The 104,577-nt window shown below is 43.3% G+C and overlaps 5 protein-coding genes across 8 annotated transcripts; 2 read left to right on the forward strand and 3 right to left on the reverse strand.

Annotated features, from left to right (window-relative positions):
* The first annotated feature begins 7,040 nt into the window (after nucleotides 1-7,040).
* Nucleotides 7,041-21,638, forward strand: LOC311247091 (AP-1 complex subunit sigma-2-like). The gene is made up of 5 exons (XM_084337402.1): nucleotides 7,041-7,179; nucleotides 10,763-10,941; nucleotides 16,103-16,211; nucleotides 16,677-16,814; nucleotides 20,120-21,638. Exons 2-5 carry the CDS (start codon nucleotides 10,763-10,765, stop codon nucleotides 20,165-20,167), a joined length of 474 nt encoding a protein of 157 aa, XP_084193528.1. The 5' UTR covers nucleotides 7,041-7,179; the 3' UTR covers nucleotides 20,168-21,638.
* Nucleotides 21,639-21,665: 27 nt separating this feature from the next.
* Nucleotides 21,666-40,432, reverse strand: zrsr2 (zinc finger (CCCH type), RNA-binding motif and serine/arginine rich 2). Of its 2 annotated transcripts, XM_084337529.1 has the most exons (11): nucleotides 40,192-40,432; nucleotides 39,958-40,037; nucleotides 39,776-39,866; nucleotides 37,908-38,016; nucleotides 32,560-32,646; nucleotides 32,004-32,042; nucleotides 31,447-31,577; nucleotides 30,749-30,962; nucleotides 27,501-27,556; nucleotides 27,207-27,316; nucleotides 21,666-23,735 (listed from the first exon to the last, which is right to left on the reverse strand). In XM_084337529.1, exons 1-11 carry the CDS (start codon nucleotides 40,236-40,238, stop codon nucleotides 22,258-22,260), a joined length of 2,442 nt encoding a protein of 813 aa, XP_084193655.1. In that variant the 5' UTR covers nucleotides 40,239-40,432; the 3' UTR covers nucleotides 21,666-22,257. The 2 variants fall into 2 exon arrangements, with proteins under 2 accessions (XP_084193655.1, XP_084193656.1); XM_084337530.1 differs by lacking the exons at nucleotides 32,560-32,646; nucleotides 37,908-38,016; nucleotides 39,776-39,866; nucleotides 39,958-40,037; nucleotides 40,192-40,432 and adding an exon at nucleotides 32,222-32,534 and having other exon boundaries at nucleotides 32,004-32,100.
* Nucleotides 40,433-40,819: 387 nt separating this feature from the next.
* On the reverse strand, nucleotides 40,820-60,040 carry LOC311247022 (transmembrane 6 superfamily member 1-like). Of its 2 annotated transcripts, XM_084337302.1 has the most exons (11): nucleotides 60,020-60,040; nucleotides 59,842-59,940; nucleotides 59,640-59,743; nucleotides 59,352-59,453; nucleotides 59,151-59,250; nucleotides 58,315-58,397; nucleotides 54,979-55,097; nucleotides 47,350-47,454; nucleotides 46,414-46,506; nucleotides 46,132-46,251; nucleotides 40,820-41,261 (listed from the first exon to the last, which is right to left on the reverse strand). In XM_084337302.1, exons 1-11 carry the CDS (start codon nucleotides 60,028-60,030, stop codon nucleotides 41,070-41,072), a joined length of 1,128 nt encoding a protein of 375 aa, XP_084193428.1. In that variant the 5' UTR covers nucleotides 60,031-60,040; the 3' UTR covers nucleotides 40,820-41,069. The 2 variants fall into 2 exon arrangements, with proteins under 2 accessions (XP_084193428.1, XP_084193429.1); XM_084337303.1 differs by lacking the exons at nucleotides 59,352-59,453; nucleotides 60,020-60,040 and having other exon boundaries at nucleotides 59,151-59,254; nucleotides 59,842-59,981.
* A 322-nt stretch (nucleotides 60,041-60,362) lies between these two features.
* LOC311247035 (BTB/POZ domain-containing protein 1-like) lies at nucleotides 60,363-67,175 on the forward strand. 2 transcript variants are annotated; one of them, XM_084337321.1, is made up of 8 exons: nucleotides 60,363-60,962; nucleotides 62,380-62,536; nucleotides 62,924-63,029; nucleotides 63,125-63,322; nucleotides 64,278-64,470; nucleotides 65,283-65,370; nucleotides 65,488-65,634; nucleotides 66,116-67,175. In XM_084337321.1, exons 1-8 carry the CDS (start codon nucleotides 60,541-60,543, stop codon nucleotides 66,272-66,274), a joined length of 1,470 nt encoding a protein of 489 aa, XP_084193447.1. In that variant the 5' UTR covers nucleotides 60,363-60,540; the 3' UTR covers nucleotides 66,275-67,175. The 2 variants fall into 2 exon arrangements, with proteins under 2 accessions (XP_084193447.1, XP_084193448.1); XM_084337322.1 differs by having other exon boundaries at nucleotides 64,341-64,470; nucleotides 66,116-67,174.
* Nucleotides 67,176-92,341: 25,166 nt separating this feature from the next.
* On the reverse strand, nucleotides 92,342-98,077 carry LOC311246929 (RNA guanine-N7 methyltransferase-activating subunit-like protein). Its single transcript, XM_084337184.1, has 3 exons — nucleotides 98,007-98,077; nucleotides 97,654-97,824; nucleotides 92,342-93,613 (listed from the first exon to the last, which is right to left on the reverse strand). The coding sequence occupies exons 2-3, from the start codon at nucleotides 97,821-97,823 to the stop codon at nucleotides 93,427-93,429; spliced, it is 357 nt and encodes a 118-aa protein (XP_084193310.1). The 5' UTR covers nucleotide 97,824; nucleotides 98,007-98,077; the 3' UTR covers nucleotides 92,342-93,426.
* Nucleotides 98,078-104,577: the final 6,500 nt, after the last annotated feature.

A 104,577-nucleotide genomic window follows, 5' to 3' on the forward strand; every position in this document is an offset into this window, starting at 1 on the left:
AGGGCTTCACAATTATGTTGAGACCATTTCAAGATTGTATAATAAGAACAAACAAGCTAATAAAAACAAACTATTCAAATTATTTAAAGTTATGGAGTTCAATTTTCAAAACACTGTCAGGTGTCTTTGAAATGCAAATTCAGACAGATCAGACTAATTCAGACCGACATATCAGACCGACATATATAGCTATCATAGTTCTATTTTAAATAGCTCTATTTTGGCCTAGGAAGGGAAAACAATGAGGATTTCTCTGTAAACTCCAGATAGCACATGCAGAGACTGATCATTGTAGCACCTGGCAATGTAATAATTTCCCAATAATGTAATACAATGCCCTGACTGATATTGTAATAACATTTCTACTGATAATGGAATACCGTATTACATTATTGGGAATTTATTAAATCTTCAGGTTGACTTTTTTCAAACCGATGATGTAATAATTTTTACTGATAATGTAATGCTATTTTCAATCCAGAGTTGGGCTCAAAAGTCCTACATGAGTATCATGGATTATAAAATATATATATATTTCTTTTTTGTTCAAATTAATGGTTCACTCTCCCTTTGAAAATCTGATCTATATGTATATCCATTTAAAAAAGCAGAGATCCTTATTAATGTCAATATTACATCAGCTTGCAAGCACGGGGAGAACATCCACACAGAAAAGCCTGGGAGATACCCCACCTGGGTACCTGGCAACACAGCAACCTGGTCCCCAAGCAGGAATCAAACCCTGGACCTTCTAGCTGTAACACAACAGTGTTAATCACTACCGTGTCGCCGCACGCCAGAGTTGGGTGCTATTCAAAGATGATCCCATCATCATGATCTTTCCATCTTTTTTTTATGACTATCATGATATTACCATCGGTATCGTTTAAATGAGATTACATATCATGGTATTATTGAAGTACAAGATTGATACCATGCTGATACTGAACGTTTACCGTGACAGTACCGTGATATTCTCTCTCTCTCTCTCTCTCTCTCTCTCTCTCTCTCTCTCTCTCTCTCTCTCTGCCTTACTTTCACCTTTTATTAAAGGCAAAAAGGTTAACTATATTATATAATATCTTCTTTTTATCAGGTAGAATGTATACACAAACACACACACACACACACACACACACCACTGAAAAGGACAAGTGAAGCCAATTATGTTTTAAAACAATGCTTTATTGATTTATCTTTCATTAGAAATAATTCTATGTTGTAGTCATAGTTATTCTACCGCATAACTTTTATCTTATCATATCTTTTATAAAATAATTGTTATAATTGTTAACAGTCTGTCTCAATTATTGTCTTGTCATGTTGTGTTAAGTTATTGTCCTGCATGTCTTTTTATGTATTATTATTATTATTATTATTATTATTATTATTATTATTATTATTATTATTATTATTATTATTATTATTATTATATTATTATTATTATTATTATTATTATTATTATTATTATTATTATTATTATTATTATATTATTATTATTATTATTATTATTATTATTATTATTATTATTATTATTATTATTATTATTATTATTATTATTATTATTATTATTATTGTATTGTGATATGTTTTGTTTCATGTTGGAAAAAATAAAATAAAAAGATTTGATCCAAAAAAAATAAAGAATTGTTTTTTTCAAATGTTTTTTTTTAAAGTAACTACATACTTAAGTACTGTTTTTTAGTAAACATGCTACTCTTACTTTTACTTGGGTAATTTTCTAGACAAATAGACCTACTTTTACTCCAACTTAAGTAAAATTCCAGTACTCTATATATTTAAGTATTCTATATTGTTAGGTTACAGTCAAAGGGAAAAGATTATGGAGAACGTTAAATAATATAATGGGGAGGAACTCAAACTTGCATCCTTCCTTTATAGAAACAGAGGGTAAATTCCTTATCAAGCCAGCAGATATTGCAAATAATTTTAATGATTACTTTACAAATAAAGTAGACAATCTGAGGAATGCCATGGGTGCAGTCGAGGACACAGTGTCACATCACATTATTAAAGATTGTGGAAAAGCAGTGCATGTTTGAATTCCACCATGTTACAGAAGAAAATGTTGAAAATATGCTTTTACACCTGTCTGATGATAAATCTCCTGGTATTGACAACTTGGATGGTAAACTGCTCAAAATGACTGCCAAATACATATCTAAGCCATTAAGTCACATCTTCAATAAATGTTTAGAGCAAGGTGTGTGCCCCGAGATCTGGAAGGAAGCCAAGGTTATCCCAAATTGTATACACCCAAATTCAAAACTACTTTTCAAGTAACAGTCTGATAACGAACTACCAACATGCATATAGAGATGGTCACTCTACAAGCACAGCACTTGCCCAAATGACCGACGGCTGGTTTAAGAGCATGGATGATAGGAGGCTTGTTGGAGCTGTGATGTTAGACTTAAGCGCATCTTTCGATGTGATCGATCATAGTCTGCTGCTGAACAAACTCAAATGCTATGGCTTTGGCTCTGTTGCTATGTGTTGGATGGAGACCTACCTGACTAGGAGAAGCCAGCGAGTCTTTTTCAATGGGAGCTTTTCTGAAAGTAAGGTGTTGCAGTGTGGGGTCCCACAGGGAAGTTCGCTGGGCCTTTGCTATACTCAATATTCACAAACGACCTCCCTTATGTATTAAATAAATCTAATGTAATCATGTATGCTGATGATTCGACAATGTACAGTACAGCATCAACATGAGTTAAACAATATACTTAAAATAGAGCTTAAAGCCATAACAGACTGGGTCAACAATAAAAAACTGGTACTCAACATTGCAAAAACAAAAGCAATGGTGTTCGGATCCAGGCACATATTAAGCAACGATCCACAATTAAGCCTGACTCTGGCTGGTCAGCCAGTGGAACAGGTAAAAGAGGCTAAATTGATTGGCATGGTTCTTGATTCTGGTTTAAAGTGGACAAAGCAAATTGACAATATAACAAAAATAGGAAGGAGCATAGCTGTGACAAGAAAATGCACAAAGTATTTAACACCAACCACTTTGAAAGAAGTCATCCAGGCTCTGGTTTTGTCACATCTTGAGTACTGTCCCGTCATATGGTCATCAGCAGCAAAAAACACATATACAGAAACTACAAATTGCTCAAAATAAGGCTGCCATAGCTCTCCACTGTTCAAAGCGCACTAACATTGTTAGTGCACAGACATGTATCATGGCTTCCGGTTGAGAAACGTCTGCAATCCCGTCTCATTACTTTTCTCAGAAATGTTCAAGTTGTCAAAAAACCACAGTATTTTTATTATCATATTTTACATAAGAGAAGGAGATGACCATATGACCAGACAAGCTACGTCAGGCCATCTACTGGCACCTAAACCCAGAACAAATCTACTCAAATCTTCTGTGACTTACAGAGCTATCATGGAATGGAACTCATTGCCAAGCTACTTCGCTGAAATAGAATCCAAAACCACTTTCAAGAAAAAATTTAAATACCATCTACTAACGAGCATGCACTGAACCCTTATGGCATAGCGGTGAAAACTAATTGACTGTTAATTGTATTTATGTTGATGGCAGTGAGTGCTGCTCAGGAAGCACTATTTATTTGATTTTAATTATGTTATTTTAATACTTTATACTAATAAGTATCTTGTACAATATCATCCTTAATTAACTGAGGATGAGATTGTTAATGATGTTGATAATGATGTAATTGATGATGTAATTGATGTTGATAATGATGTAATGTATTGAATATTGTTGTATTGTTGTAAGTGCCCGACCCCAGGAAGAATAGCTTTTGTCAAGTGCAAAAGCTAATGGGGATCCTAAATAAACATAAACAGTCAGATTAGCCTGTTGTTGATCGTTATCCGCCTTCATCATCTCTCCTGGCTGTGTCTGTGTTGTGTTTTGGTTAGTAGTTCATGGCAGCAATCGTTCGGTGGAATTCTGTCCTCCCACACGCTTACTGGCTAAAACACTGTCTTTATTCCCCATTGCATCCGGAAAATAATGTAAGTAGAGTCATCTTCATATCAGAAGGATGTTTATTAAACAAAAGTTCTCGTACAGAATGAACTAATTGAAAGTCTTTAAAAGAAAATATCCACCTGTCTGTCTCGCTATCCTACAATACAATACAATATTCTCTCAGCTTAACTAAATCCAGAATGCTGGACCCCTGGCCCTCTTTCCTATATTATGTACAATGATGTTGTTGATCAGTAGAGTCCTTTCTCAGCGCTGCGCAACCCATGCTATTCTTCATACAGGATACCTGCAGCTCTGGCTAGTTAGCCACAAACTAATGTAAAGAAATGGGGCCACTATTTAGTCTGTACAAGCCCTGGAGTAAATGTTGAAACCTATACTCCACAGTGAACACAAGGTAAGCAGTTTGCTATTAATAACGATAGTGTATAGTGTGGGATTAAATGTATGATTCCGACAGACCACTTTGTGACATTATCCTAGCGGCTGTTCTGTATAGTTTCGCCTAGTACTGCTCTTCTAATTTAAGGCTCACAATCACCCCTATCAGGAAATAGTATAGGCATATTATACATTTCCTGAATCCTTATGGTCCTGAGAGATAGTATATCATTTAGGCGAACATCATGTACAAATGTGTGTTGTTGACTGTTCAAAGAGCTCCAGTGACCTCTATATTGGTCAGAAAGATTCACAACTTAGCTTGAATGAAAGATGACATAGTCCCCTTTAAAATGATACCATAGAGACAATATTGTGAAACATTGACAGGTGTCCTCTATGTGAGTCTAAAGCAGGATATGCACCAGCATCTGAAATGCAATTTCCTGAGGGGGTGGGTATACAGTACTTCATGACTTGATAATTATGATACAGCTACCAATCAGGAAGGGCTATCATACCAAAATATCATCTACAGACATAGAACTTTTAAAAGATTATATGTAAATTTCATCACCTTGAGTGGTACCGATATCTGGTCTGGCCCATGGACTATATAGCATGAATTGTGTTGACCCTTTGTCAACACCATCCATGATGAGTACACGGTATATGAATATAGGAAATAAGTTTGTAGGAGTCCAAAATTCTGAACTTAACCTTTCATTTAACTTAAAATTATCATTAAATTTGGCATTCAAAAAAAAAGAAAGAAAAGGCAAGTGAGGTCACAGCCGGTCAGACCCAGACAGGAAGCCCATCTCCACAACTCCAGAATATACTCATCATGAGGGCACAGTGGTGTAGTGGTTAACACTGTCGCTTCACAGCTAGAAGGTTGTGGGTTTAATTCCCGCTTGGGGACCAGGTATCTCCCAGGCCTTTCTGTGTGGAGTTTGCATGTTCTCCCCGATAAAATAAACCCAATGGAAAAACATGCACAACAGATCACTAACGCTGTCGCAGAGAACATTTCGTCAGCGACTCAGTGCATGTGTGTGTTCCTGTGGGTCGCCCATCGCACGTGCGTGCGTGCGTGCGTGCGTGCGTGCGTGCGTGCGTGCGTGCGTGCGTGCGTGCGTGCGTGCGTGCGTGTGTGTGTGTGTGTGTGTGTGTGTGTGTGTGTGTGTGTGTGTGTCTGATGCAAAATAAAGACTTATACTATACAAGCTAGGGGTGCTTGCTGCCAGTGGAGGTGCTGTGTCTCTCAGCCAGAGGCTGAGGAGTGGGAGTAGCCTTGTTGAGAGTTGGGAGTGCAGACAGAGGCAGACAGGAGGAGGGCCATGTTTCCCAGACTTGGAAGCAGACTGATGAGCAGACCTCTGAGGAGGGTGGTCTTGACCGACGGGTCCCCTGTTCTGGTGGGAGGGGCAGCAGCGGCAGGTCTTGAGAAAGTGCCACGAGAGTTGGGACCTCTCAGCTTCAGCAGCATGAAAGGCTGTGGCTATAGCTCAACCAGCATGAGGGCAGGTAGGCATTGACAAGGACTTTGATCCCAGCAGGATCGTTCTCCACAACGTCAAAGTAAGGGTCAATGGGACGGAACTTGGGGCAGAGGAATGGCTGTAGAGATGATGGTTTTTGACAGTGGTACTTGCCAACCATGCTCTCTGGTTCTGGGACAGGCAGTCCTTGAGAAGGGGGATCCACTTTGTCGCCACTACCGTTGCCTTGATTAGCCTTGGAAAATCCTCACAAAAGTGTCTCATAGGAGGGGCAGCTGAAGCAGAGACTCCCGGGGGGACTGATAGCCCTCTTCAAAAACCACTTCAGAGGCAGCTGAGGATAGGAGAGTGCTAGGGGGATAGGGGAGTGTGTTGCTGAATGTTCCATCTCTAGGGTGTGGTCGTCAGAGAGGCCGGGAAGCTGCTTGAAGTTCTCCTGGATCTCACGGCAGACAAAATAGGAGTAGGCCTATACTGGCACGCTCGCACACATGAACCAAGATCAATAGGCGAAGCAAGATGCGTAGACAGTGTGGCTCATCGGCCACGGTTGTCATTTAATGATAATCACCTGCTATTTGATTACAATCAACTGTTTGCGATGTTGCCAAGATGTCTGCGATCGACTATGAATAATGGAGTTGAGTTTTTCTCCCTCGTCAGTTGTAGTTTTGACAAGCCAGGGTATAATTTTAATAATGATTCATGAAGCTTGAAATTAAGCAAGGCAATTTAAATGAAGTAACCTATTGTGTGAATAAAAAATGTGAAACTCAGATGGTGTGTCTGAAAATACATTACACTACAGTAGTAGAGTAGACAATAGTTAGCCATACATAAGTGGTGTGTTAAAAGAAAACGGGTTATTTTTTTGACACTTTAAACCTCAAAATGTTCTTCCACTCAATATGCCTAGTAATGGTAGGCACATATATATGCAGTAGCCTATGTATGGGCATCCAGATGTACCAACTACCAAATAGTTTGAAAGCCTGTTACAATTCAACGTTCTATGATAACTACTACAGGTAAATCAGAGATACTACCTCGCCTTTATTCTCTGACATCCAGGCAAATAACGGGATTTCTAAACCAATCAAATTCACTGGCAGTAGATTTTTCAGCCAATGACAGCGTCGCTAACTGATTTCCTATGATCACCATCATCACCACCACCAGGCTAGTTCTAGCTAGCAGCTAGCGGAATAGTAGACACAAGACCAAAATATATTGTAACATATTTTACTTGAATTTGAATGAATTACCAACTAAGTGTCTAGATCGAAGATTAGATTCGAGGTAAGATTTATGTTTACTAACGTCGCGACAGGGCGCAAATGAACGTTGACGCTACACATGATGACGAAACATGTTGTTGACAACAACTGACACCATCCTTCACTTTAGCCAAGTTCTGGTGTCTTTGCTGTAGCAGCACGTTAATAACGTTCACTACATAATTACCTCACGTTAGTTATTATGTTACCTTGATTGAGCAAGCCATCGATGGAAAAGTGTGTGGTAAAACTAGACATAACGTTACTACACTTCAAATAAGCGTACAGTATGTGAAATTATAAATGTAACGCTAGCCAAGTTACGTCAGAAACCAAGCTAGAGCATGATGCAGTGCTAACTCTAGACTGGATGATAGTCCACACATTGCATGTATTCCATACAGCCTTAGAACACTCCATGCTATTTGTTTGGGGGGGGGGGGGGGGGGGGGGGTATAAATATACATGCCAGATACTATAGTATTGGGTATTTGATACTATGACAAGATTCGAAACTGGCCCCTACAAATGTCCTAAACCAGTTGTACAGTAAATGACCAAGTATGGCTTTGTCAGTATTCCAATGTACAGTGTACAGTGTCCCCCCCCCCCCACCTCCAATGTACAGTCCCCCACCCACCCAACCCCACCTACCCAACCTCTTCCAATGTACAGTTTCTACGTCAAATGTATACACTCTTTTCTGGACACTTTTTGTATCACAAACAGTACTGTATTTGCAAATCTGGTATGTCATAAATGTATAGATGTAGCAGTACTGTCTATCTGTATGTCGTGTGTGTCATATATGTTATGATGAATTGAAAATGGGGGACCCTGATGTAAACAAGAAGAAAGTCTTTCTCTGGTCTGCATCCCCTTAACAATTGTATGTATTGAGCTGTACTGTACTGTACTGTACCCATTCTGCAATCTGTTAATAAACTTTTCAATCAATCAATCAGATGATTGATTGATTGATTGATTGATTGATTGAAAACTTAACAGATTGCAGAATGGGTACAATACAGTACAGCTCAATACACACAATTGTTAAGGGGATGCAGACCAGAGAAAGACTTTCGTCTTGTTTACATCAGGGTCCCCCATTTTCAATTCATCAGGACATATTATGACATACATGACATACAGATAGACAGTACTGTTACATCTATACATTTATGACATACCAGATTTGCAAATACAGTACTGTTTGTGATACAAAAAGAGTCCAGAAAAGAGAGTATATACATTTGACGTAAAAACTGTACATTGGAGGAGGTTGGGTAGGTGGGGTGGGGTTGGGTGGGTGGGGGGGGGGGGGCTGTACATTGGAGGTGGTTGGGGGGGGGTTGGGGTGGGGGGGGAACACTGTACAACTGTACAAGCAAAACTGTACATTGGAATATTGACAAAACCCTACTTGGTAATTTACTGTACATTGGAGGGGGTTGGGTTAGGACATTTACAGGGGCCAGTTTCGAATTGCAGTCTCCTGTAGGTGTTCTTTGAGAGTGGTTTTGAAAGTGGGTAGTGATTCACATTCCTTTACAGCTTTGGGTAGGGCGTTCCACATTGATGTGGCATAATTGCTAAACGTGTTTAGTCCCTTGTTTGAGCCGAATCTGGGTTTAACATGATTTGTGGAGCTCCCTCTGGTGTTGTGATCGTGGTATTCACTACCGAATACGGTACCGGTACCTGTGAATCGATACCGGTACCCAACGGTACCTTTTTTCGGTACTTTAGTCTCAAGAAATTTAATGTATCTACCTCAGTCGTGAAAAAAAATCCAAACTTCAAATAACTACAATTTCGACAGTTTTCGGCTTGCCATTGCTCCGACTGCTTTGTTGTTGAATCAAGTCAAATCCTAGGTAAGCATATATTGTGCGTGTGAATGTTGACATGAAAAGAAAAAAGTTAAATTATTTTTTATTTATTTTTTTGGTATCTCACTTGAATCGATACTCGGTAGTACCGACGTGTTTCGGTTCGGTACCTCAAAAGTACCGAATTCGGTACCCATCCCTAGTATTCACTGACCTTTGGGAAGTATTTTGACATGTACATGGGTACCTTGGTCATGTAGTGTATCTTGTAGACCAGGCCCATTGCAAGTTGCTGTACTCTGTCGTCTACTCTAAGCCATCCTAGGTTGTCAAAGTGGGCAGGGGTGAGGTGGGTTCTAGGAGTAAGGTCAAGCAGTAGTCTGACCAGTTTGTTTTGAGATGTTTGTAATTTTGTTTTTAGCGCCTGGTGCTTTGGTACCATGAGGTGCAACCGTGCAAGCATAGTCGTTGTACCCTTGAATGAGTGCTCCTGCCAGAGTCTTCAGGGTATTCTTGTTTGATTTTATTTTATTGATGGATTAAAAACACACAACAAGGATCCAAAGGATAACATGAGAGAGTAAAACCCTTATTTCCGTCATGGTCCCAGGGCTGTTAGGCCACAACAAAAACATGACAATAACACAAAACACATACATTTAAAACATTATAAGACTAACCTATCGCTAAAATTGTATACCCCACAATAACTAAAAACTGATTGGAAACCCATTCAAACTATAGGGGGCTATTCCTCTATTCTGTCCATGAGCCACTTCCTGACGCTTCTCTTGAAGCTGTGGAGGCTCAAGCTCTGCTTGATGGGGATAGGCAGCTTGTTCCAATCCTGGGCTCCAGAGAAAGTAAGGGAGCACTGGCCCAGCTTGGATCGGAAAGAAGCAGGCTTCAGGTTTGCTATGCTTGTGTAGCCGGTGTGATCTTGTCTGCGTTGTGTTTAGTCGATTCAACCCCTGTTAAGGGATCGCCCTGAGTGGGAGTTGAACCCCGGACGCCAGCGTCACGGGCGGCATCACAGACCACTAAGCAAGAAGTGAATTCACTTCTTGCTTCCGGGTCTGGATGCCTCTGGGGAGTGAGTTTACTTGCAGTACCACTTACCATCCACAGCCACGTCACTACTTGTACCCGTGACTGTGGATATACTGCGGTACCTCCGTTACACTTGCTCTAGTTCTGTTTAAAATACCAGAGAGGAGATCCGGTACAAGAATCGAGTTCGTTGGTTGACTTTTTTTTATTACATTGGATGCCATTTTGTCACAGGAAAGATTAGCCTCTAGGATGGAACCCAGGTAGGTAATTTCATCTTTCCTTGTGACAATATTGTCACCCACTGTAACTGATCCCAAGTCACATTATGATGAATTAAAAATGGAGGACCCTGATGTAAACAAGACGAAAGTCTTTCTCTGGTCTGCATCCCCTTAACAATTGTGTGTATTGAGCCGTACTGTATTGTACCCATTCTGCAATCTGTTAATAAAGTTTTCAATCAATTCAATCAATCAATCAATCACAGCAATTCATTATTGGGTGAGTACACACAGAGCTCGACAAATTAGATTGCTGCTGGGGTGAATCCCCCCAACAAATTGCATGGAGTGTTCAATGGATGTATATGGAATACATGCAACGTGTGGAACATCAACCATTCTAGGGCTAGATGTGGTGCCATCTCCTTACAAACATCATTAGTGGTGTCATTATTCCCCATCCTCTCTCCCCCCCCCCCCCCCCTTCCCCTTCCCTCAGATGCAGTTCATGCTGCTGTTTAGCCGGCAGGGAAAGTTGCGGCTGCAGAAGTGGTATGTGCCACTGTCTGACAAGGAGAGGAAGAAGATTTCCCGAGATCTGGTCCAGACCATACTGGCCAGGAAACCCAAGATGTGCAGCTTCTTGGAGTGGAGGGACCTCAAGATTGTTTACAAGAGGTCAGTGAGGGATGGATGTGAACTTGCTGGTTTTGCTACCCTTGCCACCTCTCTTTCATTCCCCGATGGCCCCTGTTGCTTCCCTCCCACTTGCTTTTTACACTTCCATGCACATAACATTCATACTGAAACGGAGGGCTAGGGCCTCCACGGGTTGCGTTTGATAGAGCTGGCGGACACTATGGCGTTGTAACTCCGATTAAAGAATCACACAGAGGCGTGCTGCAGGTATTGGTTGTATTTGGGAACAAAAGGTGTGTGTGGTCGTCTACAAGGGAATACAATACAGTATACATTAGTAAACACAAAGGAATACAATACAGTATACATTAGTAAACACAGTAGTGATGTACATAAACATGTGGTCTATAGCTACAATAATATCCATTAGTAGTATAGTGCAACTAGTAACTAAGACATTCACTTAACCAGAGTTACTATATATAACCTACATAGCCTATGCATGGAATTACTCCTTAAGTTCAGTGCATGTAAACAGTATAGGTAGGCGGACTGTAAACCAGGTGTAAGATACATTCAATTCACTAGGGGTAGTGAGTGAGTTATATAGCCTAGGCTAGCTCACGTGCGGCTAAGCTAACCACGCAGCATCACTAGCAGGCAGCATATCATAGCAGGGGGAACCTAGGTTGGCTAACGTGTAGCTAAGCTAACGGCGCAGTGTTTCAATAACAGAGGGAACAACGTCAACAGGAATGGATCAGCGGAGACACACTAAGTACAGAGTAAACCGAATGAACGAACTAGGCAGGACTAAACATAGGTACCGTACTCACGTGTCATTTACGCACACGTTCCTCAAAGGGACAGATCTTACTGCTGCAGCAGCCGCACCATCAGGCAGCAACACAGAGAACAGCTTGTGCACACGTTCGACGGAGAAGCTCTTAAAGGGCCAGTAACGTTATCAGAAGACTAGAGTGCAACACTAGCACATCACGCTGAACGATTACACTGGCATAAATCAATTACCCTTTCCTGTCAACAACAACATATTAAAGAGCTATTACAGAACAAAGTAGTCTTATTAGCAGGGCTTTCCTACACATACAGTTTCCCTCTCTCACCCTCAGACGCAGCAGACACACGTTTTTAAACCTCAGATAGCACTTTCCTAGAAAGAGACTGGGCCTTGTTGTGAGTTGGTGTGGCTTTGAGTGAAGATTACATTTTTCAGTTAAGAATGGTGTCAGGTAGCCACACTCCACCGTGTGATACATTTCCCTCCCCAAGAGAACAGACTTAATTGACTTCGTACCAAGGTTGTGCCGCTGGCGCTGCCCGCTTCACCGAAACATGTGTGCGTCACTGTGTGAACAATGTAGGAGTCACTGCCAAACTTCATTGTGTTTCAAAATGGGCCTCCAGTTTTCACAGTTCTGTGTGCAGAACAAACAAGGGAATAAGGGATGGTAAAAAAAAAAGTAGAAGCATTCTATTCTCACTTACTGGTATGACATCAGTATGATATTATAATATAAATGGCTGCATTCATATAGTATAATATACGATAAGAACATCCTAGGTAAACCCTGTGAGGAAATGACATCCTTGACGACGGTACCATTGGACAAATGCTTACAAGGTAAGAATGCAAAGATGAAAACGGGCTAAATGGGTGGACACTGGACAGAGTCTCCAACTGGCTGTTCTCTCCCTACGTTGTGTTGTAGTGCTGTGCTGACACCCTGGCCTGTGTTGTGTTGTAGTGCCGTGCTGACACCCTGGCCTGTGTTGTGTTGTAGTGCCGTGCTGACACCCTGGCCTGTAGTGCTGTGCTGACACCCTGGCCTGTAGTGCCGTGCTGACACCCTGGCCTGTGTTGTGTTGTAGTGCCGTGCTGACACCCTGGCCTGTGTTGTGTTGTAGTGCCGTGCTGACACCCTGGCCTGTGTTGTGTTGTAGTGCCGTGCTGACACCCTGGACAAGAGGCAGGGGAACTATGTGAGAATGCTATTCATCGACTACAGCTCGGCATTCAATACCATAGTCCCCTCCATACTCATAGCCAAGCTCAGGGACCTGGGCTTGGGCTATGACCTCTGCCAGTGGGTCTTGGACTTCCTGACTGGCAGACCCCAGGTGGTGAGAGCAGGCAACTGCACCTCCTCATCCATCACCCTCAACATAGGGGCCCCCCAGGGCTGTGTTCTGAGTCCCCTCCTCTACTCCCTGTACACACACGACTGTGTGGCTCAGCGGAGTAGCAATACAATCGTCAAATTTGCTGACGACACAGTGGTGGTGGGCCTGATCTCTGCCAACGACGAGAGGGCCTACCTGGAAGAGGTCAAGGTCCTGGCGGGATGGTGCCAGGAAAACAGCCTCTCCCTGAACGTCAGCAAAACAAAGGAGATGATTGTGGACTTCAGGAGGTCGGGGGTCAAGGACTACAGCCCCCTCAGCATCGACGGGGCACCGGTTGAGAGAGTCAACAGCTTCAAGTACCTCGGAGCCCACATATCCGAGGACTTGAAATGGACCATACACATTAACAGTGTGGTGAAGAAGGCACGACAACGCCTCTACTTCCTCAGGCGCCTAAGGAAGTTCCAAGTCAGCCAGAAGATCCTTAAGAACTTCTACTCATGTACAATAGAGAGCATCTTGACCGGCAACATCACCTCCTGGTTTGGGAATAGCACTGCAAAAGACCAAAGCAGACTACAAAGAGTGACACGTTCAGCCGAACGCACAATTGGAGGGGGGCTCCCCACCCTCCAGAACATTTACTACAAGCGTTGCAAGGGGAAGGCTAAGAGAATTATTAAGGACTCGAGCCACCCGAACAACTGCCTCTTTGAACTGCTGCCGTCAGGCAAGCGATACAGGAGTCTCAAGGCGAGCACAGAAAGACTCAGAAGTAGCTTCTATCCCCAGGCCATCAGGCTGCTAAACGAACAATGAATGAACACTACACAACAACAACCACCAAACACACATAGCACACACATCCACACGCACACACTCACTTTAAACAAACACACTGTAGCACCCACTACACACACTTTATAGCACACACTCACTTTAAACAAACACACTGTAGCACCCACTACACACACTTTATAGCACACACCCACTTTAAACAAACACACTGTAGCACCCACTCCCCACACTTTATATTTATGGATGAAGGATTGCACTACAACTCGTACACCTTACTGTAAATTGTACCTAAAATTGTACCTCATCCCATTTCTGCTTTGCACTAGATAGTACTGTACATTAGTACACTGCATAGTTGTGTATTGTATATTATATGGTAACTCAGAACATTGTACATATGTCTATACCGAACAACTGTGACCTCATTTTCTTCTTCTAAATTCATGCTATATTATGTTATTATGTTATTTGATACTATCTTGTCTAGCACAGTCTCTGGAGCGTAACAGTAAGAAGCATTTTGTATGAAAGTATTCTGTACTTCTGTATGACAACTATTAAAGAACTTGAACTTGAACTTGTAGTGCTGTGCTGACACCCTGGCCTGTAGTGCCGTGCTGACACCCTGGCCTGTGTTGGGTTGTAGTGCCGTGCTGACACCCTGGCCTGTAGTGCTGTGCTGACACCCTGGCCTGTGTTGGGTTGTAGTGCCGTGCTGACACCCTGGCCTGTGTTGGGTTGTAGTGCCGTGCTGACACCCTGGCCTGTAGTGCTGTGCTGACACCCTGGCCTGTGTTGGGTTGTAGTGCCGTGCTGACACCCTGGCCTGTAGTGCCGTGCTGACACCCTGGCCTGTGTTGGGTTGTAGTGCCGTGCTGACACCCTGGCCTGTAGTGCTGTGCTGACACCCTGGCCTGTAGTGCCGTGCTGACACCCTGGCCTGTAGTGCTGTGCTGACACCCTGGCCTGTAGTGCTGTGCTGACACCCTGGCCTGTAGTGCTGTGCTGACACCCTGGCCTGTAGTGCTGTGCTGACACCCTGGCCTGTGGTGCCGTGCTGACACCCTGGCCTGTGGTGCCGTGCTGACACCCTGGCCTGTAGTGCTGTGCTGACACCCTGGCCTGTAGTGCTGTGCTGACACCCTGGCCTGTGGTGCCGTGCTGACACCCTGGCCTGTAGTGCCGTGCTGACACCCTGGCCTGTGGTGCCGTGCTGACACCCTGGCCTGTGGTGCCGTGCTGACACCCTGGCCTGTAGTGCTGTGCTGACACCCTGGCCTGTAGTGCCGTGCTGACACCCTGGCCTGTGGTGCCGTGCTGACACCCTGGCCTGTGGTGCCGTGCTGACACCCTGGCCTGTGGTGCCGTGCTGACACCCTGGCCTGTGGTGCCGTGCTGCCTGACACCCTGGCCCGTGTTGGGTTGTAGTGCCGTGCTGCCTGACACCCTGGCCAGTGGCCTGTCTTTCAGCACTGGGACAGAGTGCCGGGAGGCCAGAATGGAGGCCAGAGGGAGTGTCAGGATTTGTCTCCTCATACACAACGCTTACTTTTAGCCCTGTCTGATTACAGTTGCCCATGTTGTTATCATAGACACATCTCTATATTGTAACCAACAGCGCCTACCAGGCCTGGGCGATATGGAATAAAATGAATGTCACAATATTCAGAAGTGTATTTTTCACATCAATATCTACTTGGGTATGGAGAATCACATCTTAAGTTGATGTTTATCATATTGAATTTGATGGTAATGGTATACAAAACTCAACATTTCAAATTCATCGTGATTTACAGTAATTGTATTATGCTCTGTGTTACTAACTGTTAATATCAGGCATTTTATACTGATACATTATCAGAATTTATGATGTGGTTATGGTATTTTCATTCTAGGCTGCTGAGCCGGTGAAAATAAACTAGGCAAGTAGAACTCTGGCCAACTGGCCCAACCGGGCAAGTGGAAAGAATTCTTAACATTGACCCCTGATCTAGAGTTGTAATAGTTGTACTTCCTGTACTGTAGATATGCTAGCCTGTATTTCTGCTGTGTTAGATAGGGTTGCAGTGGTTGTACTTGCTGTACTGTAGATATGCTAGCCTGTATTTCTGCTGTGTTAGATAGGGTTGCAGTGGTTGTACTTGCTGTACTGTAGATATGCTAGCCTGTATTTCTGCCGTGTTAGATAGGGTTGCAGTGGTTGTACTTTTCTTGTGTTAACCTCTATGTTACTTTGTATTTCCCTGTACTCTAGATATGCTAGCCTGTATTTCTGCTGTGCAGTGGAGGATCAGGATAATGAGCTGATCACTCTGGAGATCATCCATAGATACGTGGAGCTGCTGGACAAATACTTTGGCAGCGTGAGTCAAACGTCACATCACTGCTGGTCTTGCATCCTTTCCGTGTGTGTGGGTGCACGTGCACGTGCACGCTTACCCATCTGTGGGTAGTAGTAGGTCTGTCCCAATGACTAATTTCTTTGGCCTCAAAGCTTCAGTAGTAATAATCATTGAATAATCTAAGCTTCATTCTTTTCATTCTTCTCATACAAGAGTTTCAATGCAGTGGGTGAATGTGAGCTGAGGGGTAGATTTTCTTTAAATATGTTGTCTTAGATTATATTATTATATATATATATATTTTTTTTTAACCATTCAAATAATGATTTTGACATTGACCATGCCAGTGATGGAAGCTCTGAAGCCGTGAAGCATTCAGGTCAGCCCTAGTGGGTAGGGTGTGAAAACATTTTCTCAATATGCGAGACAGGATCTCCTCTTTAATATTCTGCTAATGATGGCGGTACTTACTTACTTCCTTCATAGGTGTGTGAGCTGGACATCATCTTCAACTTTGAGAAGGCCTACTTCATCCTGGATGAGTTCCTGCTGGGAGGAGAGGCCCAGGAGACGTCCAAGAAGAACGTGCTGAAGGCCATTGAGCAGGCCGACCTACTGCAGGAGGTAAGGACTAGTTCCAAGTAAAGGTCTTGATATGGATCGAGGGGTCCTACAAGAATTTTGTAATTGCAACCTCTAACCTGGCTGACTTCATAACTCATGTCCCTCACAGATACGTTAACTTGTCTTTTGGGGGAAACTGATATTTGTTATGTTATAACAGTTCATCTGTTAAACCTGTGTTAACCAAGTCTATCTTTGACTACCTACTGTATACAATCATTGATCGGGTTATTTATATGATATTCTGTACCCGCAAAAAGCTAAAACAAAAGGCTGGCTGTCACAAAACAGTCACATCTAGAGACCTAAAAACCTACTCTAGCGAGGCCTTTAACCTTGAACTGGAGGGTCTGGACTGGTCAGATGAGCTCAATGGTACACTGGTTGAAGAAACATGGCTTGGCTTCAAAACCAAATTTTCAACGATACTAAACAACATGGCCCCCCTAAGAACCACCAGGGTAAAAAATCGCGCTGAGCCGTGGATGCACGCTGAAATACTGACCGCTATGAAAACCAGAGACAAAAAATGCTCTGAGTTTCGTAAAAGTCAGTCAAAGCTTAACATAAGCACGAGCAGTGAACTCCAAGCCCACGTGACTGAACTCAAACTGCAAAGAAACAGACTAAGAAATGATGTAAACTCCATGATCAAAACAGCAAAGAAAAAATTCATCAATGACAAAACCGAGGAAAACAAAAACAAACCGCGTGAACTTTGGAAATTACTCAATAACCAACTAGGCTGCAGTAAAAAACTTAAAACCAGATTCTCAAACATAAACATAAAGACGGACAACACGCTCATCACAGAAAAGCTGGATGTAGCCAATTACTTAAATAGTTTCTTCACAAACATAGCCACAACACTGGTAAACAAACTACCCTCCCACTCAGGGCATTATGGGGTAGAACACATAGTAGCTTACTACAAAAACCTAGGGGTCCACAAAGACGACTTCAAACTGGAAATGGTAACAACAGATGAGGTACTCAAAAAACTGAGCGCCCTCCAACCTAACAAGGCCACTGGCCATGACAACATCCCCTCCAAATTCCTCAGAGACTCAGCAGCCGCCATCACCCCAGTCATCACACACATAATAAACCTCTCTATAAAACAGGGACACGTCCCCAAGGACTTCAAAATTGCGAGAGTGACCCCTCTGCACAAAAAAGGCAGTAAATTAGACCCAGGCAACTACCGCCCTGTTTCTATCCTTACCTCCATCTCGAAAGTCATGGAAAAAATTGTATACGAACAGGTCGAAAAATACCTTGCGGAAAAAAATCTAATCTACGAATTCCAATCTGGCTTCAGAACATCCCACTCCACTGACACATGCCTTCTCTATTTAAACGACCACATCAAACAAGAGGTGGACGCGGGCAAATACTGCGGCATGGTCATGCTGGACCTACAAAAGGCCTTCGACACTGTCAATCACACCATTCTGATTGACAAGCTAAAAGCAATTGGTTTTGATAGTCTATCAGTGAGCTGGATGCAATCCTACCTGGAGGGGAGAGAGCAGATGGTGGAGGTAAACGGTACCCTATCCCCCCCCCTCACAGTAAACTGTGGTGTTCCACAAGGAAGCATACTAGGTCCGCTACTGTTCCTAATTTATGCAAATGACATGTCGTCAGCTTGTGACTGCAACTTGTTCCTGTTTGCGGACGACTCAGCCCTGCTGGTCTCTGACAAGAACAAATTACAGGTTGAAAAAACCCTCAGCTCAGAACTAAGCAAAATCTGCATATGGCTCGCTGATAACAAACTATCATTACACATGGGCAAAACAGAGTCCATTCTCTTCGGTTCAAATAACAAACTCAGCAAGACCGACGGCTTCTCAGTTACAGTGGGTGACAATATTGTCACAAGGAAAGAAGATATTACCTACCTGGGTTCCATCCTAGAGGCAAATCTTTCCTGTGACAAAATGGCATCCAATGTAATAAAAAAAGTCAACCAACGAACTCGTTTCTTGTACCGGATCTCCTCACTGGTAAACAAGAATACCCTGAAGACTCTAGCAGGAGCACTCATTCAAGGGTACTACGACTATGCTTGCACCTCATGGTACCAAAGCACCTCAAAGGCGCTAAAAACAAAATTACAAACATCTCAAAACAAACTGGTCAGACTACTGCTTGACCTTACTCCTAGAACCCACCTCACCCCTGCCCACTTTGACAACCTAGGATGGCTTAGAGTAGACGACAGAGTACAGCAACTTGCAATGGGCCTGGTCTACAAGATACACTACACGACCAAGGTACCCATGTACATGACTAAATACTTCCCAAAGGTCAGTGAATACCACGATCACAACACCAGAGGGAGCTCCACAAATCATGTTAAACCCAGATTCGGCTCAAACAAGGGACTAAACACGTTTCGCAATTATGCCACATCAATGTGGAACGCCCTACCCAAAGCTGTAAAGGAATGTGAATCACTACCCACTTTCAAAAACACTCTCAAAAAACACCTAAGGGAGACTGCAACTCGAAACTGGCCCCTGTAAATGTCCGAACACAACCCCCCCCCCCCCAACCACCTCCAATGTACAGTCCCACCCCCACCTACCCAATCCAATGTACAGTTTCTACGCCTAATGTATATACTCTTTTCTTTCTGGACTCTTTTTGTATCACAAATACAGTACTGTAATTGCAAATCTGGTATGTCATAAATGTATAGATGTAGCAGTACTGTCTATCTGTATGTCATGTATGTCATATATGTTACGATGAATTGGAAATGGGGGACCCTGGTGGAAACAAGACGAAAGTCTTTCTCTGGTCTGCATCCCCTTAACAATTGTATGTATTGAGCTGTACTGCACTGTACCCATTCTGCAATCTGTTAATAAAGTTTTCATTCATTCATTCATTCATTCCCTCACATTGTACTTTGCTTCTGCTAACCTCTAGGGGTCCTACAAGAATTTTGTAATTGCAACCTCTAACCTGGCTGACTTCATAGCTCATGTCCCTCAGATACGTTAACTTGTCTTTTGGGGGAAACTGATATTTATGTTATGTTATAACAGTTCATCTAATAAATCTGTGTTAACCAAGTCTATCTTTGACTACCTAAACAATCATTGATTGGGTTATTTCCCGAGCGAAATCAACAGTTGTGGTCTTACTAAAACACGACTCGTGCCCACATGTTAGAAAATGGCTAATTATTGTATTCCTGAAGACACAAGAATACATTCCTCCCTGCTGGCATACTTGGGCCAAGATCCTCCGGTGGAAAAGCTCACTGTGATCCATTCCTCTCCCTGCAGGAGGCCGAAGCACCACGGAGTGTTCTAGAAGAGATTGGACTGACATAGATCCATCCCGTCATCATCACACTTCCCAGTGTTCCTCCTGTTCCACAAGTAGATGTTGTCCCCTCCAAGCTTCTTGCCTCGTCTTTCCCATGCCCCGTTAGTGTTGTACGTATCTAACCATGTTCAATGTACTGTACTATTCTGTAATGTCATAGCAATATTGTGCCAATTGAAGTGTTAAATGTCAGGCCTACGTACCAGACGATGGGTCTTGTTCTGCAGTACCGTGACTTCTTTTCATTCTCAACGATCTTGGAAACCCATCATTTTTCTTTTTTCAAATACTCCATTTACATTTGAAAACGTGTATTCCAAGATTGCAGTCTCACCAACTCTGGAAACTCCATGGTATAGTATGTAGCAAGAACACCAACATGAAAATGCCAGTGTTACATTTGTTAGGGTCACCCATTGTGATGCTTTGCTAACTGCAGAGTTGTGTATGTGGTCCAGTTTACATAAAAGACTAAACTGAAAGTTTTTGTTTAGAATATTTTTGGATTTCATGACAGTCGCTTGAATCATTGACACCGTTTTAAGCAGCACTATTAGGTGGATAAATCATTGACTTGCCAAACAAATTTCATTAAATATCACATGGATGTCCCTCCTTGCTTTTACCATCAAAACTAAATGTTTTCAATCAAGGATTTTGTCAGAAGCCCTGGGAATTTTATGTTCCTTTCAAGGCAACGTTTTGCCTTTGATCACCTAAAGTTGCACCATCACCCATGTTGAAGGATATTTTCAGCTTGCTTGAATCACATCTCTGGAATACAAAACTGTTAAATATTTAATTAAATTTGTGTGGCCTTTGTCAATAAACCTTACACTTAATAGATCGCAAAAGGCTTTTCAAATTACGTGATCGGTCAGAATGATTACATTGCAATTAGATGGAAAAGTATATTTTAAGTTAGTTGAGGAGAATTCTTTAAGACCAACAGTATATGACCAAAGAACACTGTGTTTTTACGTTAAGTGTACAATATGGAAAACCTACTTCACTGATTAAAAAAGGGATTCAGTTACCAATTAAAACTGATTCCATGCAAGTGGTATTGTAGTTGTCATGTGTATTCAGAGTTCCTTTACACCAGAATGTTGCCTTTTGTTTATCCTAATCCAATCAAGTTAAATCCTGAAGTCCAGTGCAAGCTTTTTAAGGGTGAAAAGCTCTTTTAAGATTGACAAGATGACACGAATTGGGGTAGCTGTACCACTAATTGACATTTGTCAATTATTTTCATTGTTTGAATAGTTCACAAAACACTGAAAAGGCAACACCCTTAACTTGTATCTATTGAACTTGTCATTCCTTTTTGGGGCAATCATCCAGCACTGCACTAAGTGTACATTTTCATCTTTCATTTGTGCAAAATAAATATTGCCTTTGATCCAGACTTTTCTACACTGCCGACACACATCCCAACATTTATTTCTGATACTTAAAGTAATTAACAATAAATGCATCAACAAAAAAAGAAAAGCTGACTGCTTATTGACTTGGTTGCTCCTTTTGTTTAATTTGAATCACTGCTTCTTTCTATAGACTAACATTTTGTAGTACTGTACAGAAATGAATGCAACACTGATACTTATGAAAAAGCGAAACATTTATTTACACATGTACAAAATGACCATCTTTCTAGAGTTAAAACTTGAAATAGCATGAACTTAACTTGGGCTACGTTCAGACTGCAGGCTAAAGTAGCCACCTCTATTGTTTTGCTCCTATGTAGCCATTGCGCCACAAAAAGCCATAATTAATAATGTCTCTCTTTCTCCTCGTTATCATCTGCTCATGAATTTGCTTCCACTGCACATCAACTTAGAACATCAATGCAAGGCGCATGTGGGTCAGCTCAGGACCGTGACCGGTTCACACTGGAATCTGATTAAAACAAATGTATATGAAGAGCCAAACAAATCTGATCTGAGCAATAATGCTTGCATTGTGAACATAGCCTCGTGGCATACTAATACAGCACAATTATTCCTAACTGAACGAGAGGCAGACTGCAATGTTGTAAACCGTAATGATTAAACCTGTGTGAATTGGGTGAAATGGACAAGCAAAAAGATGGCCACTAGGAATGATTGATTTCACCATTTCCAGACGGTTCAGTTGGGATCACTGAGTGGGACTCCTGCACCCCAGTAGTGGACTCTGTGTCAGTCTTGGTCTGAGTGATGGGCTTCAACCCCAGTTCTCCTGTGTTCTGAACCAGCTCTACATCATTAACCTCTTTGCTGGGATTTTCTGCAGAGTGGTTCCCCTCCCCTTCCTCGACCACCAACTCTTCCTCCTTCTCAGACTCCGCGGACGACGTCATATCCTCAGGTGAAGGGCCTCTCTTCTTCCTGTGTTTCTTCTTGCTCTTTTTCTTGCTCTTCTTGGAGTGTTTGTGGCGGCGAGCGGTGGGCGCGTCATCACTGGCTTTCCTGCCTGGGTTCTCTGGACTCAAGTTAGACCTCCTTTCTCCCGTTTGTTTCTCTCTCTCTCCGTCTCCACTTCTGCTCCTAGAACGGTCTTTCTCTCTACTTCTACTCTTAGACCCGTCTCTCTCTTTGTCTTCATCTCTGCTCCTTTTAGACCCGTCTTGCTCTCCATCTCTACTCCTCGACCCGTCTCTCTCCCCGTCTTTATCTCTGCTCCTTGATCTGTCTCTATCTTTACTTTTTGACCCGTCTCTCTCTCCGTCTTTCTCTCTACTCCTAGACCTGCCTCTCAATCTGTCCTTCTCTCTACTCCTAGACCCGTCTCTCTCCCTGTTATCTCTACTCCTAGACCCGTCTCTCTCCCTGTTATCTCTACTCCTAGACCCGTCTCTCTCCCTGTTGTTATCTCTACTCCGAGACCTGTCTCTCAGCCTGTCTTTCTCTCTACTCCGAGACCTGTCTCTCAACCTATCTTTCTCTCTACTCCGAGACCTGTCTCTCAACCTGTCTTTCTCTCTACTCCGAGACCTGTCTCTCAACCTGTCTTTCTCTCTACTCCGAGACCTGTCTCTCAACCTATCTTTCTCTCTACTCCGAGACCTGTCTCTCAACCTGTCTTTCTCTCTACTCCGAGACCTGTCTCTCAACCTATCTTTCTCTCTACTCCGAGACCTGTCTCTCAACCTGTCTTTCTCTCTACTCCGAGACCTGTCTCTCAACCTATCTTTCTCTCTACTCCTACTCCTGTGCCCGTCTCTCCTACTACTGCTGCCCATCCTTGACCAGGATGACACGTTGCTTCGCATGCTGGCTCCTCTCTGGTGCTGGGAGGTCCTGCTGCTTTCTCTACCCCTTTCCCTACTGCAGCTCCTCCTCCTCCTCTCCACTCCTCGTCTGCTGTAGGATCTCTCTGATCTCGGGGGGCTCCTGCTGCCGTTTCGTTGCCGCCAGGATCGATCCCCGTATCGCTCGGAATAGCGGCCGCCTCTGTAGCTCCCCTCGCCGCAGCGGTCCGGCGACATGTGCAAGTCTCGGTCAGCCTCCCAGAACTCGTTGCCAGGGTTACGGAATACATGCAGGAAGTTGCAGTGTTTCCCTTTTGGACACCTCTGTCTGTCAAACAAACCTGAAGGCAAACGCGAAGAAGCGACAATCAAAAACACTGGAGTGACGATGCGGAATCTAGGCATTCTTCTCAAAGCAACAAATGTATTTCCCAATTTTTTTTCAGTGCACTTCAGCACAAAACCCATGCAGAGGCGGTGGGAATGTAGATTTAGAAATGTTGGCTTCTGCGGATACAGAAAAACTATTCAAATTCAAGTAGCCGTCATTGAGATCACTGAGATAAGCAGTAGGTGGTGCTAATTCTCCAGTTGGGTGCCATTATACCACTAGAAGACGGGGGCACAAGAAGATGATGTGATTAAACAAGTGCCAGTCAAACTGAAAAATTACTTGATGGCACTATGATATTTCTGTTTGTTTCAAGTAGGGCTCAACACTGCAAGACAAGTTGCAATTTAACTGCTGAGGTACAAATCCACCGTCTCTGACTGGATTACTTTTTTTTTTTTTTTGCTTCTACCGGAAGGAAAATCATGTGATGGCATCAGGTAAGCTAACAACAAGTTATATTAATTAATATATTATGAATGATTACAGGATTCAAGGCGACAAATTTTGGGTTAGCCAGGTGTGGTGGTGAACATGTAATGCGGGCTGTCAAAATTGACCTAAAATGACATTCCTTAAGAAAAAAGTTAAAACACTTGGACTCAAACCATTCAAATATCCATTATTGCGCATTATGTAAACAAAATAAAAAGCATTTAAATCAACCCCCCCCCCTCTCTCTGTGGGTGAGGATAATTGGTCCTAGATTGAGAAGGGTCAGTCTCTCGGAGCAAGATCAAATGAAAGTTTACGGTATATTCAACGGACATTCATACAGCAACGCGCCTCCGAGCAAGGTGTGATAAACTTGGCATGAAACAGGAAGTAGTAATCAAACCATAGACCTGCATGACACTTCTCTATTTCATTATTCAATATTTACTGTGAGGGATGATTTACAATAAAGTGCTATTAAAAAAACTTTAAAGTAGGCTACTTACATTCTTGGCGCTAGAACTCCCAAAATAGCGTTAGCATAAAAAAGAAGTTAGGCCAGCTGTAGTTTACATACTACTACAAGTGTCATGGAGAGGGACCCTGTCGGCCAACCGCCCCCTGCGGACAGGTGTCCCCCAGGGCTCAGTTTTAGGACCTCTTCTCTTCTCCCTCTACACTAAATCACTGGGTAACATTATCACGTCTCATGGCTTCTCCTACCATTGTTATGCCGACGATACTCAACTCTTCCTCTCCTTCCCTCCCTCCCTCAGATATCCACGTCTCTGAGCGGATCTCGGCCTGTCTGTCCGACATCTCCGCCTGGATGACGACCAACCACCTCAAACTGAACCTAAGCAAAACAGAATTGCTCCACCTGCCGGCCAAATCCTCCCCCCTGACCGACCTTTCCATCACAGTCGAGAATGCAGCTGTGACCGCGTCCCCGACCGCCAAGAACCTTGGTGTTGTCCTCGACGACCAGTTGAACTTCTCTGCTCACATCGCAGCGACAACCAGAACCTGCCGATTCCTCCTGAGCAACGTCAGAAGGATCCGCCTCTTCCTGACAAAAGAAGCCACCCAACTCCTCGTCCAATCAACAGTCATCTCCCGCCTCGACTACTGCAACGCACTGCTCGCTGGCCTCCCGGCCACTGCCACTAAGCCTCTTCAACTCATTCAGAACGCAGCGGCCCGCCTGATCTCAAACCTACCGATGTCGGCCCATGTCACCCCACTTCTTAGGGACCTGCACTGGCTCCCCATTGCTGCACGAATCCGCTTCAAGGCCCTCGACCTAGCATACCGTGCGGCAAAGGGAACCGCTCCCGCCTACCTCCGGTCAATGGTCTCTAACTACACACCCTCAAGACCCCTACGCTCTGCATCTTCTGGCCGCCTCAGACCTACTCCTATCCAAGCTCCGGGAGGGTCATCAAAGAGAAGTCGCCTATTCTCAGTCCTTGCCCCACAATGGTGGAATGAACTACCCACCCCAGTTAGGACAGCCGAAACACATCCAATCTTTCGCCGTCGACTAAAGACGCACTTCTTCAACCATTATCTGAATTTATAAAAAAAATAAATAAAAAAAAATCTAACCCTAACTAACCGTACGGTCATGCACTTGTCCTAATAAACTAACCTACACTGTAGCACTCAACACTTTGATGAACATTGTTGCTCAGCTGATAAGAGTTGTGCCCTTCCTGATGGCTTGTCGTACAGAACATGTAAGTCGCTTTGGATAAAAGCGTCAGCTAAGGGCGCCCCAGTGGCGAACCACATAGCGCGCTCAGCCGCGACACGGCCGACCCGGGTTCGAGTCCCGAACACGTCGTTATTTGCCGAATGTCTTCCCCCCACTCTGTCTCCCATTCCTCATCTATCTCTCCCTACTGGACTGCCCAGTAGAAATAAAGCGATAAAACGCCAAAAAATAAATCTTTAAAAAAGAAAAAGCATCAGCTAAATGACTAAATGTAAATGTACTCTGTCTCAAGGTTTTACAAGTTAATCAAAATCTGAAGTATTTCCAAACACGGCTTTTAGATTGATGCACAAATCACGGTCTTCGCAACCGAGTTGGGTTCTGAACTCTCTGCCATCAGACCATGCAGTTGTTGTTGTTGTTGTTACTACTGGCACGTTCTTCAGCTCCGCTAAATGAAAGTGACGTTGTGTGTCTACTGTGGCACATTCAGGCCCACGTGAGAAGTTGAGAGGAAGACAGTCGGGGGCTGTTTTTTTTTCACAATCTAAATTTAATTGAATTTTTTGGGGCTTGCTGTATTCCATCCCAATTTAGTCGTTATGCCAATTCCCTTCCTGGTCGTGGCGCACATTGCCCCACTGTCGGCCTGGGGAGGGTGTAGAACTACCATAATATGCCTCCTCTGATACATGTGGAGTCGCCAGCCGCTTCTTTTCACCAGAGAGCGAGGAGTTTCACTGGGGGAACGTAACGCGTGCGTGCGGAGGTTCGCGATATTTTCCCCAGATCCCCTCCCTGCTGAACAGGTGCATCGACCGACCAGTAGGAGTCTCAGTTTACCACGACCAGGACACATAACCCACCGGCTTCCCACCCGGGCCGCTAACACTGCCAATTGTGTTAGTAGGGACGACTGACCAAGCCGGAGTGACCGCTGACAGCTGGATTCGATCCCAGAGTCTCTGCGGTGGTAGGCGAGTGCTTAGTCCACTGCGCTACCCAGCCACCCAATCTAATATTAATTTTAATATTATATATATATTAATATTAAATAAATATTAATATATTTTTACAAGTCGATTATTAATTCAACTATAGAATATTCGTTGACAGCCCTGCCCTATACACTTGAGTGAGCTTGGGTGAGCTCCAATTAAAACAACAAGTTGCTGGTTAGAACTTCTCTGTTTACTTCTCCGTCACTACAGATCAGAACCAGCCACCCATGACAGTATGTCCTGATTGTCCTCCCGTTGACCCACTCACCACATATAGCATTCTTCCATCGTGTGACCGGGCAGATCTCACAGTGAAGCTGCTTGCCTGCATACCATCTCCCATTGAACTTTACAGAGGCGTCTCTGCATTGCTCCTCCCTTGGCACACAACAGGGAGGAAGGGGGAGGGAGAGAGACAGAGAGAGAGAGACAGAGAGAGAGAGAGAGACAGAGAGAACCAAACCATTTTAGCCTGACAAGGACAAAGATAGTTTTATGCAAAACTATGTACACGACACAATCAAACGTTTTTTTTAATTGATTAGCTGTGTGTTGGGCTTACGTGTCAAACTGGACGTAGACGTTTCCTTTCAAGTGTGGTTCAAAGTTGCAGCTGACCTACGAAAGAAACACAAATGGAATGCGTCATTTCAGTCAATAATATTAATATCCATATCCTTTTCTTATCAACCATGTTGTGTAAACATCTCAAATACTGGGTTGATATGTCTATTTTATGTGTATCTGCCAATGTCATGATTTTATATTTTATGTGTATCAGTGACAATCAAACCGTAAACAAAGAGGCCTATTAACACATTGGACGCCAAACCAGAGAAAAGTCGGGTTTTCTATCGTTATTTCTTTTATTCGATATTCCCATTCATAATCCATCGAGGGAGCCTGTGTTATCATTGGGAATGAGTCTGAGATCGCAAAAGTCCAATACCGCCGCCTGCCGCCTTGCGGCCGGTATTGCACATCCTTTGAAACCCTCTGGCTTGGGCTGGGTGTTGATCTAAAAAGTCCGGTCCGGGTTTTCCTAGTCGGGCAGGAGGACAAGCGTTTATAACACATGGATTGAGGAGAATCAAGCACTCCCGGTTCATGTTCTTTGGTGGATTATGTTGGCAACACGATCGACATCAATACTTGGAATGGCGATCAGATAATTGGAATATTCTTTTTGGAGCTCATCCCAGTCAAGGTAAGGGCTATATGGTATCAATCTTGAGTTGATCGAACAATCCCTTCCCCGCGATCCGAACATATGTGTGTAATGTGTGTGTGTGTGTGTAAGGTATTCCGTTGGTGACGATCGAAGCATAGATCCAATAATTCCTTCCCCGCGATCGGAACGTGTCTGTAATGTACTGTAACGTATTCCGTTGGTGACGATCGAAGCATAGAACCCCCCCCCCCCCCCCCTTTCATGCATGCATGATGAAACAATCATACAAACAAACATAATACAGATAATCTAGCGTTGATTTCAGATTGATTGTTGATCCAAGCGAGGAATGGCACGGTTCCTAGTGAAATGCACTAAAACGCTGTTTAGCTGCGTTTCCTGGGATTACACAGAATTACTCTAAAACTATACTCACCACGGTATAAAACGGGAATGTATGGATGAAAGAATTATCTGTTTTTTGCATCTTGACCGGAAGAAAATCGACTATATTATTAGATACATAGCTATAATATTTAATATAGTTTTAGCACTGCAAACACCGGCATGTATCCCCATTCATAAAGCGCTGGCACACACCGCCCACAGCCACCTCTGGTGAACGGCACTGGATGTGTTAAAGCGCTGGCCTTCTTACCACACGGCCCACAGCGACCTCTGGCGCTGAAAGTGTTAAGATGTTAGATCCTAATATGAAAGATTATGTGATTTAATGTTCTATGCCTTATTTTGACTATTTAATTTTATGTCTGCACTTTATGCATTGCTCTTGATCTGCCAATTTTGTGCTCATTTTATGCCTATGTCTTTTTTACTGCTGTGAGCTACAATTCCTGTTTGAAAGGTGCTATACAAATAGTTTATTATTATCCTTCTCCACTGAATGACTTGATCACCACCTTACTAGTGATCTTGAAGTCATACATTTTGTGTTTCGATGAAGGTAAACTTTGTATTTTTTTTCTTTTTAAACAAACACATAAACAAACATGACAACACACGATAAGATATACAAGCATTAATTGTCAGAGCACATCCAATGAAATCACATTTTAGTTAATTGTCTTATATAAGATATACCCCTAATACCTGTTATCTAAAAACCTACACACATATGCTCCAGCTCGAACCCCCCCCCTCCCGGACCCCACCTTGGGAAGTACCTCCACTATCCCTCGCACCTAACCAGACACTACCATTATAAGCTAGCTTTTATTCTCTCCACCACTTCTAACCACATTGACATTTTGGATTCATTGAGACCCAGAATTCTTGCTGTAGATATTTCTTGATAAATCACATCGAGATATGTAAGAAACCAAACTTTCCGGCACATTTTTTCCGGTTGAAACCAGCGTGATGCGATCAGCTTTTTAGCTACTGTGATACCCGATAAGGTAAACTTTGTATTAATAAATGCAGGTAAATGAAAGCTGAAACGCTCTTGCCATGTATTTGAAATCCACAAATATATTTAGTGTTTTACTTGATCTTACAATCGACAGAAAACATTTGAGACCTTTCAAGTAATTTTACTACGTTAAGGTTTCTAGATTAATCACAAGCATTAACACCTTACTGTTGACAGCTCCAGTATGAAATGTACCTATCTCAAACCCCGCCCTCTTTTCTTGATCCTCCAATCACAACTGTCGCTTCCCTTGTATGCCCGAAGCACAAGTCTGAATTTAAGACAATTTATTAATATTTTTTAACCTCTTAAGCCCTAGCTATATTTTCAGAAAATTCACCTAAAAGTACATACCCAAGTAAATGGAAGATTGCTCCACTTCTACAAGAACCATTTACATGTTTTTGGTATCTAGGGACATCTATGGGATGTATCTATCTCAAGGAATGTATTCCCAGTGTCAGAAATATTGTGTTACTATTCTTGAGTAAATTGTAATGAACCAAAGGAGAATATCAATTATTATAATTCTTTTTCATCTTTCACGATGAACAACACTATGCTAACATTGACCAGACGTGAACGATTTAGTTCAGATGATTTACAGGGGGGTTTGTAGATACAGTAGTGAATTTTGCCATCCGGACACATGAATATAGAATATAGAATATCAGGCCTATAAATGACCTTTGTGGCCAAGTCAAACATCAATGGATCGGGCCAAATCTCCTCTTTCCAATGGCAGAGTTAAATCTGGATATAGTACCACCAGGCGCCCGTTACAGGGCAGCAAACACTGTGAATGAAATCGACTGCAAGTACAGTTACTCTTTTATAATGAAAAATGCTCTGCCATTTTTCATCAGATTGAGACGTGTCTTTTTCCTAGATGTTCACAGAAAGGTAAAGAAACAAACTACATTGTATTTTATGGCAATAACATTCAGGTTTGTGAGATATAATCAAAATAATAATAGTTCAAAGATAATTTTCACGTCAGAAGTTTGACAGCTGGTGTGAGCTGGGTAGTGTAGTTTTATGAAATTCAGTAACGGACCGCTTGGGCTTAAGGCCTTTTATTACTAAATGTGAAGACGTTTTAAAGGACACCTTGAACACAGTGGCGGAGCATTGAACTGGAAACTGAGAATCCTCTGTCAAACAATTACGAATCCTTTTTCACACTGTCCTGATCTCAAGTCCGTACCTTGAACTGCACCACTTTGCCGACACTCCTGAACTCTGGCAGGACGTCATGGTAGAACTCGATGAAATACTCCTGCAGCTCCTCCTCGCTGTGCTCCAGACACGCATCCGTGTCGTAGTCGTCACGGCGACACTGTTCCATGCCAAATGTCACAAACATCCCTCGGATCATCAGAGTGGGGCTGGCCGTAGGGTGCACATGCTTACGAGAACACCTGGATAGCCAAATGCAGTGATGAGTTCAATCAAAATTATTCCTGTTACTTGCAGTGTTAAAAACATGGATGGATCCATGAAGGTATGGATTTTTACTATACCGTCATCCACGATATACACTGTTTTAAAAGATTATATATATATATATATATATATATATATATATATATATATATATATATATATGTGTATATATACTGTATATTTAAAGTTACTACAAATAGTTAATTGCAGCTATATTAAAAAGGAGTTAAAGAAAATAGACCATTTTGAATGAAATACCACCATGACAATTGTATTACAAAAATAATGACGTAAAAGAAAAAATGTCACATTGTGATTTGTACTGGAAAAACTAAATAACAAATACAGAATGTCAACTACAGTTACACCATCAAAATTAAGAAAAGTATCTTATTTATCAGGGAAATGAGATGCATGAATGTCCTGTCCCATAGATTGCAGGGGAGGGGGGGGGAGCACCTGTCTCCAAACCGGCATGCTCCAGTTTTGAGGAAGAAGGGACAGTTGGCTATGTCCCGCTCCGTCCCATAGTTCTGAGTGCTCCCAGTCACAGGAGCCTCTGGGTTCATCCATGGACCACCGTTCTCTAGCTGCAGGCAAGAACAAAGCAAAAAGAGAATCCTTTCTTTACCCGTGAGGAAGTGCTCTACATTTCTTTATTTGAATTTCATGTGTTTGCTATACCTTTTTTTTTCTTCTTCTCATCAATCAATAAAACTCATCACTAGATTGTAATGTGCTTCACTCGAGTGTATAACAAGTTATTTCAAAAGATTTTACATCTAGCGGTTATGCCGATTAAATATACCAATCATAAAAGGTGAAACATATTATTAGAGGATCCAGTACTTCAAATGTTTCCAGATTTTTTTTTTTTTTTTTGCAAAAGTATGCAAATACAAAGAAAACGATGCAAAGAGTGACAAAGTGGGGAAAATAGTGCTCAAAACTAAAGCAAGTTTCAGAACATACGATAAAGCGGTCATCTGCACAACAAGATGGAGATGTGACAGTACCTCGCTCTCCGCTCGGTCCAACATTTTCTGAACAGCCTCCTACAAATGGTGCAAAGACATGGCTGGTGAAAAATGTGCCGCGCTCAACATGGCATGTCTGTTACTGCTCGTTAAGATGATGTTCAACCGGTACTGAAGGGCAGGTTGACTTAATACACTCAATGACACTTGAGACAATTTGAAAAAAGCTTTAGCAAAGAGCCACAAGTAAAAGATACATCCTTGTCCTGAGAGCCGCAGGTGCTGCTGGTAAAGAGTGTTTCTCTGTGTGCATCTTAGTTAAGGAACAGGATCATAGATAATAGTGTCTCTTAGTAAAGGAAAAATGGAAAGAATGGTGTACAAGGCAAGATCACTTGAATCAAAGGAAACTATTTGTTTTGCACAGTACACAATTATACAAGCTCTAGATATGCTACAATGTAGAATTGCTTCTGTATTTATTTCTGATGTTGGGAATTGCTAATGCAAAGATTGGTGATTAATATGGTGGGTCCACTCAAAGCAGAAGAGGATATGTTTCTCTTTGCGTTTATCCTCCCGGGACACGTTTCACCTCTCGGTCTCTCTTCTTCTGATTCTTTTGTTCCTTCTCCTCTTGTTCTCTCCTCTGCTGTGCCTCCCACTCCTCCTTTATCATCCGCTGTGAACAGAAGAATAGGCGGGTGATAGGAAATTACAAGATAACTGTACGTTCAAACAGAACAAAGACATTTTGAGGCAGCGCAAGTGCATGTGTGAGGCGAACTGAAGGAGGCGATCACAGCGGGGGATGCAGCTTTCCTCTACAGGTAAAACGAGGGGGCGTTCACTCTACTTTCAACCTTGAGCAGGAGATTCGCCTGCCGCCATAAAGCAAACACGGACATACTCTTCATGGTGAATATGAAATAAGACTGCTGCCATAAAGCAAACACGGACATACTCTTCATGGTGAATATGAAATAAGACTGCCGCCATAAAGCAAACACGGACATACTCTTCATGGTGAATATGAAATAAGACTGCTGCCATAAAGCAAACACGGACATACTCTTCATGGTGAATATGAAATAAGACTGCTGCCATAAAGCAAACACGGACATACTCTTCATGGTGAATATGAAATAAGACTGCCGCCATAAAGCAAACACGGACATACTCTTCATGGTGAATATGAAATAAGACTGCTGCCATAAAGCAAACATGGACATACTCTTCATGGTGAATATGAAATAAGACTGCTGCCATAAAGCAAACACGGACATACTCTTCATGGTGAATATGAAATAAGACTGCTGCCATAAAGCAAACACGGACATACTCTTCATGGTGAATATGAAATAAGACTGCTGCCATAAAGCAAACATGGACATACTCTTCATGGTGAATATGAAATAAGACTGCCGCCATAAAGCAAACATGGACATACTCTTCATGGTGAATATGAAATAAGACTGCCGCCATAAAGCAAACATGGACATACTCTTCATGGTGAATATGAAATAAGACTGCTGCCATAAAGCAAACATGGACATACTCTTCATGGTGAATATGAAATAAGACTGCCGCCATAAAGCAAACACGGACATACTCTTCATGGTGAATATGAAATAAGACTGCTGCCATAAAGCAAACACGGACATACTCTTCATGGTGAATATGAAATAAGACTGCCGCCATAAAGCAAACACGGACACACTCTTCATGGTGAATATGAAATAAGACTGCTGCCATAAAGCAAACACGGACATACTCTTCATGGTGAATATGAAATAAGACTGCTGCCAGGCCCAGTACAGCCTCTTCATGTTCACTAAATGACATGGTTCAGTTTATGACTATGATGCCACTGTTGAGATGAAACACACTTTCCTGTCTCAAAACAGTTCCACTTTAGGGATGCAGCTATCAATTATTCTAGTAATCGAGTGTTCTTCTGATTATTCCATTGATTAATCGAGTAAATCGGATAAGAAATTGTTTTGCTTTATTAAAGAACAATAGTAAATATGCAAGAGAAAATAAGACGGTCTCTTTAGCTGAAGCTAAATGTAAACCGCACTATGCTCAATTGAGCGTGCAACTGACATTTTGCCAGTCTTATTTTCTCTTTCGTTTACTATTAAAACATTTTATGTTTACCATTATGTACCTATATTAGAGTTAGAAGGTTATTGTGGATTTTAGTTTCCAGTGGCTTTAACTTATAGAGGTCGGTGTGTCTGCCTTTTGCTAAATGTGTTGTGCTAGAACGTGACACTGTTCTGTAACAATGCTTGCATACAGTATGGGTTTGCTGGAATCCTTTGCCTTTCCTTGTTCATTCACCTCAAGTATTTCCTGTTGTTTTCTTTGTCAATTAAAACCGCTCACGGGGGTTCTGCACTTGCCATCTTTAGTAAGCTAACAACGTAACAAGAGTGACGAGACCCGCTAACTATAGGCGTGTTCGAGATTGGCGAGGTGGACGCAGATCTGCGCAGTTTTTACTATGGCCTCGCCAAGCGCGTTGCATGACGGTTAGAATGTTGTCCTACTTGCTCTGGAAATCTGACGAGGCGAGCCGCGGAACTCTCACGGGAGCGAGCCACGCGCAGCCTTCAGAGCGAGGCGCCACAGTACCTCTTACCCGACTGCTCCACGCAAATCCATGATGGGAAACAACTTGCTATCGTTGCGCAAATCGCCTATTGGCTCAGAAAAGTTGTCACCTGGTTGTCACCACTAGCCACGCCCACAAGAGGAAGTTATGAGACGTTTGCTTGCCCACTACGCCATGTAGCCGCCACGATTGAAAACTTTATTAACCGATTGCAGAATGGGTACAATACAGTACGGGTCCCGTCTACCCGTCTATCAGATATATTTATTATTATTATTATTGGATACAGGAGTTTGGGTACCAAGAGCTTCCTCAAACTTCAAGCTGTCATACACCAAATTATTTTTATCAGAGTAATGAATTCTGTCTTAATAACCATCTTTGCAATGGAGTTTATATCAAAATAACAATATATCAACCCCCCTGAACAAATGGTGATTGCTTCTTCAAGTCGATTCTACAGACGCACTGTTTCTTTCATCGGAATTAAATCATTATAATGATAAATTTGCATTTATAGTCATGACTCAATGAGCAATCTGAGCATTACCGCTCTATGTACAGTACTCCTCTAAGCAATCTGGCTCTCAGTTAACCCAATCGCTAGATAGATTAACGAATTCCTCTATAGTTCATTAACGATGCAGCAGCTGAGCTGATACTGTATTCCGCACACACACACGTCGTCTGTTTTGCCTCAATATATACTGTATATATAATTCTGTTTTGCCTCAATATACAGTGTGTATATATATATATATATATTGATGCAAAACAGAATTATTCAGCAGTGTGTGTTGTTGTGTGTGCGTGCGTGCACGCTGCGGTGGCCAGGAGCGCGCGACAAGATGGTATACATTATGGATTATGAATAGTATATTCCACATAGCAGTATATGGTGTGCTGTACATTTGAATCTAATCTAATTTTGCACGCGGCCATCGCATTATAATGAGCTGGACAGGTGTGTATGTGTGTGTGGTAACGTGAACGCGTATCTGCCATGCGAGACTAGGCGAGAGGCTGTTGTCAAATCTGAAGTGTCCGCCTTTTTAACTCCTCCCCCGGCTGCACTCGTCTACTCTCGACTCGAGGTGAGCCAAAATCAATCTCGAACACGCCTTATTGTAAGTGGAGTGGATGAGATGGGAGAGCAGCGCAGAGTAAGAAGGAGGCGGGCTGAGTGAGAAGGAGGCAGGGCTGGGTGAGAAGGAGGCGGTTGCATGGTTGCTCCATGTGAGCAGCTCTGTGTGTGTGCCATCAGCTGCTTATTTTTCCAGAGCTGTTTTCCAGAGCTGGAAGATAAACAAACGTCTCTCTTTCTCAGTCTCTCAGATAATGTCTTCTTCACGTGTCAACAGCGTAAGTGCCTTGTGCGACAGTAATAATCATCCGTATGAAACAGTGTTCTGTATGGATTAAACAAAGCCTTGATGCAAATGCCTTTCGGTAATTGAGTTACTCGAGTTTCTCAAGGAATCGTTTTGTCCCCATTTGTCCCCAACACTTGTTTATTGTTAAAATCATATTCATGACAGCAAAACAAGGCTAAATGTACAGAAACAGCTTGTCTCTTTTTTCATATCAATAACTAGATCATAAAACATATCGTATCCTATCTATTTTTTTTTTTCTTTTGTCAACTTTTTCTCCCATTTTTCTATTTTTCTCCCATCCCAATTTCGTATCGTCCAATTCTACCCTCCCCTGTCTCGAACGTTGTTAGGCCATGCCTCCCACAAGCTGGCTGCAATGTGGACTAAGCCTTACATCACGTGTCCCCTCCGGTACTCGAGGAAGCAGCAGTCGCATCTTTTCACCTGCACAGCGCGATCTCTCAGCGTCGGGGGTCTGCGTTTGGAGGGCACGCCGCCCCTGTCGCTTCCTGATTCTGCTGCGCAGGCGCACAAACCGACCTGTAGGAGTCGCTGTCCACAATGTCCAACCCCACCCATCAGCTTCCCACCCCCTAATACTGCCAATTGTATTAGTATGAACGACCAGCCAAGCTGATAGCAATGAGGAGAGCTGGGCTCGAACCCAGCGTCTCCTGCATTGGTGGTGAGCGCCTTGCCCACTGCACCACCTAGCCGCCCCCTATCTATTTATTAATAAAAGATTTGCACTACATCCCTACCTAATTTTAGCATTTTGTACTTTAGTTTGTATATTGTATAGTGCAGTGGTTCCCAAACTGTGGTGCGCGCACCCCTTGTGGTGCGTGACATGAAAAGGCTAATGGTGGTAAAAAGAAAAGAATAAAATAAAATAAAATAAAAGAATTTACAATAAAATGTCATACAAATCTTAGTCAAACCTTTAGTATTATGGATATTAAACATGCTGGCAGAGTACATGCATCCATGTTGTGGTGAACATTTTAATTAAATAAAGAAATTCCCTATCCATAGTCGCCGTGGGAAAAGATAAAATAAAAAATTAAATCTGTGCACGGAGACCAGCAACAATTTTTTCTAACAGAAACCCATTGGGGGGTGAATCACATCAGCTAGGTCGGGAGGTGACAGGGGGTGCACGGCCAAAAAAGTTTGGGAACCGCTGGTATAGTGTTTGGTCTTTATTTTTATATCCACTTTTTCTCCTCCTATTTTTCTGTATTTTCCTCCCATCCCAATTTAGTCGTTATGCCAATTCCCCCCTCCCCTTCCTGGTCGTTGCGTGCATGTGCCCCCCACTGGTCGGTCTAGGGAGCCCTGAATCTATCACATGCTTCCTCCGATACATAGGAGACAGCCAGCAGCCTCTTTTCACCCGGCAGCGAGGACTCTCATTGGTGAAGTGTAACGCGTGGGAGGATCACACTACCTTCACCATTTCCCTCCCTCGCTGTGAAGGTGCCCTGACCGACCTGTAGGAGTCGCTGTTTACAACGACCAGATTACCACCCACCGGCTTCCCTCCCGCTGACACTGCCAATTGTGCCAGTATGACGACCGGCCAAGCCGGAGGCACCGCTGACAGCCGGATTCGATACCAGTGTCTCTGTGGTGGTAGACAGACGCTTAGTCCGCTGTGCTACCCGGCCACTGTTTGGTCTTTATTCTTTAACTTTTTTTTTATTGTATGAAGCACAATCTCATGAGGGTCATACACAACCAAACATTTCACTGTCTGTAATGTACATGTACCTTATATGAAACAAATAAAACAAAACTTGAAACTTGATAATGGTTATAACCTGAGCCGCTTTACAGATCGCCTGTATTTTTTTTATCTTGCACTCAAAGAACAAAACAAAATGCACATTCCACAACCTCATGCGTAAGTTCTGTAATGTGCACTGAGAAACTGCAGGTTACCTCCTCCTCTTCCTTCCTCTTCCTTGCGGCCATCTCTCTCTCAAACCTGAGCTTGAACTCCTCCTGGGCCAGATTCTCCCGCGCCAGCCACTTCTCATGTAGCCGCTGTCTGAAAATATCAACAAACACTGCAGGCTGACTATTGTTCAGAGAGAATCAGCTTCTATAATAGTTGTATCAATATTTCTGCACGTTAATAGCTAGCCCAAAATAAGAGTCCATGGAGGAAGACTGTACAATGTTAAAGCGGGATCATCCCTATGTTCCCCGGGTCCTATGTTCCCCGCTTGATTGATTAATTGATTGAAAATGTTATACATTTTGATTATTTTATTAATTATTAATGTCCGCCTTGTTTCGAACTGGTTAAGCTTAGGCCCTCTTTCGAAGTTGGTTAAGGTTAGAGTTTGGAATCAGGGCTGGTGGTAGAGCTGCCGCGGTATCGGTATTACCGCGGTATCGCTGTTACATCATGCCCACCGCAGCGTTGGGCTGAATACCGGCATCACCGCTGTTTTTTATTATATTATTATTATTATTACGCTCTCGTTGGGGCTTGCGGCTCTGCAGATATACCCTACTTCTCTGTCGAGATTCCAAGCGACCCTATTGGGTACCAGAAAAGTCACATGAAACACTGCAGACCACTGATTGGTCAGAAGAGATACGCGTCACATGCTTGGAGCATCTTGCAGCGCTTTTACTTCCTGAATCTCAGCCGTCACAACACGGCTAATAGTACGTTAGCTCCCACCGGAGACTGGAGTGGATTACCGACGCCGTCGCTCCTCAGGGAACGAGGCATAATGATTTTACTGCAACGAAATGTTATAATAAAAGCCCTTCGTTCTATACACTTGTCTGATTGAAAACTTTATTAACAGACCGCAGAATGGGTACAACTCGGCACGCTCTGAGCAAAGAAAGGAACTTAGATATTAATTGAGTAACGCTTGCTATGGTCCGGTAAATACGAACGTGTAACTATACTAACGTTAATGCCACAAATCGAATGCCTTTGTAATCATAAGTAGTAACGTTATAATAAGAAGAAGAAGAAAGGGTCGGGGGGGTAACCGGCGGGCGCGCCGCTACCACCCCTGCTCGCGACACCGTAGGGGAGACTTCGAATCCGTGTTTCACTTTTAATAACGAATGCGTGCATGCCGAATCCCAAACAATATTCATGCTGCAAAGTCATCCTCTAAAGATAGACATTTAGACTAGAGGCAGGCTATATGCTATAAAGAGTAGACTACAAAAAAATGCATTCAAACTTTTTTTTTTTTTTGTGTGTGTGTGTGTGCGAAATATTTTGCAAATGTGTGCGGTAAGGAAAACATCAATACCGCGGCAGCTCTAGCTGGTGGTCTAAAATTTTCAATCAATCAATCAAGCGGGGAACATGGGACCCGGGGAACATAGGACCCGGGGAGCATCTATACTTTCCACAACAAATTTGTGTTTCCGCGTTCGAGTTTTGCGCTCTGATTGGCCAGGTCATGTGACATGTGCGCCAATCGTGGGACGGCAAGTTCTGCGCCTATTTCCGGGTTGAACAGCCTGCAAACTACCTAACGCCTAGTTTATCACTGGTTAAGCTTAGGCGACTCTTTCGCAGTTGGTTTAAGGTTAGAGTTTGGAATCAGGGCAGGCGTTCTATCGCCATGCTCTAAGACAAACTCTAACCTTAACCAACTTCGAAAGAGTGCCTAAGCTTAACCATCCAAAAACTTGCGGTCCCACGATTGGGCGTACATGTCACATGACCTGGCCAATCAGAGACGCAGAAACACGAACTTGTTGTGGAAAATATTCAGGCACCAGGGCGTACATAGACATGCTCCCGTTAAAGCTAGTTAGTTTACCTTTCTTCCTCAGTCCTCTCAGCAACATCATCATCATCATCATCTTCTTCCCCTTCCTCCTCTGGTGTGTGGATCTCTCCATCTTTTACATCTGAAGATGAATAATAGTCATGATTGGCTAGATAATTAACTGTATGAACATCAGACCACCATGTCACAATTTCAACATATGAATTCCATACCAGATGCTTTTGCTTGGGCTAACGCTTGGCGTTTTCGTTTTCTTCTTCCCTTCTTCGAAATAGCCCTGCGTTGTTTTTGACTAAAGAGATGACAGAAAGTGAGGATGATCAATATAACAGATCACAGACTAATAAACAGCATAACCAAGGTCGATAGAAGATCTAGATTAAAATAAACAAGCTGTTTGAAGTAGTAGGTTAAACTAAATGGAGTTTGAACGTGTGTGCACGCACCTCATTGCTGGAGGAGCAGTAGCCACTGTAGCAATGGAAGCTGCCATGTTAGCAAGCTAACACTATAGTCCCCTTCTCATCTCGTTTGCCGTTACAAACGGCATTTCTGGTTATCATTTCAGTCGAGGAACATTAACTAACGTGTCGTGTATTGTTCTGGCTTGAGGTTAAACATGCGTAACCAGTGGATCGTTATAAGAATGTTTCTTATTTCGACAGCTACATTAGCATGTCGCTTTGTATTTTGGTAGTTTCAAAGATGGACACGGGAAAAGGCGGGGCTTAAATTACATATACTTCCTGTTACCAAAGGTCAGTCTAATTTCGTTGTCAACAACTGATTGATTGATTGAAAACTTTATTAATGGGTTGCAGAATGGGTACAATACAGTACTGCTAAGAGTAAGAGGATGCAGACCAGAAAAATACTTTCGTCTTGTTTACATAAGGGTCCTCCAGTCTGTGTGGTCTATGTTTGCACAGCACTTTTTGTTTATATTTTAGTTTTGTGTATTTGTAAAATGTGTTATATTTTGTTACTTAACCCATCATTCAAAAGAAGAATAAACAGTATTTAAAAAAAAGTACAAGAGAAAGCAATACTGCATAATATAATATTCCTTTTTTAATCAGCCACATATTCCGCTAATAATAAACATAAAAACAATACCAAACATAATCAAGAACTTATGACATCACCACATCCACAACTCAAATCAAAATAAGCACCAGAACTGTGAAAAGTAGGTCTAAATCATTCTGTAAACACGGCTATAATTTATTCAGTCCTCAATAAGTCCCACCTCCCCAACTTAAACCTAAATCCATCCCTCCTCCAACACACTTTAATTCACTCACTCACTCACTCACTCACTCACTCATTCAGTCTTCTTGTCTGGTGTGTGCCTGAGGAAGAAGGCTGGCATGGTAACACAGCGGTAGCAAAGAGCTTGGGGCAGCAGAGCGTACAGGACATTGACCAGCAGAAAGACGGACTGGCTGTCAGGGGGCACTCTGTAGGAGAACGGTGTCCGTGTGTGGAGAGACGCCCCGATATGAGAGAATTGAGCCTAAGAAGAAGGGAGAGAAAGAAAAAGAAAGTTGACAATAGTAACCATGACGTTAAAGATCCCCCACAGCTGTTTATTTCTACCTCCCCCACAAACTGCCAGATGGCTTTCAGAAAGCATTCCTTCACAAGATTCCACTCAAATGATATGTGCGCCTCAAGTGGTGATTGCACAATGCCACCATTTTTTAAGGTGACTGATTTTTTTATCTTGTATCTTTGTATCTGGGCGAGTCAGTGAAAATGACCCATGAGCCCGTCTCATAGCAACCATGGCTGCCTGAGCAGCACCAGCATCTCTATTTATAGTCTGAGCAGGCAGCTGACATTTAACGAATAGGATCATTCCTACCAGTCTGAAGTCAGCTACTCCCTCTGTAGACCTGGTGACTGACTGGTACAGCCTGCTGGTCCGGGCATGAGGAGAGCTACCACTGTGATTGGTTCCCTGGGTGTTCCTACCATTCAGATTATGATCCTACTGCTGTTCCCCTCTTTAGATGTCAGATATGTGTCACTTAATAACAGACATGTTATTTAAATGCCGTTTAAAACCATTATCTGTTTTAGGGTTCCCCTCCCATAGGCCATTAATCAGTGTGTTTGATCTTAGGCCATTAATCAGTGTGTTTGATCTTAGTCAACCAAGACGTTCTCTTTTTTAGTTTTTATTCCATGCTAAATTGGTTATTTCCTGGAAAAAAATATGAGCAATCTCTCGTAAGCACTAGATTTAAAGTGGTCCATCTGCATGATTCCATGTGGGAAACCCAATTGTACCGCTATGTAGATCAATCAATTGATTAGTCAACAGATACTTCTATTTTGTGGGTGGTTGTACCAGCTGTACTGTAAGTATGAAGCCAAACAAGTTACTCTCGTCTCCCAGGTGAGGCCAGGTTACATGGTAAAAAAAAAGAAGAAAAAAGACGCACTGAAACTACCTTTGTTGCACCAAGAAAAACTGTGAAAAGAAGTATTTGACTGTTTTGTATGTATATGTCAACTAGGCTTGGGCGGTATGATGGTATTACGGTATACCAGGGTATTTAGAAATCCCGATGGTATTGAAAATCAATACCGTCAAAATCACAGATGCGCTTCAGTTTCTATTACAGTGAAACAGAGTTTTGAGTGTAGTGCACACACGCGCCAGCAGAGGGCGAGACCAGTCCTCACTAGTGGAGCGAGTGGGTCACAACGGAGTTCACGTTTTACGGTAATGTTGCGACAGTGCTGTGAAAATACCGTAAAGCGTTGTGGTAACAGGAGTTGGTTTGTGTTGTTGTGCACTAGTGGAGCAAGCAAATAATCCGTCTCTTATTATATGTGAACTAAAGAGTACAAGGTTTACACAACAGCCCCCACCCGCTTTTTTATTGTATTTGTACCGTCCTGTACTATCCGCTGTCAGCTGTTTATCTCTCTCTGTGAGCTTGATTAACTAACGTTAGCTCACGTTAACTAGCGTTAGCTCTGCGGCTAATCTTAGATTACCCTGAACTAAATCAATGACTAGGTTATAAAGCATTCGAGTAGTTTTCACTGCACATAGAAGTAGCCAAACAGCGGGAGCATTTCGGGAGCATATGACCAAAACCCAGGCAATTTCGGGAGCATGTCTATGTTCCCCGGGTCCTATGTTCCCCGGGTTCTATGTTCCCCGCTTTGATTGATTGATAGATTGAAAATTTTAGACCACCAGCCCTGATTCCAAACTCTAACCTTAACCAGTTCGAACGAGGGCCTAAGCTTAACCGTTCGAAACAAGGCGGACATTAATAATTAATAAAATAATAAAAATTTATAAAATGTTCAATCTATTAATCAATCAAAGCGGGGAACATAGAACCCGGGGAACATAGGACCCGGGGAACATAGGGATGATCCCGCAATTTCGAGCCCTTAAGGGATCAAATAGTCTGCCATGGCTAGGCTACATGCTAACACTAACGGTGCTGGCTTCTGACTACCATTCTGAGAGCTAACGATGATTTGTTTACTTGGTAACACAGGTTGCCCCCCCCCCCCCCCCCCGCTGATGAAAATGAAAGTCATACCGTCATATACCGTATACCGGGGTATTATGTCATCAAGGTATGACGTGTGAAAAAAATGATACCGCCCAAGCCTAATGTCAACTCAACTTTGATGATAAAGTATACAGAGAGGTGTGTGTGTGTGTGTGTGTGTGGCATGGTGGTCAAGGGCAAATTAGTTGAACTAATTTGTCAACAAGTTTGACCAGATGAGCCCCTCCCCCCACCCACCAGCACCGGTGTCCCTCCCCACAAACAAGGTCAGGGGACCAGACAACACCAACCCAGAGTGCTCAAGGAGTGTGCCGGGCAGCTGGCATCACCACTTCAACCTCTCCCTGTGGCTGAAGAGGGTGCCCCAGCTCTGGAAGACCTCCTGCATTGCTCCAGTGCCAAAGAAGGGACACTCGCTCTGACATCACATGTCATGAAGACCTTCGAGAGGCTGCAACATCTCAAGCCCCTAGTGAGTGACTCCCTGGACCCCCTGCAGTTTGCATACCACATCGGGGTGGAGAACACCATTATCTACATGCAGAGAGGCCCTGGAGAGGCCATGCAGCGCAGTGAGAATCATGTTCTTTGATTTCTCCAGCACATTTAATACCATCCAGCTAGCTGAGAAGCACACAGCGATACGACTGGACTATGGACATGCTGCTGCAGTCGCTTTACCAGTCGGTAGTAGCCAGCATCTTCTTCTTCGCCAGAGGGGGAGGGGGGGTATCTCCGTAATGGGGGTCGAACTGGTCAAACTAGAGGTGGTGGCAGAGAGGAGGATGAGGAAAAAGCTGGAAATGATCCTGGAAAACCTCTCCCACCCCTTCTATGAGAAGCTAGCCAAGATGAGGTGCACGTTCAGCCATAGACCTATCCTCCCCGACACACCACTAATCGCCGTGGCAGTCCTTCGTGCCTTTAGCCATCAGGCTCCACAACTGTGGGCATAGACTGCTGCCAATAGTTGGAGAACTAACAGCTGGAGAACTCGAGAACGGTTAGGACTGTTTGTCTCTTAAATACTAAACATTGCACGGACTCTGGCATAGTGTACTATTACTATGTATACCATGTATACTATTATCGATAGAGTATACAGTACATTGTCTACAGTCTATTGCCATTCTATTATCATGTTTTATTCTATTATTTCCTTCCTGTACCTCCCCTGAGTCCCCTCCCACCTCCTCCATGCTGCTATGACACCTGAATATCCCCAAGGGGATTAATAAAGGAACACTTGACTTGACAAAGAATGTGAGCATGTCATAACATCTGCCATATTCAGTGTGACACATTCAGTTAGGCTACTTAAAGGACCATAACAGTCTTTTTTATATGTGGGTTCTATGTCATTCTTGCCTTGATACAAAAATCAAGGCTGCCTTCTTTTTTCATAATCTTTTACCGTTACCAAAACATTTGTGAAGTTATTTTCTGCCAATTCACCAATGCCATAGGCTTCCACTCTATCTGGAAATGTGTCTTAAACACCACATAACCCCATGAAGAACATTTGAGGTGCATTTAGGAGAAGTCTTCCCCTGTAAATATCCTAACCCAACCCCCTCCAATGTACAGTCATTTACCTAGTAGGGTTTTGTCAATAGTCCAATGTACAATTTTGTTTGTTTGTACAGTGTCTCCCCCCCCCCTCAATGTACAGTTTTGCTTTTTTATACAGTGTCTCCCCCCCCCCACCTCCAATGTAAATTACCCAGTATGGTTGTCAATATCCCAATGTACCCAACCCCCCCCCACCCAACCTCCTCCAATGTACAGTTTCTACGTCAAATGTATATACTCCCTTTTCTTGACTCCTTCTGTATCACAAACAGTACTGTATTTGCAAATCTGGTATGTCATAAATGTATAGATGTAGCAGTACTGACTATCTGTATGTCATGTATGTCATATATGTCCTGATGAATTGAAAATGGGGGACCCTGATGTAAACAAGACGAAAGTCTTTCTCTGGTCTGCATCCCCTTAACAATTGTGTGTATTGAGCTGTACTGTATTGTACCCATTCTGCAATCTGTTAATAAAGTTTTCAATCAATCAATCAATCAATCAATCAAAAGGTGCTCTATTGTGCTTTAATAGTGTTTAAAAATGAATAAGAGGAATTGTTGATTATATTATATCACAATGGCAAAACCTTTCAGAAAACAAGTGAAACATAACATGTTAGTTATGGTATCTTAGTCAAATGTGTTGACTTTCTTCAGTTTATGTGTTGATTGGCAGTGGTGAATCGGCAGAAAAGCACTACCAGACTTTTTAGTAATGGTAAAAGGTTATGAAAAAAGAAGGGCACCTTCATTTTTGTATCAAGGCAAGAAGGTATGGTCCTTTAGGTTTATTTATCATATTGTGTTGATGTTGAGAGATATATCAAAACAGCACCATACTGCTCTCATTAAACCCTTGAAAGTTAATTAGAGACAAGATATGAATAGCTTTAGCCTCCCTGGTGCAACACCTTCACTGGAATAATAATGATGAGTGATCCCTCAGAGGGTTATCCACAGCCTCCATGTGACACCAGCTGCCCTCGCTTGGCTCTGGACCGGTATTTTCATTAAGAAAAATTAATGCATGAAGGAAATTGACCTCTTCTATACATCAGGGATATCTTGTAAAGGGCAAAGGCAAAGAGATATTACCAACAGATACTCTTGTTTTCCCAGATTTAAGGTAGAGCATCCCTACTGAAATGGATAGTCATTGTGGTCATTTTCAGACACCCATTGTAAATGAGAGACATGTGCTTTGAGTTGTCGAATGTTCACCACTAGTCAATGACGCCCCTGAAGTTATCACAGTTACCTGTGCCAGTGCCCCTGAGTGCACAAGGGTGAGATCTGGCATCCACTCACATCCTGGGACCAGCAGTCCATAGAGGGTAATGATGTAGTATGGCCCAGAGTACAGCATGTTAACCAGCATCTGATACACATGATGTTTGAAATCCATAGATTAATCCACAGCATTAGATACAACTTATGTAAAACATATCAGTGTAATGATTTTGATAGCGTTATAACAATGTTATGAACAGGTTGGGAAAACCAGCTTTACCTAGACTCAACACCATAATCTCTACCATACCTGTATTTTAGGATAGGCTGAGGGGTCTTTCAGATAAGGTTCATACTGCTTAGTGTACTGTTGACACCATTCACTGGGACAGTCCAGCACCACCTGAAATAAACACCTTTTAAAATGTAGTGAATTGTTCCAGCTCAGTAATTTACAGTAGTTTATCATTCCATCTCATTAAACTACAGTAGTTTATCATTCCATCTCATTAAACTACAGTAGTTTATGGTTCCAGCTCAGTAAACTCCAGTAGTTTATCATTCCAGCTCAGTAAGCTACAGTAGTTTATCATTCCAGCTCAGTAAGCTACAGTAGTTTATCATTCTAGCTCAGTAAACTCCTGTAGTTTATCATTCCAGCTCAGTAAACTACAGTAGTTTATCATTCCAGCTCAGTAAGCTACAGTAGTTTATCATTCCAGCTCAGTAAACTACAGTAGTTTATCATTCCAGCTCAGTAAACTCCCGTAGTTTATCATTCCAGCTCAGTAAGCTACAGTAGTTTTACTAGTTTATCGTTCCAGCTCAGTAAGCTACAGTAGTTTATCATTCCAGCTCAGTAAGCTACAGTAGTTTATCATTCCAGCTCAGTAAACTCCAGTAGTTTTACTAGTTTATCGTTCCAGTTCAGTAAACTACAGTAGTTTATCATTCCAGCTCAGTAAGCTACAGTAGTTTATCATTCCAGCTCAGTAAGCTACAGTAGTTTTACTAGTTTATCGTTCCAGCTCAGTAAGCTACAGTAGTTTATCATTCCAGCTCAGTAAGCTACTGTAGTTTATCATTCCAGCTCAGTAAGCTACAGTCGTTTTACTAGTTTATCGTTCCAGCTCAGTAAGCTACAGTAGTTTTACTAGTTTATCGTTCCAGCTCAGTAAACTACAGTAGTTTATCATTCCAGCTCAGTAAGCTACTGTAGTTTGTTGAACCTCACAGTGATCCTTACCAGACCTCTGAAGATGCAGAAGATTGTAGCGAAGATGAGGTAGATGATGAATAGAACATCCAAAGGTCTGTTGACTAAACTTTTCCTCTGGGCCTTCTGGATGCTCTGACAGAGCAGCAGCAGCAAAAAAAAAAAAAAAGTGTGTTAAAGCTACTACAAGGAGAATGTTCAACAATAATATATGATATCATATACTGTATCATTGTCAGATTAGTTGGGATACATTGGTATAATTACAGTAAACAAACGAGACCATTGCCGAAACAATTGATAGCCTAATTATCTTGATAAGACTATGTTTCCCACAAACCCCATTGCTTGCTGTTGCAATGGAGATTGTTTGTTACCGCCTCCCAGCATGGGATTTGTTTTGAAGAAGCTACGAGACAGTAAACAGCCTCTTCTAACTGTGAATGTGGAGTTATTTTTGTTTATAAAGAGAGTTTTGTTTGGAAAGGCTTCCTTTGTGCCTCAATGCCGTTCAGCAGAACTCCTTTGAATCCAACTCAGTGGGAACAATATCAATACACTATGAATTGAAAATGGGGGACCCTGATGTAAACAAGACAAACATCTTTCTCTGGTCTGCATCCCCTTAACAATTGTATGTATTGAGCCGTACTGTATTGTACCCATTCTGCAATCTGTTAAATAAAGTTTTCATTCATTCATTCATTCACAGAATATAACAACTAGTCGCTGCTCATCCATTACCTTTCATTCTCATCAGTCGCTGTCTCGTCCATTACCTTTCATTCTCATCAGTCGCTGTCTCATCAGTCGCTGTCTCGTCCATTACCTTTCATTCTCATCAGTCGCTGTCTCGTCCATTACCTTTCATTCTCATCAGTCGCTGTCTCGTCCATTACCTTTCATTCTCATCAGTCGCTGTCTCGTCCATTACCCTTCATTCTCATCAGTCGCTGTCTCGACCATTACCTTTTATTCTCATGAGTCTCATCCTTTTCTGCAGTAATCTATCCATTCTGCAATTACGTATTGATGTTGAAATCATACTAGTGGTGCCAGAAGTAATAGTGACAATGCATTGTTTCTTAATAAAGCTACAGGGTTTTTTCAGTACACCTCTTATTTCACTTTAGTAAGTTTCAGCAGTCTTATCGCTATGTAGGTGCATCTACAAGTAAGCTAGCGACACTGCTGTCTCTGTCATCTGCTGTCAACACCACCATTCCTCCTAGGTGTCAGGCTCCTCATTCAATCTAAACATCATATTTAATCATTTAAGTATAGTAACCTGCTGTGCAGATTTCAATAAAACAGACAATTCTGACTCAAACATTTTTGATTTGGCATTTGATGCGTCATTAAAGATGTATTACCTTTGATAAATAAAAGCAGATGTTGTAGGTTTGAGTGTGCTGTGGGGTGATTGATCTTTGCCTTGTGTGGAATGTTTGGGGAGTGGTTAGCATGGTTACCTGCTGTCTTGAAAGATTCTAAACATTCTCCACCACACCACACTCCTAAGCAGAGCTGTCTCTACCCCTACAGTATGTCACAGTGTGCTAAACACCTCTGCCCAAGAGAGCCAAAATGTATACCAAATCTGGACATCCGTGCCTATAAATCTCAATTTGGTGTATACAGAGTATCACAAATAACCAGAAATTAAGTTTGTCTGAACAGTTATGCAGTGATGTAGTTATCAGAAAAATAAAAAGACAATCTTTTCTGCGTAAGGACACCCTATCTTTATGGATGCATTCATCGTTGTTTCCATGGACACAGTGAAGAAACAAGGTTGCACAGATACTGTGAAATTAAATAATTAAACCTTTCAAATTATTTTCGGTTCTTATTTATGAAAGAGACAAAAAAAATAGAGGGAACAATAATATAATATTATTCATTCAATATGTTAGCGAAAATAATATGAGTATAGGTACAGTAGCACCGGTTAGTTTACGTCCTCTTTGGGCAGAGATGTTTGACACAATTGGAATGTTGTCCAACTATCTGCGTAGGAGAATGTGTGAGTTGGTAAAACAACACCTCAATTTATAGTTCCAATAGTTCTTTATACCTGTATCACTGTACATATTAATACATCAGATTAGCACCCAGTAGTACCAATTTATATATTTTATACCCAGTTTAATCACTTGTACATTGTATATTACTATTGTTACATTGCACTGACTGGATGCCAAACTTCTTTTCATTGTACTGTACTGTATAATGACAATACATTTTAATCTAATCTAATTTACTGATGAAAATTGTAAAATAGTCAAATGGTAACTGTAAAATTGTAACAGTAGCTCACAAAACAAGTACTGTTGACACAGAAAAATACATTACACAGAATAATATTTATCAAATTATCAAATATTATCAAAACAAAAAACAAGGCAACACAATACAGTAATTATAATAATAACAAGACCACACAGTACCACAACAATAACGACATTAGCAATAATAATAAATACAGAACATAAAAACCAACTTGTACTATTACAGACACCACAAAAGACACCACAAAAGACATTTCCTCCCCCACTCCCACCCCAGGACCCCCCCAGGACCAACACCCCAACCCCGCTCTGCTGCTAGATAGTGGCCTTTACTTTATCGGCCGCTGCGACCCACAGCTCAATGCTGGTCTGTCCCACCCCAATTACATGTGCAGTAGTGATTTCCATATAGATGACATCCAGTAGTGTCAGAGACCAATTAATCAGTGAGAGTTTGTTGACAGAATCTGGCTATGGGGCGACAATAATGTGGTCAAGAGGCATGGTCTCCATCTTTAGCCTTTGCCGTGGTTTATTCATTCACATGTTATACAGCAGTTCTAGAGTTCTCCTCTCACTGAGAGGCAGGTGGAGAAGAGGTAGAGGGGGAGGAGACATCTCTTTATATACTCGCCACCTGGTGGTATCATGAGTGGCTCCGCCTAGAGCGCCCTCTAGTGGAAACAGTTATATATGCAGTTAGACAGTTACTTGCAATCCTACATAGAACCTCTAACTTCAACACTCCCACTTAGGGTTGTTTAGCACACTGGATAACTTCTCCAAAAACATTTTACAAAGAAAATAATACAATCCAAAACATCAAAAGAATATGGCACTCAATATTTACACGTTAAACATGACCTCTGCAAATCTCTTCAATTTCAATTTGGAAACAGGTTTTCTCATAGTGTCTGATGAGAAGATATTTTATATCGACATGTTTACATCTATGTCGGCACACTGGGTTCCTAGCAATCACCATGGTTCCCTGGTTGCCCTCATAAACAACAGTCTTCATATATACATAGGTGTCCATCACTTCGAGCAGTTGTTCTAGATAAACAAATTTCTGCATTGTCATAGCTAGAAACATACACTCGGCTTCACAAGTTGACAGTATCACTGTGAGCTTTAAGCCCTAAACCCTCGCTGCCCTTTCTGAAACACAGCTGTTCGTCTGCTGTACCTTTGGGATAACGAAAAACATGTTTTTGACGTAGTTCAATGCTTCTCTGTGGGGTCAGCAAAATGCTGTGACAATTTTTACTCACTACAAAACATAGGTCAGGGCGAGTACAGGTTGTCAAACAACTGAGGCTACCCACAGCTTCTCTATACATCTCTTACATCAGTCAAAACATTTCAGGATCTTTTCCACATAATTAAATCATTTAGAACATGGTAAATCATCCACCTCTGTATTTAAACATGGGATCCATTTCTGTATTTAAACATGGAATTAAACATAGGATCCATTTCTGTATTTAAATATGGATTCTACTCCTCCCGTATTTAAACCTGGAGTATCCTCCTCCTGCATTTAAGCAGTGTAGCCACCCTCCTTCCGTATTTAACATGGAGTACCCTCCTTCAGCATTTAAGCAATTAGCTACGAACCATACTTTGTACTTGTCGTGGCCTTCAATACCCTCCTTGATTGAGTACACCCATTTCCCTCCCACTGTCTTTCTGCCCTCTGGTAACTTGGTTAGAGTAAAGGTGTGGTTGTCCTCTAGGGACCTCATCTCCTCATCCATTGCTCTCGCCCATTTACTTGATTCGGGGGACACTATGGCTTCTTTAAAGGTCGGGGGTACCCCACTGACTACCCTGTAGCAGTAATCAACGGTGGTAAGTGTACTGTCATCCTCGCCACTTTCTCTCCGGGCATAGTCTGTCAGGTACTTTGGGGGTTTGTGTTCCCTTGAGGGATACCTCCCACTGCTTGGGGCACTTGACGTCACCCTCGGGTGCTCCTCGTCATCGCCCGGGGTGGCTGACTGTCTGTCTGTACGACCGTGCTAAGTACACTGGGCTGTCGGCTGAGGTGTCTCTGTTTCTTCACACCTTACTCTGGAGTCCAGCTCTGGCTCCTCTGTCTGTGTCTCGCTCTCACATGTTGTCTTTGTGACAAACTTGACTAGCCTGTGTTTCTGCACTCTCCCTCTACCGGGATGATAAACTAGGAGAGCGGGGCTTCCCTTTTCGTGCCCTACAAAAAGTCCTTTTTCACATCTGGACTCGAGCTTTCCTATGTCCTGCAGGTACGCATAACACACTGATCCAAATTTGTGCATTCTAGCTAGATTACACTTCTTTCCTGTCAGTGCTGTATACGGGGTGGTGCCCGTGTGCTTATTAAAGCACCCGTTTCTGGTGTAAGCGGCTTCTTGCACCGCATAATGCCATAGGCTCTTAGGTAAGTTACTGTCTACTAGCTTACACCTAGCCATTTCGAAAAGGGTGCACCATTTCCTCTCTGCCACTCTCTGCCGTTCTGGTGTGGGGGATAGGACATGACGTCTTGTGTCTTATCTTGTACCTTCTCAACAGTGATTGGAACTCTCTGTTTGTGAACTCGGTTCCGTTGTCGGACCTCAAGCATCTTACGTTACCATAAGGGGCTACGTCTGCCAGGAATTTCTCCGTGGCCTGGAGTGTGTCACTCTTTGCTTTGAGAAAGTCATCAAACACTGCTCCTGTGCACACATCTGTAAAATACTGTACATATCTAAAGCCTCCTATGGACTCGTTGCTTACTGGACCGGCTAGATCCGTGTTAACTAGCGCAAGTGGTACCTTTACTTTTTCTGTGGGATTTCTGTTTCTCGATTGAGTCAACTTCCCCGTTTTGCACACTACACATTCTTTGTCAGGTCTACACTTTTCACCTTCAATGTGCATGCCTTCTGTCACTGCTTGCAGTTTCAGTAAATCCCCGTAATTACAATGACCCATAATCTCATGCCATGTCTGAATATCGTGACTGACCGTCACGCTACACATATCATTATTATCATTACACTTGTCGTTGTCATTACACTCTGTTTGCAGATAATACATTCTCTGGTACATCTTTATGTTAAACCGTGTACCGTCAGGCTCTACAAGAAAATTTTTACCTTTATCGAAGAATACCTTGGCACCGCTTGCAGTAGCAGCTATTACAGAGAATAGTCCTTGTGGGAACGATTGTACGTAGAGAGCGTTCTTTAACGTCACTGTACGCCGGCGCCCCCCACTGTCCGTGAGGCATACCTGTGCGTCTCCTCTTTCTTGCGCCAACCCGTAGGTGCGCTTCCCGTCTGCCAGCTCCATGCTGTGTCTCTCCGGGTGGAAAGTGTTGTCAAAGTTCTTGAACCGACTCCTGTCGTTGATGACATGGGACGACGCACCTGTGTCCACGATCAGTCCCTTCCTCTGGGCCCGCTGCAGCTGCGCCGGCCTGGCGATGCACGCTGTCCGCGCCCCGAAAGCGAAGTCTTCTTGTCCCGTTATTCTCCGGGCGTCGTCTCGATCCGTCTCACGTCTCACGTCGCCACCATCGTGTCCGCTGCCGCCATCTTGTCCACAGCCGCCATCTTGTCTGTAGCCGCCGTCTCGTCCATGGCCGTCATCTTGTCCATGCGCGTATCGCGCGCTCTGGTCGTGTTTCTTCATGCACGCTCTCTGTGTGCCCCGTGGATTTGCAGAAGCTACACCAGACAGTCTTTGTGCAGTCGCCTCTCGATGGCCTTTATCTCCGCATCGCCAACACGCCAGCTCCGCCGTGGTCCTGGTCCTCTCCCTTGGCGTCGCTCGGGCCTTCAGCACCCTCTCTCCCGCCTCCGCGGCGGCTGGGTGGGCATCTTCTGAGGCCTCGAAGTTTCTTAACTTGGCCTTAAACTTTCCCAGCGTCATGTCCGCTGAACCGTGTGTTACCAGGAGTGTGAACGGTTTGTACAGCTACGGTAGTCCTCTCATCACCATCGCCATCATTAGCCCATCGCTTGGTGCTTCTCCTGCACTCTTCAATGCCGTCATGGCCTGCTCAGCTCTGATAACGTATTCGGTCACCGTCTCGGTGTGCCCCTTCCTCAGTCCTGTTAGTGTTATGTAGAGGGCCACGACTCGGGGTCTTCCTTGCCCGATATAATGCTCTCTCAACACCCCCAGGCTTTCTCGGCCTTTGTCTTTAGTGTCGCGGAATATCAGCCCCAAGCTTGTGTCGTCGAGCAGTGGCGCTAACTCACAGTACGCGTCTGCGTTACGCTGGTCATCCAGGGCTTGCTCTTCCGCCGTCAGTGGTCCCGTGGGGGCCGTCAAGATCGTCGTCTTCAGTCCCGCACCGTGCATGCAGCATAACATGCGCTCTTCCCAGAGCTCGTAGTCCTCTGCTTTTCCATTGAATGAGGGCCATTTGCTCCTTCCCTTGGTCGCCATCCTCTTGGTCGATGGTAGGCGTAGCTTTAGCTCTTGTTGGCCTAGCGTCTAGCCACGCGGTGCTCCCGGTGCTAACCTAGCCTATACTTTAGCTAAGCTTGCTACCCTTATTATTTCGCCCCGGCGTGATCTGGGCCCATAACCTGTTGACAGAATCTGGCTATGGGGCGACAATAATGTGGTCAAGAGGCATGGTCTCTATCTTTAGCGCGGTTTATTCATTCACATGTTAAAGAGCAGTTCTAGAGTTCTCCTCTCACTGAGAGGCAGGTGGAGAAGAGGTAGAGGGGGAGGAGACATCTCTTTATATACTCGCCACCTGGTGGTATCATGAGTGGCTCCGCCTAGAGCGCCCTCTAGTGGAAACAGTTATATATGCAGTTAGACAGTTACTTGCAATCCTACATTGCAACCTCTAACTTCAACAGAGTTTCTCAAGTTCCTTCCACCTCATAGCTATCAGCTTCTTGGCTGCAGTAACGCCCGCCAGAATGATTTATTTTTTGTTGTATGGATGCTGGTAGTAATGTTATATCGTTTAGAAGTAGCGTTGCTGCCGTAAGTGGGATTGTTAGGTTACATATGTTTGAAAGATTAGTCGTTATGGATTTCCAAAAACGAGCTACTGGTGGGCAATCCCAAAACATGTGCATATAAGTGCCAGTGGCCCTCAGAGAGCACAAAGTGCACCGAGAGTCGGTCACGAGTCCCATAGCAAACAGCTTCCTAGGTGTTCAATCAATCAATCAAGTGTGAGATATGTCCTATGAATATAATTCAAATGTATTTGCTGGTGATTAGGGTTCCGGGAGGCCAATGTAACATTTGTCCAAACATCATCCCAGTCAAACTCAAGAGTCCAATTCTGGGATGTCCCCTCGCCAGATTGTATCTAATGTTAAATTTGATTAAAAGTAGTGATTCTGAGGAATTGGGGTCTCACCATCGCCGGAGCTTCATGCGTGCAGGGCTGGCAGAAGACGCGGAAGCAGGCCCACACAGATACCAGGATATAGAGCATGTGGAAGAGAAAGAGAGGGTTCAGCTGGACCCCATACTTCCCTGTGAAGAACAAAACAATGCAACCTCTGGTTGAGTGAAAAATAAAAGCTTATTTGGTGCTCAATATTACGTTACCATTGACAATTAGCAGGCTCGATGTCGAGTCAATGTAACATAATAAGGAGACGGTAGCCAAAGTAATCAACAAAGAATATTTAATTAATAGTTACCATGGTTTGAACAAAGGAAATATAAAGTAACGACAAACAAGAACACATACTGCACAGACAGGATCAGCATCAGACGAAGGGGAAGGCAGAATACTTATACATGAGGGGATGACGAGACAAGACACACCTGGGTTAATTACAAATGGGCACAGCTGGAGGGGAAAACGATAAGGACTACAAAACCACGACAGGGAACTATAGCTAGACACGACACATCACACTAGGAGCGCCTGATCAGGGCACAAAACACATAACACTCAATATGGAGTCGGACCATATTAATAGTAGTAGTAGTAGTAGTTTATTCAGTCATCATCTCACACAATACAATATACACCATCATTTAACACTTTGAGCGCCACGCCTGGTTTTCCTTTTTACCGGCTGAATGCCACCATCGGCGCCAATGTTAACGTTAATATCGCCTAATCTATGTTTTAAATTATGGCTATGTGTATAATCTGCCCATCGCATTATCAAAGACTATTTTCCAGTCAGTGCTGTCAAGGCAGATTGTTTTTTTATCGCGTCGTTTCCGTTTCAGAGCATTTAGAAAAGCCCCCGTTTTGATATAAAAAACAGCTCATTCTGGAGCATTCTATGAAAATCGTCTTTTAGTGGAATATTCCACAACGTTGATATTCGTCGGCCTTTTTATGAATCGTTTTCAAATAAACGCTAGATGATCAATATTATACGTGCACGCAAGCACATTGCGGCCGCGCGCGGATAATTGCCTCGTTGATTTCCTCTCTGACTTTTACAGTGAAACCGAAAGAAGACATTTCACAAAACAGCCTATATCTTCATCAAACTTACTCTGATTATCCTACCACTGATAACATAGAGTCCTTACCTGACATCAGATGGTATCCAACTGGTATATTCCAATTCCTGATCACCATTCGAAAAAATCGATACGTGTATGGATCCAACGCGATACTGTAGAACTCCATGATCAGCGGGGATCTGAGGTTCCAGAATGAACTGTGGTAACCCCAGCTGGATCAGTGGACTGGAAAATGTGGACTACCGGATTTTTTCCCCCATTCATTTTCATTGAGTCCATTCCAAAATCACTTATGTCATCTGGGAGACGACAGGGGGCGCTTTTTCCCACAGTGATCGCCGGCGCCGCTCGGCTATACTCGGGTAGGCTCGGGTGATGCAATAATTGTTCAGATCGCTAAAAAAGAAAAAAAAAATCCGAGAAATCTCGTGAGTGGCATTCAACGTCACTATTAAAAACCCGAGATATCTCGTGAGTGGCACTCAAAGTGTTAACAATATTTGATTTTACAGTGACTGAAAAGGTACAGACTGAAGCATAATGCTTATATATGCCTGTCCTATATTACATATTACAAAAATTAAGACTCCAAAACAGTATTTTAAAAGAAAATAGCAAAAGATTTGAATACAATATTCACATGGTGGCCATTTTGCTTTTAGGTCATGCTCAGGTTGGGAACAGGGTGGAAGGAAATCCCAACCTGAGCAAGACATAAGAGCAAAATGGCCACTATGTGATATGGTCAATTATGCATCTGGTGATGAGCAAATCAAAATTAAATCCAAATGAAATGTGGATTATTTATGGTCATATCAGTGAAATATTGTTAGGAATAAGGACAATGTCAACTCAAACCAAATAACATTTTGTGGAATAAGCTAAACACATAATTATCTCCCTGAAAGACCATGATGTGGATGTTCTGGATTCACCCTGACCACCACCGCCGTGGCAGATCCTTCATAATAAACACCAATAGTTTTAATCAGAATATTATTAATTTTTTTGTATCCACTTTTTCTCCCCATTTTTAAAATGTTCTCCCATCCCAATTTCGTATGATCCAATTCTTCCCTCCCCTGTCTCGAACGTTGCTGGACTATGCCTCCCACTGGTCGGTTGTAGTGAGGACCGAAGCCTTGCATCACGTGTCCCCTCCGGTACACGAGGAGGCAGCCTGTCGCATCTTTTCACCGCAGCAGCTCGAACTCTCAGTGGCAAGGAGTAACGCGTGGGAGGCTCACGCTGCCCCCGCTACTTCCTGCTTCCGCCGCATCGGCATCACCAAACCGACATGTAGGAGTCGCTGTCCACAACGTCCAATCCCCACCCACGGCTTTCCCACCCTCTAACACTTGCCAATTGTGTTAGTATGAACGTCCGGCCAGCCGGTAGCAACGCTGAGAGCTGGGCTCGAACTCAGCGTCTCCTGCGTTTTAATCAGAATCTTTAAAAAATGTCTGTGAACATTCGTGCCCTCTAGACTTCTAGAGGAATACGCCTATTGATTTTGGTGACCCCATGACCTTTCCTCTAGCGCCCTCATCAGGTTAAACAATTGAATTTCTGAAAGAAAACACATGGTAAAGAGGAAGTGAGGCGTTACTTGTGAATACATCATCCAAGTTGGACCAAACTTGACAAATATGTTTGTCTTACAATAACAAGGAGGCATGTGAAGTTTTGAATAATTTGGCATCATGATGGTACTATTCTCACAAAACATAAATCGTTAACTACTCTGATCATGATATTTTAAATGTGTTACTTGTGTTACTTTGTGATATCCTAGTGTTGTGATGTAAAACTATATGACCACCATTTACAATTCTCGACAACAACTTTTTTTTACCCCCCCTACTCCTCTTAGGCTGTTCATGTGATTCTCACTAAACTTTATAGCATCCAGTGACCAAAAGAAAGTTGTATAAAGACAGTTGGTAGGCTAAACCATTTGACCAGATCAGGGAATTGGTCAAAATGTGTCATTGAGGATTCTGACCGTTTCAGGGATATACCCTGCGGTCAGCCACAGACAGCAAGTCTAGTTGGTTGAATCTAAACAGTTGTTATTTTACGGTCCAACAGTGAGGACCGTTTTTGACTCCACCATTAAATGATTCCATGAAATTGGACTTGGTTTGAGTTTATATGGTCCTCATCCAATCAATGAAATAACTGACTGACATTACCTTTTACGTTTACGGAGCCATGTAAATCTATCCTATTATTTTTAGTTTACTTACTTACTTACCCACAACATTCCCAAGAACGTAGACTATGACGCACATGAGAAAGGATCCAACCCAGTAGAGTCCAATGGCTCTGTAACTATCCCTGTAAACACATACAACACACAACTCCTGATGGAAACTTCCTGTCCCCAAAAAGTCAACCTTTTCAGGAATAAAGCAAAAACACTCAGATTTTCAAAATGGTTACACTTTTGAATGTGTACAATATGGGTTGAAAGGGTATGGGCTCTAGATTTGAAACATAGGCTCCACATGAATCACTATTAACTTGTTGATGCCGTGATACAACAGTAGCTAGAGCAGGCAGTCTTCAGAAGTAGCCTATATATATGCACTCACACCACATCAACACGACAAAGAGTTGTCAAAAGTCGTTCAACTGCTATAATTTACTGACAAATCCATAGGCTATTGTTAACATTAATTCCACTCACTAAGTCACAGTGTGTCAAGTGATAAGTAAAGAGCAGGTTACAGGGTTAAAGCTGGACGGTATGACCTGAAGTCCATCAGAGGTTAGTAGCATGCACATGTAATTGTTTCCAAACACCAGCACACAAATAGACCACATTCTCCAACAGTCAACAGGCTTGTCTCTCAACATGTGATAGGTTGCTGCACATGCAGTTGAATTAAAGGGTCACAACAGCCTATATTCACTGGAGGAACATTTAGCATACATACTGACATGGGAAACATTAGGTTGGTAATGCTGCTATCTGTAAATTGTTGGTTTATTGCCCAGCGCTAAAGCTGGTCATGTATAATCAATGAATGTACAGACCAAAAAGGCTGTACTGATCAACTTTTTTTCCTATCACAGAATAGAACCTACCCCCAGGTTATCGCCACAACCATGAGCAGATACATGAGATAGTGCACACAGCCATCCCAATAGGTGATCATGTGTCCATAAGCCGTGTTAATATAAGGATCTGCCTGAAACACATAAGGTTAATTCATACATAAGTATGTAGATTGTGTAGAGATACAGTCCTTCACATGGCAGACCCCCTGCTGTTAGACATAATAGCACTTGCCTCCTTAAGATAGAATGTCATGAAGCCATCAATGATACTGTCCTGCTCCAGGCCAACGATCAGGTTCAGCACACTCAGGAATGCATACACTCCATACACTAGCGGTGCACAACAAAAACGTCTATATTTAAACTGTATAATAAATAAATAAAGTATTGTAGTGTTTAGATTAGGCAGTAGGCCTATCGTATATTCATATGTTTCCATTCCATATAAAATGAACAACAAGCCTAGTCAAGTCAGAGAATGTGAAAATAGAATATGAAAGAGCATGAAGAACATACCATAGAAAAGTGGATCGTCTGGTGTCTTCTTCTTGAGCAGAAAACGTGCCGAAATTGCCAGGGTAAGAACTGCAGTACACCCAGCATAGAACACTGCTTCAATACTAAAGACAGTAAGTCATAACACATTATTCAAAATGTTGGTCAATTTGAAACTTAGAAAGTATATCCAACTTTACCTGTCATAAATCCACACACTCACCTATTGGTGTAAAGTAAGGAATTCAATAAGTAGGAGATGGGTATTGACATTAAGGACAAAACAAACACTCCCGTCCCGGCAGACACGTTCATTGTCTTTCTGTGGATAGATTATCTAGATTATTCAACCACCCATGTTTAATATAAAATACATATGCCGTAAAATAAATACGACGTACTGTTGCTCCATGCTTTTTGCGTGCCTTCTCTCTCTCTCTCTCTCTCTCACACACACACACACAACACACACACACACACACACACACACACACACACACACACACACACACACACGAATCACGATACATTTGGTTATGGGAATTTTCTAGAACATTCTTACTTTTTCCATTTAATTAATTACATTGTCTGTCTTGTGAGAAGACATGGCCTAAAAAAACATTACCGCAAAATGTCAACCAATAATGTATAATCAACAATAATTATTGCGAACGAGAACACACTGCCCACTAGTGGTCACTTGTAAAACATCAACCAAGCAGCCATAACACTAACAGGAAGGCGTCAACTGCGGAAGTGTGCGTGATTTCTGGACCGCAGGAGAGTTAGTAAACATCCAGGAACGATGGCCCTTTATTCTGACAAGAAAACATCACAAAGGACCGCAAATATGTACAATTAAAATGTTGTAATCGTCGCTACTAGTAGAAACCGATACACAGTGAGTTACTGCAACTACAAGATGGCAACAGGAGGCGGTGGCGGCGGAGCGCCGTCGAATCTTGAAGGACAAGCGTCGAATTTCTTGCAGTCCGGAGCGGCGGGACGGAACAGCGCGGCGGCGGCGGCAGCAGCAGCGCTCTCTGCCTCGGCCTCCATCCCCCCTCCGGCGGCGGGCCTCCACCGGGAACCCATGTACAACTGGCAGGCCACGAAGAGCTCGCTGAAGGAGCGTTTCGCCTTTCTTTTCAATAACGAACTTCTTAGCGACGTTCGATTTGTCGTTGGCAAAGCCAGACAGGCACAGCGGATACCGGCCCATAAGTTCGTCCTGGCCGCTGGAAGTGCTGTGTTTGATGCCATGTTCAACGGGGGCATGGCCACCACGTCGGCCGAGATAGAGTTACCTGACGTGGAGGCGGCCGCCTTTCTTGCCTTGCTCAGGTAATGTTAACTACTGAGGCCCAGTTATCATCACCGTGCATTGTCTGAATCCAAGCACACCGAGACAATTCTCTTCATTTAGCAGGCAGCCTTTGATTGATTGATTGAAAACTTTATTAACAGATTGCAGAATGGGTACAATACAGTACAGCTCAATACACACAATTGTTAAGGGGATGCAGACCAGAGAAAGACTTTCGTCTTGTTTACATCAGGGTCCCCCATTTTCAATTCATCAGGACATATATGACATACATGACATACAGATAGTCAGTACTGCTACATCTATACATTTATGACATACCAGATTTGCAAATACAGTACTGTTTGTGATACAGAAGGAGTCAAGAAAAGGGAGTATATACATTTGACGTAGAAACTGTACATTGGAGGAGGTTGGGTGGGGGGGGGTTGGGTACATTGGGATATTGACAACCATACTGGGTAATTTACATTGGAGGTGGTTGGGGGGGGGCACACTGTATAAACAAGTAAAACTGTACATTGAGGGGGGGGGGGAGACACTGTACAAACAAACAAAATTGTACATTGGACTATTGACAACCATACTAGGTAAATGACTGTACATTGGAGGGGGTTGGGTTAGGATATTTACAGGGGCCAGTGTTGAATTGCAGTCTCCCGTAGGTGTCCCTTGAGAGAGGTTTTGAAAGTGGGTAGTGATCCACATTCCTTTACAGCTTTGGGTAGGGCGTTCCACATTGATGTGGCATAATTGCGAAACGTGTTTAGTCCCTTATTTGAGCCGAATCTGGGTTTAACATGATTTGTGGAGCTCCCTCTGGTCTGCAATCTAGTTTGTTTGATTGATTGACTGAAAACGTTATTAACAGATTGCAGAATTGGTACAGTACAGTACAGCTCAATACATACAATTGTTAAGGGGATGCAGACCAGAGAGAGACTTTCGTCTTGTTTACATCAGGGTCCCCCATTTTCAATTTATCAGGCCATATATATGACATACACGACATACAGATAGACAGTACTGCTACATCTATACATTTATGACATATTACCAGATTTGCAAATACAGTACTGTTTGTGATACAAAAAGAGTCCAGAAAAGAGAGTATATACATTTGACGTAGAAACTGTACATTGGTTCGCCCAGTAATTGTCAGCTTTGTGAGGGAAATGTTATCCATGTCCACATTATTTGTCACCCAAATCTCCTCACGGGGATAAATAAAGATCAATCTCGTCTCGTTTGCCTCTGCACTACAAACTAGTGACTTGTGGGGGTGACGACGTCACCCTTCTTACACAGTCTGACTGGGGTTTTGGTATAATTTGCCAGGGATAATTCTAAACTGTTGTTTTCAAGATTGCGTGCCAATCTTCTCCTTTTCCTATAAACTGTATTTATATTTTTTTCCTTCCTGCCTTTTCCTAGGTTCCTGTATTCTGATGAGGTCCACATAGGCCCAGAGACTGTGATGACGACCCTGTACACTGCAAAAAAATATGCTGTGCCTGCTCTGGAAGCTCAATGTGTGGACTTTCTCACAAAGCACCTCAGAGCTGACAACGCATTCATGCTCCTCACTCAGGTAAACACCAGCTACACCCCCATACTCGCACAGGACCTATTTACAAGTTTACTCTCTTGATTTTAAGAGATCCGGAGCCACAGAGAGTCCCCCCCCCCCTGTGCGATCAAGAGTTAGCCAGCCAAAAAAACAGGGTTGACAAAGGGCACCAGGTTACATATATAACACCCAAAGTTTTACTTTAGCAGTTTTACATAGTTTTACCATTGTATTTGGAAACCCCCAGATGGTTCAAATGATAATCATGTTGCATAGTCTTCCTTTTCTTTGGCAAACAAGGTATGATGCAAATTTGTAAACCAGTGGAAATTCCCCCATGGAACTTCCTCCTGTAGTAGGTGACTTGACTGCAAAGTACTAATTCATCCTCTGTTTTGCTTATCACAGGCCAGGCTATTTGACGAGCCTCAGCTTGCCAGCCTTTGTTTGGACACCATAGACAAAAGCACTGCTGATGCAATAAACGCAGAGGGCTTTACCGATATTGATCTGGGTATGTAAGTGGTCATCATCAAAGACGCTGTGGTCAAAATATTGTCTTATCTCTCTCTAGACTCATTGTGTGTGTCGTGTGTGTGTGATGTGCAGACACCTTATGCGCAGTGCTGGAAAGAGACACTCTGGGCATCAGGGAGAACCGTCTGTTTGGGGCAGTGGTGCGCTGGGCAGATGCTGAGTGTTGCAGGCAACAGCTTCCCCTGACCTCGGAGAACAAACAGAAGGTCCTGGGGAAAGCCCTCACACTCATCCGCTTCCCACTCATGACAGTGGAGGAGTTTGCAGCAGGTGAGCATACCTAAAAATAATAACACAATTAAAAAAAATATATATATACATATAGTTTTTCATGCCATTGTTACATTACTTGTCAGGGTAGGACATTTTGCAGGGTTTTTGGCATTTATGGGGTAATTGAATCAAAACTCAATAATAATAATGTGCACTAGCGCTTTCTAGGTACTTGGAAGGATGTGCAGTTGCTGAGTGTGATGATGAATCCAGCTGTGTGACTGAGGAAGAGATCCATCAAACACACAAACTGAACTCAATGATTCTAGAGCTGCTTCTTCCAAACACCTAAAAAGACAAACGGACCATAATGAGAGAATTATGGCAATCTGTACATTTATTATTCATTATTGTTTTACTTCATCTCTTAATATCTATTTCTGGTTCATTTTTATGAACTTTATTTGGTATTTTTTTGCCCTGAGCCGCCATTAATTTCCTACCCTGTGGCTTGTGCATTTATGCTTTACAAACAGATGTAATATATCAATCATCATAGACTCACAAATACCTAGAGACTAGGGCTGTCCCGATTACCATGTATTGGGCTTCAAAGCTTCATTATTCAAGTTTCAATGTGGTGGGTAAATGAGAGCTATGGGGTAGACAGGTTTTCTGAAAGTTCATATGATGTCAGTCATGAGAAAAACGGATTCTCAAAATGAATGTTGGATTATTATTTCTTTAATTTATTTCTGTAGGCACATTTTTGGAGGGGTATAAAAAAAATGCAACAATTAAATGAAGCATTCGAGTAGTGATTTTGACAGCGATTGAAGCTTTGAAGCATTTGGGTCAGCTCTACTAGAGATGTACAGTAAATCTGTTCAAACATAAGTACACACATATTGCATGTTTTTGTTTTATTTGTCATTTGCCGTTGTAATTTGTTTGTCATGTTCAAATAACTCAACCATAGAAAATCAGTTTGATATTCTTTCTTGTGCAACAGGGCCTGCCCAGTCTGGAATATTGTTCGATCGGGAGGTGGTAAATCTCTTTTTACACTTTACAGTAAACCCCAAACCGCGCGTAGACTACATTGACAGACCCCGCTGCTGTCTCAGGGGGAAGGAATGCAGCATTAATAGGTTCCACCAAGTTGAAAGTCGCTGGGGGTACAGTGGCACCAGTGACAGAATTAGGTGAGACTACATACGATGGTGCTTTGGGGGTCTTTTTATTATGGGGTACGTTCAGAATTCTGGGCCTCATGTCCTATTTCCTACATCTTGATGATGTTTCTGAAGCGTAGAAGTGTGGCTTGATACTGGGATACGCAGCTTCTCCTCTTGTTAGCCACAAAACGAATGTAACGTATTGGGGCCACTGCAAAAGCACTTTTAACATATTAGATTATATGCAGGTAGATATAAATATATATACGGTAAATATAAATACAATTATCGTACATGCTATCATACAGAGTTATATGCAGGTGTATAAATAGGTATATAGAAAGAATTATATGCAGGTATATTCAGACGGATATGGATATATATTTATATATATACGGTATATACAGCATTATTGTACATGCTATCATACAGAATTATATGGGTAGGCTATAGTTTGAGGTAGGTAGTTATGATTACATTGTAAGGCAGTTGTAGACAGTGAAGGACAGGTGGTAGGCAGGTATAACAAATTTAAACTGCCTTTGGAACACTATGGTGTACGTTTTAGTTATTTTTAAATGCAGATTGATGAGTGTCCCCATTACATTTGTTTTTTTGGCAAATGAGCCGGAGTTGCAGGTATCCAGTATGAATAACAGCATGGCTTGCACTAAGAAAGGACTCTACAACAGAGGATTGACAACATAATTGATAAGTAGGCAACAGGGCTAGAGGTCCAAAATTCTGAACGTACCTCTTTGATGTCATTCACAAGGGAAAATGGAAAGATATTAAACGGATAATAATCTGTGCCTCGTTTTTTCTTTTCTTCTCTACAGATTCAATGTAAATAGAAGAATATCAATAGTAGGGTTTGGCTTGTATGGTTCAATACACGGACCCACAGACTATCAGGTTAACATACAGGTAAATATGAGAGTGTTCTCTTAGTACCTTTAGTGTGTAAATGTGTATCGGTTGTGTGTATCATGTTTTAGCATGAATGTGTTTATTCAATAAAGATCTTTCCCTTTTTTTATGTAGATAATTGAGAGCGACAAAAGCGTAACACTCGGTCAGAACGACACAGGCTTCAGTTGTGACGGCACAGCGAACACATTCAGAGTCATGTTCAAAGAGCCTGTGGAGATCCTGCCCAATGTCAGCTACACGGCCTGTGCCACGTTAAAGGTTGGTTCTTCTACCAGTATTTCCATACAATATACACTCTTAAGTCTAATGCATGGTGTCATAAACCTTTCAAGCCAGGGACCTGGATGAGATTTCCTCTTTTTTTTGCTGCGACCAGCAACTCTTGGTTGGTTGGTCCACAAAAACCTCCCAACCCTCTAGCAGCCACAGTTTTCACCCTAGGCTGTAAATTGGAGGTCAAGTGTGTCTGCATGCAGGTGTGTGTGTGCATGCCAATTGGCTAAAAAAGGGACATGGGAATGGCCTGTAGCAAAAATGTTGCAGCTATTGCAAATTCGTGCTTGTTTTGTTGTCGTTGTGGGACTCAGACACATTCAAATATATTGATATTTATATAAATACCATTTTGGATCCCTGAACCCATACATTTGAGAACCCAGGTTGTAATGCATGGCCGTTATCTTTGTGGCCCATGTGAAACGCATGACTTTGCGATGTCCCGTTGGGCTATGTTCCTCAGGGCCCAGACTCTCATTACGGCACCAAGGGGTTGAAGAAGGTGAGCCAGGAATCGGCAACGGGCACCAAGACGACGTTTTTCTTCTTCAGCTCTCCTGGGAACAATAATGGTACTTCGGTGGAAGACGGGCAGATACCAGAGATCATCTACTACACCTAGACAGACCCGGTGCTTTACCTGACCGGGGAAAACTCAACAGGGACACTTCAAAACTGCTGGAGACACTGACCGGACTGCTGAAAAGATTGTGCCTCATGTCCACTCGGAATAAAGAACGTTCCCACTGTGTGTGTGCGTGCGTACGTGCGTGTGTGCATCATGCCCGTTTACATGTGTGTGTGTGTGTGTGTGTGTGTGTAGACATGATCGTGATTGAGGAGATGTGTAAATCTGGTAAGGACTGGTTGAAGTTTGATTGATGACATAATTCTCTTCTGGTTTCATTAGAAACATTTGGCCAGAACCTTGCATTGTTTGGAATGAGATACATACGGTTTACACTGGTGTTCTATGGGCGTTGTTGCCATCAGGGTGCCAGTGCAGGGCTCTAGTCTCGATGTGTGCAACTGTAGACGAGCGCTTATTGTTGGATTAGTGTCAATTCATCCTGTGTTGCCATGTTTGGCCAGGTCTCCCTTGGAAAGAGATTTTGAATCTCAATAGGACTTCCTGGCAAAATAAAGGCAAAATAAAAAAGCTTGTTGATGCAATTGCAGAAACCTCTTAAATGTACAACTTCTTAGTGCACTACCGCTCTCATTTTATCAACGGATGTTTATAAGTGTTTTATTTGTTTTTGCATTGCAGCGATGATGATGATTTGTACCAATGTGAGTTTGCCAATGTGACATGCTGTAATTTCTTATATTGTTTGCTTAGCACTTCATTGAAGCATAAGATGACACGTTTCTTTGCTGAAATTAGCTGAATTGTCTATTTTTAGCAATAAAATGTGTTGAGACCAATACAAGACTGGTTTCTTAGATAAACGTATGAAGCTGTGATCTCAATGGCAGCCTGGAATTCTGTGAGAAATGAGCTAGCTTAGTTCTTCATGTTATATACCGTATATCAAATATGAGAAACAAACAGTATGAACAATAAAATGAAATCTGAATATAAAAATGTGAGGAAAAATAGTGTAAACAAAGGTGAATATGAGGGTCTGTGTGCCCTATTGAGAATAATGTTACAATAAATATAGGCAATACAAATAATATATATACTATACCCACAGCCGTAAAAATATGTGAATCCCTACCCACATTCAAAACCCTCTTAAAGAGCACCTACGGGAGGCTGCAATTCGAAACTGGCCACCGTAAATGTCCAGACCGCATCTATTCTTTTACCAACTGATTTCCCGTTCTGCGATCTGATTGGCCACTGACGTTTCTGGTGCGATCTGATTGGCCACTGACGTTTCTGGTCATGTGACATGTGCGCCCAATCGCGTGACGTGCCCATTTCCGCCTCGAACAGCAGCAAATACCTAACGCCTAGTTTATCACTGGTTAAAGCTTAGGCGACTCTTTCGAAGTTGGTTAAGGTTAGAGTATGGAATCAGGGCTGGTGTTCTATCGCCCTGCTCTAAGACAAACTCTAACCTTAACCAACTTCGAAAGAGTGCCTAAGCTTAACCAGTGAAAGAAACAGGCGTCACACGATTGGCACGACCAGAAACGTCAGTGGCCAATCAGAGCGCAGAACGCGAATGCGGAACTGGAAATCCGTTGGTAAAAGTATTCAGGCGTCCAGACCATAGATATATATATAGAACACTAGATAGCTTGCCCGCGCTGCCGGCCAATGGAGAGTGACGTCACTGAACCGCCGCCATCTTGCCAGGGGCAGCCGTGAGTGAGTGAGCTGCACAGACAAAAATACTCATAACTCGCTGAAATATTGACGGATTTACAAACGGTTTGGTTTATTACAAGCATTATTAACGTGGCTATGATTCAAGCGGTTTGTAAAAAAAAACATCTTTACATTTTTTTTTATAAGTATGCAGTATCATAACTACATCTTTGATGTTTATAGCAAACCAACCCGTTTGTAAATCCGTCAATATTTCAGCGAGTTATGAGTATTTTTGTCTGTGCAGCTCACTCACTCTCACTCAAGGCTGCCCCTGGCAAGATGGCGGCGGTTCAGTGACGCTGGTGACTCCGCCCTAAGCTATCTAGTGTTCTATAGATATCTATGGTCCAGACCCCCACCCCCTCCTAAATGTCCAAACCCCCACCCCCTCCTAATAGACAGTCTCCTCCCCACCGTATGTATATATTCTCTCCCCCACCGTATGTACCGGTATGTAGTCTCCTCCCCAATGCCCATCATATGTATATATTCTCTGTTAGGATCTATGGGTAACATTACTGTATATTTGCATATCGTAGGCCTATATGTCACAAATGTAACAGTACTATATACCTGTATGTCCCTATGCCATAAATATCACGTATGTTGTGTATGTCATAAATGTCACTATGAATAGAAAATGGGGGACCCTGATGTAAAAAAGTCTTTCTCTGGTCTGCATCCCCTTAACAATTGTGTGTATTGAGCCGTACTGTATTGTACCCATTCTGCAATCTGTTAATCAAATGTTCAATCAATCAATCAATCAACCCTCTTCCACTTCCTTTCTCTGTCACTAGAGGGTAGCAGAGTTTACATATTGGGTCAGTAGAAGGATAATCACATGAGGGCCTTACAGCCAAATTATCTGATCTGGGGTCAGTTGAGTCCTTGAGAAACTAATAAGTGAGCAGCTAAAAGATTTCTTAGACTCACATGGCCTGCTTTCCAAGAACCAGTCAGGTTTCAGAAAGAAGCACAGCATGATCACTGCTACTCTTAAAGTAGTCAATGATGTAATTGAATCACTGGATTCCAATTAATACTGTGCAGCTCTGTTCCTAGACTTATCCAAAGCCTTTGATACGGTTGACCATGCCATTTTATCGAAGTGTCTACATAAAACTGGTTTATCTAGACAGGCTGTAGAGTGATTTTCAAATGACCAGACAGGTAGATTGCAGTGTGTACAGTCTGCTGGTTTTTCATCCTCTTTCCTCCCTGTACTTAAGGGTTTACCACAAGGTTCCGTACTGGGACCTCTACTGTTCTCCATATATGTAAATGATCTTTGTATCAACCTGTCTAATGCTGCTTACCATTTCTATGCTGATGACACAGTAATTTATTGCTCATCTCCCAGTGTTGTGCAAACGATGGGAGTTCTTGCAATCTGCCTTTGACATTGTTCAGTCTTCATCTTACCCAGTTTAAGCTTGTGTTAAATGCTGGCAAATCAAAGTTTATGCTCTTCTCAAATGGGAAGAGACTCCCAGCTGATCTTCCCACACTTGTTACTGCTGGAGGGACTGACATCGAAAGGGTTAGAATAGAATAGAATAGAAATACTTTTCTAATACGTCTTACAAATATCTAGGCATTACAGTGGATGAGAACCTTACGTTTAAATCTCACATAAATAAACTTGTGTCAAAGCTGAAGCTTAAACTCGACTTCTTTTTCAGAAACAGGTCCTGTTTTTCACTTAAAGTGAGAAGTCACCTGATCTCGACCACCTTCTTACCACTACTCGATTATGGTGACTTACTCTACATCAGTGATGCTACAGATTACTTGTAAAAATAATCTGATTACTGATTACTCCTTTAAAAAGTAATCTAGTTACTTTACTGATTACTTGATTACTTAGCTCTGACATCTGATGAAATAAACATTTGTGTGTATGTGTAACTACAGGTAGGAGGGATATGAAGACTATGCATGTATAACTAGGAGGGATATGAGGACTGTGTGTATGTGTAACTAGGAGGGATATGAGGACTTTGTGTATGTGTAACTAGGAGGGATATGAGGACGGTGTGTATGTGTAACTAGGAGGGATATGAGGACTGTGTAACTAGGAGGGATATGAGGACTGTATATCTAACCTTGAGGGATATGAGGACTGTGTGTATGTATAACCTTGAGGGATATGAGGACTGTGTGTATGTAACTAGGAGGGATATGATGACTGTGTATGTGAGGATTGGTTCTTTCCCCACCACATGCTTCTTAAGGTACTGTGATGATTGGTCCGTTCCCCGCCACACGCTCCGTTCCTTTAAGGTACTGTGAGGATTCTGTGATGATTGGTCCGTTGCCGAACGCACACTTCTAAGTCAAGTATCAATTACCATCACGCACCTGATGTGTGTTCTAATCAGCGCCCCAGAGGCTTCATATACTCTGACCTTCTGTCATTCGTTGCCGGGTCGTTTTGAGTACTACTGTTCTGGAATACAACTGCATATACCTGTTTTCCCCGTCGCTGTTCCTGTCTACTTTCTCTCCAGGACCTTTTGTGGAGAACCGCTGTGGAGAACCTGGTTCCCCGTGTTGGAGCTGCGCCTCGTTTTCTGCCCGCTTTACGCATTGCGCTTTGGTGAGTTTTTGGAAACAGTTCCTTTTGGATTATCAGTTTTTTGTGTTTGGTTAACACTGAAGAAATACCGTTTTTGTTTTGTACTGGACTCAGCTAATTTTGTGTGTTAGAATAACACTGAAGAATACCGTGTTGTTTTTCACTGGACTCAGCTAACTTGTGTGTGGTACACCGAAGATCAAGTCACTTGTGATTTATACTGGACTCAGTCACCTCTCTGCCTCTGTGTGTTCGTTGGGCTGTTTCTGATATCTCTCTCTCTGTTTTTCCACCGTGAGTGAAAGCTGGGAGTATCTGCAGAGCCGCTACAATGTCACATGCCAATTCCCCACCACTAATCTACTGGGAGTATCTGCAGAGCCGCTACAACGTCGCATACCAAATTCCCGTTTGTTTGATTACTGTACCTCATCCATCTTTTGACTCTGTAAATAAATACGCCCTAGCATTTGGCTAACTCTGAACTTCCTGTCTGTGCCGTTGCGTTTGAGGTCTGTTACAAACCATAACATTACGACCCGGCCATGACGACCTCAGCCGACACAGACCGGATTAGGGCAGCGTTGGCGGTCCAGATCGAGTTGGTCAACGACCACACCCAACAGTTGGGTGCGGCTGCGGCCGCTTTACAGGACCTCCGGGCCGAGGTCCAGCTTATTCTCGATGCCATTGACACCCAGGGGTATCAGCAGGCTGTTATTCTGCACCAGCTTCAGGCTCTCCGTACATCATTAAACACTCTGCTTTTGACCCCACCTGTCCCAGGAGTCTCGGCCAGCTCACCACCCGCGGCAGACCTCGCACCTCGGGAGCCCCGTCTCTCCGAACCACGTCTGTTCGAGGGTAACTTCGAGGATTGTGCCACATTTATCATGCAGTGTGAGTTGGTCTTCCTTCATCAACCCAGCCGTTTTTCATCAGAGGGATCCCGAGTAGCCTACATGACTAACCTGCTCACGGGCCGAGCAGCACAGTGGGTTACTGCCTCCTGGGCAATGGGGGCTGATTTCTGTTTTTCCTACCCAGACTTCGTGGCAGAGCTCCGCAGGGTTTTTCACCACCCAGCCCGTGGCCAGGACCCAGGAGCTCGGTTGGGCACCTTCTGGCAGGACAGTGGCAGTGTCAGAGACTACGCGCTGGAGTTCAGACTGGCCGCAACAGAGAGCGGTTGGAACGATCAAGCGCTTCGTCTCACCTTCCTGAGGGGGCTCAACGACGCAGTAAGGGACCAGCTCGCGACCCAAGAGGAGCCCGATTCTCTCGAGGGCCTGATCAGCCTCGCTATCCGCATCGACGGACGCCTCCGGGAGAGAAGGCGTGAGCGAGCACGACGGGGACCCCCAGACGTACCCCCCGAGTACCACGACCTCGAGGAGGTTTTCAGTAAGTCCAGGGCTCAGGTCTTTCCGCCTCACCGGCCTTACGACTGTGCCATCGACCTCCGCTCAGGGGCTCCCTTTCCCGGCGGCCGCCTCTACAGTGCTGACCGTCCTGCCCCCTCCGTGAGCGGTGGGTTTTTTCCCTCCTGAGCCGTGACCGAGGAGGAACCCATGCAGCTGGGACGCAACCGCCTTAGCCTGGCCGAACGGGAGTCCAGGCTCAGGTCCGGCCTTTGCCTCTACTGCGGCCGGGATGGACACCGTGTCTCCAATTGCCCTACCCGGCCAAGAAGACCAGGCTCGCCGGGACCCCGGGAGATCCTGGTGAGCCGTTTTTCCTGTTCCCCCACCCGTGCACCACCTAACCGTCTGGCGAACGTCACCCTAGCCTGGGCGGACCAGCGGGCGACGGTGGGTGCACTCATTGACTCTGGTGCTGATGGGAGTTTCCTGGACGTTGAGTTTGCCACCCGGGCCAACATTCCACTTGAGGACCTCGAGAGGCCCTTGGAGGTCTTCGCGCTGGATCATCGCCGCCTGGCTGACATCACTCAACGCACCTGTCCTGTCCTTCTCACCATTGCTGGTAACCACGTTGAGAGACTCCAGTTTTTCATCACCAGCTCTCTTGTCCCTGTGGTCCTGGGCAGGCCTTGGCTCGCGCTGCATGAGCCCCACATCGCCTGGTCCTCCGGCACCATCAGGGGGTGAAGCCCCTCCTGTCGTGCCCAGTGTCTTCAGGTGCCGTCCAGCCCCCTCACCGTGTCCCAGTCCCCGTCTCCGGCCTCCCTCGCCGGTCCTCTGTCCCCGTGCCCGGCCTCCGCTGTCGGGCCCCAGTCCCCGTCTCCGGCCTCCCTCGCCGGTCCTCTGTCCCCGTCTCCGGTCCCCCTCTCCGGGCCTCTGTCTTTGTCCCCCTCTCCAGTGCCCCTGATCGCCAGCTTCCTTCGGTCCCTTCCGGGCAGGCCGGGGCCGAGTTGGTCGCCGGGTGGCTCCCGTGGAGGGGGGGGTACTGTGAGGATTGGTTCTTTCCCCACCACAGGCTTCTTAAGGTACTGTGATGATTGGTCCGTTCCCCGCCACACGCTCCGTTCCTTTAAGGTACTGTGAGGATTCTGTGATGATTGGTCCGTTGCCGAACGCACACTTCTAAGTCAAAGTATCAATTACCATCACGCACCTGATGTGTGTTCTAATCAGCGCCCCAGAGGCTTCATATACTCTGACCTTCTGTCATTCGTTGCCGGGTCGTTTTGAGTACTACTGTTCTGGAATACAACTGCATATACCTGCTTTTCCCCGTCGCTGTTCCTGTCTACTTTCTCTCCAGGACCTTTTGTGGAGAACCGCTGTGGAGAACCTGGTTCCCCGTGTTGGAGCTGCGCCTCGTTTTCTGCCCGCTTTACGCGTTGCGCTTTGGTGAGTTTTTGGAAACAGTTCCTTTTGGATTATCAGTTTTTTGTGTGTTTGGTTAACACTGAAGAAATACAGTTTTTGTTTTGTACTGGACTCAGCTAATTTTGTGTGTTAGGATAACACTGAAGAATTCCGTTTTGTTTTGCACTGGACTCAGCTATTTTGTGTGTTGAATAACACTGAAGAATACCGTGTTTTTCACTGGACTCAGCTAACTTGTGTGTGGTACACCGAAGATCAAGTCACTTGTGATTTATACTGGACTCAGTCACCTCTCTGCCTCTGTGTGTTCGTTGGGCTGTTTCTGATATCTCTCTCTCTCCGTTTTTCCACCGTGAGTGAAAGCTGGGAGTATCTGCAGAGCCGCTACAACGTCACATGCCAATTCCCCACCACTAATCTACTGGGAGTATCTGCAGAGCCGCTACAACGTCACATACCAAATTCCCGTTTGTTTGATTACTGTACCTCATCCATCTTTTGACTCTGTAAATAAATACGCCCTAGCATTTGGCTAACTCTGAACTTCCTGTCTGTGCCGTTGCGTTTGAGGTCTGTTACAAACCATAACAGTGTAACTAGGAGGGATATGAGGACTGTGTAACAAGGAGGGATATGAGGACTGTGTGTATAACTAGGAGGGATATGAGGACTATGTGTAACTAGGAGGGATATGAGGACGGTGTATGTAACTAGGAGGGATATGATGACTGTGTATGTGTAACTAGGAGGGATATGATGACTGTGTGTAACTAGGAGGGATATGCAAAAGGCCTAATGTAAATTGCCTTGTGTACATTGTGCCATTTGACTCCCGAGGACCCAACGGTCAAGGATGTGGAGGGCTGCCTGGGTAGATGTTACTTTGTCAGCGTGGCACACATGGAGGAGATTTAAAATCCTCCACATAATGTTTTGGAAATCACTGGCAGCACAATTGATGAGGGCGAGGAAGATGAGAGGCCCAAGTAGTGAGCTCTGCCCAGTCGGAATGGCAGTCTTGGAACCATACACTTTGCCTGCAGCCAGAAACAGAGCTACATAACCAGGGCATTAGGGCAGGCCTGACACCCAGCTGCAAGAGACGTTCCATTGGAACGATCAGGTCCACTTTGACAAATGCTTTTGAAGTCAGTAGAAGTCTTTAATTGTCATGCAGATTAACACACACACATGCAAGATGGGATGCGACCCACAGGAACACACACATGCACTGAGTCGCCGATGAAATGTCTCTCTTCACTTTTCCCATCCCATCGTCCTTCCCTCCAAGGGCAGCCGGGAGCAGACATGGGGCGTGGGCCGCCCCCGGGGACCAATCCAAGCTCCTGTCCGTCTTCGTCAGGGACGCGATCGTCAGTGTTAGTGATCTGTTCTGCATGTTTTTCCATCTTATAGGGAGGGGAAACCCTTGCGAGCACAGGGAGAACATGGGTACCTGGCAACGCGGCAACCTGGTCCCCAAGCGGGAATCAAACCCAGGACCTTCTAGCTGTGAGGCGACAGTGTTAACCACTACACCACCATGCCGCCCCGTGGTAAGGGTAGTGATAAGGGTACTGATGGTGGCTGGAACATCAGAGGCTTTATATTGAATACTTACAAGAGCATGAGTGGTTGATCTTCCCGGTTTTCTACCAAACTGGGCAGGGTCATGGTTGTCTTTTTTAACCCAATTTGCACCTGAGCCGGGATGTTGGGGATATTGGTCAACTGAGGGAGGTTGATATTTGCGAACAGGAATGACTTCTTTCCACTGTGGGGGATGATCCCTTCTTGGAACGATGTGTTCAGGATGTTACACACAGGGATACTTAGATTGTATCAAACCTGTTGAATTCTCCCAGCGCAGTGCCGATGTAGGGCACTCTAGTAAGATTTCAACATCGATATCATTGTAAATTCAATGTCGTACTGTATCTGCTGAACGGCTCCCGCCTACCTCCGGTCAATGGTCTCTAACTACACACCCTCAAGACCCCTACGCTCTGCATCTTCTGGCCGCCTCAGACCTACTCCTATCCGAGCTCCGGGAGGGTCATCAAAGAGAAGACCGCCTATTCTCTGTCCTTGCCCCACAATGGTGGAACGAACTTCCCACCACAGTTAGGACAGCCGAAACCCGTCCAATCTTTCGCGGTCGACTAAAGACACACTTCTTCAATCAATATCTGAAATGAAAAAAAAATCGAACCCTAACTAACCTTACTGTCATGCACTTGTCCTAATATACTAACCTACACTGTAGCACTCAACACTTTGATGAACATTGTTACTCAGCTGATAGAGTTGTACCCTTCCTGCTGACTTGTTGTACAAAACTTGTAAGTCGCTTTGGATAAAAGCATCAGCTAAATGACTAAATGTACATGTAAATGTACCCACTACCACACTCCAAAACAGAATGATGTTGAGAGCTTTTAAATTCCATGTTCACACTTTCATATGAAAAGAAAAAAGGTGCTAAAGCATAGGCCACTTTAGCGGTCTGTGAGTGGGCTTTGTGCAGGAGAGCGGACCACAGACACGGAACGGTGAGTCAGGAGAGCTAAGAGCTTCTCCTGCCGACTGCCCATCCGACACACTGCTGTAGCCTACATACAGAGAGCCGAGAGGTTCTAGAACTAATAGCTCTGAATCAGGAACGTGATTGAACTGAAACCTTTTTGCTCTTACCCTGTATGACCTGGAATAAGAAACAAGTAATGTGACACAAATGTCTGCAGTTAAATATAAAACTGGTTCTGTGAAAGACAAAGGATGGGGTGATATTATCAATAACTCAAATAATTCAATCTTCCGAATGGTTATACAGTCTATGTGGCGTTTGATCTTTTTTTTATTAATTTTTTTTTACTTACGTAAGTTTTTATTGACATACACAGACACACAACACCCAGACAACACTTACAATGACATCAATAACACAACAATACACCAACATGGGCCCCTTGAATACGGCCTCCCAGACCCCTATAAGAGGGACCCCCCCCTCCCACCATCCATCCCTAGAAATAGGGCTCCCCCACATCCCAGGTCCGTCCCACGCGGGGCCGAGCACTCAGCGACACGGGTCCCTTGAATTTAATTGGGCCAGGCTCAGTAGAGGAGCGAGGGGTGGTACTCCCCCCCCCACAGAACCAAGCCTGCTACCTCCCATGTCACCAAGCACCCCACCCCACCCCACGCACAACGGCCCCACAACATACGAGACCCCACTCTCCCGGGCCAAACCGCAGAAACGATGCCCCCCCCCCCCCGCCCCCATTCCCCCCCCTGAGCTAAGCCAGTAGACCTCCCCCATATCCCAGACCGATATGCGCGGAGCCGGGCCCCCAGCAACACGGGTCCCTTGAATTAATTGTCCAGGCCCAGTAGAGGGGAGGAACCGAGACTCCCCCCCACCGAGCCAAGCCCGCTACCTCCCATGTCACAGAGAGCCCCACCCCACGCACACCGACCCCGCAAAACACAAGACCCCACTGGGTCAAGCTCAGCCGCTCTGACCCCCATAAGAGAAACCCCTCCCTCCCACCCTCCTCCCCCAAGAAACAGAACACCGCCACATCCTGGCCCACCATGCGCGGAGCCGAGCACCCAGAGCCCCCACTCGCCCCCCGCCCACGAGAACCCCAAGCCCAGGCCCGCAGAAGGGCAAAGCACCACGCCTCAATGGCCTCCCCGACCCCCCACGACCCCAAGCCCGGTGCCCCCCGGCCCGGTGACCAGACCGCCCAGGCCACGAGGGCCCCAGGAAACCCCACCCCACCCATATCGATCCTACAACACGCAAGGCCCCCCCTCTCCCGGGTCGAACCGCCGGAACGATGGGCCCTCCCCCCGACATTCCCCCCCACTGAACTCAGCCTGCCCACTTCTGTACCTCCTATGTCACCGATATCACTATATACATTTATGAACAAATAAAACTGAAATGAAAATAAAATAAGCTATATGGTTAGCACTTTTTGCCCCCGTTGGCGGTTTGGAGGGGAAATCGCTCTCCTAGGGAGAAGCCGCCCCCCTCTAGTGACGGAGATATCCCCAATGGAGATTCCCCAAGCCTCTATTATTGTCCAACGTTTTGAATTCTTGTCCTTCACAAATGTCCATGTGCACATTTAAAGCAACTGCCATTCTAACATAACTCAGATTCTAAGAAAAAAGACAACATTGGTGCTCCCATGGTGTTAGAGGATCTTAATCGTATCCCTCTGTTCCCCGTTGGTAGGGTGAGGAGTAATGGCTCTCCTAGGCCATGGTTACACTGGGGTTTTTGTTTTAGTTTTTGTTGCTGAATGATTACGTTTGCATGTCCAAGTTAAAAATAAACGCAGTTTTGGCAGGAAAACGCGTTGCCCTAGCGGGAACGCTGAAAAGGTGTTTTCGTTTTGGAAACTCGCAGAAACTCGCCGACAATGGTGCCATGTAATCTGCGTGAGCCGGATACAGAGCCGTTCTGCCCAATGCCCATGCGCAGTAGAGACCCGCACGGTTATTTCCAGTGTTTACAGCAGAGCTGTCCCAAGTAGCTGCAGCTACCAACGTGTTGTCAAGTTATTGTTATAAGGAGCCCAGTCCAAAACTACAACAGTCTGCATACCCTTAACAATTGTGTGTATTGAGCCGTATTGTATTGTACCCATTCTGCAATCTGTTAAATAAAGTTTTCATCCATTTCTAATAGCGTTAACGTTACTACGTTAATAGCCTCGATGCTAACTATATACATGGATAATGCCATTCACATTAGCATGTAGCTAACAACATCGGAGATCTTTTTGTGAGACTAAACTATCCGCTCTTGGTGGTAAATTGTGTTGATGTTGGTTTTGTTTCATCAACAAATGAGAGGCAGAACACACAGTGAATGTATCCGTTTTGTTTATTGCACTTTCTTTGCTGAAAAATAAATGCTATGTTGGCTAAATGGCTCACGCGAGGCATTTAAAGATGGTGGATTGTTGATTTTTAGCAGGAAGTGTATTGGCACATTCAACTTTTCTGATTGGTTGAAAATGGCCTTCATGTTTGAACTACATCGCCACCTACTGCTTTGGCATTGTACTACATGTATATACATCACTGTGCTCAGGAGGCAAAAACGATGTCTAACTTGCCTGCCATTACGTAGCGTTCTGAAGAGCGAAACTGAAACTGAAAACTGAAACGAAAACCGGGCCTAGTGTAACCGCAGCCCTAGTGAGAGGGCTCCCCCTAGTGGCGAAATGCGCACTATATAAGTCCAACATTCGTTCTGTGGACGGCCTCAGAGCTCCCGGTCAATGTTCTGAATTTGTCTTTCTTATGCACATGTTCATTTGTATTGTGTGTCACGTGTAATCCTGTAGTTCCTTCATACCAGTCCATCATGTATTATTCCCCAATATGTTTCCTAATCAGCGTGTCCCTATTTTAAAATAAATTTCAAATCGTTTGTCTATAACGTGTAAATCATAGTGTTATTTATTCTAAATTCTGGTGTTATAGTTTTATACTACTTGGGGTAACTGTTCGATTATCTTTCCTCTGTTGTATCTCTTCTCATCCCCAGGTCCCCGTGTGTATGTTTGTATTGGGTACTCTTCCATGTTGATTTTGTCTTGTATCTTTCCTTGGATCACCGTGTCCCTTTGTCGTTCTTCATAGTTGATCTGCTTTGAATCGGTTCAGGTCCCCTCTTTTCCTCCTCCTGTCCTCCTCTCCTCATCTTCGTCTCTCGGTTCTGGTCCACCTGTGCGTCCTCTCCATCCTTCCCCTCCCGGCTCCTTCCATCCTCTCCGCGCCGTGTCCCTCGCCAACTCCTGCACGTTGTTGGGACCTGGTTCCTTTCTTTTTCTGAATTTTCTTTATTTCTACATAGCTCCGACGTTTCCTTGCCACCTCCGTTGGATTTTTCAGTGTTACATTGTATGCTCCGCATTGCTCCTAATCCAATCTGCGTGGTGGCCTGGTTAGTCTCTATGTTAGCTTGTAAGCTAGTTTGTATGTTAGCCTGTAGCTCCTCTGCACTGACATTCAGCGTCTCGCTAGCTTGTTCTACCTGTTGCATCATTGCCTCGTGTCGAGTCTTTTCCATCGGTGTATTTACTTCATCTGGGGTTGCTCTTCTTTCATTTGTCCTCGTGTTCATTCTTCCCTCTTTCTTTTGTCCTCGAATCTTCACTTTTTACTTCGTTTTGAATTGTTTTACTTACTTTTTTTGATATTCATTGACCGGGAGCTCTTTCATGTGGCTGCTCACCAGAATGCCGCAAACCGGAAGTCGGCGTTGATCTTTGACAACCACAGTGTCAAAGTGTGTGTGTGTGTGTGTGTGTGTGTGTGTGTGTGTGTGTGTGTGTGTGTGTGTGTGTGTGTGTGTGTGTCTGTGCGTGCGTGCGTGCGTGCGTGCGTGCGTGCGTGCGTGCGTGCGTGTGGGTAGAAGGAGCAGTAGAAAGGGTTGTTTTAGCCTTGAGTTCTGCCACCCACATAGAAAATCCTCAATAGGATATTATAAAACACTCTACATGATTCAGCTGCTCGTTGCTGTGTACTGCTGGATCAGATTATTCCAATACAGGGAAATCTTCTTCGCCTATAAATACCCACTCAATGGACTGTGTCCCATTTGAGGGGAATCCCTTGCTCAATGCCAAAGTCAGATAATACATACAGGAGCACGACTGAACATAAAACCATCAAGTCAAATTTGACAACTTTTACTTTTCTATGATAAAGCAACAGCAGAAGCCATTCTCAATATAGAGTCTATTCTATAGCCTACCAAGTGATAAAGTGGGGGTAAAATAAAAGGTGAGTAAGCTATGAACTCCATTTAGTGAAGAGGTGGTTTAAAAAATAAATTAAATAAAGTATGTTTGATATGCCATTCAACTTCAATATGATGATCTTTTACAATTAGCTTTCAGGGCCTTTAAACTATGTACGCTAATCAGTGATTACAATATGGCAAACAGACTCCAGTTGTTGAATAATAATAATAAAAAAGTCAGTTATACTGTATCTTATTTTTAAAATGATTAAAAAATATATGTAAACAAATCAGTAGGTGGGTTTAGTTAGTTTTATACTCCTGCTAGATTACATGCCAGATCATCTACGGGAATCTCTAATCCATTTTTCCCCTACATAGACTTGATTGATTGATTGATTGAAAACTTTATTAACAGATTGCAGAATGGGTACAGTACAGTACAGCTGAATACATACAATTGTTAAGGGGATGCAGACCAGAGAAAGACTTTCGTCTTGTTTACATCAGGGTCCTGTATACTGTACATTGGGATATTAACAAAGCCATACTTGGTAATTTACTGTACATTGGAGGGGGTTGGGTTAGGACATTTGCAGGGGCCAGTTTCGAATTGCAGTCTCCCGTAGGTGTTCTTTGAGAGTGTTTTTGAAAGTGGGTAGTGATTCACATTCCTTTACAGCTTTGGGTAGGGCGTTCCACATTGATGTGGCATAATTGCGAAACGTGTTTAGTCCCTTGTTTGAGCCGAATCTGGGTTTAACATGATTTGTGGAGCTCCCTCTGGTGTTGTGATCGTGGTATGACCTTTGGGAAGTATTTTGACATGTACATGGGTACCTTGGTCGTGTAGTGTATCTTGTAGAGCAGGCCCATTGCAAGTTGCTGTACTCTGTTGTCTACTCTAAGCCATCCTAGGTTGTCAAAGTGGGCAGGGGTGAGGTGGGTTCTAGGAGTCAGGTCAAGCAGTAGTCTGACCAATTTGTTTTGAGATGTTTGTAATTTTGTTTTTAGTGCCTTTGAGGTGCTTTGGTACCATGAGGGGCAAGCATAGTCGTAGTACCCTTGAATGAGTGCTCCTGCCAGAGTCTTCAGGGTATTCTTGTTTACCAGAGAGGAGATCCGGTACAAGAATCGAGTTCGTTGGTTGACTTTTTTTTATTACATTGGATGCCATTTTGTCACAGGAAAGATTAGCCTCTAGGATGGAACCCAGGTAGGTAATTTCATCTTTCCTTGTGACAATATTGTCACCCACTGTAACTGAGAAGCCGTCAGTCTTGCTGAGTTTGTTATTAGAACCGAAGAGAATGGACTCTGTTTTGCCCATGTGTAATGATAGTTTGTTATCGGCGAGCTGGCTACGGTCCTCACCGAGATCGAGGGAGTTCTGGACTCCAAGCCCCTCGGCTACGTTTCAAGCGACGTAGCTGATGTCGACCCCATCACCCCAAACTACCTCTTGATGGGGCGGCTGGACCCTGCCCTTCCTCAGACTGTGTACAGACAGGACGAGATGAATGGACGGAGAATGTGGAGACACAGCCAAGTTCTGGCCGACCAGTTTTGGGCCCGCTTCCTCCTACACTACTTACCCTCCCTTCAAGCCCGTCAGAAATGGGTGAAAGACAGGGACAACCTGACCGTGGGGACCGTCGTGATGATCATAGACCAGTCACTACCCCGAGCTACGTGGCCAGCTGGCCGTGTGAGCAGAGTGATCAATGGTTCGGATGGGAAGGTCAGAGCGGCAGAGGTCATCGTCCAAGGGCGGACTTATACTAGACCAGTAGCTAAGTTGATAGAGCTTCCTGCGTTCCCTGACCCCCCTGACGACGACGATAACCCACCGACTTTATAGATTACTTCCAACTCCCCATAGCCCATTATGGAGAAATTGATTTGACCCTTGATATTAATCTGTGCCCCAAATTTTATTTGCTAATTAGGTTCCGACTAATTAGGGGGCGGCTGTTCTGAAGGTCCAGATTAACACATAGAGTCTGCGTTTATTATTTTGTATAACTTATATATTGTTTATATATATAAGATATATATTTTCACGTCATCTGTTTACCTACCAGTATTCATCATTAGCTTATTTGTATATGTTCCACTCTTAACGCCGTAGACAGCGTGAGCGCATGCGCGGGGTTCTTGGGATATGCCTGGACAGAGTGTGTGTTATAGAAGAAATGTTTGGCAGCAGTAACAGGACGGCAAGCAATGTATCTTGACAGAGAGCTGTACAGCTAATTAGATACCACATAATATTGTCGAGCCACTATTGGCACAGTATAGTGACTTGTTCGAGCGAAGTAACGTTGAGAGACTTATAGCTGAACCCAGCGGCGTTCTGGATTTAACTACCTATTGAAGACGACATGCGGGTTGGCCTAAGTGTACAAGGGCTAACTAGCTAGCAACCATGCCAACGGGCTTTTTGGACTAATAGCTATTAATCCTGCCATCGGGCGCTAGGAATACAGGAACCCGGTCCGTACGAGACCCTCCTCACCAGCGACGACAGGATTATCCCAAGTTTGTCTGCGGCTCTCTGGAGGAGCTCCAGAGAATTTACCGTCTCCACCCGCCATCTTGCTTTCCCCGTGCTGCTTGCTTCTTCTCACTCCATTCCAAGCATCAATGGTCGAGTACTCGTAGTTCAGGACTATCGTTACCTCTGACATTGTTGCATTGACATTATCGTATTAAAAGAGATCTGCGCTATGTATAATATGTATGCTTTCTATTACTATTAAAGTGATTATTCAACTTTGTATCACTGTCCCCTCGCAGTTAATAGAGTGTCCGCCATTTTGTGTACCTATACTGTCTGGCTAATTAATATTCTTTAGTAGTGGTTTAATCTAACATTTCAATACAGTCAGGGTTGTGTAGCCCCTTAGCTACAACGTTAGCCAAGTTAGCATTGACAAGAAACACCAAGACTTTTGAAATGGTTAAGTTACATACTGTACGAAAACAGCAATATAACGTTAGAGGAAATGTCGCCCAGTGCCCACTTGAACACCAACATAAATCAATTTGATGAACTTACTTTCAATTCGGGAGTTCTTTCTCAAAAGAAGAACAATTCTTCTCTCAACAAGTCCGTCACACTTTCTGGCGGTCGAATACTATTTCCGGTTGGTGACTCAACTCAATTTAACTGAGTTGTCAGTTTTCAATCAACGCGAGAGAAACCAGTAAATTCAACATTCTCCATAAACAACGGAAGTTTACTTGATTAAAACATGATCACAAAAGGATTATAAATGTATTAGTTGCATGCACTGTATTCATGTAATTCAAAGACCTGCATTCATGTTGTGAGTAGGCGTGCTACCCTGTGGCCAGATGGCCACCATGTGGCAACGTCCAGGGACGTGCACAGGACTTTAGAGGGGCAGGTGCTCAAAGGCTGAAAAGGGCAGTACACTTGTGTGTATATAGTAAGTGAGCGCGCGTAGCGGGGGGGCCCATTTTTATGCTTTTTGGGGGGTTTTGGTGATCAAATATTGAATATTGAACTATAATAATCAGTGCAGGAGCTCACTTATCCTTGAAAGACACTTTTATCACTGACTTAAAAGGCCCATACATCTCCATAAATGTTCAGGGGGGAGGGAATAAGTGCTTACCCTACAGACCCCAAGAAGTGCTGTATATTCTGTATTGTTTAATATAAATGCATTTTTTATTCCAATCCCGATTTGTATTTGAGATTCCCAAATCCCATCGGACTTGACTTCTTTGTGTCCCTCAATGAGTGTAATACCAGCATTCAACAGCGGTTTCTATCATGATCATCATCACCACCCACGCTATGCATAAAATATATAGGTCCGCGGAGAGGCATGCTGAGGAGGCCGTGCAAACTGCAATGGAATATGGGGCATCTCTCTCTTTACCTAATATTTTTATTCTATCCTGACATTTTTCAGTTGGAAGGGCAGTCTATATGTGTAACAGTAAAAAAAAAAAAAAAATAATCAAAAAGGGCACTTTTTTGATGAGGCTCAAAAAGGCAGGTGCTCAGGCACCCCTTGGCCTCTATGTGTGCACGTGCCTGGCAACGTCGGTCTCCGTTGGCCAGCAGCGCGGGTGAGTCATCTAGTCTTTATATATATCTATGATCCTGACTACGTAGGAACAATGGAGCAGCCGTGCAGTGCAGTGCACAGGGAACAACTCCAGTTGTGATGCCAGTACCTTGGTCAAAGGCAATGGCAGGAAACCTAGCATGCATCTCCTTCAGTGTGGGAGGAAACCTAGCATGCATCTCCTTCAGTGTGGGAGGAAACCTAGCATGCATCTCCTTCAGTGTGGGAGGAAACCTAGCATGCATCTCCTTCAGTGTGGGAGGAAACCTAGCATGCATCTCCTTCAGTGTGGAAGGAAACCTAGCATGCATCTCCTTCAGTGTGGGAGGAAACCTAGCATGCATCTCCTTCAGTGTGGGAGGAAACCTAGCATGCATCTCCTTCAGTGTGGAAGGAAACCTAGCATGCATCTCCTTCAGTGTGGAAGGAAACCTAGCATGCATCTCCTTCAGTGTGGGAGGAAACCTAGCATGCATCTCCTTCAGTGTGGGAGGAAACCTAGCATGCATCTCCTTCAGTGTGGAAGGAAACCTAGCATGCATCTCCTTCAGTGTGGAAGGAAACCTAGCATGCATCTCCTTCAGTGTGGGAGGAAACCTAGCATGCATCTCCTTCAGTGTGGGAGGAAACCTAGCATGCATCTCCTTCAGTGTGGAAGGAAACCTAGCATGCATCTCCTTCAGTGTGGGAGGAAACCTAGCATGCATCTCCTTCAGTGTGGGAGGAAACCGGAGGAAACCCACGCAAACACGGGGAGAACCTGCAAATGCACAGTGTAATGGCCTGGAAATATCTCCATGGTTATTAAACACCTAGAGCAGGTGACAGCCAGATGTGTGTGCGCTGTATCAGACTGTCCAGCTGGTGGGTATTACATAATCTGTGTTTGTGTATTCTAATAATGCAAGTCCACAGGACCACAGTGTAATTAATTATCTCATATAGTGCACGGTAGTGAGCATCACCAGCCTAGAGCCACTACATCACTGGGATCTAAACATGTGCTTTGCTTTCAGTAAGCATCTGTTTGTGATGAATAGCTGATTGGTGAATTATCTTGCACCATGGTAAAAAAAAAAAAAAAAAAAAATAATGGTAGAAAGTATATTATTCACGTTTATATTCATTAAGCTCTCAAAAAAATTTAAAAATCTGAGTGGACATTTTGCATCCATGTTCTAATGTTGTAGCCAATAGAAGGAATAGAGTCATGGGTCAAGCGCAGAGAGGCATTTCATCAGCGACCCAATGCATGTTTTGTGCGTGTTCCTGTGTGTCGCCCATCTTACATGTGTGTGTTGCTGCATGACCAATAAAGACTTCTTCTTCAATGGAAAGAATATGTGAAAACACACAAAAGATGTTGAGCATATAAAATGGCAGCCATTTAATCATCATAAAACATTCTTTTGAAGGAAAATGCCAGTGTTATTATTTGAAAGTCTGTACTCTTTGAATCAGGTCAGTGATGCTTTGATAAATACTCAGGCAGTATGAATAGATTTTTCTAAATCAATCAGATGATGCTATTCATGTTCAGGGGTAGGGTTATTGGGGGCCAAGCAGTGAAGCTGCGTAGGCCACCTTGAGTGATTGGACCGTTCTTATTATTCTTCTGCCATTGGAGTCTATGGCAGCCCATAGAACCGTATGGCAGAAAGTTATGAAAATTGGCAGACTGATTCGGGACAGTCCACTGACTCACCTAGTCCCATGTCCCCAGCTCCAACATTCTAGCGCAACCAACGTGTCAAAGTTGGAGGTGCATTTATGCACACAACTTTTGAAGCGTGAGTCAGATTTTCAAAAACAAGGTATACCGTTGGAATCCTTGGCTTAACCTAAACCGAGTTCAACGCACCCTATGACATAATTTTAGCATTTAGCATTTTGTGAAAAACACTTAGAATGCTATACTCCTCCTACATATTTCCCCAATCTGCACGAAACGTGGTACACATAATCTGTAGACCAATGTCTACACAGGTATGACTTTTGTTTTTGATTTTCCAATGCATTCACTTTTGACAGCCAATTGAATTTGGCGACAAAGCCGCCAAACAGGAAGTTGAGTCATGTCTCAGAAATGCTTTAATGTGTCAAAACCACATTTGGCAGACTGTTTAGGGACCCTCACATAATCTCTGTCACTAAGTGGCATGTTGACAACTCGTGCACTCTAGCGCCACCAACGTGTACATTTTGGAGTCGCGTTTATGTCTGTAACTTTTGAACTGTATGTCAGAATTGTAGCAGAAATGTAGCAATGGATTCCCTGGCTCATGCAGAGTTCACAGTGTGCTTGAATTATTATTCTTATCTTTGGATTGCAGCATGCAAGGTACATTTTTGGTCTTCTGCACAATTTCACAGATTTTAGAGTGGGGACTTTTGAAAAAACTTCACACATTTTCTAAACTGCCATCCCTCTTCCAATTTTCACAATTCATATACATAGTATACTAAAGTTAGAGGTTATATATGATTGCTAGTAACTGAGTAACTGTCTAACTATGCATAACTGTTTCCACTGGAGGGCGCTATAGGCGGAGCTGTTAATGTTACCGCCAGGTAGAGGGTATATAAGCTGATGCCGACTCCCCCTCTGTCTCTTCCCACCTACCTCTCATGGAGAGGAGATCTCATGTGCTGCTGTTGTGAAATGTAAATAATAAACCATGCCGATTAAAGGCTAAAGGTAGAAACCATGCCTCATGAACATATTATTGTCGCCCCATAGCCAGTTCTGTCAACAGAAGCTCTGATGTATATTTTTCACCCTGTGACAGGTTGAACCATAGAGTTGTTCATATATATCTAATCTATGGGTTGAACGATGACCCCCCCCCCCCCCCCCCATTGAGACCAATGGAGCCACGCTCTAACTTGAAGCAGAAAATGACCGAATCAATGTTGTGTTTCTAATTCGTCACCTCTCCTACACCTTTGAAGAGAGGAAGGCATAGTACACTTCAAAATGTTTGCGTGATTGTCTGGATGCTGAAGCTGCAAATAGTTAAGCCATGCTATGTATACTTTTCTCCCTATTCCAATTTAAATGACGACCCCCCCCCCCCCCCCTCTCACTCAACCAAGAGGAAGCAACTGTGTGAAGGCTGAGATGCCACGGGGTCCACTCAATTCAGCAGATGAGGTTTATCTCAGTTGGCAGCATGTTGACCAAAACAGTCAGAGTCCAGAATTTGAATCTCACCCCGTCCATGTAGTGATTTATTACTAGTACGCCCTGTGCACAACTTCATCCGTTTTTGAAAAACGTGGTCCCATTGAATTCCTTGGTTCAAGCCAAATTAAATGACTGCGTTTTCCTGTGAAAAACACTTAAAATGCTACTCCTCCTACAGATTTTCACCAATCTGCATGTCATTTGGTACACATAATCTGTAGACCAATGTCTACAAAGGTATGCCTATGCTTGGCCCCCACATCCCTGCTTGCAGGTATATTGTTGATTATGATTACAGGAGTATGATTACAGTCTTTATTATGCAGACAGCGTGCCACTCAATGAATGGAAATGGAATTAATGTAAAATTCAATCCATCCAACTATTACAATATGTATCCTCCTTTTGTTAAAAAAAAGAAAAGAAAAATGTATTTCTCATTTAATTTTACCCTTTTCCCTCTCTGACACACACATACATACATACATACATACATACATACATACAAACACATGTGCATGGGCACACAAACACCACACAAAGAATATAAAAGATGATTATATTGTATTGTCAGTAATAGCCTAGGGCAGAGCATTGCTTGGCAATATATAAATAGCTGAGAATAGACTGAACATCAGACGTAAACAGATCTCAACCCACATAACTCCAAGAAACATGCGCGCCCCCCCCCCCCCCCCCAGAAGGGACTATGTTTGATGGCTTCACATGGAAACATAGTATTTACTAGCTACTTGGGAAGTGACGGTGTATCCAATGGGACTTTTGAAAGGCTTTACCCTGTAGCTACTTGTATTTAAGCTACCATGAGTGACAGTATATCTGAGTCATGTCTCTATGTCCCTGTGGGGAGGACACCATCAGACATAATCAGAGTAACAAACTGCTCTCTGAGCTCAGGATCCCTACATGGATGACCTGGGCGACTGCATGACTAACTTACACAGCATGCAGTGTTAAGATGAGAGCCAGGGGACAGGCTGTTAATAAAACCTGATCTATAATTACAGCTGTAGTCCTTTCAAAATTGTTAAGTGGATTTTGTGTGTGTGTCTGTGTGTTTGCATGTGTCTGTACTGTATGTAGCTGCATGTGCACGTGTCCGCTCATGTGCCAGCGTGCACTTGAGTGCCCCTTATGAAGCCATGGGGTTTTAATTGTACAGAGACCAGAGCAGGAGCACTTCTTAGTCCACACACACACACACACACACACACACACACACACACACACACACACACATCACACACGCTACTTTAGCACACTCCGCTATCTGCTGGAAGCTGGCTGGCCTGGTCCACCCTTAGCCCTGCACTCTCCAACACCAGATGTAGGTCGCTGAATGCTGCAGGGGTTGGGGGATGTGTGTGTGTGTGTGTGTGTCCGTGCAGCCTTGCATAGATGGGAGAGATGGAGGGATGATTGTAGAGGATGAGTACATCATCACGGACAGGCCCGCCAGCACAGTCTCCATCGCTGTCACATTGCATCGTCACAAACATGCCACATGAACCCTGACAGCCCGCCAGACCAGACTGAGGGCACTCCCACTCTAAGACAAGACCCCCACCATTGCTCTCTCTTTCTCTCTCCCTTTTTTTTTGGGTTGTTGAGCCGTTTTATTGATTAAAGTGTTAACTACTGGTTTTGAATGGAGGTAGAATCTACAGGAGGGCTAATGAGCTCTATCATTCCCCCCCCCCCCCCCCCCCATCACTCTTTCTCTCATCTTCTTAACCCACAATAGGCCTACCGTGTGAGGTTGCAGGAGTCTAGGCTGTTACCCTAATAATCTAAACTGAATAAAGTGATGATGGCAGCAACCCTCCTCTCTGTTCTTCCTCCCATCCTAACTGTCCTTCCTACCCTCCTCTGTCCTTCCTCCCCTCATCTGTCCTTCCTCCCCTCCTCTCCTTCCTCCCCTCATCTGTCCTTCCTCCCCTCATCTGTCCTTCCTCCCCTGCTCTGTCCTTCCTCCCCTCATCTGTCCTTCCTCCCCTGCTCTGTCCTTCCTCCCCTCATCTGTCCTTCCTCCCCTGCTCTCTGTCCTTCCTCACCTCATCAGTCCTTCCTACCCTCCTATATGTCCTTCCTCCCCTCCTCTGTCCTTCCTCCCATCCTATCTGTCCTTCCTCCCATCCTATCTGTCCTTCCTCCCATCCTATCTGTCCTTCCTCCCATCCTATCTGTCCTTCCTCCCCTCCCCTGTCCTTCCTCCCCTCCCCTGTCCTTCCTCCCCTCCTCTGTCCTTCCTCCCCTCCCCTGTCCTTCCTCCCATCCTATCTGTCCTTCCTCCCCTCCCCTGTCCTTCCTCCCATCCTATCTGTCCTTCCTACCCTCCTCTGTCCTTCCTCTCCTCCTCTCCATCACAGCTGATCATACTGAAGGAAGTGTTAACCATTTCCTTCCCCATGGGCGAGAATAGAGAACACGGAGCGGCAAACTGCCGTAATATGCTTTTCCATCTTCGCTCAGTGTAATAAGCCATTGTGTTTTGACAAGGAACATGATGTCTCTTGACGGGAGATCTTCTATGAACTTTCACTGCCACACGACAGAAGGTTAACCCTTTACTATCACACAACCGACGGTAGTAAAGGGTTAACCGGCTGTCGTGTGGCAGTGAAAGGGTTAACCTTCTGTGTATTGTCGCAGTGAAAGGATTAACCTAAAACATATGAGTTAAGTTACTTCTGATGCATTTACTGTCCTTCTATGGAGCACAGCTGTTATGGCCATCTGGCAGAATACACCAGCCATTAAAATGTCTAAAGGCAGAAACAGATGTTTCAATACAACCTTGCTTTTGTCTTTAATTAGTCGACTGAACTGGTGCACAATCTTCTCACAAATATCAACACTTTTTTTTCTCAAGTTCATGTTGTTTCTTCACATCAAATCTACTTTTCCATCTTTGTGGAAAATGTAACAATTGAACACGTGGGGATGTATAGTGAAGCTTTTAGCAAAGCCTGGTTATCAATATCCATTCTACTCTGATTACTGCCTGCATCACCTCTTGTCAGACAACTCCTCTCTGGCTGCAGCTGTAATGATAAACATGCACTGCTAGTCTCTCTCTCTCTCTGGCTGCAGCTGTAATGATAAACATGCACTGCTAGTCTCTCTCTCTCTGGCTGCAGCTGTAATGATAAACATGCACTGCTAGTCTCTCTCTCTCTGGCTGCAGCTGTAATGATAAACATGCACTGCTAGTCTCTCTCTCTCTGGCTGCAGCTGTAATGATAAACATGCACTGCTAGTCTCTCTCTGGCTGCAGCTGTAATGATAAACATGCACTGCTAGTCTCTCTCTGGCTGCAGCTGTAATGATAAACATGCACTGCTAGTCTCTCTCTCTCTGGCTGCAGCTGTAATGATACACATGCATGGCTAGTCTCTCTCTGGCTGCAGCTGTAATGATAAACATGCACTGCTAGTCTCTCTCTCTCTGGCTGCAGCTGTAATGATAAACATGCACTGCTAGTCTCTCTCTCTCTGGCTGCAGCTGTAATGATAAACATGCACTGCTAGTCTCTCTCTCTGGCTGCAGCTGTAATGATAAACATGCACTGCTAGTCTCTCTCCTGGCTGCAGCTGTAATGATAAACATGCACTGCTAGTCTCTCTCTCTGGCTGCAGCTGTAATGATAAACATGCACTGCTAGTCTCTCTCTCTCTCTGCAGCTGTAATGATAAACATGCACTGCTAGTCTCTCTCCTGGCTGCAGCTGTAATGATAAACATGCACTGCTAGTCTCTCTCTCTCTCTGGCTGCAGCTGTAATGATAAACATGCACTGCTAGTCTCTCTCTCTCTCTGGCTGCAGCTGTAATGATAAACATGCACTGCTAGTCTCTCTCTCTCTGGCTGCAGCTGTAATGATAAACATGCACTGCTAGTCTCTCTCTCTGGCTGCAGCTGTAATGATAAACATGCACTGCTAGTCTCTCTCTGCTAAACTTTGACAGGTCAAGAGGGTTATATGAATTGACGGTCAGACCTGCCTCCGCCTCCCTTCTTGAGAGTGCATTTTTTAAGGATTATGCTATTTATATCTGAACTGAATCTTCTGGAAGTGTCCAAATGAGGTTGTATTTTCATTAGACAATATCTCGTCATAGCCTTATAAATATGCCCATTTCCTATAAAAAGCTGTAAACATTAAGGGTGTTGTAGTCCTTGTAACTCGGCTGGAGTAAAATTCACAGAGCATTCTCGCTAGTGTGATAATGGTGAGTTAAAGTTGATCAGCTTCAGTTTGAATCAGTGATATAAAACTGGGTCCTTAGCAGGGTCATTGTATTTTCTATTAGTTTTTATTTTGCCATTTGACCAGGGTTGTTACATTAACTAAAATGTTTTTTTTCACACCCGTTTTAGTTAACTATAATAACTTCGGTCAGTGGGCTCTAAACAATATCTTAAGTGGGCTTTCCCCAACTATGAGGATAGGAAAATAGTGTCCCTTGTAAAATTCCCAATCAAACTAAAACGTCTAAGAATTTACCTCCAACTGCTTTTTGACAACACAGAAGCCACAGTGAAAGCCTCGCAGGTTGACTGTAAACAGATGTTTTTTGCCTTCCATTAAAAATAAACATCAGCAGTCTAGAAAAATATTCATGTGTTAAATCATGCTGGGGTCACATGCAGGAATTTTCAAACCTCAATATGGAGTCACCTGTGAGAAAAGACTGGAAGAGATCTTGTATCTCATTGAGCATATTCACAATGGCCATTTTGCTTATATATATCATGCTCAGGCTGGGATTCCCACCCAAGGCTAAATACAATCAAATAAGGTTGGGAACCCCAGATGTGATGAAAAAGATACCTGTATGAAGGTAGCATTTGCCCAGCATCAAATTGTAACCTCAGATAAATAAAACACTTTTCTTTTAGTTTTTTTTATTAAAAGAAAATTCAACATAAACCCTTATACAACTTAATGTACACAAATACAGTAGCTGCATGACAGAATTGTGTTTTCTGTAGTCATTCAGAGTCAACGACAACATTAACGGTAACACTGTACTTAAGGGGCAGATGATGATCGAGTACCTAGAAAGTAATGAGGAGTTATGCCAACAAAGTATAGCAACAAATATTTTAAAAGGTCCAATTCATTTTTTTCAACAATTTTATACAATGTCCTGGACCTAGAGTCTGTGCTAGTACCTTTTTCCAGCACCTCTTTCTTCCCTAGTATTGAACCGGCTGTTGATTGATTGATGGTTACTTAGCAGTTTGTTAACATAGTTCCTAATTTTTCCCTAGGTCATTGTGCCCCCTAAAGTTAAGTGTTACCACATCAACATATCCAGACCTGCTGAATGTGTCAGAGTTGAAAAAGAAAAAAACACTAATTGCAACCATCTAGAAAACTATCCACAATAATACGTATGGAACCATTCAAAACATCTTCAAATTTAATCAACAGCTAGCCATCATTAATAGAGGACCTCCAGGATTTTGCAATTTCTTCTGCAATTATTGTGAAAAAATGCCAGATTTTGTGGCAGATTTTCAGAAAAAATGCCAAATTATAGCGTTTCCTGTGTTAATATGCAATACAAATTCAAGGATTGGTGAAAAAAATTTAAGTTATAAAAGTTGCAATGGTGTGTTGATTGATAGGTATTTTAAATTAAACAAGTGTGGTGACATTTTTATTTGTAAAAATTGCCAGACTGGTTGGCTTTACAAAATATCTTTCCATTGCAAATTGCTAATACCTGGAGGGAGACGGTAAAGGTCAGAATCCCAATATGAGATGAGCACATCTGCTATCTGCTACATTAATCTCCCAAAGGCATCAATGGGCACGCTACTCACATGAATTACATGTCATTAATACTGTGCTCATATTGGGATTCAGGCCATGAGACAAGTGAAAATGTTATAAATCTACAAAACAAAAATGGTGTCAGATGACAAAGGTTGGGGCCAGGGATACAATTGGACGATAGGAGCAGGCCCGGTGGAGACTAGTAGCGGTCATGATGTGGTCTCTGGCTGTAGGAGTTGTACCCCTGGTTATAATTTCCACTTCCATGCCCCCAGCGCCTGTCCCCGTCCCCGTCCCTGTCCCTGTCCTGCTGCCCACGATGGTCCCGGCCCCCTCCACCTCCCCCTCCCCATCCACGGCCTCTGTGTCCCCGGTGATCCTGGAACCTAGAAAGTTAAAAGAAGCACATCAATGTTTAAGATTTTGTTCCAGAACATTCTATGTACGTTCAATTAGGTTAATATCTGGTTATCGAGAAGGTGGCAAAATCTGCATATGGCTCGCCGACAACAAACTATCATTACACATGGGAAAAACAGAGTCCATTCTCTTCGGTTCAAATAACAAACTCAGCAAGACCGACGGCTTCTCGGTTACAGTGGGTGACAATATTGTCACAAGGAAAGATGAAATTACCTACCTGGGTTCCATCCTAGAGGCTAATCTTTCCTGTGACAAAATGGCATCCAATGTAATAAAAAAAGTCAACCAACGAACTCGATTCTTGTACCGGATCTCCTCTCTGGTAAACAAGAATACCCTGAAGACTCTGGCAGGAGCACTCATTCAAGGGTACTACGACTATGCGTGCACCTCATGGTACCAAAGCACCTCAAAGGCGCTAAAAACAAAATTACAAACATCTCAAAACAAACTGGTCAGACTACTGCTTGACCTTACTCCTAGAACCCACCTCACCCCTGCCCACTTTGACAACCTAGGATGGCTTAGAGTAGACGACAGAGTACAGCAACTTGCAATGGGCCTGGTCTACAAGATACACTACGCGACCAAGGTACCCATGTACATGTCAAAATACTTCCCAAAGGTCAGTGAATACCACGATCACAACACCAGAGGGAGCTCCACAAATCATGTTAAACCCAGATTCGGCTCAAACAAGGGACTAAACACGTTTCGCAATTATGCCACATCAATGTGGAACGCCCTACCCAAAGCTGTAAAGGAATGTGAATCACTACCCACTTTCAAAAACACTCAAAAAACACCTACGGGAGACTGCAATTCGAAACTGGCCCCTACAAATGTCCTAACCCAGTTGTACAGTAAATTACCAAGTATGGCTTTGTCAGTATTCCAATGTACAGTGTACAGTGCCCCCCCCCTACCCAACCCCCCCCCACCTCCAATGTACAGCCCCCACCCACCCACCCAACCCCACCCCACCCACCCAACATTCTTGTTTACCAAAACCCGATGTACAGTTTCTACGTCAAATGTATATACACTCTTTTTCTGGACACTTTTTGTATCACAAACAGTACTGTATTTGCAAATCTGATATGTCATAAATGTATAGATGTAGCAGTACTGTCTATCTGTATGTCATGTATGTCATATATGTTACGATGAATTGAAAATGGGGGACCCTGATGTAAACAAGACGAAAGTCTCTCTCTGGTCTGCATCCCCTTAACAATTGTATGTATTTAGCTGTACTGTACCCATTCTGCAATCTGTTAATACACTTTTCAATCAATCAATCAATGATACTGAGGGTTGCCAGATAATGTTGATATTTAAAGTTTTAAACATAAAAAAAAAATTATAATACAAAATAAATATACATGATCATGCAACATAAAAAAATTGTTGTAGGAACGGTTTGGGAGAGGGAGGTAAGGGGTTTTAGATTGTGTTGTGAAGTTTAGACTTCAGAGAGGGAGAGTACAGAAAAAAAGGTACCGTTGGGTACAGGTATCGATTCCCAGGTAAAAAGAAACATTTTCAGGCTTGGTGTCCCGAACACACCCACTGTGTAGGCCAGATGGAAGCCGCATTTTACAATAAACCTCCGTGGGGCTGCTTAAATTTTTTTTTTTTTTTTTTTTAAATCGCAATTGCAATATCCGTCAGAAAAAACGCAATTAGATTATTTCCCAAAATCGTGCAGCCCTAGTCTGCATGGCCGGCGGCTCCTGCCTTTCAGCTTTCTCCTGGTCTCTCTCTTCCCCAAACACAGTTTTTAAATAGCACAAAAGCAGTAAGTTCTCTTTTTCCACCTAAAAAGGTCCACTAAATAGGTTTCTGTAACACAATCTTGTTATAAACCATTTGCTGAAAAAACATATTTTGCTCAGGTATCACTAGAATCTAGAAGTTAGTGAACTAAACGTTTTTGTGCATAGATCACTAGATGTAACAACGTATAATACAAATTCAACGTGTGCATTTCTTGGAAAACAGCGTGGCCAGCTCGGCAATAGCAAACATTAAATACTTAACCTGCAAACATAAGACTGTTCTGAGAGCAGTGCACAATATTGATGTAACCAAGAGATTAGCTGAAAAAAAACATATTTTTAACACATATCAACTACAATATGAGGTTCACTCTGGAATGACCATGTTTTCAACTGGGAGGGCTGATTAGAGTTTCAAAGCTACGAACGATCTGGAACATGCACAGTCGTCGTGCTTAGTCTGTACACTCACACATTTTGGGCTGTGTGCAGACGTCAGCATAGGGGATCATGTGGACCATCGCAGACATTTATGTAGAGCCATATGAAATCCGTTTAATTATTTTCCCCCAAATTCTGTTTTTTTTTCGTTTTAATATTTCAGAATTCTGTATTTTGCTTTTTATGCTCATTTTACCATCAGAAAGTGTCTAATAAGTGGGAATGAATAAATTTCCACAATTGAATAAGATATAACAGTCCATTTAATGTTTTTAAGTGCTGCAACTCAGAAATACAGTTCAATTTTACACAATATTTTTCAAATAATATTGTGACAAAAATAAAAATACACATTTCAAGTGTAAACAATAGATACAGCTAGCTACTACTGACATTATCACAATGACAATGTCAGTAGCCTAGCTATATCTATTATATTGTGATGAAATATAGTAATGCATAATTTAGGCACCTTTAGTTTAAGTTTATTTCATTTATAAAGGACAGTGTATAATGACAATCGTTTGCATTAAACAAATGGATGGGTGCACTAGATTTAGCTAGAAGCTATCATTTCCATCTACTGTACTGTAACGTTACATAGCTACCGGTATTTATGTTTATTTCGTTTATAAAGGGCAGTGTATAATGACAATCGTTTGCATTAAACAAATGGATGGGTGCACTAAATTTAGCAAGAAGCTATCATTTCCATCTATAGTCCCATGTACTCTAACGTTAGCTATTTAATCACAATAGTGTTGCACGTGTTTTTGCGGGTCCAGTCCACGGAACGTTGACAGAATTAGCAAAACACCTTATCGCCGGAGGCATAAGTGATAAGTCATTAGGATACTGTTCTGCTCTGAATTGAGGGCTTATTGCGGAATTTCTTAGCTTCTTGACGATGTTAACATCAAAGCAGCCAGTGTTTCTTATCCTGCTAAGCTAGAACGCCTCAACACTGTAGATCAGTGTTTCTTATCCTGCTAAGCTAGTACACCTCAACACTGTAGATCAGTGTTTCTTATCCTGCTAAGCTAGTACACCTCAACACTGTAGATCAGTGTTTCTTATCCTGCTAAGCTAGTACACCTCAACACTGTACTGTAGAGCAGTGTTTCTTATCCTGCTAAGCTAGAACGCCTCAACACTGTACTGTAGAGCAGGGGTTCTCAAAACTTTTTTATACCGCGACCCCATTTTATTTAGGATTTTCTTTGGGGACCCCACACTTAATGTATTGCGTAATTTCAACGTGGAATTAAGGAATATCAAAATAAAAGCACACGTTGTTGAACTTGATCATACATATTTATTAGAACATTTAATTACAGCACTATGTTATCAATACACATTTATAAAACGAGGCATATTTAGCCAGAATATGTTACCTGAACATTAAAACAAATATATATATATATATTTTTTTATATATAATTGTTTTACTTGCCAATGCGCGACCCCAATTTGGGTCACGACCCGTAGTTTGAGAACCACTGCTGTAGAGCAGTGTTTCTTATCCTGATAAGCTAGTACGCCTCAACACTGTAGAGCAGCGTTTCTTATCTGTGAATTGTATTGTACTCCTCAAATTTCCCCTAGGGGATCAATAAAGGATTATCTTATCTTATGTATGAGCATAGGGCTACTTCTACTAGAGCCTAGTTGGTGACCATACTGTTCTAACCATTGGGTGGAAAACTTGACAGGAGAGTTTGAGGTTATTATACCGGTAATTTATTTCTTAATGTGTAATTCTGATTTGGCAGATCAGCTACCTGTTATCTCTGCCCCTGGAGCTCCCGCCTCCACGGCCCCTCCAGTCTTCCACAGTTGGTGGGGGGTCGGTTGGCCGATTGAGGTACTCCTGGTATTCACGGTCTTCCGTCGAAAATCGGTGAGCAAACTGCTCCTCGTAGTTGTGCAGGCTTTCACTGGTGTCTGTCATTCTACAAAGACAGAAGTATAATGTAGTAGCAGGATGAATGTCGTAAGTTAGTTAAACAAACACAACAAAGTCAAGAGAAACAACTGAAGCATTTACCACCAGCTAGATAAAGCATGCGTTATTGTATAATATGGAGATGTTGCTAGTTGGTCTATATTCGTTATTATTAGTCATTTGCGTTACCTGACGAATGTATTCAATTAGAACACTTCAGTTATGACGACCACAGCTTCCAGTAGTACGTCGCCGAAAACCTTCCCCTACAAATCAAATGAAGATGGTTCCGGATGTGCGCACCACCCCAACCCAATAGGGTCCAGCTGCAGCGCCGGAGAATCCTCTCACTGGGCAAGCCTGTGGCAGCCACGAACCTACTTTCTATAGAAGCAGCTCGGAGGTGCGCTGTTTTAACTTAAGTGAGCGTGGGTTATTGGATTGATTGATTGATTGAAAATTGTATTAATGTCCGCCTTGTTTCGAACTGGTTATGCTTATTGATTGATTGATTGATTGATTGATTGATTGATTGATTGATTGATTGATTGATTGACAAGTTTATTAACAGATTGCAGAATGGGTACAGTACAGTACAGCTCAATACATACAATTGTTAAGGGGATGCAGACCAGAGAAAGACTTTCATCTTGTTTACATCAGGGTCCCCCATTTTCAATTCATCATATGACACACACGACATACAGATAGACAGTACTGCTACATCTATGACATACCAGATTTGCAAATACAGTACTGTTTGTGATACAAAAAAAAATCCAGAAAAAGAGTGTATATACATTTGACATAGAAACTGTACATTGGAGGAGGTTGGGTAGGTGGGGTGGGGTTGGGCTGTACATTGGAGGTGGGGGGGGGGGGGGGGCACTGTAAATTGGAATACTGACAAAGCCATACTTGGTCTTTACTGTACAACTGGGTTAGGACATTTGTAGGGGCCAGTTTCGAATTGCAGTCTCCCGTAGGTGTTCTTTGAGAGTGTTTTTGAAAGTGGGTAGTGATTCACATTCCTTTACAGCTTTGGGTAGGGCGTTCCACATTGATGTGGCATAATTGCAAAACGTGTTTAGTCCCTTGTTTGAGCCGAATCTGGGTTTCACATGATTTGTGGAGCTCCCTCTGGTGTTGTGATCGTGGTATTCACTGACCTTTGGGAAGTATTTTGACATGTACATGGGTACCTTGGTCGTGTAGTGTATCTTGTAGACCAGGCCCATTGCAAGTTGCTGTACTCTGTCGTTTACTCTAAGCCATCCTAGGTTGGCAAAGTGGGCAGGGGTGAGGTGGGTTCTAGGAGTCAGGTCAAGCAGTAGTCTGACTAGTTTGTTTTGAGATGTTTGTAATTTGGTTTTTAGTGCCTTTGAGGTGCTTTGGTACCATGAGGTACAAGCATAGTCGTAGTACCCTTGAATGAGTGCTCCTGCCAGAGTCTTCAGGGTATTCTTGTTTACCAGAGAGGAGATCCGGTACAAGAATCGAGTTTGTTGGTTGACTTTTTTTTATTACATTGGATGCCATTTTGTCACAGGAAAGATTAGCCTCTAGGATGGAACCCAGGTAGGTAATTTCATCTTTCCTTGTGACAATATTGTCACCCACTGTAACTGAGAAGCCGTCAGTCTTGCTGAGTTTGTTATTTGAACCGAAGAGAATAGACTCTGTTTTGCCCATGTGTAATGATAGTTTGTTGTCGGCGAGCCATATGCAGATTTACATTTCTTAGGCCCTCTTTCGAAGTCGGTTATGTTTGGAATTATAAGCATAAGTTCGAAACAACATTAATACAATTTTCAATCAATCAATCAATCAATCATTCCAATAACGCACGTGTGGTAACCTTGACTTCATAATTTCATGATTTCATAATCAAAAATGTTAGATTAACCCAGAAAACTGAAAGTATCTGTAGTGATGGTAAATAGTTCATCACACAAAGACTCTCAGAGTGATGGAACAAGCAGCCATTCCAAACCCCCCCAGGAAACCGAACACCTAGACATGTGACAGTTGAGCACAGCAGGAATGGACCAAACAGCGGAAATGCCTCTGTAAGAATGTGGTTGCAATAATAGATTCAGAAAATACAAAGTGCCAGTTTGGTAGATGGGGTTTTTAGGATGGCTCTTGTGAATTGAAGAGTATTAACCTAAGAAGCACTGATTATACTGGGTTAATGTTTTCAACACAAGCACTATTAAGGCTGAAGTCACCAGACCTCATCAGTTGAACACCACCAGGCGACACCTCTCATGACGACATTGTTTACTCAGTCACACACCACAGAAAAACGGTGACTCAATATAGCACTAAAGACAGTTGTCTAACCAAGATTAGAGGTCACAGGAAATATAATTGCATTATATTAGTTTAGAATGAAAAACAAGGTTGGAATAATAAAACAAGAGTATAGTAACCTATTAGAAAAGTAACTTACAGAAGAACCAAATAGAAGGAATGTTAACATGAGTGATTCATTCAAAGGAGGCCACAGTCCAAACCCCCCCTCTGGCCAAAAAGGAGGGGGCTACCCATGGCTGTTACAGACACATACGACCAGGAGACACCAAATGAGGACTGCCTGTGTTTAGATACTGGTGATTGGTGGAACTAGGTTAAGAAAAGTGAGGTCATGAAATCTATAAGTATAAAACAGTGGGTTTTGGTGAGGAAGGCCAGGCCAGCTCAGCACCCGCCACACACCGTTACACAGGGGGTCTGAGTCTGCGTCCTCCATCACCCACCACCGACCATGGTTTCTACTTTGTCCCTATGTGAGTAAACTGTATATGGAATAATGTGATAAGATGCCTATCTTAGGCCCAGGTTTATCATGTAGTGACAGAGAGTACTATGGTCTTATTTCATTAACATAACATGACTAAAATGTATGTACAATACTGTCTTTTGATGTAAAAAGCCAACGAGGGCTATTGTGATTTACCTACATCAAATCCTTTTTGTACAATCATGTATTGTGTTTGAAGTGTCCTATGTGTAACCAATGCATTATTCCACTCGGCCCACGCTGCAATTAAATGAATATTGGACCATAGCTACCGGTTGTCTGGCTGTATACAACTTATTCTCTACTGGCTAAATTTGGGAGCCCAGATGAGGACCATTGTTTCTATCACACTGTGATCTTTCCCTTCCTCTAGTTAACAACCTCACTACTGTGCTGTAATTAATGGATATTCATGTTGTGAATATACAACAGTTAGTGCCGTTTTTAAGACCCGTTCTGATATGTTCACATAATGAGCATGCAGAAAAAGAACCGGGAAGTTGGAAATTTGCAGTACAGTGAGAGGCTGTCTGGAGGATGAGAGAGACGTAGGGTGAATAGGAATATTGATGGTCGTGTATAGCCACAGTAGGGCCCAGGGTGGATATGTGTATTGTTTGCTTACAGGACTGGTGGTGATGTTAGATTAGGATGTCCAAAACTGAACCTGCTTATTTTGAGTTGTATTACAGTGAATGCGAGCAGCGTGTTTGTGCAATGTCGTTGTGAGCAGGAGGAAGAAACTTGCGAATTTTTTTTGATTATATAAGAGCGGCAGCCGACGAAGAGTTATTAGTAATGTTTGAGGGGACCGGCGTAGGAGCAGTAGAACGGAGATTAGTCACAGATAGCGGGAAGTGGGACTGTGCGTGACGTAGTGGTTCATAAGAAGGGTAAAGAAACGTAGTCAGATCTTAAAGAGTAGAATAAAAGTTCCGTGGTGAAGTTCAGGGGTAGCCTGGTTCCACGAAGAGAAAAGAGAATAGGGAGTTTAATAAGAGATAAACCGGGGTAGTACAGGACAGCCTGGTTCCACGAAGAGATAAACCGGGGTAGTACAGGACAGCCTGGTTCCACGAAGAGAACAGAGAACGGAGTGTAGAGTAGAATAAGAGAACCGGGGTAGTACGGGGGTAGCCTGGTTCCACGAAGAGAACAGAGAACGGAGTGTAGTGTAGGGTTTAGTTTAGGTAAAATATTTAAGGAAAGAATGTAGTGTAGTGTATGTTCAGTGATCATTTTTTAGATGAGAAGTCGGCTTACACAAGAATCCAAGGTTAATAGCGTTGCGCCATGTAATCGATGTCTCGGTTTGTTTGTATTTGTGTATTTGTGTATTTGTGTAAATTGTATGTGATCAGTAGCAAGCTTGACGAAGGTTGCTACGTTGTGACGTGAATCGGATCAATACTAATCCGGAGCGAGTCGTATTGGAAGGTTGAGGCTAACTAGTTTAGCTTGGCGGAGGAGATGCGGTATTCTAGAGATGTTAGAGCGCCGTTGTGAAGACATTTGCGAAACGCTGTGAGAGAAATTGTTGTTAGAAGGCGAGTCGATGCGTTCGTTGCAGTGATTGGGGTCGTTTTAGTGGTTGTATATGATGCGATAGAAATTGTGTACAAGAGTAACGTGAATGACAGAAGTCGTAGGATGATGACGTCATGGTTAGTCATGGTGAATGAAAGAAGTCGCATGTGGATGACGTCATGGTGTTGAATGGAGAGTGTGTAGCGTTCACGGCGCGTGCGACCAGGCGGAGAGACGGGTAGGAGAAATGATTAATGTTGATCTGTGTAACGGCGTTGGTATATGAGAATGTTTTTAAATTCTTTTACAATAGTTTGTTCTTTTAAAGTGGGTATTTAGACATGTGTAAGTTGTTTATTGTTAGATTGGTACTGGGCGGAGTGAATGGATGTACGGATCTTGAACGTGGCATAACTTGGGGCTTCCGGGATCGCATGGAACCTCGCGTGGAGCTGGCTAGGCTATTAGCTTGCATGCGGCGGTTTTGTGAGTTTGCGGGCGACATATGGGATGATTAGAGTATGAGAAATGGTGTTTTGGGAGTAGTATTGGACGCGGTAGGATGTCGTGCCGTTTTTATGAATGTCGTGGCAGATTTTAGTTGTCGTTGCAACGTTATGGTGACGCTACTGCGCATGCGCGATACAACGTGGCTCAATGCATTCGTAATTCGTAATTCGCTCAGGGGACAGGAATAACGGGTGAGAGGATATTCTATATTATGTATTATGGTTATATTTGTATATTGTGCATTGTATTTGTGTACGAGGGGTAGAGATAGGTGACTTATCAGTGGTTGGTTTAAGGGAGGAAGTTGAGGATGAGTTGATGGACGTTGCCGGTAATAGGTTAAAATTTCACAAAACTAACCTTATCAGTGGCTATTTATTGAGAAGGGAAATACTGTGTGCACTGCACAAAACAAGTGTGTACATGTGTGATGTTGTAGATTATGGGAGATAGTCGTTAGGGGAGGAAATCAATTTGGGGTTTATACTGCAAAACATTGCAGTGAGTCTATATTAAGGGAATGATTTCGTTTGCCTGTGACCAAGTTAGACACACAATTTAACTACTCTGGGTAAATGTATCATTTAAAAATGGGAACAAAATATATACATTAAGTCTGTGGGGGAAGCAAGGTTGTTTTACACAAGGGTATGCCCTTACCGAGGGGGGTAGTTAGGTTGTAATTTTATTACTTGAATGATGTTGTGTTAAAAAAGTAATTGTTTTAATCTGTGTGACATGTACAATTGTGAGCTTAGAATAATGATGTTGTGTTTGACTGGAGTTTAAAAAATAGCTTGAAAAAATGAAAATGCTTGTATAGGATATACATTGATGTTAAGATGTCAGATTTTTGTACACTGTTGGAATACTGTTGCTGCAAATCTTTAGATGTAGGCTTGTTGACAGTGGGATAATAGTGACAGGGGGTTTGTTTAGTAGCTGTTTTGATGTAAGATTGTGTTTTAGCAGTTATTATAAATGATTTGTGTGTGTAATGACTAACCTTTTGTTGAATTTCAGGGGGGTCATGGGGTAAGGAGATTTATTTTAGGTCACGGGAACTCGTAAAGAGTGACCCGGGCTATCTTTACTAAGCAGTAAACGGCCCGAGGGGGGCCAAGCAGGGAGTGAGACTGGACGCAACAGGAGAGAGGTCACAGAGGTGAAGATAGGAGTGTACAGTTGTACAGCTGCAAACAGGGAGACGGAATGGTGCTAGGCAGTTAGAAGCAGGGGAAGTAGAGGTCAGAGGTGAAGATGCAGAAGACAGTTGTAAAGTGATGACAGCTATTTTTACGACGGGGGAGAGGTTGAGACAGAGAGCGGCTAATTTGAGAAGAGGGTAGGAGACTGTTGAATAGGAGCCAAATCAGATGAGGTTATTTACATTTGATTAGGGCGGCCTGTTTGATTGAAGGAATAACCTGGAGATAACCAGTTCTAGCAGGCTGGAGTGTCTACAGGTTGAAGAAGAGGTTCTGCTAGACCTTTTTGAGTGCAGGGATAGAGAAGAGATGGTATTGGACTGATAATGAGTGTAGCCTGATGTGAGGAGTAGGAGAGACAGTGAGGACTGTATGGTGAGAAAGAGTGTACTGGATTAGCCAAAGGTTGAGAGCAGAGCAGAAGAGGGAGATGCAAACTAACCTTTGTTTGTCAAGAATGTGAAATGATTAACGAGAGTGGTGGAAGTATATGTTTATAGCATGAAGGATGAGGTTGAAATGATCTGTGTGGCTGAGAATGAGAGAGAATGTTGGTTATTTTGTGTGATTGAGAGATTATTGAGTATGTATAAAAGGGATTTTGGTGCAGGAGTGAAGGAGTGAGCGATGTCATTTTTTTTTAATTTCAGTTCATGTCATTTAAATGAGAGTATGAGAGTTTGTTTTGGTTTAGGTAACAGCCTGTGCT

Source organism: Notolepis coatsorum (assembly GCF_963971535.1).
Source record: "Notolepis coatsorum genome assembly, chromosome: 20".
NCBI lineage: Eukaryota > Metazoa > Chordata > Actinopteri > Aulopiformes > Paralepididae > Notolepis > Notolepis coatsorum.

Bases quoted from the DNA above. Each gene is read 5' to 3' on its own strand.
- LOC311247091 (XM_084337402.1), top strand. From the start codon at position 10,763: ATGCAGTTCATGCTGCTGTTTAGCCGGCAGGGAAAGTTGCGGCTGCAG. The intron at 10,942-16,102 runs GTCAGTGAGGGA...CCTGTACTCTAG, and splicing joins CTCAAGATTGTTTACAAGAG to ATATGCTAGCCTGTATTTCT. The intron at 16,212-16,676 runs GTGAGTCAAACG...CTTCCTTCATAG, and splicing joins TGGACAAATACTTTGGCAGC to GTGTGTGAGCTGGACATCAT.
- zrsr2 (XM_084337529.1), bottom strand. From the start codon at position 40,238: ATGGCAGCTTCCATTGCTACAGTGGCTACTGCTCCTCCAGCAATGAG. The intron at 32,647-37,907 runs GTAACCTGCAGT...TTCTGTTCACAG, and splicing joins AGAGGAAGGAAGAGGAGGAG to CGGATGATAAAGGAGGAGTG. The intron at 23,736-27,206 runs GTGAGTGGGTCA...GTTTGCCTTCAG, and splicing joins ATGGAAGAATGCTATATGTG to GTTTGTTTGACAGACAGAGG.
- LOC311247022 (XM_084337302.1), bottom strand. The intron at 46,507-47,349 runs GTAAGGATCACT...TGTTTATTTCAG, and splicing joins TCTGCATCTTCAGAGGTCTG to GTGGTGCTGGACTGTCCCAG. The intron at 46,252-46,413 runs GTATGGTAGAGA...CATGTGTATCAG, and splicing joins CAGCCTATCCTAAAATACAG to ATGCTGGTTAACATGCTGTA.
- LOC311247035 (XM_084337321.1), top strand. From the start codon at position 60,541: ATGGCAACAGGAGGCGGTGGCGGCGGAGCGCCGTCGAATCTTGAAGGA. The intron at 62,537-62,923 runs GTAAACACCAGC...TGCTTATCACAG, and splicing joins CATTCATGCTCCTCACTCAG to GCCAGGCTATTTGACGAGCC. The intron at 63,323-64,277 runs GTGAGCATACCT...CTTGTGCAACAG, and splicing joins AGTGGAGGAGTTTGCAGCAG to GGCCTGCCCAGTCTGGAATA.
- LOC311246929 (XM_084337184.1), bottom strand. From the start codon at position 97,823: ATGACAGACACCAGTGAAAGCCTGCACAACTACGAGGAGCAGTTTGCT. The intron at 93,614-97,653 runs GTAGCTGATCTG...TTAACTTTCTAG, and splicing joins TCCAGGGGCAGAGATAACAG to GTTCCAGGATCACCGGGGAC.